At 36.2% G+C, this 144,179-nt stretch overlaps 12 protein-coding genes and 2 long non-coding RNA genes across 15 annotated transcripts in view; 8 read left to right on the top strand and 6 right to left on the bottom strand.

The window, feature by feature from the left end:
* Positions 1-780, top strand: part of LOC148959030 (uncharacterized) — a 7,119-nt gene extending 6,339 nt beyond the window's left edge. Inside the window, exon 3 of the mRNA XM_089111404.1 lies at positions 1-780. This exon is cut by the window's left edge and continues 1,069 nt beyond it. The gene's annotated coding sequence lies outside the window, so the exon portion shown is untranslated.
* A 6,005-nt stretch (positions 781-6,785) lies between these two features.
* LOC148959029 (uncharacterized) lies at positions 6,786-7,559 on the top strand. Its single transcript, XM_089111429.1, has one exon. It carries the CDS (start codon positions 6,786-6,788, stop codon positions 7,557-7,559), a length of 774 nt encoding a protein of 257 aa, XP_088967555.1.
* Positions 7,560-17,284: 9,725 nt separating this feature from the next.
* Positions 17,285-26,361, top strand: LOC148959027 (uncharacterized). Its single transcript, XM_089111410.1, has 2 exons — positions 17,285-19,128; positions 19,878-26,361. The coding sequence occupies exons 1-2, from the start codon at positions 18,073-18,075 to the stop codon at positions 20,931-20,933; spliced, it is 2,112 nt and encodes a 703-aa protein (XP_088967536.1). The 5' UTR covers positions 17,285-18,072; the 3' UTR covers positions 20,934-26,361.
* LOC148959028 (uncharacterized) lies at positions 23,859-24,341 on the top strand. Its single transcript, XM_089111428.1, has one exon. It carries the CDS (start codon positions 23,859-23,861, stop codon positions 24,339-24,341), a length of 483 nt encoding a protein of 160 aa, XP_088967554.1.
* A 4,914-nt stretch (positions 26,362-31,275) lies between the features above and the next one.
* On the top strand, positions 31,276-37,617 carry LOC148959026 (uncharacterized). Its single transcript, XM_089111403.1, has 3 exons — positions 31,276-32,117; positions 34,238-35,538; positions 36,286-37,617. Exons 1-3 carry the CDS (start codon positions 31,307-31,309, stop codon positions 37,339-37,341), a joined length of 3,168 nt encoding a protein of 1,055 aa, XP_088967529.1. The 5' UTR covers positions 31,276-31,306; the 3' UTR covers positions 37,342-37,617.
* Positions 37,618-40,091: 2,474 nt separating this feature from the next.
* On the top strand, positions 40,092-40,742 carry LOC148959025 (uncharacterized). Its single transcript, XM_089111427.1, has one exon. It carries the CDS (start codon positions 40,092-40,094, stop codon positions 40,740-40,742), a length of 651 nt encoding a protein of 216 aa, XP_088967553.1.
* Positions 40,743-47,864: 7,122 nt separating this feature from the next.
* LOC135693016 (uncharacterized) lies at positions 47,865-52,609 on the bottom strand. Its single transcript, XM_089111426.1, has 2 exons — positions 49,304-52,609; positions 47,865-48,155 (listed from the first exon to the last, which is right to left on the bottom strand). The coding sequence occupies exons 1-2, from the start codon at positions 52,607-52,609 to the stop codon at positions 47,865-47,867; spliced, it is 3,597 nt and encodes a 1,198-aa protein (XP_088967552.1).
* Positions 52,610-55,460: 2,851 nt separating this feature from the next.
* On the top strand, positions 55,461-65,631 carry LOC135693588 (uncharacterized). The gene is made up of 3 exons (XM_089111405.1): positions 55,461-57,974; positions 61,902-63,202; positions 63,951-65,631. The coding sequence occupies exons 1-3, from the start codon at positions 57,164-57,166 to the stop codon at positions 65,004-65,006; spliced, it is 3,168 nt and encodes a 1,055-aa protein (XP_088967531.1). The 5' UTR covers positions 55,461-57,163; the 3' UTR covers positions 65,007-65,631.
* A 3,814-nt stretch (positions 65,632-69,445) lies between these two features.
* LOC135694013 (uncharacterized) lies at positions 69,446-78,928 on the bottom strand. The gene is made up of 3 exons (XM_065212641.2): positions 77,168-78,928; positions 74,599-75,896; positions 69,446-73,628 (listed from the first exon to the last, which is right to left on the bottom strand). The coding sequence occupies exons 1-3, from the start codon at positions 78,000-78,002 to the stop codon at positions 72,573-72,575; spliced, it is 3,189 nt and encodes a 1,062-aa protein (XP_065068713.2). The 5' UTR covers positions 78,003-78,928; the 3' UTR covers positions 69,446-72,572.
* A 1,265-nt stretch (positions 78,929-80,193) lies between these two features.
* Positions 80,194-81,258, bottom strand: LOC148959024 (uncharacterized). Its single transcript, XR_016144268.1, has 2 exons — positions 81,160-81,258; positions 80,194-80,808 (listed from the first exon to the last, which is right to left on the bottom strand). It is a non-coding gene; the product is annotated as an uncharacterized LOC148959024 (long non-coding RNA).
* A 13,615-nt stretch (positions 81,259-94,873) lies between these two features.
* LOC135693359 (endoplasmic reticulum chaperone BiP) lies at positions 94,874-98,536 on the bottom strand. The gene is made up of 3 exons (XM_065211812.2): positions 98,307-98,536; positions 97,497-97,833; positions 94,874-96,934 (listed from the first exon to the last, which is right to left on the bottom strand). Exons 1-3 carry the CDS (start codon positions 98,435-98,437, stop codon positions 95,399-95,401), a joined length of 2,004 nt encoding a protein of 667 aa, XP_065067884.1. The 5' UTR covers positions 98,438-98,536; the 3' UTR covers positions 94,874-95,398.
* Positions 98,537-102,745: 4,209 nt separating this feature from the next.
* LOC135693360 (uncharacterized) lies at positions 102,746-109,985 on the bottom strand. The gene is made up of 2 exons (XR_010516974.2): positions 108,618-109,985; positions 102,746-102,949 (listed from the first exon to the last, which is right to left on the bottom strand). It is a non-coding gene; the product is annotated as an uncharacterized LOC135693360 (long non-coding RNA).
* Positions 109,986-111,584: 1,599 nt separating this feature from the next.
* Positions 111,585-120,519, top strand: LOC135693358 (uncharacterized). The gene is made up of 6 exons (XM_065211811.2): positions 111,585-111,872; positions 112,230-112,561; positions 113,013-113,271; positions 115,006-115,218; positions 115,618-116,598; positions 118,279-120,519. Exons 1-6 carry the CDS (start codon positions 111,797-111,799, stop codon positions 118,581-118,583), a joined length of 2,166 nt encoding a protein of 721 aa, XP_065067883.2. The 5' UTR covers positions 111,585-111,796; the 3' UTR covers positions 118,584-120,519.
* A 4,565-nt stretch (positions 120,520-125,084) lies between these two features.
* Positions 125,085-142,642, bottom strand: LOC135693403 (caspase-8). 2 transcript variants are annotated; one of them, XM_089111104.1, is made up of 7 exons: positions 142,408-142,642; positions 137,471-137,662; positions 134,300-135,058; positions 133,648-133,698; positions 129,410-129,475; positions 125,616-125,894; positions 125,085-125,238 (listed from the first exon to the last, which is right to left on the bottom strand). In XM_089111104.1, exons 1-6 carry the CDS (start codon positions 142,508-142,510, stop codon positions 125,620-125,622), a joined length of 1,446 nt encoding a protein of 481 aa, XP_088967230.1. In that variant the 5' UTR covers positions 142,511-142,642; the 3' UTR covers positions 125,085-125,238; positions 125,616-125,619. The 2 variants fall into 2 exon arrangements, with proteins under 2 accessions (XP_088967230.1, XP_065067952.2); XM_065211880.2 differs by having other exon boundaries at positions 133,648-133,704; positions 142,408-142,640.
* Positions 142,643-144,179: the final 1,537 nt, after the last annotated feature.

Raw genomic sequence — 144,179 nt, 5'->3', positions numbered from 1 at the left:
GCTACTTTAAAATATCCTTGGCTATTTCATTGTTCGTAGATACATTAGTGCATTTGACTGTTTATCTCATATTTATCTCACATTGCATTTTTATCTAACTAAAGACATGTTTCCAAAATTTATTTATGCAGGAAGCAGTGTAATCATAAGAAATATATACTGAGTAAATGAAATTAATTTATTTCTCTTTTCGTACTCGAAATCGCAGTTCAAAGTTGAAAGCTGCGTAATATAACCGTAACTTATGTTTGTAATGGTGATAGCACACGTTCGATATTGACATTGTTTTGGTTTGTCCTGTTAGGCCTTGCATATGGATATAAATTTCAGGCTAATAACTTGACACGTCTTCGGAAGTTTTTAGGAGATTATGCTTGCCAGAGTGACAGACCAATAATTGCTCTGTCAATTGCTTAATACTACTTTTTTGCACAACATTCAAAAACATTTAATAATCTATAATCTCCCTCATGTCTATTTTTTATCGCAAGATTTAAACACAAAACAACATTCACTATATCTTATTCTTTTTATCTTTCAACTACTTGATTTCTTCACATTCCCAGTGACAGTTTTTCGCCAATGAAAATACATCTACCCTGTGCACAAAATTTGAATAATACATATACATTTATATGTACAAGAAATATATTAAAATATTAATATATTAATATATTAATTAATATATTATTATATTAATTGATATATTAATATATTAATATAAATGTATATAAATTTCTTACTCGGAGAAAAAAATCAGCAAATTCATTCCATCAATAAAAAAAAAGCTCCCTGAGAAGACGTTTCCACATCCCTCACCAAGCAGGTCTTGAGGCTACACTCCCTCATCGCAGGAAGCAGTGTTGGGCCGTTGGTGCATCGGCACAAGTTGCTCCACCTAACCTATACAAAATCCTAACCTTTAATATAGCTTAATAGATTCAAGTGCAAGCAGCTTAAAGTTCTGGGCAGGGAATGGAGAAAATAAGTTCACTTTTCCCCACCCCATAGAGCCGATGCACCAGTCCTATCTTAGATACCTAAGATTTGAGAGGGGAAAAGAAAACATTACTGAATTAAAAGCCTAGTCTTTCCTAGACGAAAAATAACAAGAACTTTGAAATGACTCCCGTGATATAAACAGGCCCTAGCCTAATACAATAGAGCAAATAAGGATTTGAAGAAACACACTTCGCTTGATATCAATCAGGGAGGGACGGGAGAAGAGAACAGCGTGTAAACAGCATATGAAGTAAGCACGACAATCCCGACATACCCTGGGTGCCAGAACCTCACAGAGTCCCCGTTCGTCATCCGTTGACTCTCTGAGGCTCTGGCACCTAGGATAATCTTGACCCAAAGCAATTAAATAATCCTATCTGAATCAAGGGATTCGCACTTTCGTGCAGAAGCCCAAACTACAGAAGTCCTTCTTCTTTATTATTCCCAATGGCATCAAAGAAGCACATAAGGACATAATACCAAACTGAAGCATTACAATTGACACCAAAATGAGAATAATACAAATAAGCTAAAATAAGAACCCCTAGCGAAATCAAATTCTACAACATCCCACGTGAAATTAACTCTGATAAAATTTCATTTGATCAGCATTTATCAGCTTTTATACTCTTTATAATCCACTTTCCTAAGTAAACTAATTTTGTTCGGATAGCCGCTCTCAAATTCGTGCGGATAGCATGGGTCTAGTGTAAACGGGAGCCCTATCTGAACTAATTTTGATGCGGATAAAATTTATCCGGCAGAGTGTAGACGGGGTCTCAGAGTTCAGTTACAATCACGCAACACACTGTCTCTCTCTCTGGCTCCGTGTTCTCTGCACGTAAAAGAAGACTTGTTAGGTTGGAAATGACACGTTGGATGGAATGGATGGATGGAATTATTAGTGAACGAATCGCACACATCAATGCTCGATTCTCGCTTCACTAAAAAAGTACTCTTGCGAATCCGGAAGTATCCAGTTACCTTGGTTTGCGACATAGCCGAAATGTATTTACAAATTGGAATGCATCCAGATGACCGGCAGTATCAAAGAATTTTGTGGTGGAACATGGATCCAACCGCTGAGCCTGACGTATTACAATTAATAATAATAATAATAATAATAAGACCATATTTATACAGGTAAACTTGTTAAGAAACAATGAGTTTGCTGCTATCAATCAAGGACCTGTGAAACTAATGTACCTACGATATAAATGTTACAACAATATAGTTTAATAAAGTTTTTACAATAATTAAATCTAGAGAAAAAGTTAAAAATCAAAGTCGATATCCTTGCAGCAACTCTTGAACTTCAGTATAGATGTTTCACTTTATCGTTTGCTGGGGACTTTTGGGTAGTTTGCTGGGGAATTCAATAGAATGGTATTTGGAATAAACTCATCGCCCTTTGGAGCTCAATTTTTGTCATAAGAACATGCAAGAAGGGGTACAGAAGAATTTACAATGGCTGCAAGCTCAGTGTTAGATTCAACTTTACTTGGATGATAAAATGGTTTCAGTGACTGATGACGAGGCACGTATCAAATTATACATGGAACTGTCAAAACTTTTAACTGGTATGTATGCAAGAAAGTGGCTATCGAATTCAACAGCAGCATTGAAGGTCATCCCAGAGAAAGATCGTGCAGAAAATATCGATTTGGATGTTGGAAAATTAACGTCAGTGAAAACATTTGGTATTGTGTGGAATGCTCAGTGAGATGTGTTCACATAAAATTCTGTCAAGCATGCTGAAGGTACGGCATATACAAAACGTTTTTTGTTTCTTTGGCCTTTGAACTATCTATTCGTCAAATACATTATTTTATCGAAGTGTAAGTAAATGTTGCGAGGGTTTTTGTCAAGCTGGTAGCGAAGGAAACGAAAGTTGACTTACAACAGCGGCTAAAAATAATCGTTTATCACAATGCTGGAAAAGCGATCATCAAATTCCTTACATCACTGGATGCACAAAAATTACTTCTTTCGACATATGCAAACAAGTTTAAAAAGCAAGATGTATAAAAATTTGTGGCGGTCAGAAAGAGCAAGAACTCCCACAACACGATTTGCATCAAAACAGGTCTGCGATATGCAGAATTGCTACAAATATTCACAGAAAATTGAAGTTTTAAAACCTGTTGGTAAATGTTGCAAGACAAATAAAAAGGAATTAAAACTTATCGTCGTACCGATCGACTTCAGCAAGACTTGGCCTCTGTAAACAAATTCTGTGGTATTATAACCATGTTCTACGTAAATGATATTTCTGCTTTGCAAGAACGTTTCAGAGCTGCTAAAATGTTACCATATGTCATGCATGTTTAATAATCGATCGGTGGCATCTCCATGCAAATAGTTTCCTCGACTGAGAGTAAACACGTTGTATCGCTGTGGTTGTATTTCTCTTTATTCAAAATATTTGTGTCTCAAGAACCAGTTTGTAAAAAATTACCATGTTTTATTGACCCATTTTAACTGAGTCCAAGTCACCTGACTTTGCTGTTCTTCGCTTATTTGACATCAGTTGATTTGCGTCAAGCTTGTAGCGCAAAGGTTTCTCATTTTAACAAAAAATGATAACAGATGAAAAGAGCAGAAGTTTTGCAACATTTTGACAACTTGGTTCATTTTAGAAGAGTTTCTCACAATATTATGATGACTAAACTATAGAGTCATTATCGCCAGCCTGAATTTGTTTCTGTTCGAAAGGCCAATCGATCATGGAACTATCTGGATACTTCCGTAAGGGTGAGGCGAGGCGAGTGTATGCTCTCAGGGAGATAAAATGTGGCTTTGACAAAATTGCAGCATTAGTTTTCCGTACACTGGATTGAACAATATCGCAATGAATTGAAAAAGATGGACTTCGAGGCTTTGGACAAATTCTACATCAATTGAATTCTGTTGGAACATCGTTGCAGTACAAAAAAATTGGACCAAGACGTTTAACCTATTCTTTAATAACAATGGGGAAAAAGAGCATTTCTTGAATAACACAGAGGAAAATGAGCAGTCTTAGACACCCAAGCATAATACTAAGTATATGCGAGTTCACTTTCTGGAAATCTTACGAGGTTGTGCAAAGAAAAGCTTATTTTATTGCAAATACAGAGGTACTTCTAGGCACAGTGCACACCTGTAGCCCAATTTCTGTGCTTTCGCAATTGTTGATAATGTTTGTAAATAGAAAACTTTCATATATTTGTTACTCTACCTATATAGATCGCTCATTATTCCCCATCTAAACAGTCATAAACTCTTTTAGGGCCGTAAATCCCGGGGGGACGGGGGGGGACTGGACCCCCCCAAAAATCTGGAGCAAAACGATTTTTATGGAGAAATTACCATCATTTTTCTTGGAAGAAAGAAATCCCTGGTAGCCGGGTTAGAACCAAACAATGTTTTTTGTGTTATTGCAGCAAACCTCCGCCACTAAGGTTATTTTTGTAAGCAGAGTGGTTTTTATAATTTTTACAATATAAAAACTTACCGTTTTCGACGCACATTTCTGTTCAGAAAGTAAATTTCTACCAATCAATACAACAGTGTCCCATATTTCCCCAAAGTCTGTCTCTAAGGTTTAAGCATGACTCTTCCCCTCCAAAATTTCACCCAATAAACAATAATCTGTGTTCTTTAGAGAAACGCCAAACTTTCTATCCTGAGCGATTCTAGTATTTTATTAAATTTAGTCTGGGGGATGCTTTTTTAGCCTTTCTAGAAGGTAAAATTTCAAAAATTTTCTTCCGCGTCGGACCCAACCATGGTGGGTCCTCCTACGAGAGTAAACTTGATTCTTAGCTCCCAAGGTTCAATTTCTTGGGGCCGTCTCTGAAAAATGTTATCCATCCAATCATACACACAAGTCAATGTACTAAGGAATATCTGTAAATACCTTCTATAGAGCAGAAAGCCTTGAGAAATCCAAAAATATTGACTTTTGTTTTTAAAGTAATTTGCCCCTCAACTGTTTCCATAACACATACCATAAATCCCTTGTGGTGCCATGACCCACTGCATACTTTATATTCATTCGCTCTGCTGACCCCCCCCCCCCCCCAATTCACATGACAGATTTACGGCCCTGAACTCTTATGCAACTGATCACAGCCTTTTTAAGTAGGTTAGTTAAAAACATTTTGCGGCAGAACTGCCGGTTTGTTGTGTACACAACAATTTTGGCTCACCTAGTGTACAGTAGGAAAAAGCTCAATGTGCTTTTTCCAAAATTTGAAGTTTTTCCAGCTTAGGGCAAAGAGCCATATTATAAAAAGTGCTTGATAGCTTAAATCTAAAGAATATTCCTTTTACGAGAAAGGGCATTCCTGTCGTGGGTCAAAATCGATGGAGGTTCAGAATAGGCCTAGGCATCCCGTGCGGTAGTGTAGAGGAAGGAAAAGGCAATCATAAAGCCTAGTTTTGTTTGGAAAATACAATATTCCCAGGTGATGGCTGGGTGATTTATTTGTGCAAAATATCAGGTAACTTAAATCTTAAAAAAAATTCCTTGTTTAATAAACAAAAACTTCATAAGAAATAAATTAGGGGGTGGGCATTTTTGGCGGTAGGGCCGAGGTAGAAAATAGGTAATGTTTTACTGCAGATATTTTACCAACCGTTTGTGTTCCTGCTTAGGGCTCCTAGATTCGTACCAAAAAATTACTCTAGAAAGTAAGTTTAAAAAATCTTCTTCGTAGAAAAACGTACATTTTTTTCCCGGGCAAAAGTATAGGGGTAGGTTTTTCTCCACAGCAACTGTGTTTTGGTTTGAAATATTGAAAAATCAAGCTCGAAATGGAGGCAGGTGATTGGCTAATGACATTTTGTAAACAAACTCGCTGATTGGTCTAGAACAAAATGTGCTCTTGTTGCTAGGAGCTGTTTTCAGATTAAAACTAGCAGAAAGGATAGCTGGCGCTTTGAAAATGGCGTTGCAAGACGTAAGAATCTGAAGTGACATTATGAATGTGTTGTGGTGGATAAGAAACCAAAGTCGAAAGTTGAAGCCGTTTATTGCAAATCGGGTTGGATTGCTTCAATCAAGAACTGAAAACAGTCAATGGAGATACATTCCAACGAAGAAAAATCCTGCTGACTTACTGAGTAGGGGACTATCCGTGACAGCTTTGGTGCAGAATGAAAGTTGGTGGAATGGCCCTAGTTACCTGTACAATCCTGAAGAATCTTGGCCAGATAATCGATTTCAAGTAACAGACGAAGCAACATCGGAAATGAAGAAGACAGCTGTTGATACAACAGCCTTATTTGTAACAGAGAAGTCTGACGAAATATTAGATCCAAAACGATACTCAAAATGGAATAGATTGATAAAAGTAAATGCATGGGTGAATCGATTCTTGAAGAATTGCGACCATAAACATCTACGGAGTCAAGGAAATTTGAGAGTTGACGAATCGCAAGAAAGTGACTACGAGCTCGTCATCAAATCCCAAAAGGAAGCTTTGAAGAGGAATATGAAAGACTGGTGAAAGGAACGATATTACCACCATCAAGCAAGGTCATAGCACTGAACCCACAATTAGATGAAGATGGATTAATGCGATCCTGTGGACGGTTACAAAATGCAGAGTATTTACCATATGATATGAAATACCGCATATAATTTTACCGAGAGAACACGTAATAACAAGATTGATAACCAGGCAGTGCCATGAAGATGGAAATCGTGCCATAAGGACGAATCAAATGCTGGCAAAGCTATAAGAACGATATTGACTGATACGAGGGAGAGAAAAGATTCGCGAATTCTAAAAAAAATGCAACCACTGCAAAGTAAAAAAGGCAACATCCGCAAATCAACTAATGGCTCCATTACCACCGTTTCGTCTCAAAGGACCACTACATGCATTTGCAAGAATTGGACTTTGCTGGATCGTACATCACCAAACAAGGACGAGAAACAAGTCAAGAGGCACTTGTGTTTATTTGCATGCTTTCTATCAAGGGCAGAAAATTTGGAACTAAAATATGGGCTGAATACCAATTCATTTCTTAACGCATTCTACAGAATGGTAAACAGACGGGGATTACCAAGCGAAGTATTGTCGGATAATGGTACAAATTTTGTTGGTGGCAACAAGGAGTTGCAAGATCTAATTAGCCACTTGGATAGAGATAAAATTGATACTTCAGTTGTTATCAAAGGGGTCACATGGTACTTCAATGCTCCTTTAGCACCACACCTGGTAGGGGTCTTCGAGACTACGATCAAAGCAGCAAAAAGTGCAGTAACTGCTATCCTCGGAAAAGCAGACATAACAGACGAGGAGCATCATAGAGCCTTCACAGGTGCGGAAAATCTATTGAATTCAAGACCATTGACGTTTCAAAGTGCTGATATCAAGAATGACGTACCTTTAACTCCTAGCCATTTCTTATTTGGACAAGCTGGTGGCAAAATTGCCCCAGAAGTCGGTCAACACCGAATATTACCATCCTTCAAGACGATGAAGAAGATTGCAAAAGCTAGTACGTCACTTTTGGAAGCGTTAGATGAAAGAGAGGTTGTCATCTTTATCTCCGCGCCGTAAATGGGACAAAGAACGAGGCGATTTACGGTGAATTATGTTATGTTGATAACATCACCATATACCCCAAGAGAAAATTGGCCATTGGGGCGTGTAGTAAAAGTCTTCCCAGGAAGCGATAGACATGTTCAATTAGTTCAAGTGAAGTATGAGCAAAGGAGATAAAACGGCCGATTTCAAGACTGTGTCCCTTGAGTTTGATAGTGGATAATGGTGTTTGATGACAGTTTCATCAAAGAAGAAGAGAATGGACAGAAGAAAGCGACTCGAAACCTCTAGAATGCTGACATCCTGCTGCGACTATGAACGCATTGACAGAAAAAACAATAAAGATATTAGACCACTTTACATTTGATGCATTATTGAATCTTTAAATGTGAATAGCCTTTTCCTGCAGATAGATGAAATACGAATGCTTGTAAACCAATTGGGGATTCACGTTCTTGCAATAAACGAGACCAAGCTTGATAATTCTATAGGTGATTGTTTAGTGAATATCGAAGGACATACTATCAAAAGGTGTAATCGTGATCGTGATCGTAAGGGGGTTGGTGTTGCAGTTTATCTCAAAGACACTCTTTTAGCCAAATCTACTGTACGAGAGGATGTTCCTAAATCTTTTTTTGAGCTCTTATGCGTCGAGATCAAACAAGTTCGAGCTGCTCCTTTCTTTGTTCTGGCTTGGCAAAGATCTTCTATTGTAAGTGGTGAGACCTTTGATCAGATAGAAGAATGTCTACAATTTCTTGATAGGGAGGACAAGGAAACGATTCTTCTAGGTGACATATTCCGATTGCAATTTTCTGCCGACATATTCCAAAGAGGAAGTCTAAAATGACCTTCCAGCTCATTCTCTACGTCTGCTGGAAATATATAATCTATTTGGCTTTCATCAATTAATTGAAGGACCTTCTCGTAAGACACTGGCCACCGCTACTCTAATAGATCATATAGCTACGACAAGCAAATGTAATATAGTAACCTTTGGAATACAAAAATCCTCCCTCAGCGATCATTACTTGGTTTTTTGTGTTAGAGAATTTCCTGGTGCGTCCAAAAACAACATAAAAATATTTCTACAATCCAAATGAAGAAAATTTGATCAGTCTCAGTTTGTGAACCATCTTTTAGCGGTAGACTGGAGAGGCATCGTGCGGAATACAGATGATGTCGATGTTGCAGTGAGCAAATGGACAAACATTTTCTCGCTTATTCTGGAAAAACATGCCCCGACACGAAACAGGCGTGTTTCTGACAAATTACCAGCAAAAACCCTGTTCTTGAGAATGATTATGATGAAAATCCATAAAAAACCAAACTTAGGTTCCACATTATTGTCACCCTCCAGTTAGGTAAAGTTTTTGACAAATTCAAAACCTCAAAAAGTTGTGGTACTGATGGCATTTCTATCTCTGAATCTCTGTTATCTCTGAATCTCTTTGCGATATTTTCAATCTTTCAATTGCTACTGGTTGTTTTCCTGATAGCTGGAAAATTGCCAGAGTAGCCCCAATTTTTAAAAATGGTCAACCTAATGATCGATCTAAATAGCGACTAGACCTAGAGAAAACCTAGAGAATAATGACAGCCACAAACGTAAACAAAGAGCTTCTGAAATAGGCCATTATAAAACTGTATTGCTTGTACGATAAAGTATATTTGATGAGTCTCTCTTAAAGCATCGGGGGGCTAAGTTCTGAAAGTAACAAAAACAAATCACATTTATTAGTTTATGATAAGTAACAGTATTATTCGTGTTTTGAGTCTCTGTCTACAAATTTACCTCGTCGATGTTCAATTCAGCAATGATGTTGAGTCATTGTATGTTCCGTTTTGGTAAAAAAATATTGCAATCACTCCCCGTTAAGTTTTCAATAACTTCCACTTGTGTACATCCGAGGGATTTAATTCATGGAAATTTTGAGGAGCGTTGATAAAAATAAGCTGTTTAATTTTCCCTTGAATTTTGGCAGGAGGAGAAATCCCATGAAACCGTAAAGCCAAAAATTTTGCTAATTGTAGTAGACCTTCCAAGTCTTTAATATGAACAAAAATTTAGGTTCTCTAATCAATGCTTTAAGAGAATCGTCTTCCTCTCAAAACACTGGCCGACCTCTCCAACCGAAATGTCGAAGAAACCGCACGACACTAATTGAAGTACATAGAACATCTCATTTTTTGGCCAAGATGCTGTTTTTGATATATTAGCTTCAGATTACCGTTTCATACGTTTCTGTAGCAGAATTAAATATCCGGCTCGATTTTGCAATGCAAGGAATACAGTACAACTTGTCGAGAAATTTGCAGGTTTGCTATGAACAGTATTGGAAAACAGAAAATCTTTTATTGTTTATACAAAAGTTTAAAAGGTCATGTCCTTACAGGAGCGCGGCTGTGGACCAAATACGTGCTAGCCTCCGTCCAGCTTGCGCAACGTCGCAGATTTTCTAGGGACCTGCTTACCTCGCAAGACAATTGCCTTATGCAGAACTCTTTGTCTCTAGAGCCAATGAGATGTCTTTTAACGTTTCACAACGAATCATAGCAGTGCCTCATTCATCGTATGGCTTTGGGGATATCTTTGCATGCTAGTTATGAATCAGTTTGATCATGCGAGACATTCACCACTATCCTGTCGGTATCCATTGCGAGCATTATTGCGTATAAATAAATGAAATTCAAATCGAAGCAATTGTGTCTAAAATAAAAGATTGCAAAAAAGACTATTCCCTAGCGAATTGCTGGCGACCTGGATATGTTGAGCTGATATTAAGCCCTGGCAAAACGACTAAACATTTCACTGAACATTTCTCTCAACTTTAGTTAATGAATTGTTTATTGGAAAGTTTATTCGTTTTGCCACCCTGTATAATGTTGTTTAGTCGTGTTGAGTGTTGTTGAGCAAAGTTTATTTATGGTCAAAAATTTTTAGCGTTGTTTAGTGCTGTTTAGCAAATGTTTTTTCGTCTTTACACTAATTAAATATTTGTTGTGCTAGCACAGGCACCGTAGCTGTAGAAATCGGGGGGTTTTTATCATTTTCCCTGTCTCTACATGACCCACAATCTCTAGAATGCATTCCTCATTTGTTTCATCTCCTTGTACGCTACTGTGTCTTCTTTAATAGTCACCTTTGTTATCGATGTGCTAAAAGACTTCTTTTCCCGTCGTTTCATACATGAAGTCTTAGCAGAACAACAAAACAAGCGTGAAAAAATACCTATGCAATATCCCCTACAACCCCACAGTGTCCTGCACAGCTCAAAGTTAAAAAGGTCGAGTGAAGTTGAGTGAAAAGTTTAGTCAAGTTTTGCTATCCTCGCTAAACTTCGCTGAATTTCACTAAACAAAAGTTGACTAAAATGTTTAGCAAAGTATTTAGTTGTTTTACCAGGGCTTTACATTCGTTTCTCTTTGTAAAGTCTGCATGCAGGCTAACTACTTGTTTGTCGGTTTGAATGACGTGCTTTGTCTGATTTAACAAATAGTCATATTGTGAGACTAGTCATATTGTGAGACTAATCATATTGTGAGGCATAGTTCTACATTCTCTATGCATGCAACTGCAAAGTATAAACACAACAAAAATAAGCATTTTATTTTATCTATGGAAGACAGACTGCTGTTTCCCAACCCTGACTGCTGGTTACCTTGCTCGATTGCTTGCAACAGCCACGCAGGCAGTGATTCAAAGTAAAGTCTGGAACTGAAAACACAAAAATCAGAGTCCTGTCACTGAGAATATTATTTTTGCAGTTTACTCCTCCAAGTTGTGTAAATATATAAAGGGTAAAAAACACTGAAATTATTCACACAATTAAAATAAACCTTTATACCAATTTTTCGTTGTGTTACTTTACTTTGTTTAGTCTGAAAAAGTTTGAGCAGAAAGAGACACCATATCGGAAAGGGGAATTTTGTAAGGTGTAATTTTTAAGAAAGCTTCTACCCCTTTTCTATCTCAGGCGACCCCCTTTCTAGCGATAGTCACAGGAGTGCGAGTAATTTTTCATCACGTGACCAGTGCGGAGCCAATTTTTTTCAAATCGACGTTAATACACCTCTTGTCTTTTCCGAGGTTAATCTGCATACTCTACCGTAGGGCCACTGGCAAGCCCATGTAGCGGGCTTCGTAGGGGAACTAGTTTAACTACTAATAATTTAGTTTGACTATTATTATCATAATTTGCCGATTTGATCAAATCATTAATCAATAGTCGCTCTGTCTATTTATGACTTCCTTCTTACTAAAATGTTTTATGTGAGTGGTGGAGGCCTACGTATGCACTCTGACAGCGAACTTACTGAATTTTCGTCGTCCATAAAACCCTTAAACTAATCCCTGCCGTATTTCTTGTCATTCATAGACTTGTTTTGTGGCAAAATAAATGAAAATTTGATGTAATGTAAATGACAAAAGGAATTATGAATTATTATGAAAATTGCATAATCAGAAACAGTAAAGTTTAGAGTTTTCACCGTTCATTGAAAGAACAAAACTAAGTCCACTTCACTAAAAAAAAATAGCGATGACGAGTGAGTGTCTTTCAGTTTCAAATTTTTATACTTTGTCAGAATATACCGAATCAGCTCGCTGTCTAGCAAGCACATTCTCGTGAATTTCAATATATCGCTTTCAACATGTTTCATATATTTAAATCAAACATAATGCCTTGTAGTTCATGTTTTAAGAACACATCGAAGATAAAGATAAATTGTAAGATTTTTAACTTACGCTGAAAGACTTGAAAATCATCGAAACTACGTAAGAATTACGCTAAAAACGTAAGATTCAACAGGAATGTGTTTAGTCTACCTTCTTACATACCACATATGTTGCAAAATTCCTGTCCATTTCTCCAGAAACACAGTCTTTATACAGAAAAGATATACGTACAATTTTATAGTAAGTATCTTGAATAAAAAGTTTACAGTAATTCTTATTTGAGTAGCTCTCCTTTTGTAGACAGAAAGTAAACGAATTGCAGTCTTGATTGCGAAGACAATAATTGTAGCACTGCAATGGTGTATAAACACGATAGTCTTATGTACTTTCTTCGTATTGTGGACAAAAAATATTCCCCTTTTTTAACTTTATTCTTCCTATTGGGCTATTGGGTTACCTAATTGCATCATGATTTCTCTGCTTGAACAGTATGCAGCATGCATGTAGCCCAATTTGATTTTAATAACTTTACAAAAGTTACAGTTGACAGACAATTGTTTCCATTAAAGTAACTTTATTAGTTCTGCTATTAAGACAATTAACAGTGCTTTACTTGCCCAGCCCCAACTGAACAAAAATACATAAAAACATTGAATATCTCTATGCCTTTTTACATATGCCACAATCTATATACAACTGGTGCTTGATGACCCATGCTGTCGATAATGCACGGGACATGTGCAGACATTGATACTGCTGTGATACAGATTCCAGGACAGGATAGGTATAAGAGGAGAACAACAGCCATCAGGAGAGTTTTCTTAATCTTTTACCATGATATAGATTAGCAATCGTGTTATTTTAATATAAATTTACCATGCCCATTTTCATTCATTGAGCATGAAGCTTTTTTCAAGGAAGCAAAATAATGGAGTGTGGTATAACCCCACACAATCACCTTACAAAAAGAATCAGCATGATCAAGAACATCACAACGTAAAAAAGTAAAACGTTTGTCGACAAAGAGAAAAACAGTCTATTCAAGACAAGATAATTGAACATAGTAAAGATGAAAGACAAACAATGTTCCATTATATGTCTGCATGATTTTGCCATCAAAATCAATGAAAACTCAAAATTGATAAAAGATAGGTGTTATAATCAAAGATATATCAATTTTACCGGTAGAAACTAAAAACGTAGCCTAGAAACAATCCAGGTTAGAAATGCCGGGGACTGCATCGGAAAGGTCATACAACCTTGTTTTAATAATGGTCCCTCCTGAGGTGTTGTCAAAAAGAGATGCGTTTATGAAGAATATTTATTTTGCATGAAAGCCTGTGTAAAAAAAGTTTGTCATGATAAATGTTAAATAGAACCTTTCCATTGGCTATTTTTGAAATTCAATAAAGTATGTAGAGGCTATCCTCTTGACTTTGCAGATCTTCAAGGAATTAATCTTCAAAGGATTTTTTCTTCATACAAGGTAGTTGTAGCAAACAAGCACTGCTCTAATTTAGGCAAGAAATTAAAGTTACAATAATACAAGCTGTTGGTACCAGCATGAACTTTTTCCCAGTTTAGATCATCAAATATAACGGCGGCTTGTATTCAACGCTTTATTATTTCGTAGTTGGCTATAATATTTTTATATATTTCCTAAGCAACGAATCCACCAGTGATTAAACATTAAATTGATAATGAATCATGCTTAATAAAAATCCCAGAACTGAAATCAGCATTGACAAACAGTAAATAATAACAGGGTATTAAAATGATGCCGAAAGATAACGAGTAATTTGAACCTGCAACAGTATTCATGTTAAAATTTGCTTGTTACAAATAGAAAATGTATTTCTTTGTAGTGGTAGCTTAAGGGATGCATATCAATGCATTTGCTACGCTACTAGGTACACGATGGAGACATACTTAACTTTTCGCTTGTTCTTCTCGCTGATGCTATCTTCCGTGATAGGGTGTCAAATTGTCGAAAGCAGACAGTTTGAGATATCAAAGACATATTACATTCGTCATTTTCATGGGAAGTGCGTAGAGTACGATGAGGTACGTCAGGTGCTGGTTTACGGTCGACTTTGCCGAGAAAAGTTAGAATGGCAGGGAGGAGCAAGACTCATCCATATACCAACAAAGAAATGCATCACTGTTAATGCCACAAGCGATGGAAGCTTTTTGTCTTTGTCAAGCCAGTGCAGTGGCACAAGCAGTTTGTTCCAATATGATGAAAGCAATCGAGTGATTCGGCATCTTGTCTCCAACAAATGTTTGCATCCAGAAACTGGAGATGCTGATCCTGCAATTAATACTGCAATTGTCCTGAAACCAGGCTGCGATGGAAACACCAACAAATTCTACTTCAGAAGGAATGCCTGCTATATCATCCGGCACTTTGGTGGACTATGTTGGGTTTATAACTCTGCAGAGAACTTGATCAAACTGATGAATCCATTTGCATGCGATCGCTTTGAGTATGTAAATAATTATCATTTGAGGCATGTTGAAACCGGCAAATGTGTTATTTTCTCAAGCTCATATATGCGACTGACAGACGACTGTGAGTCTCCAGAAACAATTTACAAACTGAACCAGAATTCACTATTGCAGCAGGGAAGCAATAGCTGTATTCATCCTTATGGCTTTTTGCTTCAACTACATAACAATAGTTGTACTGATGAAGACCGTTTGAGATTTTACTTCCACGATGATAAAGGTACTCTTATTGAATTACCTGTTACGTGTATTCTCCTGCCTGTCTCTGTTCATAAACTTTGTGAGTTATAGACAATGTAACGGTTTTTAAAACGAATTGATCAGTTCAAATGCCGAACGCAAGCAGAAAGGGCAACCATTCCAAACCCACATTCAAATCCATATTAAATCAAAATCCAAGGCCATTTGCTTCATCAACAACTGCAACCTTACAACCGCTTTTTATCTGCGTCGTGTTTCTGATCGCTCGAACTTTTATGAAATTTACCATAAACGTTGCTTTCACAGATTCAGAGATAGTATCCCATGAGTCCTTGAGACATGTACGAGACACCAATACTCCCTATTGTTAACCCTATTCAAGTATTTTTGCCAATTTTATTAACTTTGTCTAGCAAGTCATCCCTCCTACCGATTTTCCAATCTCGTATGCTACTCCTAAATTGTTATATGATAAAGTACTTCACAACGCACTTTACAGTCCTGCACCATTCATTTCTGTTTTGCATCAACTCCAATATTTTGGTTAATGTTTGTTTTCCTTGGGAGAGGTCTATCTTGATGTCAATTTTTTGGAGGTCTTGTCTTATTTATTGTCTGCATCTTGGTTATTTTTGCTTTCTTTGTTGCTTTTACACTTTCCTATATATTCTCTAAGGGCTTTCCTTGTTGGCTTTTCAGAGTTTATTTTCATTGGATTCCCTAGCCATGTTTTTTTTGCTCTTATTACATGAACTATTTAGATCTTTGTTTGCCACGTTTCGTTGCTAGTTTATCACTTGGACTTTTTGCGTTTCTGCGTTGGAAGGATATCAGTAGCGGTCTCTAGTTTTTTCGCTTGTGTCTACTGTTAACTGATATATAGGAATACACTCGCGACACAAAAACTTAACGGCCTAAATTTGATCTAATACAATGTTTTTTAATACCTAGAATGGTTTCATTTATATACTTCAACTGCCAAAATCTATTTTCTATTGATTATTTTCTCTTTCCATTTTTTTAGTTCTTCGTTTTCTATTCTTCGTTTCCCATTTATCGCTTTTGTGCTCTTTACTTTTGAATTTATTTACTTCCTTTCTGCAAGCTTGTTAGATATTGTACTACTGACAAAATCTATACGATTTTTCTTTAAAATGCTCATGTGACATCATCTGTGTTCGAGTGGACATTATCAGTTGATTTCGAAATGATTCTTTGATGATTCGAACACAATCATCAAACTTAACCTTATCTCCTAAATTCTTCAAATCGTTTTCTTTGGCAGAGCTCTGCTTTATGACAAGCATAGATTGCAAATCTTTGATTGGCTGAACGATAAAAGTTCTCCATACCCCTTTTATACCATCAGAATTCAAGAATATGACAACAAACGTGCCTCGCAGTTAGATTTAGGCCCAATGTGCTGAAAGATAACACAAAACTTTTTTGAGAAAATTTACTTGATTTATTTGAAACTACCATGGATTGGTAACACTTCCTTGCGATTCGAGAGTCAGATTAGGCAAGCCATAACCAATTGTTTCTTTGCTGTCAATCCTCGGATTGTTTACAGCACTAGGAGAGCCCTTCCATCCATTCAAAAGGATTGCGTCCCTACCAAACAAAAAAGTTCCGTCATTTATGAATTTACGTGCCAGTGTGATTCTGGCTACGTAGGGCGCACAACCCAAAGATTGGGGGATAGGATAAAACAGCATGTGCCTTCCAACATACGAAACAAAACTGCCCCTCAAAGAGAACAGCCTCCTCGATCTTGTAGGTCTAGAAACACTGTTAAAACAAGTGATTCTGCCATCGGTCAACATCTTTTAGACAACCCAGATTGTGCAAAACTCTATAATGACGACATGTTTCGGATAATTGGCAGAGCCCGGTCGTCCTTCCATCTAGCAGTTTTAGAGTCAATCTACATAAAAACGAAAAAGCCGCCATTGTGTAGACAAAAGGAGTTCGTTTTCTCTCTTGGACTCCATTGGTAATTTTTCTTTAGGCTCGCGGCACTGATTGGTCAACTATACCGGTCTTGTGCTTGCGTTTTTCTGATTGGCCTATTTCGATCCACAACTGGGTATATATTTTTCCATCGTGTTTTTTCGGAACCTATTCTGACGTTTTATGCTCTGAGGAGTGTCAGACGAAAAAGCTTTAAGTATGTTGTAAAATGTTTGCTTTTTTCAAAGCCATTTAGAAAATTTACTCTTTGATAATATTATGAAAAACAGCCGTTGTCCCAAAGTTGAAAATATGCCATTTTTAGACGTTTTGGGCTATATCTTTGCTGTAATGTGTGGTATGTCAGCTTGCAGTGACTCATATAAAAGGGTGCGTCACGGTGGCCAGTTTGAGCATAGGTTCCGTCATAATGGCGAATTTAGGTTCATTTTCAAAAATCCATTTCTCCACTCTTAAATTAATGAAAACTAACATTTATTTAAGATTGGAAAAACGCATTTTACACTATTAACTTTTATTGGATAGTGGTAAAATTGTGCAAAATAAGCCTAAATCTAGCTGCGAGGCATGTTGGCAGTCATATTCTTGAATTCTGATTGGCTAATGGGGTATGGAGAACTGTTGTCGCTCTGCCAATCAAAGAATTGGAACCAATGTTTTTTATCACCCTGGTCCCTTCCTTAACAAAACTGACACAAAGATCATAAAAACAGACTTGTTACTTGTAAGTTATGGAGAGAGAGTAAATATAACAGTTCCTTTGCAAATACGGTAACATAAATATGCTCATTATAATAACTTTGCATTTTTGACATGATCAAGCTAGAAAATTTCGAGTGAATTAGAAAATAAAAAAATTAGAAATTTGTTGCCGCTATCACAAGAAAAATCAATTAATGTTGTTCTTGTCTGCTTTTTCTAGACATACAGAAAGTAAAGGTCATTTCTGAATCATGCTTGACTCCCTCATCTTGCGGGAATAGTAAAGGTCACGTCATAGTTAATGGCCGCCAATACAGCTTGAACACACGTGGTATCAATGTGGTTCTCTTTGATTACCGAAGCGGTTTGTTCGAGTACAGAAAAGCGTACGATGTGTATGGAGATGCGGCCTCGAGAAACCTTTTAGCCAATTTCCTGGACAATCTTCCTTCAGGGAAATTACTTATGATGACAGCAAAGGAGGGGGTAAACATAGATAGCAATCTAGCCTTTGCGTTGCAAAAGGTTGGTGTTTCTGCAACGTTTGCAACTTCACCAGTTCCAAGTAATTATATGTCTTTGGCATATGTTGGCTATACAGGCCAGGCGAGGAAGAATTGGGAGAAAACTGTCAACAAAATTGGAGGATCGGGTGCTTCAATTATTGAAGTTAGCACCAAAACCTTTCATGAACGGGATGGAATTGATGATTGCTCAAATGAACTTGGAGTGAGAACCAGGAAAATACCGGATTCTAGGTTTTATGCAAAGAGTACCTGGAATAATGATAACCGTCACGGACCGCATTCAGCAAGGTTGCATTACTATGGTCCCGGTTGGTGTTCATACTACAATACTCCGATATCCGAATACTTGCAAGTTGATCTCGGGACTATGATGATTTTAAGTGGTGTTGCGATTCAGAGTCACGGCTCTGGCAATGGACATGCTGTAACAAAGTTCAAAATTGAATACAGTAAAAATGGAATAATATGGCAATTTTACAAGAGCGAGCAAGACTCAGTTTTAGAGTTTACAGCATTAAGAGAACGCAATATGCTTGAAACAAGTGTTAACTGGTTTCATAGTCTCAAAACAAGATTGATAAGAGTAGTTCCCACCGCTAGGTTAAGCAATATTAACGTAACTTGTCTGAGAATAGAACTTTATGGATGTGCTATATCGAGAGGTTTCTTGAGTGTTGACTGGTCACCATCGTCAAGTTTTTCTACAAATGATAATTTCAAAGGATCTGTCCTTGCATTCGGAACAATAAAGAACAATTTAACAATCGGAATATCAACGGCATCCAGTAACAAAAGCCTTGCAAATAAACTTGACCTGTTTCACTTTGACAAAATGAATGCATCGACAACGTTTGATAATGGAACAGTCAAAAAAGAAAGAGGTGTCGATAATTTTGTAACAGACAAGATCAAAAAAATTGACAGTGTTGCATTTCTTCGATTTAATATCGTTGAAGAAAATTATTACGCTTTTGATCTTGACATTTCTGGGAAGGTAAATATCTAACTAATCCTATATCATTTTCACAATAAACAATTTTTCTAACTAAGTGATATTTGATGAGCCAAAAAATTATTCGTAGTAAATCAATCTAGAAGTAGATTTTGCTGCAGGAAGAGGTTTGGTCTGATGAACATACGATAAAATTATAATTTAAATGAATGTTAGCATAATGATAATTGTTTTAAAATTAAGAGGATGGAGACAAAAAGTGGAAGAGCATATAATGAAAAACTCACAAAGAAAAGTGATATTTAAGTGATCCGGTATAGTTTTAAAACTTTATAAAATCAAAACAGATATGAAAACAATTTGAACAAAAATAATTAGAAAAAAACAAATTGCATTTTGAAAAATCAAATTTCAGAGGTATTCGTAGACAAATTGGGTTACTTTCAGAAATCTAAAATATAGAATAATATAAAATATGAAATAAAGAAGAATGTAAGGTTAGCAAATCGTGTAAAAATAATATTATTTATATTTCATTTTTTACTTTTGAAAATATTTGCCAAATTCTTACAGGGGTTGAGTTAGGGAAACCCTAGCCTTTTATACTGCACACTACAAAGGGTTTTGGGTATGACATTAACCAATCCTGTCCAAAAGGCCAATCCACATTTCCAGCAGCAATATTTAAAAATTTAAGGATCGTTATGAATCTTTTTGATAGATAAATAGATCAAACGTAACAATTATATTCATTGGAATACAGAATTCTTATTAAACAAATTTTTTTGCAGGTCTTAGATGCAGAACTAGCCTCAGGAGAAAGACAGGCAGTCATCAGCACTGAAAGTCATGATGGAATCCTTGTGTTCTCATCACCACTTCAAATCAAAAGATTGCATCCCGACAAAAGCATTCTTCAATTAAATATCACAAAACAAAACTTCCAGTCGCTGACTGATGATAGCTTCTTCAACCTTAATCTGTCCGTGTCCCATTTGCTGGGAAAAAGCAACTCAAATGCTTATGTTGTTAGTCTCATGATTTATTTCAACAGCAAGTTTCTTCAGTTGAAATCACTGGCATTCGTCAACACAAGTCGCTTCAGTCTACCCCCGTCCAGAAACACAACCACGCCTGGGTTTATTATGATTCAGACTGTTACAATGTGGCTGCTAAACAGGCAGGAAATCTCGATAATACTTGAGGCAAAGTACCCAAAGATTATATCAAGAGGTGAAAACTGCAAAGAAAATATCATAATTGATTTTGCCTATAAAAACAACTTGGCAAAATTCAATGGAACAGTGAACTCGACTTTAGAGAGGAATGTGCCATTCAAATGCAAAATTAACCACATTAGAGATATCAGGGTGAAGTCAGTGAGGTTGCCGTCTCCTGAATTCAGTATGGTTTATGACGATGTGAATCAGCAATTCTTTTTCTGCTACCAAAGGAAAACATACATGACCAGAAACTCCGCAGTTTGTTTTTCACGAGAAAAGAACAACACGTTTTGGAAAACCATTCCTTACATTTCAGCGGTAACAGGAATGGATGTCGAGAAAAGAGTTCTTTATGGGTTAGAACGAGTAGGGAAGTCATATGTCAAATCTCCTTATCCGTTTGCTCTTTACAGCCAGATAGAGGACACTAAATGGACATCAGCCAAAGATCAACCTCAGATGAGAGCCTCTTTGAACTGTTTGTCCCTTTCTCTATTACCCCAATCAGCTTCTGATCCATATATATTCAAAGTCGGTGGGGAACCAGTTTTTGCGGCAACAGCTAAAGGAATACTTTGGAGAAAAGAAGATCTTTCTTGGAAAAGGATCGTTTTTTGGAAGTAAATTGCATGACATAGCTACTTTAAAATATCCTTGGCTATTTCATTGTTCGTAGATACATTTGTGCATTTGACTGCATTATATATATCTCAAATTACATTTTTATCTAACTAAAGACATGTTTCCAAAATTTATTTATGCAGGAAGCAGTGTAATCAAAAGAAATATATACTGAGTAAATTAAATTAATTTCTTTCTCTTTCCGTACCCGAAATCGCAGTTCAAAGTTGAAAGCTTCGTAATATAATCGTAACGTATGTTTGTAATGGTGATAGCACTCGTTCGATATTGACATTTTTTTGGTTTGTCCTGTTAGGCCTTGCATGAGGATATAAATTTCAGGCTAATATCTTGACACGTCTTCGGAAGTTTTTAGGAGATTATGCTTGCCAGAGTGACGGACCAATAATTGCTCTGTCAGTTGCTTTTTACTACTTTTTTGCACAACATTCAAAGACATTTAATAATCTATAATCTCCCTCATGTCTACTTTTTATCGCAAGATTTAAATACAAAACAACATTCACTATGTCTAATTCTTTTTATCTTTCAACTACTTGATTTCTTCACATTCCCAGTGACAGTTTTATCGCAAATGAAAACACATCTACCCTGTGCATAAAATTTGAATAATACATATACAAATAAATGTACAAGAAATCTATTAATATATTAATATATTAATATATCAATTAATATATTTATATATTAATATAATAATATATTAATTTCTTTCTCTGAGAAATAAATCAGCAAATTCATTCCATCAATAAAAATAAAAAGCTCCCTCAGAAGACGTTGTCACATCCCTCATCAAATCAGGTCTTGAGGCTACACACCCTCATCGCAAGAAGCAGTGTTGGGCCGTTGGTGCATCGGCACAAGTTGCTTCACCTAACCTATACAAAATCCTAACCTTTAATATAGCTTAATAGATTAAAGTACAAGCAGCTTGAAGTTCTGGGCAGGGAATGGAGAAAATAAGTTAACTTTTCCCCACCATAGAGCTCAATTTTTGTCACAAGAACATGCAAGAAGGGGTACAGAAGAATTTACCATGGCTGCAAGCTCAGTGTTAGATTCAACTTTACTTGGATGATAAAATGGTTTCAGTGACTGATGACGAGGCACGTATCAAATTATACATGGAACTGTGAAAACTTTCAACTGGTATGTATGCAAGAAAGTGGCTATCGAATTCAACAGCAGCATTGAAGGTCATCCCAGAGAAAGATCGTGCAGAATATATCGATGTGGATGTTGGAAAATTAACGTCAGTGAAAACATTTGGTATTGTGTGGAATGCTCAGTGAGATGTGTTCACATAAAATTCTGTCAAACATGCTGAAGGTACGGCATATACAAAACGTTTTTTGTTAAAGGAAAAGGCAACGCTGTTTGATCCATTGGGATTCATTTCGCCATATGTCATCCGTATCAAAGTCATCATACAAGAATTATGGTTTATATGGACTGAATTGGGATGATGAGCTTCCTGGTAATGTGGTAATGAAAATAAAAGCATGGTTTCATGAGTTGGAGAAATTGCCATTGCTTCAAATTCCAAAATGCTTAAGACGACGTCATTAGTAACAAATCAGTTCATTGATGTCTTTACGGATGCATCTAGTGAAGCATATGGTGCAGTTGCCTTTCTACAGTCTGTTTTCGAGTCAGGGGAATATTCTTCTCGCCTTATCATGTCCAAGGCAAGAGTTGCTCCTTTAAAATCGATAAGCATCCCAAGACTGGAACTGCTAGGAGCTCTTTTCGGATTAAAACTAGCAGAAAGGATAGCTGGCGCTTTGAAAATGGCGTTGCAAGACGTAAGAATCTGAAGTGACATTATGAATGTTTTGTGGTGGATAAGAAACCAAAGTCGAAAGTTGAAGCCGTTTATTGCAAATCGGGTTGGATTGATTCAATCAAGAACTGAAAACAGTCAATGGAGATACATTCCAACGAAGAAAAATCCTGCTGACTTACTGAGTAGGGGACTATCCGTGACAGCTTTGGTGCAGAATGAAAGTTGGTGGAATGGCCTTAGTTACCTGTACAATCCTGAAGAATCTTGGCCAGATAATCAATTTCAAGTAACAGACGAAGCAATATCGGAAATGAAGAAGACATCTGTTGATACAACAGCCTTATTTGTAACAAAGAAGTCTGACGAAATATTAGATCCAAAAAGATACTCAAAATGGATTAGATTGATAAAAGTAAATGCATGGGTGAATCCATTCTTGAAAAATTGCGACCAAAACATCTACGGAGTCAAGGAAATTTGAGAGTTGACGAATCGCAAGAAAGTGACTACGAGCTCATCATCAAATCCCAAAAGAAAGCTTTGAAGAGGAATATGAAAGACTGGTGAAAGGAACGATATTACCACCATCAAGCAAGATCATAGCACTGAACCCACAATTAGATAAAGATGAATTAATGCGATCCTGTGGACGGTTACAAAATGCAGAGTATTTACCATATCATATGGTCCATATGATATGAAATACCGCATATAATTTTACCGAGAGAACACGTAATAACAAGATTGATAACCAGGCAGTGCCATGAAGATGAAAATCGTGCCATAAGGACGAATCAAATGCTGGCAAAGCTATAAGAATGATATTGACTGATACGAGGGAGAGAAAAGATTCGCGAATTCTAAAAAAAAATGCAACCACTGCAAAGTAAAAAGGCAACATCCGCAAATCAACTAATGGCTCCATTACCACCGTTTCGTCTCAAAGGACCACTACATGCATTTGCAAGAATTGGACTTTGCAGGACCGTACATCACCAAACAAGGACGAGAAACAAGTCAAGAGGCACTTGTGTTTATTTGCATGCTTACTATCAAGGGCAGTAAATTTGGAACTAAAATATGGGCTGAACACCAATTCATTTCTTAACGCATTCTACAGAATGGTAAACAGACGGGGATTACCAAGCGAAGTATTGTCGGATAATGGTACAAATTTTGTTGGTGGCAACAAGGAGTTGCAAGATCTAATTAGCCACTTGGATAGAGATAAAATTGAAATTTCGGTTGTTATCAAAGGGATCACATGGTACTTCAATGCTCCTTTAGCATCACACCTGGGAGGGGTCTTCGAAACTACGATCAAAGCAGCAAAAAGTGCAGTAACTGCTATCCTCGGAAAAGCAGACATAACAGACGAGGAGCATCATAGAGCCTTCACAGGTGCGAAAAATCTATTGAATTCAAGACCATTGACGTTTCAAAGTGCTGATATCAAGAATGACGTACCTTTAACTCCTAGCCATTTATTATTTGGACAAGCTGGTGGAAAATTTGCCCCAGAGTCGGTCGACACCGAATATTACCATCCTTCAAGACGATGGAGAAGATTGCAAAAGCTAGTACGTCACTTTTGGAAGCGTTAGATGAAAGAGAGGTTGTCATCTTTATCTCCGCGCCGTAAATGGGACAAAGAACGAGGCGATTTACGGTGAATTATGTTATGTTGATAACATCACCATATACCCTAAGAGAAAATTGGCCATTGGGGCGTGTAGTAAAAGTCTTTCCAGGAAGCGATGGACATGTTCAAGTAGTTAAAGTGAAGTGTGAGCAAAGGAGATAAAACGGCTGATTTCAAGACTGTGTCCCTTGAGTTTGATAGTGGATAATGGTGTTTGATGACAGTTTCATCAAAGAAGAAGAGAATGGACAGAAGAAAGCGACTCGAAACCTCTAGAATGCTGACATCCTGCTGCGACTATGAACGCATTGACAGAAAAGACAATAAAGATATTAGACCACTTTAAATTTGATGCATGATTGAATCTTTAAATGTGAATAGCCTTTTCCTGCAGATAGATGAAATACGAATGCTTGTAAACCAATTGGGGATTCACGTTCTTGCAAGAAATGAGACCAAGCTTGATAATTCTATAGGTGATTGTTTAGTGAATATCGAAGGATATACTATCAAATAGTGTGATCGTGATTGTAAAGGGGTTGGTGTTGCAGTTTATCTCAAAGACACTCTGTTAGACAAATCTACTGTACGAGAGGACGTTCCTTAATCATTTTTTGAGCTCTTATGCGTCGAGATTAAACAAGTTCGAGCTGCTCCTTTCTTTGTTCTTACTGGGTACAGACCTTCTAGTTTAAGCGACCTTTGATCAGTTAGAGCAATGTCTACAAATTATTGATAGGGAGGGCAAGGAAACGATTCTTCTAGGCGATGCAAATTGCGATTTTCTGCCCACATATTTCAAAGAGGAAGTGTCAAACGACCTTCCAGCTCTTTCTCTACGTCTGCTGGAAATATATAATCTATTTGGCTTTCATCAATTAATTGAAGGCCCTTCTCGTGAGACACTGGCCACCGCTACTCTAATAGATCATATAGTTACGACAAGCAAATGTAATATAGTAACCTTTGGAATACAAAAATCCTCCCTCAACGATCATTACTTGGTTTTTTGTGTTAGAGAATTTCCTGGTGCGTCCGAAATCAACATAAAAATATTTCTACAATCCAAATGAAGAACTTTGATCAGACTCAGTTTGTAAACCATCTTTTAGCGGTAGACTGGAGAGGCATCGTGCGGAATACAGATGCTGTCAATGTTGCAGTGAGCAAATGGACAAACATTTTCTCGCATATTCTGGAAAAACATGCCCCGACACGAAACAGGCGTGTTTCTGACAAATTCTGTCCGTGGTTGACGAGTGATTTCAAACTTATGTGTAAGGCAAGGGATAAGTTAAAAAACAAGCTATTCGCTCAAACTCAGAACTGTTAATGCAGTCTTATAGACATATTCGTAACCAAGATAATGAATTAAATGGGCAATTAAAGCGCGAGTATTTCTCCCACAAAATCGCTTCCTGTGAAGGAGACCTAAAAAACACGTGGAAGACCATCAATAGCGTTTTAAACAAGAAATCCAAAACCACCAACATTTTGTCCATAGACATCGACGGGAAGCACATCTCTACCAGTGCTGACATAGCAGAATCTATGAATAACTTCTTCTGTACCATCGGAGAGACACTTAGTGACAAAATACCCACAGCAAAAACCCTGTTCTTGAGAATGATTATGATGAAAATGCATAAAAAACCAAACTTAAGTTTCAAGTTATTGTCACCCTCCAGTTAGGTAAAGTTTTTGACAAATTCAAAACCTCAAAAGGTTGTGGTACTGATGGCATTTCCATCTCTGAATCTCTGTTATCTCTGAATCTCTTTGCGATATTTTCAATCTTTCAATTGCTACTGGTTGTTTTCCTGATAGCTGGAAAATTGCCAGAGTAGCCCCAATTTTTAAAAATGGTCAACCTAATGATCGATCTAAATAGCGACTAGACCTAGAGAAAACCTAGAGAATAATGACAGCCAGAAACGTAAACAAAGAGCTTCTGAAATAGGCCATTATAAAACTGTATTGCTTGTACGATAAAGTATATTTGATGAGTCTTCTCTTCAAAAAAGCATCGGGGGCTAAATTCTGAAAGTAACAAAAACAAATCACATTTATTAGTTTATGATAAGTAACAGTATTATTCGTGTTTTGAGTCTCTGTCTACAAATTTACCTCGTCGATGTTCAATTCAACAATGATGTTGAGTCATTGTATGTTCCGTTTTGGTAAAAAAATATTGCAATCACTCCCCGTTAAGTTTTCAATACCTTCCACTTGTGTACTTCCGAGGGATTTAATTCATGGAAATTTTGGGGAGCGTTGATAAAAATAAGCTGTTTAATTTTCCCTCGAATTTTGGCAGGAAGAGAAATCCCATGAAACCGTAAAGTCAAAAATTTTGCTAATTGTAGTAGACCTTCCAAGTCTTTAATATGAACAAAAATTTAGGTTCTCTAATCAATGCTTGAAGAGAATCGTCTTCCTCTCAAAACACTGGCCAACCTCTCGAACCGAAATGTCGAAGAAACCGCACGACACTAATTGAAGTACATAGAACATCTCATTTTTTGGCCAAGATGCTGTTTTTGATATATTAGCTTCAGATTACCGTTTCATCCGTTTCTGTAGCAGAATTAAATGTCCGGCTCGATTTTGCAATGCAAGGAATACAGTACAACTTGTCGAGAAATTTGCAGGTTTGCTATGAACAGTATTGGAAAACAGAAAATCTTTTTTTGTTTATACAAAAGTTTAAAAGGTCATGTCCTTACAGGAGCGCGGCTGTGGACCAAATACGTGCTAGCCTCCGTCCAGCTTGCGCAACGTCGCAGATTTTCTAGGGACCTGCTTACTTCGCAAGACAATTGCCTTATGCAGAACTCTTTGTCTCTAGAGCCAATGAGATGTCTTTTAACGTTTCACAACGAATCATAGCAGTGCCTCATTCATCGTATGGCTGTGGGGATATCTTTGCATGCTAGTTATGAATCAGTTTGATCATGCGAGACATTCAAAACTATCCTGTCGGTATCCATTGCGAGCATTATTGCGTATAAATAATTGAAATTCAAATCGAAGCGATTGTGTTTATAATAAAAGATTGCAAAAAAGACTATTCCCTAGCGAATTGCTGGTGACCTGGATATGTTGAGCTGATATTAAGCCCTGGCAAAACGACTAGACATTTCACTAAACATTTCACTCAACTTTAGTTAATGAATTGTTTATTGGAAAGTTTATTCGTTTTGCCACCCTGGATAATGTTGTTTAGTCGTGTTTAGTGTTGCTGAGCAAAGTTTATTTATGGTCAAAAATTTTTAGCGTTGTCTAGTGCTGTTTAGCAAATGTTTTTTCGTTTTTCCACTAATTAAATATTTGTTGTGCTAGCACAGGCACCGTAGCTGTAGAAATCGGGGGGTTTTTATCATTTTCCCTGTCTCTACATGACCCACAATCTCTAGAATGCCTTCCTCATTTGCTTCATCTCCTTGTACGCTACTGTGTCTTCTTTAATAGTCACCTTTGTTATCGATGTGCTAAAAAGTCTTCTTTTCCCGTCGTTTCATACATGAAGTCTTAGCAGAACAACAAAACAAACGTGAAAAATACCTATGCAAGATCCCCTACAACCCCACAGTGTCCTGCACAGCTCAAAGTTAAAAAAAGGTCGAGTGAAGTTGAGTGAAAAGTTTAGTCACGTTTTGCTATCCTCGCTAAACTTTGCTGAATTTCACTAAACAAAAATTGAGTAAAATGTTTAGCAAAGTATTTAGTTGTTTTACCAGGGCTTTACGTTCGTTTCTCTTTGTAAAGTCTGCATGCAGGCTAACTAAATGTTTGTCGGTTTGAATGACGTGCTTTGTCTCATTTAACAAATAGTCATATTGTGAGACTAGTCATATTGTGAGACTAATCATATTGTGAGGCATAGTTCTACATTCTCTATGCATGCAACTGCAAAGTATAAACACGACGAAAATAAGCATTTTATTTTATCTATGGAAGACAGACTGCTGTTCCCCAACCCTGACTGCTGGTTACCTTGCTCGATTGCTTGCAACAGCCACGCAGGCATTGATTCAAAGTAAAGTCTGGAACTGAAAACACAAAAATCAGAGTCCTGTCACTGAGAATATTATTTTTGCAGTTTACTCCTCCAAGTTGTGTAAATATATAAAGGGTAAAAAACACTGAAATTATTCACATAATTAAAAAAAAGCCTTTATTCCGATTTTTAATTGTGTTACTTTACTTTGTTTAGTCTGAAAAAGTTTGAGCAGAAAGAGACACCATATCGGAAAGGGGAATTTTGTAAGGTGTAATTTTTAAGGAAGCCTCTACCCCTTTTTCTATCTCAGGCGACCCCCTTTCTAGCGATAGTCACAGGAGTGCGAGTTATTTTTCATCATGTGACCAGTGCGGAGCCAGTTTTTTTCAAATCGAGGTTAATACACCTCTTGTCTTTTCCGAGGCTAATCTGCATACTCTACCGTAGGGCCACTGGCAAGCCCGTGTAGCGGGGTTCGTAGGGGAACTACTATATAACTACTAATAATTTAATTTGACGATTATTATCATAATTTGCCGATTTGATCAAATAATAAATCAATAGTCGCTCTGTCTATTTATGACTTTCTTCTTACTAAAATGTTTTGTGTGAGTGGTGGAGGCCTATGTATGCACTCTAACAGCGAATTTACTGAATTTTCGTCGTCCATAAAACCCTTAAACTAATCCCTGTCGTATTTCTTGTCGTTCATAGACTTGTTTTGTGGCAAACAAATGAAAATTTGATGTAATGTAAATGACAAAAGGAATTATGAATTATTATGAAAATTTCATAATCAGAAACAGTAAAGTTTAGAGTTTTCACCGTTCATTGAAAGAACAAAACTAAGTCCACTTCAGTCAAAAAAATAGCGATGACGAGTGAGTGTCTTTCAGTTTCAAATTTTTATACTTTGTCAGAATATAACGAATTAGCTCGCTGTCTAGCAAGCACATTCTCGTGAATTTGAATATATCGCTTTCGAAATGTTTCATATATTTAAATCAAACATAATGCATTGTAGTTCATGTTTTAAGAACACATCGAAGATAAAGATAAATTGTAAGATTTTTAACTTACGCTGAAAGACTTGAAAATCATCGAAATTACGTAAGAGTTACGCTAAAAACGTAAGATTCAACAGGAATGTGTTTAGTCTACCTTCTTACATACCACATATGTTGCAAAATTCCTGTCCATTTCTCCAGAAACACAGTCTTTATACAGAAAAGATATACGTACAATTTTATAGTAAGTATCTTGAATAAAAAGTTTACAGTAATTCTTATTTGAGTAGCTCTCTTTTTATAGAAAGAAACCAATTAGGCTTGCAGCCTTGATTGCGAAGACAATAATTGTAGCACTGCAATGGTGTATAAACATGATAGTCTTATGTACTTTCTTCGTATTGTGGACAAAAAATATTCCCCTTTTTTTAACTTTATTCTCCCTATTGGGCTATTGGGTTACCTAATTCCATCATGATTTCTCTGCTTGAACAGTATGCAGCATGCAGCAATTTGATTTTAATAACTTTATAAAAGTTACAGTTGACAGACAATTGTTTCCAGTAAAGTAACTTTATTAATTCTGCTATTAAGACAATAAACAGTGCTTTACTTGCCCAGCCCCAACTGAACAAAAATACATAAAAACATTGAATATCTCTATGCCTTTTTACATATGCCACAATCTATATACAACTGGTGCTTGATGACCCATGCTGTCGATAATGCACTGGGCTTATGCAGACATTGATACTGCTATGATACAGATTCCAGGACAGGATAGGTATAAGAGGAGAACAACAGCCATCAGGAGAGTTTTCCTAATCTTTTACCATGATATAGATTAGCAATCGTGTTATTTTAATATAAATTTACCATGCCCATTTTTATTCATTGAGCATGAAGCTTTTTTCAAGGAAGCAAAATAATGGAGTGTGGTATAACCCCACACAATCACCTTACAAAAAGAATCAGCATGATCAAGAACATCACAACGTAAAAAAGTAAAACGTTTGTCGACAAAGAGAAAAACAGTCTATTCAAGACAAGATAATTGAACATAGTAAAGATGAAAGACAAACAATGTTCCATTATATGTCTGCATGATTTTGCCATCAAAATCAATGAAAACTCAAAATTGATAAAAGATAGGTGTTATAATTAAAGATATATCAATTTTACCGGTAAAAACTAAAAACGTAGCCTAGAAACAATCCAGGTTAGAAATGCCGGGGACTGCATCGGAAAGGTCATACAACCTTGTTTTAATAATGGTCCCTCCTGAGGTGTTGTCAAAAAGAGATGCGTTTATGAAGAATATTTATTTTGCATGAAAGCCTGTGTAAAAAAAGTTTGTCATGATAAATGTTAAATAGAACCTTTCCATTGGCTATTTTTGAAATTCAATAAAGTATGTAGAGGCTATCCTCTTGACTTTGCAGATCTTCAAGGAATTAATCTTCAAAGGATTTTTTCTTCATACAAGGTAGTTGTAGCAAACAAGCACTGCTCTAATTTAGGCAAGAAATTAAAGTTACAATAATACAAGCTGTTGGTACCAGCATGAACTTTTTCCCAGTTTAGATCATCAAATATAACGGCGGCTTGTATTCAACGCTTTATTATTTCGTAGTTGGCTATAATATTTTTATATATTTCCTAAGCAACGAATCCACCAGTGATTAAACATTAAATTGATAATGAATCATGCTTAATAAAAATCCCAGAACTGAAATCAGCATTGACAAACAGTAAATAATAACAGGGTATTAAAATGATGCCGAAAGATAACGAGTAATTTGAACCTGCAACAGTATTCATGTTAAAATTTGCTTGTTACAAATAGAAAATGTATTTCTTTGTAGTGGTAGCTTAAGGGATGCATATCAATGCATTTGCTACGCTACTAGGTACACGATGGAGACATACTTAACTTTTCGCTTGTTCTTCTCGCTGATGCTATCTTCCGTGATAGGGTGTCAAATTGTCGAAAGCAGACAGTTTGAGATATCAAAGACATATTACATTCGTCATTTTCATGGGAAGTGCGTAGAGTACGATGAGGTACGTCAGGTGCTGGTTTACGGTCGACTTTGCCGAGAAAAGTTAGAATGGCAGGGAGGAGCAAGACTCATCCATATACCAACAAAGAAATGCATCACTGTTAATGCCACAAGCGATGGAAGCTTTTTGTCTTTGTCAAGCCAGTGCAGTGGCACAAGCAGTTTGTTCCAATATGATGAAAGCAATCGAGTGATTCGGCATCTTGTCTCCAACAAATGTTTGCATCCAGAAACTGGAGATGCTGATCCTGCAATTAATACTGCAATTGTCCTGAAACCAGGCTGCGATGGAAACACCAACAAATTCTACTTCAGAAGGAATGCCTGCTATATCATCCGGCACTTTGGTGGACTATGTTGGGTTTATAACTCTGCAGAGAACTTGATCAAACTGATGAATCCATTTGCATGCGATCGCTTTGAGTATGTAAATAATTATCATTTGAGGCATGTTGAAACCGGCAAATGTGTTATTTTCTCAAGCTCATATATGCGACTGACAGACGACTGTGAGTCTCCAGAAACAATTTACAAACTGAACCAGAATTCACTATTGCAGCAGGGAAGCAATAGCTGTATTCATCCTTATGGCGTTTTGCTTCAACTACATAACAATAGTTGTACTGATGAAGACCGTTTGAGATTTTACTTCCACGATGATAAAGGTACTCTTATTGAATTACCTGTTACGTGTATTCTCCTGCCTGTCTCTGTTCAGAAACTTTGTGAGTTATAGACAATGTAACGGTTTTTAAAACGAATTGATCAGTTCAAATGCCGAACGCAAGCAGAAAGGGCAACCATTCCAAACCCACATTCAAATCCATATTAAATCAAAATCCAAGGCCATTTGCTTCATCAACAACTGCAACCTTACAACCGCTTTTTATCTGCGTCGTGTTTCTGATCGCTCGAACTTTTATGAAATTAACCATAAACGTTGCTTTCACAGATTCAGAGATAGTATCCCATGAGTCCTTGAGACATGTACGAGACACCAATACTCCCTATTGTTAACCCTATTCAAGTATTTTTGCCAATTTTATTAACTTTGTCTAGCAAGTCATCCCTCCTACCGATTTTCCAATCTCGTATGCTACTCCTAAATTGTTATATGATAAAGTACTTCACAACGCACTTTACAGTCCTGCACCATTCATTTCTGTTTTGCATCAACTCCAATATTTTGGTTAATGTTTGTTTTCCTTGGGAGAGGTCTATCTTGATGTCAATTTTTTGGAGGTCTTGTCTTATTTATTGTCTGCATCTTGGTTATTTTTGCTTTCTTTGTTGCTTTTACACTTTCCTAAGATATTCTCTAAGGGCTTTCCTTGTTGGCTTTTCAGAGTTTATTTTCATTGGATTCCCTAGCCATGTTTTTTTTGCTCTTATTACATGAACTATTTAGATCTTTGTTTGCCACGTTTCGTTGCTAGTTTATCACTTGGACTTTTTGCATTTCTGCGTTGGAAGGATATCAGTAGCGGTCTCTAGTTTTTTCGCTTGTGTCTACTGTTAACTGATATATAGGAATACACTCGCGACACAAAAACTTAACGGCCTAAATTTGATCTAATACAATGTTTTTTAATACCTAGAATGGTTTCATTTATATACTTCAACTGCCAAAATCTATTTTCTATTGATTATTTTCTCTTTCCATTTTTTTAGTTCTTCGTTTTCTATTCTTCGTTTCCCATTTATCGCTTTTGTGCTCTTTACTTTTGAATTTATTTACTTCCTTTCTTCAAGCTTGTTAGATATTGTACTACTGACAAAATCTATACGATTTTTCTTTAAAATGCTCATGTGACATCATCTGTGTTCGAGTGGACATTATCAGTTGATTTCGAAATGATTCTTTGATGATTCGAACACAATCATCAAACTTAACCTTATCTCCTAAATTCTTCCCATCGTTTTCTTTGGCAGAGCTCTGCTTTATGACAAGCATAGATTGCAAATCTTTGATTGGCTGAACGATAAAAGTTCTCCATACCCCTTTTATACCATCAGAATTCAAGAATATGACAACAAACGTGCCTCGCAGTTAGATTTAGGCCCAATGTGCTGAAAGATAACACAAAACTTTTTTGAGAAAATTTACTCTTTGATAATATTATGAAAAACAGCCGTTGTCCCAAAGTTGAAAATATGCCATTTTTAGACGTTTTGGGCTATATCTTTGCTGTAATGTGTGGTATGTCAGCTTGCAATGACTCATATAAAAGGGTGCGTCACGGTGGCCAGTTTGAGCATAGGTTCCGTCATAATGGCGAATTTAGGTTCATTTTCAAAAATCCATTTCTCCACTCTTAAATTAATGAAAACTAACATTTATTTAAGATTGGAAAAACGCATTTTACACTATTAACTTTTATTGGATAGTGGTAAAATTGTGCAAAATAAGCCTAAATCTAGCTGCGAGGCATGTTGGCAGTCATATTCTTGAATTCTGATTGGCTAATGGGGTATGGAGAACTGTTGTCGCTCTGCCAATCAAAGAATTGGAACCAATGTTTTTTATCACCCTGGTCCCTTCCTTAACAAAACTGACACAAAGATCATAAAAACAGACTTGTTACTTGTAAGTTATGGAGAGAGAGTAAATATAACAGTTCCTTTGCAAATACGGTAACATAAATATGCTCATTATAATAACTTTGCATTTTTGACATGATCAAGCTAGAAAATTTCGAGTGAATTAGAAAATAAAAAAATTAGAAATTTGTTGACGCTATCACAAGAAAAATCAATTAATGTTGTTCTTGTCTGCTTTTTCTAGACATACAGAAAGTAAAGGTCATTTCTGAATCATGCTTGACTCCCTCATCTTGCGGGAATAGTAAAGGTCACGTGATAGTTAATGGCCGCCAATACAGCTTGAACACACGTGGTATCAATGTGGTTCTCTTTGATTACCGAAGCGGTTTGTTCGAGTACAGAAAAGCGTACGATGTGTATGGAGATGCGGCCTCGAGAAACCTTTTAGCCAATTTCCTGGACAATCTTCCTTCAGGGAAATTACTTATGATGACAGCAAAGGAGGGGGTAAACATAGATAGCAATCTAGCCTTTGCGTTGCAAAAGGTTGGTGTTTCTGCAACGTTTGCAACTTCACCAGTTCCAAGTAATTATATGTCTTTGGCATATGTTGGCTATACAGGCCAGGCGAGGAAGAATTGGGAGAAAACTGTCAACAAAATTGGAGGATCAGGTGCTTCAATTATTGAAGTTAGCATCAAAACCTTTCATGAACGGGATGGAATTGATGATTGCTCAAATGAACTTGGAGTGAGAACCAGGAAAATACCGGATTCTAGGTTTTATGCAAAGAGTACCTGGAATAATGATAACCGTCACGGACCGCATTCAGCAAGGTTGCATTACTATGGTCCCGGTTGGTGTTCATACTACAATACTCCGATATCCGAATACTTGCAAGTTGATCTCGGGACTATGATGATTTTAAGTGGTGTTGCGATTCAGAGTCACGGCTCTGGCAATGGACATGCTGTAACAAAGTTCAAAATTGAATACAGTAAAAATGGAATAATATGGCAATTTTACAAGAGCGAGCAAGACTCAGTTTTAGAGTTTACAGCATTAAGAGAACGCAATATGCTTGAAACAAGTGTTAACTGGTTTCATAGTCTCAAAACAAGATTGATAAGAGTAGTTCCCACCGCTAGGTTAAGCAATATTAACGTAACTTGTCTGAGAATAGAACTTTATGGATGTGCTATATCGAGAGGTTTCTTGAGTGTTGACTGGTCACCATCGTCAAGTTTTTCTACAAATGATAATTTCAAAGGATCTTTCCTTGCATTCGGAACAATAAAGAACAATTTAACAATCGGAATATCAACGGCATCCAGTAACAAAAGCCTTGCAAATAAACTTGACCTGTTTCACTTTGACAAAATGAATGCATCGACAACGTTTGATAATGGAACAGTCAAAAAAGAAAGAGGTGTCGATAATTTTGTAACAGACAAGATCAAAAAAATTGACAGTGTTGCATTTCTTCGATTTAATATCGTTGAAGAAAATTATTACGCTTTTGATCTTGACATTTCTGGGAAGGTAAATATCTAACTAATCCTATATCATTTTCACAATAAACAATTTTTCTAACTAAGTGATATTTGATGAGCCAAAAAATTATTCGTAGTAAATCAATCTAGAAGTAGATTTTGCTGCAGGAAGAGGTTTGGTCTGATGAACATACGATAAAATTATAATTTAAATGAATGTTAGCATAATGATAATTGTTTTAAAATTAAGAGGATGGAGACAAAAAGTGGAAGAGCATATAATGAAAAACTCAAAAAGAAAAGTGATATTTAAGTGATCCGGTATAGTTTTAAAACTTTATAAAATCAAAACAGATATGAAAACAATTTGAACAAAAATAATTAGAAAAAAACAAATTGCATTTTGAAAAATCAAATTTCAGAGGTATTCGTAGACAAATTGGGTTACTTTCAGAAATCTAAAATATAGAATAATATAAAATATGAAATAAAGAAGAATGTAAGGTTAGCAAATCGTGTAAAAATAATATTATTTATATTTCATTTTTTACTTTTGAAAATATTTGCCAAATTCTTACAGGGGTTGAGTTAGGGAAACCCTAGCCTTTTATACTGCACACTACAAAGGGTTTTGGGTATGACATTAACCAATCCTGTCCAAAAGGCCAATCCACATTTCCAGCAGCAATATTTAAAAATTTAAGGATCGTTATGAATCTTTTTGATAGATAAATAGATCAAACGTAACAATTATATTCATTGGAATACAGAATTCTTATTAAACAATTTTTTGCAGGTCTTAGATGCAGAACTAGCCTCAGGAGAAAGACAGGCAGTCATCAGCACTGAAAGTCATGATGGAATCCTTGTGTTCTCATCACCACTTCAAATCAAAAGATTGCATCCCGACAAAAGCATTCTTCAATTAAATATCACAAAACAAAACTTCCAGTCGCTGACTGATGATAGCTTCTTCAACCTTAATCTGTCCGTGTCCCATTTGCTGGGAAAAAGCAACTCAAATGCTTATGTTGTTAGTCTCATGATTTATTTCAACAGCAAGTTTCTTCAGTTGAAATCACTGGCATTCGTCAACACAAGTCGCTTCAGTCTACCCCCGTCCAGAAACACAACCACGCCTGGGTTTATTATGATTCAGACTGTTACAATGTGGCTGCTAAACAGGCAGGAAATCTCGATAATACTTGAGGCAAAGTACCCAAAGATTATATCAAGAGGTGAAAACTGCAAAGAAAATATCATAATTGATTTTGCCTATAAAAACAACTTGGCAAAATTCAATGGAACAGTGAACTCGACTTTAGAGAGGAATGTGCCATTCAAATGCAAAATTAACCACATTAGAGATATCAGGGTGAAGTCAGTGAGGTTGCCGTCTCCTGAATTCAGTATGGTTTATGACGATGTGAATCAGCAATTCTTTTTCTGCTACCAAAGGAAAACATACATGACCAGAAACTCCGCAGTTTGTTTTTCACGAGAAAAGAACAACACGTTTTGGAAAACCATTCCTTACATTTCAGCGGTAGCAGGAATGGATGTCGAGAAAAGAGTTCTTTATGGGTTAGAACGAGTAGGGAAGTCATATGTCAAATCTCCTTATCCGTTTGCTCTTTACAGCCAGATAGAGGACACTGAATGGACATCAGCCAAAGATCAACCTCAGATGAGAGCCTCTTTGAACTGTTTGTCCCTTTCTCTATTACCCCAATCAGCTTCTGATCCATATATATTCAAAGTCGGTGGGGAACCAGTTTTTGCGGCAACAGCTAAAGGAATACTTTGGAGAAAAGAAGATCTTTCTTGGAAAAGGATCGTTTTTTGGAAGTAAATTGCATGACATAGCTACTTTAAAATATCCTTGGCTATTTCATTGTTCGTAGATACATTTGTGCATTTGACTGCATTATATATATCTCAAATTACATTTTTATCTAACTAAAGACATGTTTCCAAAATTTATTTATGCAGGAAGCAGTGTAATCAAAAGAAATATATACTGAGTAAATTAAATTAATTTCTTTCTCTTTTCGTACCCGAAATCGCAGTTCAAAGTTGAAAGCTTCGTAATATAATCGTAACGTATGTTTGTAATGGTGATAGCACTCGTTCGATATTGACATTTTTTTGGTTTGTCCTTGCATGAGGATATAAATTTCAGGCTAATATCTTGACACGTCTTCGGAAGTTTTTAGGAGATTATGCTTGCCAGAGTGACGGACCAATTATTGCTCCGTCAGTTGCTTTTTACTACTTTTTTGCACAACATTCAAAGACATTTAATAATCTATAATCTCCCTCATGTCTACTTTTTATCGCAAGATTTAAATACAAAACAACATTCACTATGTCTAATTCTTTTTATCTTTCAACTACTTGATTTCTTCACATTCCCAGTGACAGTTTTATCGCAAATGAAAACACATCTACCCTGTGCATAAAATTTGAATAATACATATACAAATAAATGTACAAGAAATCTATTAATATATTAATATATTAATATATCAATTAATATATTTATATATTAATATAATAATATATTAATTTCTTTCTCTGAGAAATAAATCAGCTAATTCATTCCATCAATAAAAATAAAAAGCTCCCTCAGAAGACGTTGTCACATCCCTCATCAAATCAGGTCTTGAGGCTACACACCCTCATCGCAAGAAGCAGTGTTGGGCCGTTGGTGCATCGGCACAAGTTGCTTCACCTAACCTATACAAAATCCTAACCTTTAATATAGCTTAATAGATTAAAGTACAAGCAGCTTGAAGTTCTGGGCAGGGAATGGAGAAAATAAGTTAACTTTTCCCCACCATAGAGCTCAATTTTTGTCACAAGAACATGCAAGAAGGGGTACAGAAGAATTTACCATGGCTGCAAGCTCAGTGTTAGATTCAACTCTACTTGGATGATAAAATGGTTTCAGTGACTGATGACGAGGCACGTATCAAATTATACATGGAACTGTGAAAACTTTCAACTGGTATGTATGCAAGAAAGTGGCTATCGAATTCAACAGCAGCATTGAAGGTCATCCCAGAGAAAGATCGTGCAGAATATATCGATGTGGATGTTGGAAAATTAACGTCAGTGAAAACATTTGGTATTGTGTGGAATGCTCAGTGAGATGTGTTCACATAAAATTCTGTCAAACATGCTGAAGGTACGGCATATACAAAACGTTTTTTGTTAAAGGAAAAGGCAACGCTGTTTGATCCATTGGGATTCATTTCGCCATATGTCATCCGTATCAAAGTCATCATACAAGAATTATGGTTTATATGGACTGAATTGGGATGATGAGCTTCCTGGTAATGTGGTAATGAAAATAAAAGCATGGTTTCATGAGTTGGAGAAATTGCCATTGCTTCAAATTCCAAAATGCTTAAGACGACGTCATTAGTAACAAATCAGTTCATTGATGTCTTTACGGATGCATCTAGTGAAGCATATGGTGCAGTTGCCTTTCTACAGTCTGTTTTCGAGTCAGGGGAATATTCTTCTCGCCTTATCATGTCCAAGGCAAGAGTTGCTCCTTTAAAATCGATAAGCATCCCAAGACTGGAACTGCTAGGAGCTCTTTTCGGATTAAAACTAGCAGAAAGGATAGCTGGCGCTTTGAAAATGGCGTTGCAAGACGTAAGAATCTGAAGTGACATTATGAATGTTTTGTGGTGGATAAGAAACCAAAGTCGAAAGTTGAAGCCGTTTATTGCAAATCGGGTTGGATTGATTCAATCAAGAACTGAAAACAGTCAATGGAGATACATTCCAACGAAGAAAAATCCTGCTGACTTACTGAGTAGGGGACTATCCGTGACAGCTTTGGTGCAGAATGAAAGTTGGTGGAATGGCCTTAGTTACCTGTACAATCCTGAAGAATCTTGGCCAGATAATCAATTTCAAGTAACAGACGAAGCAATATCGGAAATGAAGAAGACATCTGTTGATACAACAGCCTTATTTGTAACAAAGAAGTCTGACGAAATATTAGATCCAAAAAGATACTCAAAATGGATTAGATTGATAAAAGTAAATGCATGGGTGAATCCATTCTTGAAAAATTGCGACCAAAACATCTACGGAGTCAAGGAAATTTGAGAGTTGACGAATCGCAAGAAAGTGACTACGAGCTCATCATCAAATCCCAAAAGAAAGCTTTGAAGAGGAATATGAAAGACTGGTGAAAGGAACGATATTACCACCATCAAGCAAGATCATAGCACTGAACCCACAATTAGATAAAGATGAATTAATGCGATCCTGTGGACGGTTACAAAATGCAGAGTATTTACCATATCATATGGTCCATATGATATGAAATACCGCATATAATTTTACCGAGAGAACACGTAATAACAAGATTGATAACCAGGCAGTGCCATGAAGATGAAAATCGTGCCATAAGGACGAATCAAATGCTGGCAAAGCTATAAGAATGATATTGACTGATACGAGGGAGAGAAAAGATTCGCGAATTCTAAAAAAAAATGCAACCACTGCAAAGTAAAAAGGCAACATCCGCAAATCAACTAATGGCTCCATTACCACCGTTTCGTCTCAAAGGACCACTACATGCATTTGCAAGAATTGGACTTTGCAGGACCGTACATCACCAAACAAGGACGAGAAACAAGTCAAGAGGCACTTGTGTTTATTTGCATGCGCTTACTATCAAGGGCAGTAAATTTGGAACTAAAATATGGGCTGAACACCAATTCATTTCTTAACGCATTCTACAGAATGGTAAACAGACGGGGATTACCAAGCGAAGTATTGTCGGATAATGGTACAAATTTTGTTGGTGGCAACAAGGAGTTGCAAGATCTAATTAGCCACTTGGATAGAGATAAAATTGAAATTTCGGTTGTCATCAAAGGGATCACATGGTACTTCAATGCTCCTTTAGCATCACACCTGGGAGGGGTCTTCGAAACTACGATCAAAGCAGCAAAAAGTGCAGTAACTGCTATCCTCGGAAAAGCAGACATAACAGACGAGGAGCATCATAGAGCCTTCACAGGTGCGAAAAATCTATTGAATTCAAGACCATTGACGTTTCAAAGTGCTGATATCAAGAATGACGTACCTTTAACTCCTAGCCATTTATTATTTGGACAAGCTGGTGGAAAATTTGCCCCAGAGTCGGTCGACACCGAATATTACCATCCTTCAAGACAATGGAGAAGATTGCAAAAGCTAGTACGTCACTTTTGGAAGCGTTAGATGAAAGAGAGGTTGTCATCTTTATCTCCGCGCCGTAAATGGGACAAAGAACGAGGCGATTTACGGTGAATTATGTTATGTTGATAACATCACCATATACCCTAAGAGAAAATTGGCCATTGGGGCGTGTAGTAAAAGTCTTTCCAGGAAGCGATGGACATGTTCAAGTAGTTAAAGTGAAGTGTGAGCAAAGGAGATAAAACGGCTGATTTCAAGACTGTGTCCCTTGAGTTTGATAGTGGATAATGGTGTTTGATGACAGTTTCATCAAAGAAGAAGAGAATGGACAGAAGAAAGCGACTCGAAACCTCTAGAATGCTGACATCCTGCTGCGACTATGAACGCATTGACAGAAAAGACAATAAAGATATTAGACCACTTTAAATTTGATGCATGATTGAATCTTTAAATGTGAATAGCCTTTTCCTGCAGATAGATGAAATACGAATGCTTGTAAACCAATTGGGGATTCACGTTCTTGCAAGAAATGAGACCAAGCTTGATAATTCTATAGGTGATTGTTTAGTGAATATCGAAGGATATACTATCAAATAGTGTGATCGTGATTGTAAAGGGGTTGGTGTTGCAGTTTATCTCAAAGACACTCTGTTAGACAAATCTACTGTACGAGAGGACGTTCCTTAATCATTTTTTGAGCTCTTATGCGTCGAGATTAAACAAGTTCGAGCTGCTCCTTTCTTTGTTCTTACTGGGTACAGACCTTCTAGTTTAAGCGACCTTTGATCAGTTAGAGCAATGTCTACAAATTATTGATAGGGAGGGCAAGGAAACGATTCTTCTAGGCGATGCAAATTGCGATTTTCTGCCCACATATTTCAAAGAGGAAGTGTCAAACGACCTTCCAGCTCTTTCTCTACGTCTGCTGGAAATATATAATCTATTTGGCTTTCATCAATTAATTGAAGGCCCTTCTCGTGAGACACTGGCCACCGCTACTCTAATAGATCATATAGTTACGACAAGCAAATGTAATATAGTAACCTTTGGAATACAAAAATCCTCCCTCAACGATCATTACTTGGTTTTTTGTGTTAGAGAATTTCCTGGTGCGTCCGAAATCAACATAAAAATATTTCTACAATCCAAATGAAGAACTTTGATCAGACTCAGTTTGTAAACCATCTTTTAGCGGTAGACTGGAGAGGCATCGTGCGGAATACAGATGCTGTCAATGTTGCAGTGAGCAAATGGACAAACATTTTCTCGCATATTCTGGAAAAACATGCCCCGACACGAAACAGGCGTGTTTCTGACAAATTCTGTCCGTGGTTGACGAGTGATTTCAAACTTATGTGTAAGGCAAGGGATAAGTTAAAAAACAAGCTATTCGCTCAAACTCAGAACTGTTAATGCAGTCTTATAGAAATATTCGTAACCAATATAATGAATTAAATGGGCAATTAAAGCGCGAGTTTTTCTCCCACAAAATCGCTTCCTGTGAAGGAGACCTCAAAAACACGTGGAAGACCATCAATAGCGTTTTAAACAAGAAATCCAAAACCACCAACATTTTGTCCATAGACATCGACGGGAAGCACATCTCTACCAGTGCTGACATAGCAGAATCTATGAATAACTTCTTCTGTCCCATCGGAGAGACACTTAGTGACAAAATACCCACAGCAAAAACCCTGTTCTTGAGAATGATTATGATGAAAATCCATAAAAAACCAAACTTAAGTTTCAAGTTATTGTCACCCTCCAGTTAGGTAAAGTTTTTGACAAATTCAAAACCTCAAAAGGTTGTGGTACTGATGGCAATTCTATCTCTGAATCTCTGTTATCTCTGAATCTCTTTGCGATATTTTCAATCTTTCAATTGCTACTGGTTGATTTCCTGATAGCTGGAAAATTGCCAGAGTAGCCCCAATTTTTAAAAATGGTCAACCTAATGATCGATCTAAATAGCGACTAGACCTAGAGAAAACCTAGAGAATAATGACAGCCACAAACGTAAACAAAGAGCTTCTGAAATAGGCCATTATAAAACTGTATTGCTTGTACGATAATGTATATTTTTATGAGTCTCTCTTAAAGCATCCGGGGGCTAAATTCTGAAAGTAACAAAAACAAATCACATTTATTAGTTTATGATAAGTAACAGTATTATTCGTGTTTTGAGTCTCTGTCTACAAATTTACCTCGTCGATGTTCAATTCAACAATGATGTTGAGTCATTGTATGTTCCGTTTTGGTAAAAAAATATTGCAATCACTCCCCGTTAAGTTTTCAATACCTTCCACTTGTGTACTTCCGAGGGATTTAATTCATGGAAATTTTGGGGAGCGTTGATAAAAATAAGCTGTTTAATTTTCCCTTGAATTTTGGCAGGAAGAGAATTCCCATGAAACCGTAAAGCCAAAAATTTTGCTAATTGTAGTAGACCTTCTAAGTCTTTAATATGAACAAAAATTTAGGTTCTCTAATGAATGCTTGAAGAGAATCGTCTTCCTCTCAAAACACTGGCCAACCTCTCGAACCGAAATGTCAAAGAAACCGCACGACACTAATTGAAGTACATAGAACATCTCATTTTTTGGCCAAGATGCTGTTTTTGATATATTAGCTTCAGATTACCGTTTCATCCGTTTCTGTAGCAGAATTAAATGTCCGGCTCGATTTTGCAATGCAAGGAATACAGTATGCAAGGAACTTGTCGAGAAATTTGCAGGTTTGCTATGAACAGTATTGGAAAACAGAAAATCTTTTATTGTTTATACAAAAGTTTAAAAGGTCATGTCCTTACAGGAGCGCGGCTGTGGACCAAATACGTGCTAGCCTCCGTCCAGCTTGCGCAACGTCGCAGATTTTCTAGGGACCTGCTTACTTCGCAAGACAATTGCCTTGTGCAGAACTCTTTGTCTCTAGAGCCAATGAGATGAATTTTAACGTTTCACAACGAATCATAGCAGTGCCTCATTCATCGTATGGTATTGGGGATATCTTTGCATGCTAGTTATGAATCAGTTTGATCATGCGAGACATTCACCACTATCCTGTCGGTATCCATTGCGAGCATTATTGCGTATAAATAAATGAAATTCAAATCGAAGCGATTGTGTCTAAAATAAAATATTGCAAAAAAGACTATTCCCTAGCGAATTGCTGGCGACCTGGATATGTTGAGCTGATATTAAGCCCTGGCAAAACGACTAGACATTTCACTAAACATTTCTCTCATCTTTAGTTAATGAATTGTTTATTGGAAAGTTTATTCGTTTTGCCACCCTGTATAATGTTGTTTAGTCGTTATTTTGAACATAGCTTCGGTAGAGCGTAGACGTGAATGAAACTCCATATCGTTGATTTTATCTTTAAATATATACAAAACGTGACTATATACAGCTATAACGTAAACGTAACTTGTTAGCCCATCATGAATTTGTAGCGTGACTTTATCGTAACTTCACTACTTCAAACAACTTAACCTTACAATATAGGGCGTGAATATATAACGTAAGAAGACTGGGACGAGTAGGAATCCCCCATGATGGCTTGGGCTGCGAAATATATTGACTTCACAACATACTCCCCCGATTGAGTTGCCTGCACTCAATTTACAATAATACATATTAATCAATCATTATTCATCAACAAAACGTAAGAACATTTTTTTAAGCAAGCTGAAACTGTAAGCGTATACATATTGAAATATTTACATATTGTCTCTTCTAAGAAACTCTCCTAACTTTGCAGCTGCGCGCTTAGATCGCGTAATAGTTCTATCTGCTGGCTGCGCAGGCGCTATAGGTGCGTTGACTTGATTTGCTTCTGTGTTAGGTTCCTTACATGCAATTTCTAAAGGTACAAGTAATTTCAAGGGACGTCTGAATACTTTACCCTTACTCCTTTCACCTGCTATTTGGATCTTTGCTGATCTTACTCTTCCATCTGTACCTACAATCAACTCAAGAATTTTACATAATTTCCAAAAAGTGCGTTTTTTATCGTCATCCTTTAAAAGAACTATATCTCCAACCGATATGACTGGCTCTTCCCGTTTGTCTTTCGGTCTATAGGCTTCCATAATACCTGTTAAATATTCTTTCTTCCATCTCTTCGTGAATTGTTGAAGTAGAGTCTTATGATACTTGGCTCGTTTTGAAAGAGCCTCGTATGTACTTAGCATTTCATAGTACCTGTCTTGGGGCAAAAGTGATAGATTTCTTCCATTAATTAATTGACACGGTGTCAATGGATATGAAATACCGTCAGTGTCATCATATACATAAGTAATTGGCCTAGAGTTGATTACTGCTTTGACCTCTATCAAGATGGTATTTAATTCTATTTGCGTTAGGTATGACCGACCTATTACCTTTTTTAGACAACGTTTTACGCTCCTTATTAACCTTTCCCAAGCACCTCCTTGCCATGGGCTTCTATCAACTATGAATTGCCACTTAACTCCCTTCTTTTCAAGGCTTTCACCTAACCTAGGGGAACGCAAAAGATGTTTTACATCCTTTGAAGCTGACTTAAAGGTCTTGGCGTTGTCACTTACCAATAGAGACGGTAAACCTCTACGTGCTGTGAATCTTCGAAACGCTCGTAAAAATGACTCGACATTGAGCGATTCTACAAGTTCTAAATGAACTGCTCTTGTCGACATACAAGTAAAAAGACAGACATAAAACTTCTCTTCTCCATCATTGTTACCTTTACTTGCAACTGTCAATGGACCTGCAAAATCTAGCCCTGTATTTGCAAATGGGGGCTGATCATCGACCCTCATTCGTGGCAAGTCTGGACAAAATACAGTAGAATATGGCAAACCTTCTAATTTCCTACATGTGATACATTTGCGTACAATACTTTTTACTAATTCCCTTGCACGAGGAATCCAATACTTTTGTCGTAAAAGATTTAACGTTTCCCTTATTCCATCGTGCATGACTTTTTCGTGGCAATAGAGAACAAGCAATTTAGAAACCTGATGAAACTTCGGTAACAAGATTGGTCTTATGCTTGACTCTATGACGGATGCATTTTTTATACGACTTTGACACCTCAAAATGCCCTTTTCGTCTACGAAGAGCTGAAATTGCGAAACGTACAAAGGGGTTTTTGTGTCCCCTTTTGATTGTAAATAATCAATTTCCTTACAAAAGAATTCACCTTGAATTGAGCGTATAAGAACATTTTCTGCGTTAGCAAATTCTTCTATATTTATCTGATTTTCTCGTTGACAAGCATTGTTTTTTAACGATGCGCGTAAATTATGTATAAAACGAAGTACCCATGCTAATATACGGACACATTTTCGGTAAGAACCAAACCTTTCAAAATCTACAACGTTGCCAACTTTGGCGTTTTCCTTAGTTGCTAAAGCATGCGTGATATTGGTAGTGGGGGCTCTTACAACATTGATCATGCAAATCGTGATACCAGTATGAAATTTCGCACACCTCCCCAGTTTGATGCGCTGAAAAAGATAGGGGTCAGACCCCAACTCAAATTTGCCCCTGAGTGCTATTTTTAGACTGGGGTAGTCGGACCCAGTCCATTTAAAGGGCATTCATCATAACTCAACACCAAATTAAGATACAGAGCTAAAAATTTGGTAGAGGTACGTAGTTTGATGCGCTGAAAACGAAAAGGATCAGACGCCAACTCAAATTTACCCCTGAATGCTATTTTTAGACTGGGGTAGTCGGACCCAGTCCATTTAAAGGACATTCATCATAACTCAACTCCAAATTAAGATACAGAGCTAAAAATTTGGTAGAGGTACGTAGTTTGATGCGCTGAAAACGATAAGGGTCAGACCCCAACTCAAATTTACCCCTGAATGCTATTTTTACACTGGGGTACCTGGACCCAGTCTCCTAAATGTTTACATCACAAGCCTACTTCAAATAGCAGCAAAGAACTGTAAATTTTTACAGGTACGAAGTTTGACGAGCTAAATATTTTTAGACACTAACCTCAACTCGAAACTCACCCAAAATTTTATTTTGAGACTAAGAGTACTTGGACCCTGTCTCATAAAGGGGTATCCTTTCACAACTCTTCTACAAATAACGGTAAAGACTTTTTTACAGGTACCTAGTTTTATGCACAGATTAGGTTAAGAAACATAAATCAATCGTTACAAAACACTTTTTACGACAACGATATTTCAGGCAAACGGTTTGGTAGCTTGGTATTAAATTTTCTGAAATTTTTTTCTAGGATGGCTTGGAAAGCGAAATATGTTTTTTGTGTTTATATATGTGTTTATTGGTTTTTAAAATTTTCACCACCAGAGTAAATCAACGCCCAAGAGCGTTTTCTTGCTCATTGGCGCTGCCTGACAATATTAATTAGAATGCACGATCTAGAAGATTTGCGACTCTTGTTTTAAGTCTTTAAAGATGATAATGTCATTTAATCATCACTGAATTGTCCACTGCACTGGCAGAGCTCCGTGCAATCTAGCTGATGCTGACGAAAGTTGCATCTTGCACTGCAACCTTTCTTGCAACTACATTTGATTAGCAGGTAACACGCCTTTGATGCTTCTGGAATTGTCATCCATAAAGGCTTGATTTCGTTGCCCTTTCTCGTCCACCCCCAACTTTCATAACTTGGAAGAACTTGGCAATTTAGAAAGGGTTGTCCCCAAATGTGTGTAACAAGTGATAAACGAAGGCAGGTTACTACAAATATATGATTTCTTGCCATGTAGAATGAGCAACTAGTGATCTTAACACTTACCCTGCTGCTTGGTATACTGCTCGTTTTGCATGCTGTATTAGTGCATCTTTCGTTGGAGGCAGATTCTCGTTTGAACTTGTGCGATCGTAGAGTAGTATTATGTACCTCTCAATAGTATTCATATCGTCGATGGATATATCTTGACATGGTGACATGTGACTTGACATGTGTTTAAGTAGATAGAGTATACAATTTACAAAGAAGTATATTTTTTCAATCATTTTTGAATGCATAGAATACCACGCCATATCATACATCATTGATAAATAGAGATTAGTTCGTTGATACTTAAATCTTTTTTATAGTCTTGCATAAAAACATTCTCGTACGTAGACCCCCCCCTCAATTTTGAGAAACAGAATTAAAGTACCTATTTGAAGCTCACGAAGATGCCTCTTTTTGCTAAATGTGCCCCCTTTCTTTTGAGATGCTTCCTACGTTTATGTCCACATACAAATAAAGCTCAATTGCATACTTTTTGAATGTCTCGTTTGCTTCTGGATATGACCTCCATACTGCCCACGCAATCTTTTTCCCTCTACCAGCAAAACCGGAAACTGTATCACAACCAGTTAAAGCAAACCAAAAACACAATCCTTCGCAGATTGATTCCCCGAGGTTGGTAGCATACTGGTGGATTGGAAGCCAACGCCGGTGCTTTCCAACGCCAAATTCGACCCACAGCTCTTCAATCTGTAAGGATTGCAAAAAAGAAATTGCAAGTACAACCACGTCGGTATCCACCGTTTTCACAACGACTTTTCGATGGCCAGAGTCTCCTGCATGCTTTAAATTCTCGAATCCGCTTCTTCGTGATTACAAGGCGACAAGCAAGTTTAGTCGATGTCGGTGGTGCTTAATGATTTGTCCAAGAAAGTAGCAATGACCGTCTTCTCTGGGAACTATGTAATACAAGATTCTTAGCCAGTAGACCAAACAGCTCTGTTTTATTATCGTCGTTTCGCTGGAACTGCTTCCATTTCCCCCATATTAGAGTTTTCTCTCTAACTGAAATCCATATTGGTTCAAGTACCCCAGTCTAAAAATAGCTTTTAGGGGCAAGTTTGAGTTGGGATCTGATCCTTTTCGTTTTCGGCACATCAAACTATGTATCTCTACCGAATCTTAGCTCTATATCTTAATTTCGAGCTGAGTTATGATGAATGCTCCTCAAATGGACTGGGTCCGAATACCCCAGTCCAGAAATAGCATTCAGGGGTAAATTTGAGTTGGGGTCTGACCCTTTTCGTTTTCAGCACATCAAACTATGTATCTCTACCAAATTTTAGCTTTATATCTTAATATCGAGCTGAGTTATGATGAATGCACCTCGAATGGACTGGGTCCGAGTACCCCAGTCCAAAAATAGCATTCAGGGGTAAATTTGAGTTGGGGTCTGACCCTTTTCGTTTTCAGCACATCAAACTATGTATCTCTACCAAATTTTAGCTTTATATCTTAATTTCGAGCTGAGTTATGATGAATGCACCTCGAATGGACTGGGTCCGAGTACCCCAGTCTAAAAATAGCATTCAGGGGTAAATTTGAGTTGGGGTCTGACCTTAATCGTTCTCAACACAACAAACTACGTACCTCTACCAAATTTTATCTCTGTATCTTAAATTGGAGTTGAGTTATGATGAATGCTCTTCAACTGGACTGGGTCCGAGTACCCCAGTCTAAAAATAGCACTCAGGGGCAAATTTGAGTTGGGGTCTGACCCCTATCTTTTTCAGCGCATAAAACTGGGTAGGTGTGCAAAATTTCATGCTGGTATCACGATTTGCATGATTGAGCCTTTTTTGTGACTTAAGAGCCTCCACTATGGGGCTACATTTTACTCTTTCCTCTAAAGCGGAACCGGATTCGAAAATATCTTCTTGCTTAGGCCATTTTGTGGGTGGCTGTTTTAGAAACCCTGGACCCTTCCACCAAAAAAGATTTTGTTCTAACTTGGGACCAAATATACCCCTTGATGGTAAATCAGCTGGGTTTTGAGATCCCGGGCAATAAAACCATTCATCGCGGCTTGAAGTTCGTAAAATATCCGACACGCGATGGCGTACAAATTGCTTCCAAACCTTATTGTTCTTTATCCAGCAAAGAGTGCAAACCGAATCTACCCAATAAAATACTTTGATAGGCGTGCCGTGAAGCTCCTCCCCAAGAGTACCTTTTACTGTGCTGATTAATTTTGCGAGTAACTGTGCCCCTAAAAGCTCTAAGCGTGGTATGCTTTGTTTTGTTAGAGGACAAACCCTGGCCTTGGCAGTGACAAACTTGATGCTTACCTCCCCCGTATCGTACACAATGCGGAGATAAACAATTCCAGCGTAAGCAGTCTCGCTGGCATCTGAAAACCCATGTATTTCGACTTGGCTTACTATTTTACCTGGGTCAAAAAAACATCTTGGCATGCGAATCCCGTCTAAACGACTTATTTCCGAAATGAAACGATCATATTTTTCCCTTGCTTCTCCTGTAAGCTCTTCATCCCAACCCCATTTGTCTACGCAAAGTTCCTGAAAGAGCACTTTCAAATTGATGGTATACACACTAAGACAACCGATTGGGTCAAAAATCTTGGCTGCTAACTTTAAAAGAGAGCGTTTTGTGGGCTGAAGTGTTTTTGCTAGTTCTATAATGGACCCCAGATCAAAAAACAGTTCATCCTTTTTACTTTCCCAATTTACTCCAAGGACCTTGTTATTATTTTCTCTTTGAGGTGGGCCTATTGTTTGCTGAGCGAAGGATTGATCATCTTGTATGATCTCCTTCGCATTATCACCATTGGATACGTTACCTGCTTCCACCTTTTTGATTTCATGTAACAAAGCTGTGTCATTAGTTTTAAATTTGCGAAGGTTAAACCCACCTTCGGACAAAATCTCCCGTGACTTATGGAAAATCTCTAACGCCTCATCAATAGAATTTGTGCTACATGATAAGTCATCAGCATAAAGCCGATCTAACACTTTAACAACACGAGGAAATCGATTAGCATATTGAGCAATGTGTTTCTTAATTGTGGCTCCCAGTATAGATGGCGATGGTCTTAAACCAAACACCAGTCTACAATACTTATACTGAATAACCGTTGGATTCGGCTTACTAATGTCGTCATACCACAAAAAACGTAAAGCATCCCGGTCTTTTTCATCAATTTCAATCTGAAGGAATGCCTTTTCAATATCAGCTATTATAGCAATGGCATGTGAGCGGAAACGTAATAACGTATCGAATAATGGCGGCATGTAATTATCACCAAGTTCTATACATTCATTAAGAGATAAAGCTTCCTTGTGCGATTTCGCACTTCCATCAAAAACAACACGAAGTTTTGTTGTTTCACGATCTCGTCGAATTACACCATGGTGACTCATAAAATGAGGATTACCCTGATTCTCCTCCTCCACAGGGACTTGCTCAATTATTCCGTTTTTTAATTGCTCTTTGAAAATGTTATCATATTCAGATAATAATTCAGGGTTTCCTTTTAACCGGCAAAGCAAAGATTTTAAGCGATTTAATGCCAAGTTATAATCATCATTAAGGCAAGATATATCAACCTTCCAAGGAAGGCTTACCTGGTACCTTTTACCATTAAAGGTGATTTCAAATTGCTCGTCTTGTTTGTTTTCATTTGTGGGTTCACTCCCCTTGTCAATCCCGGATGATTCTTGTTTCCAAAACTCGCGAAGCGTTTGTGTTATTTCCTCATTTTCTTCGACAGGCCTTCCAACTGACGTATCTAAAATCAAATTAGAAGTCACTTTAGAATAGGTTTTAGGCTCCAAGGATCCTGGTACTTTTCCTGAAAGTAGCCATCCTAATTTGCTACTTACTGCTATTGGCCCTGATGTACCTCTAATGACATCACCAATGATTACATCATATAAATAATCATTACCAATAAGCAAATCAATGCGCCTATTTTGCTCGCTTAGCTTCTTGTCCGCTAGATTAAGGCCTATCAAATGCTGATACTTGCTTACGTCTATGCGCGTATTTATAGGCGAACAAATAGACTGATAGCTTATTGCGCTTATCAAAATTGGCATCTCATCTATTCCTGTCTCTAACATTAACTTAACGACGTCACATTTCTTGCGTACTGATTTCTCAGTTCCAAATGTGTTCAAATTTAAGTTTTCCTGTCTTTCGACTTCCAGATTTAGTTTTCGTCTGACTTCTTCAGAGATGTAACTTCGTTGGCTCCCACTATCGAAGAAAACATTGATTTTCATCCTCTGAGCCTTGTCTGCCCCATAAACATACGCAGTTGCCGTCTGCAGCAAAACTTCTTGTTTTCCTGTAACACTGGTAGTTACTTTTGTTTCTTCCTCCGTTTGTTTTGCTCCTTTGTAGCAAATTGACTCGTGGTGAAAATTTCTGCCACATTTTTTGCAATTTCGATTTTCCCGACACTTTTTTGTCATGTGTCCAGATTTTAAGCAGGAAAAACATCGTTTGGTCTCCAATAGGATCTTTTTTCTACCCGTTATTTCCTGGACTTCTTTGCAGCTTGACGGAGAGTGTGCATGCCCACAATAAACACAATCTTGCAATTGTTCGTCTTTCGTCAAAAATGTCTTCGTAGTGCCTTGTGGTGATTTTGGTCCATATCCTGAAGTTTTGTCAAATTTCCTTTCGACGGGCTTGATGTTATCGCTCAGTTCCCTGGCTTCAATTTCCTTTTTGACGATCTCCAATATTTCTTTTATCGGCCAAACTTCCTCGGTCGTCTTTCTGGCGACATGCAATGTAATTTCTTGCGGCATTCTTGCCATAAGGATTGGTACTAATAAACTGCCATAACTTGCAGAACTCATACCAAGGGCTTCAAGCCCCCTTACGTGTACATTTATGCTGTCGTAAATGAAGCGCAATTGCTTCACGTTTTCGTTTGGGCAGTTTTGTAGCCCAAGGAGAGCCTGCATATGCGTCGAGATTATTTGTTGTTTGTTGCCAAACCTTGCCTTCAAAATTTCCATTGCATTTAAATAATTTTGTTCCGTCAGTTCGAGTCCTGATACTGCACGGTATGCTGGACCCTCCAACAAATTCACCAAGTAGTTGAGCTTATCAACTGCAGTTATGCTTTCGTTTTTATCTATGGCATTCTCGAAACTCTGCCAAAAGGACATGAAACGTGTTATATCTCCGTTAAATCGTGGGAGCGTTATTTTTGGCAGACGAATGGCAACAGAACCCATGTATTGAGACCATGTTCGTTGTTTGTTGCTTGTTCAACGTTTTCAGCTTCTCTGGAAGGCGTTGACGTAATAATATGTGTCGTTCCACTCTCAACTCCGAATGCATTGGTCTGAGCGTAACGACCGTCCTTAAAAGCTTGAATTCTTCCCAGAATTTCATCGATTCTGAAATTCAGCTCCGTCGTTTCATCGATTTCTTTTTCGATATTAACGTCTGGACATAATTCCAGTATCTTTTCGTTTAGTCCGTTCACATACGTTTGCTTTTCTCGAAGAGACTTTTGTACCGTTTCTAAACGAATCACCTTCTCGACTTGTTCTCCATTTTCATTAATTAGTTCTTCAAGAAGAGCCGTGGCTTGTCGTTCAAGCTTCGTAATGGAGGTTCTATTTCCTCCTCGTATTGCTAACAATTTCTTTAATTGTCCACTGTTACCTTCTGTATCAGTGGCCATGATTTCGTCGTATTCCGTGCCCCGCGTTGGGCGACATTATATTTTGAACATAGCTTCGGTAGAGCGTAGACGTGAATGAAACTCCATATCGTTGATTTTATCTTTAAATATATACAAAACGTGACTATATACAGCTATAACGTAAACGTAACTTGTTAGCCCATCATGAATTTGTAGCGTGACTTTATCGTAACTTCACTACTTCAAACAACTTAACCTTACAATATAGGGCGTGAATATATAACGTAAGAAGACTGGGACGAGTAGGAATCCCCCATGATGGCTTGGGCTGCGAAATATATTGACTTCACAACAGTCGTGTTGAGTGTTGCTGAGCAAAGTTTAGTTATGGTCAAAAATGTTTAGCGTTGTTTAGTGCTGTTTAGCGAATGTTTTGTCGTTTTTCCACTAATTAAATATTTGTTGTGCTAGCACAGGCACCGTAGCTGTAGAAATCAGGGGGTTTTTATCATTTTCCCTGTCTCTACATGACCCACAAGCTCTAGAATGCCTTCCTCATTTGCTTCATCTCCTTGTACGCTACTGTGTCTTCCTTAATAATCACCTTTGTTATCGATGTGCTAAAAAGTCTTCTTTTCCCGTCGTTTCATACATGAAGTCTTTGCAGAACAACAAAAGAAACGTGATAAAATACCTATGCAAGATCTCCTACAACCCCACAGTGTCCTGCACAGCTCAAAGTTAAAAAAAGGTCGAGTGAAGTTGAGTGAAAAGTTTAGTCACGTTTTGCTATCCTCGCTAAACTTCGCTGAATTTCACTAAACAAAAATTGAGTAAAATGTTTAGCAAAGTATTTAGTTGTTTTACCAGGGCTTTACATTCGTTTTCTCTTTGTAAAGTCTGCATGCAGGCTAACTATTTGTTTGTCGGTTTGAATGACGTGCTTTGTCTGATTTAACAAATAGTCATATTGTGAAACTAGTTAAGGACACCAGTTTGTTCCAATTCTGGTTTCAGCTATGAGGCATAGTTCTACATCCTCTATGCATGCAGCTGCAAAGTATAAACACGACGACAATAAGCATTTTATTTTATCTAGGGAAGACAGACTGCTGTTCCCCAACCCTGACTGCTGGTTACCTTGCTAGATTGCTTGCAACAGCCACGCAGGCAGTGATTCAAAGTAAAGTCTGGACCTGAAAACACAAAAATCAGAGTCCTGTCACTGAGAATATTATTTTTGCAGTTTACTCCTCCAAGTTGTGTAAATATATAAAGGGTAAAAGACACTGAAATTATTCACACAATTAAAAAAAACCTTTATTCCAATTTTTAATTGTGTTACTTTACTTTGTTTAGTCTGAAAAAGTTTGAGCAGAAAGAGACACCATATCGGAAAGGGGAATTTTGTAAGGTGTAATTTTTAAGGAAGCCTCTACCCCTTTTCTATCTCAGGCGACCCCCTTTCTAGCGATAGTCACAGGAGTGCGAGTAATTTTTCATCACGTGACCAGTGCGGAGCCAGTTTTTTTCAAATCGAGGTTAATAGACCTCTTGTCTTTTCCGAGGCTAATCTGCATACTCTACCGTAGGGCCACTGGCAAGCCCGTGTAGCGGGCTTCGCAGGGGAACTACTATATAACAACTAATAATTTAATTTGACTATTATTATCATAATTTGCCGATTTGATCAAATAATAAATCAATAGTCGCTCTGTCTATTTATGACTTTCTTCTTACTAAAATGTTTTATGTGAGTGGTGGAGGCCTATGTATGCACTCTAACAGCGAATTTACTGAATTTTCGTCGTCCATAAAACCCTTAAACTAATCCCTGCCGTATTTCTTGTCGTTCATAGACTTGTTTTGTGGCAAAACAAATGAAAATTTGATGTAATGTAAATGACAAAAGGAATTATGAATTATTATGAAAATTTCATAATCAGAAACAGTAAAGTTTAGAGTTTTCACTGTTCATTGAAAGAACAAAACTAAGTCCACTTCAGTCAAAAAAATAGCGATGACGAGTGAGTGTCTTTCAGTTTCAAATTTTTATACTTTTTCAGATAATAACGAATTAGTTCGCTGTCTAGCAAGCACATTCTCGTGAATTTGAATATATCGCTTTTGAAATGTTTCATATATTTAAATCAAACATAATGCATTGTAGTTCATATTTTAAGAACACATCGAAGATAAAGATAAATTGTAAGATTTTTAACTTACGCTGAAAGACTTGAAAATCATCGAAATTACGTAAGAGTTACGCTAAAACGAAAGATTCAACAGGAATGTGTCTAGTCTACCTTCTTACATACCACATATGTTGCAAAATTCCTGTCCATTTCTCCAGAAACACAGTCTTTATACAGAAAAGATATACGTACAACTTTATAGTAAGTATCTTGAATAAAAAGTTTACAGTAATTCTTATTTGAGTAGCTCTCCTTTTATAGAAAGAAACCAATTAGGCTTGCAGCCTTGATTGCGAAGACAATAATTGTAGCACTGCAATGGTGTTTAAACATGATAGTCTTATGTACTTTCTTCGTATTGTGGACAAAAAATATTCCCCTTTTTTAACTTTATTCTCCCTATTGGGCTATTGGGTTACCTAATTCCATCATGATTTCTCTGCTTGAACAGTATGCAACATGCAGCAATTTGATTTTGATAACTTTACAAAAGTTACAGTTGACAGACAATCGTTTCAGTAAACTAACTTTATTAGTTCTGCTATTAAGACAATAAACAGTGCTTTACTTGCCCAGCCCCAACTCAAAAAAAATACATAAAAACATTGATTATCTCTATGCCTTTTTACATATGCCACAATCTTTATACAACTGGTGCTTGATGACCCATGCTGTCGATAATGCACTGGGCTTATGCAGACATTGATACTGCTGTGATACAGATTCCAGGACAGGATAGGTATAAGAGGAGAACAACAGCCATCAGGAGAGTTTTGCTAACCTTTTACCATGATAAGGATTAGCAATCGTGTTATTTTAATATAAATTTACCATACCAATTTTCATTCATTGAGCATGACGCTTTTTTCAAGAAGCAAAATAATGGAGTGTGGTATAACCCCACACAATCACCTCACAGAAAGAATCAGCATGATCAAGAACATCACAACGTAAAAAAGTAAAACTTTTGTCGGCAAAGAGAAAAACAGTCTATTCAAGACAAGATAATTGAACATAGTAAAGATGAAAGACAAACAATGTTCCATTATATGTCTGCATGATTTTGCCATCAAAATCAATGAAAACTCAAAATTGATAAAAGATAGGTGTTATAATTAAAGATATATCAATTTAACCGGTAGAAACTAAAAACGTAGCCTAGAAACAATCCAGGTTAAAAATGCCGGGGACTGCATTGGAAAGGTCATACAACCTTGTTTTAATAATGGTCTCTCCAGAGGTGTTTTCAAAAAGAGATGCATTCATGAAGAAAATTTATTTTGCATCAAAGCCTGTGTAAAAAAAAGTTTGTCATGAAAAATGTTGAATAGAACCTTTCCATTGGCTATTTTTTGATATTCAATAAAGTATGTAGAGGCTATCCTCTTGACTTTGCAGATCTTCAAGGAATTAATCTTCAAAGAATTTTTTCTTCATACAAGGTAGTTGTAGCAAACAAGCACTGCTCTATTTTAGGCAAGAGATTAAAGTTACAATAATACAAGCTGTTGGTACCAGCATGAACTTTTTCCAAGTATAGATCATCAAATATAACGGCGGCTTGTATTCAACGCTTTATTATTTCGTAGTTGGCTATAATATTTTTACATGTTTCCTAAGCAACGAATCCACCAGTGATGAAAGGTTAAATTGATAATGAATCAAGCTTAATTAAAATCCCAGAACTGAAATCAGCATTGACAAACAGTAAATAATAACAGGGTATTAAAATGATGCCGAAAGATAACAAGTAATTTGAAACCTGCAACAGTATTAATGTCAAAATTTGCTTGTTACAAATAGAAAATGTATTTCTTTGTAGCGGTAGCTTAAGGGATGCATATCAATGCTTTTGCTACGCTACTAGGTACACGATGGAGACATACTTAATTTTTCGCTTGTTCTTCTCGTTGATGCTATCATCCGTGATAGGGTGTCAAATTGTCGAAAGCAGACAGTTTGAGATATCAAAGACATATTACATTCGTCATTTTCATGGGAAGTGCGTAGGGTACGATGAGGTACGTCAGGTGCTGGTTTACGGTCGACTTTGCCGAGAAAAATTAGAATGGCAGGGAGGAGCAAGACTCATCCATATACCAACAAAGAAATGCATCACTGTTAATGCCACAAGCGATGGAAGCTTTTTGTCTTTGTCAAGCCAGTGCAGTGGTATAAGCAGTTTGTTCCAATATGATGAAAGCAATCGAGTGATTCGGCATCTTGTCTCCAACAAATGTTTGCATCCAGAAACTGGAGATGCTGATCTTGCAATTAATACTGCAATTGTCCTGAAACCAGGCTGCGATGGAAACACCAACAAATTCTACTTCAGAAAGAAAGCCTACTATATCATCCGGCACTTTGGTGAACTATGTTGGGTTTATAACTCTGCAGAGAACTTGATCAAACTGATGAATCCATTTGCTTGTGATCGCTTTGAGTATGTGAATAATTATCATTTGAGGCATGTTGAAACCGGCAAATGTGTTATTTTCTCAAGCTCATATATGCGACTGACAGACGACTGTGAGTCTCCAGAAACAATTTACAAACTGAACCAGAATTCACTATTGCAGCAGGGAAGCAATAGCTGTATTCATCCTTATGGCGTTTTGCTTCAACTACATAACAATAGTTGTACTGATGAAGACCGTTTGAGATTTTACTTCCACGATGATAAAGGTACTCTTATTGAATTACCTGTTACGTGTATTCTCCTGCCTGTCTCTGTTCATAAACTTTGTGAGTTATAGACAATGTAACGGTTTTTAAAACGAATTGATCAGTTCAAATGCCGAACGCAAGCAGAAAGGGCAACCATTCCAAACCCACATTCAAATCCATATTAAATCAAAATCCAAGGCCATTTGCTTCATCAACAACTGCAACCTTACAACCGCTTTTTATCTGCGTCGTGTTTCTGATCGCTCAAACTTTTATGAAATTTACCATAAACGTTGCTTTCACAGATTCAGAGATAGTATCCCATGAGTCCTTGAGACATGTACGAGACACCAATACTCCCTATTGTTAACCCTATTCAAGTATTTTTGCCAATTTTATTAACTTTGTCCAGCAAGTCATCCCTTCTACCGATTTTCCAATCTCGTATGCTACTCCTAAATTGTTATATGCTAAAGTACTTCACAACGCACTTTACAGTTTTGCACCATTCATTTCTGTTTTGCATCAACTCCAATATTTTTGTTGATGTTTGTTTTCCTTGGGAGAGGTCTATCTTGATGTCAATTTTTTTGAGGTCTTGTCTTATTTATTGTCTGCATCTTGGTTATTTTTGGCTTTCTTTGTTGCTCTTACACTTTCCTAAGATATTCTTCAAGGGCTTTCCTTGTTGGTTTTTCAGAGTTTAGTTTCATTGGATTCCCTAGCCATGTTTTTTTTGCTCTTATTACATGGTCTCCGCGGCTCACAATTCATTTAGGCGTTTAGATCTTTGTTTGCGACGTTTCGTTGCTAGTTTATCACTTGGACTTTTTGCATTTCTGCGTTGGAAGGATATCAGTAGCGGTCTCTAGTTTTTTCGCTTGTGTCTACTGTTAACTGATATATAGGAATACACTCGCGACGCAAAAATTTAACGGCCTAAATTTGATCTATTAAAATGTTTTTTAATACCTAGAATGTTGTCATTTATATACTTCAACTGCCAAAATCTATTTTCTACTGATTATTTCCTCTTTATTAATCAAACCTTCTAGAATTTTGCGCTTTTTTAGTTCTTCGTTTTCTATTCTTCGTTTCCCATTTACTGCTTCTGTGCTCTTTACTTTTGAATTTATTTACTTCCTTTCTGCAAGCTTGTTAGGTATTGTACTAATGACAAAATCTATACGATTTTTCTTTAAAAGGCTCATGTGACATCAACTGTGTTCGAGTAGACATTATCAGTTGAATTCGAAATGATTGTTTGATGATTCGAACACAATCATCAAACTTAACCTTATCTCCTAAATTCTTCCCATCGTTTTCCTTTGCAGAGCTCTGCTTTATGACAAGCAAACAAGGATGAAAAATGTTTTGAGCCAATCAGACTGTTTGTTTACAATTTGAACCAACCAATGGTATAGCGTCAAAGACAATAGAAATCTGAAGAGAAAATAGCATCGAATCAGCCGCAACAGTAACGCTCGCACCTCCTATCCAAAGCTGTGGGGAAAAACCGGCGCCACAAAAAGTTAACGCTGAACGCGAAAATTGTCATTATTGAAGTGCTTCATATAATTATGCATAGCAAAGGAGTATATCTAAAACTGTGTCGTCCCCATTTTTAAAATTCGGTCGTTATCCAGAGATAAGCAATGAAACGTTTAGCCCATTATTGCCCTGATTGAATCTGCTTACGATGGTTATGGTTGGTTGTACTCCAAGAAAACGGCATCATGTCAAATTATTGAAAAACCGGTAATTTTTCACTTACAAATATGTACGTCGTATATTTAAAAGTAAGACAGAGATATGATTATCAAACTCGGGTTTTTTCCCTTCATTCTGCCTTTTTCTTGCATGTTCTTAACTCTAAGACAGTCCCTCAACTTTCTTTCATAGAGTGCGTTCTAGAGTGTTGCCTACAGAAGAATTGCAGATCTTGAGAAAATAGCGGCAGTGTTGCAAATATTTATTCCAAAATCATATGCCTATTCCTGATTTTGGTATTTTTGTAGGTGCAAGCAATGGTTCTTCTCATGGCAAAGTTTTGTAGGATGATTTGTCAACGAATTTTGTGTACACGAACTGATTGACGTGGCTTCAAAACGTTAGAAAGTAAGCGATAAAATGTTTTCTCTAAGCACGCAACGGCCCACGCTATCTGTCTCCACTGAAATAAATGCCCTGGTCTATTAGTGACTTATTTACCGATTCATTTAAGAAAAAACTCAGAAGCACTTACCAAGTGCTTGAGGGTTCAAGAATTGTATTCTTATTTACTGTTATCAGTGAAAATGTAGAGTGTATTTGTTGAGTGAAAGGTTCAAGGTTTCCCAACTTTGCATGTCGATATATTCAAATATTTTTGCAAAGTTTCATCAAAAAGAGTTGGAGAATGTACCACTTTACAAAATATAAGCTCAATAATGACCCTGATCGTTGTATTCCAATAAGATAATGAGAACTCAAAAAATGTAGCTTGTTATATCTCAATAGCTTTTTCAGTTGAAAGTTTGATTCAAACTTTTGCAGGTCTTGCAGAGGTTTCAAATTTTACTTAACAAATTTTTAAAAAAGCAATTTTTGAAATAACAAGTAAAATGTGCACAATTTTTCAAGGTTCACGATCTGTAAAAAGATTGTAAAATGACCTGTTTTTCAATAATTTGACATGATGCCGTTTTCTTGGAGTACAACCAACCATAACCATCGTAAGCAGATTCAATCAGGGCAATAATGGGCTAAACGTTTCATCGCTTATCTCTGGATAACGACCGAATTTTAAAAAATGGGAACGACAAAGTTTTAGATATACTCCTTTGCTATGCATAATTATATGAAGCACTTCAATAATGACAATTTTCGCGTTCAGCGTTAACTTTTTGTGGTGCCGGTTTTTCCCCACAGATTGGATAGGAGGTGCGAGCGTTACTATTGCGGCTGATTCGATGCTATTTTCTCTTCAGATTTCTATTGTCTTTGACGCTATACCATTGGCTGGTTCAAATTGTAAACAAACAGTCTGATTGGCTCAAAACATTTTTCATCCTTGTTTGACAAGCATAGGTTCCAAATCTTTGATTGGCTGAACGAAAAAAGTTCTCCATACCCCTTTTACACCATCATAATTCAAGAATATGACAATAAACGTGCCTCGCAATTAGATTTAGGCCCAATGTGCTGAAAGATAACGCAAAACTTTTTGAGAAAATTTACTCTTTGAAAATATTATGAAAAACCGCCGTTGTCCCAAAGTTGAAAATGTGCCATTTTTAGACGTTTTGGGCTATATCTTTGCTGTAATGTATGGTTTGTCAGCTTGCAATGACTCATATAAAAGGGTGTGTCACGGTGGCCAGTTTGAGATATTTGGTTTTTTGTATTGGCGTGGCTGTGACTTCATAGGTTCGGTCATAATGGCGAATTTAGGTCCATTTTCAAAAATCCATTTCTCCACTTTTAAATTAATGAAAACTTACATTTATTTAAGATTGGAAAAACGCATTTTACACTATTAACTTTTAGTGGATGGTGGTAAAATTTTGCAAAATAAGCCTAAATCTGGCTGCGAGTCATGTTTGCTGTCATATTCTTGAATTCTGATTGGCTAATGGGGTATGGAGAACTGTTGTCGCTCAGCCAATCAAAGAATTGGAACCAATGTTTTTTATCACCCTGGTCCCTTCCTTAACAAAACTGACATGAAGATCATAAAAATAGACTTGTTACTTGTAAGTAATGGAGAGAGAGTAAATATAACAGTTCCTTTGCAAATACGGTAACATAAATATGCTCATTATAATAACTTTGCATTTTTGACATGATCAAGCTAGAAAATTTCGAGTTAATTAGATAATAAGAAAATTAGAAAATTTTAACATTAATTTGTTGCCGCTATTACAAGAAAAATCAATTAATGTTGTTCTTGTCTGCTTTTTCTAGACATACAGAAAGTAAAGGTCATTTCTGAATCATGCTTGACTCCCTCATCTTGCGGGAATAGTAAAGGTCACGTGATAGTTAATGGCCGCCAATACAGCTTGAACACACGTGGTATCAATGTGGTTCTCTTTGATTACCGAAGCGGTTTGTTCGAGTACAGAAAAGCGTACGATGTGTATGGAGATGCGGCCTCGAGAAACCTTTTAGCCAATTTCCTGGACAATCTTCCTTCAGGGAAATTACTTATGATGACAGCAAAGGAGGGTGTAAACATAGATAGCAATCTAGCCTTTGCGTTGCAAAAGGTTGGTGTTTCTGCCACGTTTGCAACTTCACCAGTTCCAAGTAATTATATGTCTTTGGCATATGTCGGCTATACAGGCCAGGCGAGGAAGAATTGGGAGAAAACTGTCAACAAAATTGGAGGATCAGGTGCTTCAATTATTGAAGTTAGCATCAAAACCTTTCATGAACGGGATGGAATTGATGATTGCTCAAATGAACTTGGAGTGAGAACCAGGAAAATACCGGATTCTAGGTTATATGCAAAGAGTACCTGGAATAATGATAACCGTCACGGACCGCATTCAGCAAGGTTGCATTACTATGGTCCCGGTTGGTGTTCATACTACAATACTCCGATATCCGAATTCTTGCAAGTTGATCTCGGGACTTTGATGATTTTAAGTGGTGTTGCGATTCAGAGTCACGGCTCTGGCAATGGACATGCTGTAACAAAGTTCAAAATTGAATACAGTAAAAATGGAATAATTTGGCAATTTTACAAGAGCGAGCAAGACTCAGTTTTAGAGTTTACAGCATTAAGAGAACGCAATATGCTTGAAACAAGTGTTAACTGGTTTCGTAGTCTCAAAACAAGATTGATAAGAGTAGTTCCCACCGCTAGGTTAAGCAATATTAACGTAACTTGTCTGAGAATAGAACTTTATGGATGTGCTATATCGAGAGGTTTCTTGAGTGTTGACTGGTCACCATCGTCAAGTTTTTCTACAAATGATAATTTCAAAGGATCTGTCCTTGCATTCGGAACAATAAAGAAAAATTTAACAATCGGAATATCAACGGCATCCAGTAACAAAAGCCTTGCAAATAAACTTGACCTGTTTCACTTTGACAAAATGAATGCATCGACAACGTTTGATAACGGAACAGTCAAAAAAGAAAGCGGTGTGGAGAATTTTGTAAGAGACAAGATCAAAAAAATTGATAGTGTTGCATTTCTTCGATTTAATATCGTTGAAGAAAATTATAACGTTTTTGATCTTGACATTTCTGGGAAGGTAAATATCTAACTAATCCTATATCATTTTCACAATAAACAATTTTTCTAACTAAGTGATATTTGATGAGCCAAAAAATTATTCGTAGTAAATCAATCTAGAAGTAGATTTTGCTGCAGGAAGAGGTTTGGTCTGATGAACATACGATAAAATTATAATTTAAATGAATGTTAGCATAATGATAATTGTTTTAAAATTAAGAGGATGGAGACAAAAAGTGGAAGAGTATGTAATGAAAAACTCACAAACTCACAGTGATATTTAAGCGATCCTGTATAGTTTTAAAACTTTATAAAATCAAAACAGATATGAAAACAATTTGAACAAAAATAATTAGAAAAAAACAAATTGCATTTTGAAAAATCAAATTTCAGAGGTATTCGTAGACAAATTGGGTTACTTTCAGAAATCTAAAATATAGAATAATATAAAATATGAAATAAAGAAGAATGTAAGGTTAGGAAATCGTGTAAAAATAATATTATTTATATTTCATTTTTTACTTTTGAAAATATTTGCCAAATTCTTACAGGGGTTGAGTTAGGGAAACCCTAGCCTTTTATACTGCACACTACAAAGGGTTTTGGGTATGACATTAACCAATCCTGTCCAAAAGTCCAATCCACATTTCCAGCAGCAATATTTAAAAATTGGAGGATCCTGATGAATCTTTTTGATAGAAAAATAGATCAAAAGTAACAATTATATTCATTGGAATACAGAATTGTTATTAAACAATTTTTTGCAGGTCTTAGATGCAGAACTAGCCTCAGGAGAAAGACAGGCAGTCATCAGCACTGAAAGTCATGATGGAATCCTTGTGTTCTCATCACCACTTCAAATCAAAAGATTGCATCCCGACAAAAGCATTCTTCAATTAAATATCACAAAACAAAACTTCCAGTCGCTGACTGATGATAGCTTCTTCAACCTTAATCTGTCCGTGTCCCATTTGCTGGGAAAAAGCAACTCAAATGCTTATGGTGTTAGTCTCATGATTTATTTCAACAGCAAGTTTCTTCAGTTGAAATCACTGGCATTCGTCAACACAAGTCGCTTCAGTCTACCCCCGTCCAGAAACACAACCACGCCTGGGTTTATTATGATTCAGACTGATACAATGTGGCTGCTAAACAGGCAGGAAATCTCGATAATACTTGAGGCAAAGTACCCAAAGATTATATCAAGAGGTGAAAACTGCAAAGAAAATATCATAATTGATTTCGCCTATAAAAACAACTTGGCAAAATTCAATGGAACTGTGAACTCAACTTTAGAGAGGAATGTGCCATTCAAATGCAAAATTAACCACAATAGAGATATCAGGGTGAAATCAGTGAGGTTGCCGTCTCCTGAATTCAGTATGGTTTATGACGATGTGAATCAGCAATTCTTTTTCTGCTACCAAAGGAAAACATACATGACCAGAAACTCCGCAGTTTGTTTTTCACGAGAAAAGAACAACACGTTTTGGAAAACCATTCCTTACATTTCAGCGGTAACCGGAATTGATGTTCAAAAAAGAGTAATTTATGGGTTAGAACGAGTAGGGAAGTCATATGTCAAATCTCCTTATCCGTTTGCTCTTTACAGCCAGATAGAGGACACTGAATGGACATCAGCCAAAGATCAACCTCAGATGAGAGCCTCTTTGAACTGTTTGTCCCTTTCTCTATTACCCCAATCAGCTTCTGATCCATATATATTCAAAGTCGGTGGGGAACCAGTTTTTGCGGCAACAGCTAAAGGAATACTTTGGAGAAAAGAAGATCTTTCTTGGAAAAGGATCGTTTTTTGGAAGTAAATTGCATGACATAGCTACTTTAAAATATCCTTGGCTATTTCATTGTTCGTAGATACATTTGTGCATTTGACTGCATTATATATATCTCAAATTACATTTTTATCTAACTAAAGACATGTTTCCAAAATTTTTTTATGCAGGAAGCAGTGTAATCAAAAGAAATATATACTGAGTAAATTAAATTAATTTCTTTCTCTTTTCGTAACCGAAATCGCAGTTCAAAGTTGAAAGCTTCGTAATATAATCGTAACTTATGTTTGTAATGGTGATAGCACTCGTTCGATATTGACATTTTTTTGGTTTGTCCTGTTAGGCCTTGCATGAGGATATAAATTTCAGGCTAATATCTTGACACGTCTTCGGAAGTTTTTAGGAGATTATGCTTGCCAGAGTGACAGACCAATAATTGCTCTGTCAGTTGCTTTTTTGCACAACATTCAAAGACATTTAATAATCTATAATCTCCCTCATGTCTACTTTTTATCGCAAGATTTAAATACAAAACAACATTCACTATATCTAATTCTTTTTATCTTTCAACTACTTGATTTCTTCACATTCCCAGTGACAGTTTTATCGCAAATGAAAATACATCTACCCTGTGCATAAAATTTGAATAATACATATACAAATAAATGTACAAGAAATCTTTTAATATATTAATATATTAATTAATATATTAATATATTAATTAATATATGAAAATTAAAATGAAATGAAAATGAAATCCCCTCCCAAATGAAAATTTTGACAACAACTTGCCCCCTCTGGCTACTGTTTTTCCAAATGATATTTTAAAAAGTTGGCATAATTATAATTCCGTAAGCTTGATTTAGTCCAAATAAATCTGTTTGTTATATATCTGCTCTCTTGTTTTAAAGACCGCCCATCCCCCCCCCCCACCCCCTTCAGGTATGGTTCTTGCCCGAGTTTGCCCACCCAATCTTGCCGACATCTACAGCTTCGTGGTTGTTCTAGACATGCTTTGAAAATATATTTTAACATTAGCAGTTAGTTTTGTTGCTAGCCAATCGCTACACTTTCCAACAACTCTTTTACAAGCTATAAATACATTTAAAATATTTACAAATAACACGTCTATGCTGTTATCCACGTGGCGGTAAATACCCCTTTACTACATCGCAACCAAAAATTGACAACCAACTATCCAACAACATCTAATAACGTGAAAAAAGAATGTGATTTGTAAAATGTAGAAGAAAATTTGAGACACGAAAGAAATTTACTCACTTTCTTTTGCGATTTAGCTGCACTGAACATCTCGGTAACACGCTTCCAACAGGCCACACTACATCTGAGATTTGGCGCGAAATACCACTATTAAGTTGATATGGCAATTATTACTTGTACAGTACTTACCGTGACACTCGCCAACACATGTTTGGTGTTGCTAACACACTGCGATAGTGAGCGTACCACTCTAATACAGATTTTTACGCTACTTAGTTTACCACCCTATCAGAATCGGGTGGAGGTGCAGTACCCTGTGTACCAGACTCACTATATAAAATAATAGAGAGTCTGGTCTAGTGCGCCCCATTCTCGTTCGGGTGAACTTACTTGAAAGAACTGAAGTCTATTTAACAGACTAGGCTTGTGAAACAAGACTGTCGGATAAATAACAAAGATACTCAGTAGTCGGAGGAGTTTTGGGAAATCTTAAAGCCAATGTATTTTATATAGTTCTGTAAAGTTGACATTATTAATACAGTGATAACAGACTTTTCTGCCTCAAGATTCCAATCAAATCAGGTGTAAAACGCCTTGGCAGCAAAAAGCATATGCGAAGCATGAAATTAAAGTTAGCACAATGCAGTTACTATATGTTAATCATTGTTAAATTTCGCATACAACTTAAAATAAGACTTTTGTAATTTTCCACATAAATTGTATGCACTTTCAGTCTACTTCCTCACTGTGAAGGCAGCGCGCTTGGACACCGCGGCGGTTAGATTCATCACGTTGGAAGTTCGCCACAGCAAATATGGCCAATATGACAAGCGAAGCCCCGTATGCCGGGGAAAATATTAGCCATAACTGATTTACTTGTGTTTGTTGTTGTTTGTTCTCGGCGCCTTGCGGTGTTTCTTATTTACTGCATTTCACTACAAGGCCTAATTTCTTTGCAATGAGAGGCACTGCCTGAAATATCAGAGACTTTCCAAAGCCAGTTGGCAATATGGCGAAGGTGTCTCTTCTCTCTACAAACAAGGCTTTCAATGTTGTTCTGTGTTAAGTTCCACAACATGCGGAAAATATTCTTTGAGTACAGTTTTAACAGCATCTTCAAACTAAATCGTTACAGTCGCTAGCATTTATTTATGTTGTGTTCTGTTCAATGTTTTACACCAGAGCTAAGTTTATTGTTTCGCTGTGACCTTTGAACGTACAGAAATCTGTACACTCGCTCCTGATTGGTTAATATAAGCACACCAGAACGAGAATGGGGCGCACTAGACCAGACTCTCTATTTTATTTCATATATAGTGAGTCTGGCACCCAGGGTAATGGTGCAGTTGCCTACCTACAGTCTGTTTACGAGTCAGGGGAATATTCTTCTTGTCTTATCATGTCCAAGGCAAGAGTTGCTCCTTTAAAATCGATAAGTATCCGAAGACTGGAACTGCTAGGAGCTGTTTTCGGATTAAAACTGGCAGAAAGGATAGCTGGCGCTTTGAAAATGGAGTTACAAGACGTGAGATTCTGGAGTGACATTATGAATGTGTTGTGGTGGATAAGAAACCAAAGTCGAAAGTTAAAGCCGTTTATTGCCAATCGGATTGGATTGGCTCAATCAAGAACTGAAAACAGTCAATGGAGATACATTCAAACGAAGAAAAACCCTGCTGACTTACTGAGTAGGGGACTATCCGTTACAGCTTTGGTGCTTAATGAAAGTTGGTGGAATGACCCTAGTTTCTTGCACAATCCTGAAGAATATTTTCATTGATCTCAAAAATGCAGTTGACACCGGAGACCATGACATTTTACTTACGAAGTTGAGAAAGAATGGTGTTGAAAACCTAGCTATTCTGCATATCATTTACGACATATCTAGCCACAAGAAAGCAGTTCTGCAAAGTAAATGGGTTATGTCCTAAAACCAAAGATATTCACTTTGGAGTCCCCAAGGGTTCATGTCTATGCCCTTTATTGTTTCTGATTTATATCAATGATCTTCCGTTCTCTCTGAAAAAAATGACAATGTACGCCGATGACACCAGTATTTTTTACTCTTCTTCGAGCTTAGCAGATATAAATCAAATTCTAAACAGTGAACTGGACGATTTGAAGCAATAGTTGCAAGGTAATAAACTTTATTTGAACCAGTAGCGAATTTCTGAGGGTGTGGGGGGGGCGAGATACGGCAAATCTGAGATTTTGTCGGTAAGTTTAAATCTGGTTTTGGTTAAAACAATCATCGTTTGCTCATGGATAAAATTTTCGACGGCAAACATTGGCAGTCCCGCGGGCAGACCCAAGTCGTCGCGTCGTGTACACGCTTCTTATCTTTTGATATGACATTCACATTTCCATTATCGGCAAGGTGACAAATGAGTATGTCAATCACAAACAATCCCAAAACACTCAGCAGGGAGGAGGCTCAGATGGGAGGAGGCACGGCAGGGAGGAGGCAAAAATAAAATCCAGTCGCGCAACTGTGAATTTAGGATGTCCTCGAATGCAAACATATCAAGAATAACTCATATCCAGAATAATCTCATCCACAATATAAATTTGATCAGCAAAATCAATAAGCCGTGGAGGGGTCCTTGCGAATGTTTCAAAAAAATTATTATGTGGAAGAATGAACACTTACATACACTAATTTTTTTATAAGAAGCAATGGTCGATGTTGAGTACTCCAGTTTCTTGATGTCCTGGAAACTTCAATGCTCATTGTTTTTTACGAGTTTCTTAATTTTGATGCCACGAATGATTTTATGAAATGTTTGTGACATTGTTTATAATGTCAAGAAATTCGCTTCCATTATCACGCTGTATTAAGATTAAGTTCTAAGCCAACAGGGCGATAATGTTCTTGGATTTTACAAAACGTCTTTGTTCTCAGTTTTATCACGATTTAATAGTTTCTTAATTTATTTGCTTCGAGTACTGAAGTTTCTTAATTTTTTCTGACTGGCCAGTACTCGTTTCTTATAACAAGTTTCTTATAGAAAAAATGAGTGTAGTGCCTAGAAATCAGGGACGTAGTGGTGGGGGGCTCAGGGGGGGGGCGCGGCACCCCTTGTTAAAATTTTCGAAAAAAAATGGGGGCTCAGCCGGGAATCATGTAACGCAAAGAAAGCTGTGAAGAATTGTTACTTTACCAAAGGTAAGCTATTAGCGATTAAACCAGAAAAGAAAAGAGAACAACTGACAGATTTAAACGCATTTTGCAAACTTCATATAAATAATATGCACATATGCACAAAGTTTGACATATATAGATAGAAAAATTCCTCTTTTGTTAACGCAAGAGAAAATTGGTCATTTCAAAATCCAACCAATGGGTCATTAATTTTAAAAATAAGGTTCTTTCTTATCGTTGCTATAAATATTTTATATGCATTTTCTGGCCATTCTAAAAATATCATAGTTCAAAATTCTTTTTGCCGCCAACCATGGTGGCGGCTTTCACTAAACCCCTGAGCAATATAAACATTTTGCCCCTAATATGCAATGCAGTTTTCCCCAGTCCTTTGCATGGTATCAATGTTCTGATCTCAGCTGCCCGCTGAAACAATTAATGTACCTGCCTGTCTGCTCAACCAATGATCAGAAAAAAGATCAACCCTCTTCATGCTCAAATTGCAATTACTACATGAAAAGAAAAGCTTAGAAATTTCATACAGCCCCCCGTGTTAAAATTATACGACTACATCCTTGCTAGTAATGTAAGTGTCTAAAACGTACCGGGGTTTCGTCGAGCCCCATTTTCGGTTCTGCTGTTCGGTATGGGGGTGCTGTGGGGTGACTAAACTGCAATCGTTGCAAAAGCTGCAGAATCGAGCAGCTAAAATAGTAGTTAAAAGAAAAATTGATGTGCCTGCTATGCCACTGATTCGCAGTTTGGGTTGGCCAATTATAGATGACATTATTAGAAGCGAAACAGCTACAACAATGGACAAATCGTTAAATGGGCTCGTCCTGTCTCAGAGTACCTTTCCAACCTGTTCGAAAATAATTCGACTCGAAATGTTAGAAAACTGAGAAATACCGATACCGATCTTTCGCTACCCTTTCGGAAAACAAACAATGGGCAGAGAGCTATTTCTTTTCGCTGACCTAAACTTTGAAACCAACTTGAACCTGATGCCCAACAGGCACCTTCCCTTGCCACCTTTAAGAGAAGAATCAAAAACTAACTATAAGTGACCACTCTTTTTCGTAGTATCTATAGTGCCAAGGCCCCTTGAAAAGCAGTTCTCATGGACTGACGGGGCTACCGAGCCTAAATAATTAGAAATGAATGAAATGAATGAAAAATTAAAAATTAATTATTAAACTTCGTAACAATAAGCTTCGTAATGAACTAATAATAGAGATGTTGCGTCATTCCTTTGTAATTTGTAGAGCGAAATTCCTTCGTAACTGCTTAATCTATTAATTTGTGTGATTTCTTGTTTATTGTCGAACTTTTCTTTTAAAATGGTATAAAAGCAGCTTTTGTACGATTTGAGTTAGTTTTTAGTTAGTTCGTTAGTTAGTCTTTACGCTCTTTGGAGATAGACGATTTTCATAAGAAAACTTATTATGGCTCTCATAATCGGAGAGTCGTTTTCTATGATCAATCTTCGGATCAGACAGATTTCTTTGAAAACCATATTTGGTAAATCCATGGTCGCGGAAAAAATTTATGGGCCCCGGGTCAGGACAAAATTTTAATTATAAGGCATGCCTAAGGCAAACGCTTCTAGGAGGTATGGGGAATGCTCCCCAGAAATCTTTGAAAATTGTGGTTGCTTAAACTGCTAGGGTGGATATTTTGGTTGCTAAAATTGCCATTGTGGCTAAACTGCGCCGGTGGCAATGGTGTAGATATAGGGGGTCAGAGGGAGCAAAAACACCACTGTAGAGCTAAACTGCTATTTTGTCTGAAAACCTCTGCTCTTTTCAAAAATTTAACATGATTGTCTATGTTTATCTAAATGCTATGTTTTGATAGAAAAAATTTGAATCTAAATAAACATAAGAATATTCAATATATCAAAAGATCTATTTTTCAGTTCTGATGTCGTTATGTTATGTGGAAAAATATGTGAAAAATATAGAAGCTTGTTAGATTTTTGTCGGAAAATCCATTTTTTTTATTCACTTTATTTAATGTTGGTTTACAAAATACCAGCTAATAAGCAGCTAATTAACACCAACTTGTAACAATAACAAATATAACTAAGAAAATTCACGATGTTTGCAAGTATTCAATACTAGAAATATATGGTGTGCAAAGTCTACACGTGCAAGTAAGATCCGTCTGTTTAATTTTAGCTTTGAATACTTTATAATTTTCTGTCGATCGAATGTCTAACGGTGTTGATAGAGATAATTTCTCACCCCTCCTGTGAATTAGAAATAAATAGAAAATAACAGGTACAAGATGATACGTTTAAATAACTGAGAATAAAAAACAAGTGGGTTAGGCACAAGATTTAGAGATATTTAATGGAAGAAATATGATTTGTCACAGGTACATTTAATACTTTAGGCAACTGTCTATTCTGTTTCCTTCCATATCGCACTGCTTCATTCAACCTCGCACTTCTTAAATACAATCGAAATATGATACTTACCATACCTGATCCACTGTTTGATATAATTTGAGCATTACTGATATCTTAGCACCATAATGCATGAGAATGTAATTTTCTTAAAGTTTTAAAGTTTAGAAAATGGAAAACGTTCAATTCGTTAACTAAATTGGACCACAACCGAGATTGGACCACTACTGCAAATAGATGCGAATGCCATAGTGCGAATCTGTATGATATACATATTGCCCTGTATGTTGCCCTGCAATCACATTTTTGGTAACATTCAGAAGCTTTTGAATTTCTTTAGCCCTAGCCAACAAAGACGAGAAATTCTTAACAAAATAATGTTTAACACTGAGACAGGCAACGATTTCATGGACCTTTGTCATTATTTTCTCTTATATTATGTTATGTTAATGTTGATGGGAAGACTGAATTATTACTAAGAAATTTTTTCAATTGAGTTATCATTTATGGGCCTCTAAAGCCAAGAGCCCCGTGTCAGTGATCCCCCTGACCCCCCATCTCCTCAGCACTGGGTAAATGACCCAGAGATACATATAAAGGGCATTCACGAAATATGTAACGTAAATACCTGTCAGTTATTCTCAAAACAGTATATATGGATAGGCTGCTTCCTGCATAAATCAATTTTGGAAACCTGTCTTTAATCAAATGCAGTGAACGATCTATACGCAATGCAAAATATATACGATGCAGTCAAATGCACAAATGTATCTACGAATAATGAAATAGCCACGGATATTTTAAAGTAGCTATGTCATGCAAATTACTTCCAAAAAACTGTTCTTTGCCACGAGAGTTCGTTTAATTTCCAGAATATTCCGTTTGATGTTGCCGCAAAAACTGGTTTACCATCCACTTTGAAGATATACGGATCAGAAGCTGATTGGGGTAATAGAGAAAGAGACAAACAGTTCAAAGAGGCTCTCATTTGAGGTTGATCTTTAGCTGATGTCCATTCAGTGTCCTCTATCTGGCTGTAAAGAGCAAACGGATAAGGAGATTTGACATATGACTTCCCTACTCGTTCTAACCCATAAATCACTCTTTTTTGAACATCAATTCCGGTTACCACTGAAATGTAAGGAATGGTTTTCCAAAACGTGTTGTTCTTTTCTCGTGAAAAACAAACTGCAGAGGTTCTGGTCATGTATGTTTTCCTTTGGTAGCAGAAAAAGAGTTGCTGATTCACATCGTCATAAACCATACTGAATTCAGGAGACGGCAACCTCACTGACTTCACTCTGATATCTTTACTCTGGTTAATTTTGCATTTGAATGGCACAATCCTCTCTAAAGTCGAGTTCGCATTTCCATTGAATTTTGCCAAGTTGTTCTTATACGCAAAATCAATGATGATATCTTCATTGCAGTTTTCTCCTCTTGTTATAGACTTTGGATATTTTGACTGAAGTATTATCGAAAATTCCTGCCTGTTCAGCAGCCACAGTGTATCAGTTTGAATCATAAAAAACCCAGGCGTGGTTGTGTTTCTGGACGGGGGTAGACTGAAGCGACTTGTGTTGACGAATGCCAGTGATTTCAACTGAAGAAACTTGCTGTTGAAATAAATCATGAGACTAACACCATAAGCATTTGAGTTGCTTTTTCCCAGCAAATGGGACACGGATAGATTAAGGTTGAGGAAGCTATCATCAGTCAGCGATTGGAAGTTTTGTTTTGTGATATTTAATTGAAGAATGCTTTTGTCGGGATGCAATCTTTTGATTTGAAGTGGTGATGAGAACACAAGGATTCCATCACCATTTTCATTACTGATGACAGCCTGTCTTTCTCCTGTGGCTAGTTCTGCATCAAGGACCTGCAAAAAATTGTTCAATAAGAAATCTGTATTCCAACGAATATAATTGTTACTTTTGATATATTTTTCAATCAAATAGATACATAACGATCCTTTATTCCTTTAAACATCACTGATGGCAATGTAGACTGGCCTTTTGGACAGGGTTGATTAGGGTCATATGGGCCCACAATCCATTGTAATGTGCAGTGACAAGGCTAAGGTTACCCTAACCCAAACCATCTAATCATCTATATATTTCAATCCTGCTTCCTTTTTGAAGCCAACAGACTTTCAAATATTTTTAGGGAGCGAAAATATCGGGGGAGGGCGGCGGGAATTTAGCCCACTTTCATTAATTTCAAAAATGTACTCATAATCATTAAAAGTACTGCTTTCCTTTTGGTTTTCAACATGTTTCCAAAAAACGATGAAACCCTTCTAAAATCATTTTAGCCCCCTCATTCTGCTATATGCTCCGTGGGCCTTGCCCAAATTTGAGCAAAAAATTAAGTTAATTGCGACTGGCTATGGACCGGTCACAATGAATTCAACCTTGTAGATAATCAAATTATAATATACAAGAAACTTAGCATCTCTTAAGAGTTGGCTCTATACAGTCACATTCCTTAAAATATATGTTCAAATGTCTTTGTGTGAAGTTTTAGGTCTTAAGTGATAACCCAATTGGCCTACATATGTTCTTAACATTTGATTTTTCAAAATAATCAACTGGTAATCAACTGATAATCAAACTTGTTTCGCGAAAAACTTTTTTGTTATTGATTGGTTTTGATTATGCTTGATACTATAACCCCCAATCTATTGAATGCAAATTTTCTTATATTATATCTTTATTTTAATTAGAAAAATAGTCCAAGTTATTAACATAGTATTATTGATTAAAAACATACCCTTCGTCGAACATTCACCCCCACAACCTTAAACAAAGGCTTTGAAAAAAAGAATGCAATATTAATGAGATACCTACCTTGCCTGCAATTTCAAGATCAAAAGCGTAATAATTTTCTTTAACGATGTTAAATTGAAGAAATGCAGCACTGTAAATTTTTCTCATCTTGTCTGTGACTAAATTCTCCACACCGCTTTCTTTTTTGACTGTTCCGTTATCAAGCGTTGTCGATGCATTCATTTTGTCAAAGTGAAACAGGTCAAGTATATTTGCAAGGCTTTTGTTACTGGATGCCATCGATATTCCTACTGTTAAATTGTTCTTTATTGTACCAAATGCAAAGACTGATCCTTTGAAATCGTCATTTGTAGAAAAACTTGACGATGGTGACCATTCGACACTCAAGAAACCTTTCGATATAGCACATCCATAAAGTTCTATTCTCATACAGTTAATGCTTAATGTGGTTGATCTTGCTGTGGGAACTACTCTGATCAATCTTGTTTTGAGATTTCGAAACCAGTTAACCCTTGTCTCATAAATATTGCGTTCTCTTAAAGCTGTAAACTCTAAAATGGAGTCTTGCTCGCTCTTGAAAAATTGCCAAATTATTCCATTTTTACTGTATTCAATTTTGAACTTTGTTACAGCGTGGTCATAGTAAGAGCCGTGACCCTGAATCGCAACACCACTTAAAATCATCATCGTCCCAAGATCAACTTGCAAATATTCGGATACCGGAGTATTGTAGTACGAACACCAACCCGGACCATAGTAATGTAGTCGCGCTAGATACGGTTTGTGGTAGTTATCATTTCCCCAAACAGTCTTTGCATAAAACCTAGAATCCGGTATTTTCCTGGTTCTCACTCCAAGTTCATTTGAGCAATCATCAATTCCATCCCGTTCATGAAAAGTTTTGATGCTAACTTCGATAATTGAAGCCCCTGATCCTCCAATCTTGTTTACAGTTTTCTCCCAATCTTTTCTCACCTGTCCTGTATAGCCAACATATGCCAGAGACATATAGACTCTTGGAACTGGTGTAGTTGCAAACGTTGCAGAAACACCAACCTTTTGTAATGCAAGAGCTAAATTACTATTTATGTTAACTGCAATCCTTGCTGCCATCAAAAGTAGTTTTCCTGAAGGAAGATTGTTCAAAAAAGTAGCTAAAAGATCCCTTGAGGAGAGAACCCCATAGATATCGTACGTTTTTCTATACTCAAGCAAACCACTCCGGTAATCAAAGAGAACAACATTGATACCACGTGTGTTCAAGCTGTATTGGCGGCCATTAACTATCACGTGACCTCTGCTACTTCCGCAAGTGGCGTCCAAGCATGATTCAGAAATGACCTTTACTGTCTGTATGTCTAAAAGTAAGCAGAAAAATGTCTAATTGATCAGTGACAATGAAATTATGTTTTTTAAACACTTAAGATCTCTCTAGCATTATCATTTTAAAGTATTCAAATTTATTAGCGTCCGCAAATCCATGTAGAAATGTTTGCAAATCAATTTTTGAATCAACTCTCTCGCGTTTACATCCCTTGTTGCATGATCTTTTTGCTTGTGGTGATAGAGAGAAGCACGGAACGCTAAAATACCCCGATCCTTAAAAGGCCCAGAAATCTGAATGGCACGGAACCCTAATGAATAGCCCTGACAAGGGAAAAGAGGGAAGTATTCAGAAGAGCAGGCGTATGGTCATGTTTCAAAAATCAAGAACAAAGTTTATGAACTTGGCAAAGAGACTTAAAAAAGGTCAACACTGGAAGAGTATTGATAATTCGTATATCTCGGGAGTCCTGGAATGATATCTTGTGGGAGCAATGTATTTGGTGTGGTAGTATCCATAAACATTTGAGAGATCACCAACAGAAATGGAATTTAAGGTTGCAGATGTAGATGAAGCAAATAGCTTTCAATTTGATTTTGGTTACAAATTCTGCCTGCGACCGCATTTGAATTGACCTATTCGTTACAAACAACTTGCTACTTGATTTGTAACTTACGCATGTTGAGAACAGAGCCTGACAGAAAGATTTTCGCGGATAATGATTGAATGCGAAGGCCTTGAGAAATGCTATTAGACGGTTGCAATAAGAAGATAACAAAGAAAACAAGGATGTCAGAAGGAAACGGTTTTTGTTGGCCCTGTTACAGAAGTCATTATTTGACATCTAACAAAATTTGACATTCAACCCCGGTCGAAAAAGACTTTAGTTTTGCATCGGTTTTGCGCGTATCGTTGTTGCCATACCTACGGAATTATTTTAGTTGATTTCTGCTGTCTGCCATCTACCTTCAGTTTTTGAAAAAAAAATATTAAAACATGACCACAACTATGAAAGTTGATAAGAAAGTAAAATATTATCATGGTTACAGTCATAGGAAGATAAGTAAAAAACAACTAGTAACAAATTATTGGAATCGTTATGTAATATACGTTTATACACATGTGGCTATGTAATATATAGACATTGTAAGCATCACTTTTCTTAGCAAGATGTTGTGTTTACCCAAAGTGAATAAGACGCATATTAAAAGTATGGGTGGGAAAATTAATAAAAAGAAAATTTTACATGTCAAGCCCAAGAAATGGGAATTGCAAGATAAACAAAATATCACTGAATCAGAATACCTTTATCATCGTGGAAGAAAAATCTCGCGCGGTCTTCATCAGTACATCCATTGCTCTCTAGGGTAAGCAAATTGCCATTGGCAGGATATAAAGCTCCATTTAAAGGATGTATACAATCAGTTGGACCATTTTGAAGTAAAGAAAACTGGTTGAGTTTGTGAACTGTTTCTAGAGATTCACAGTCGTCAGTCAGTCGCAGATATGAACTTGAAAAAATAACACATTTGCCAGTTTCAACGTGCCTCAAATGGTAATTATTCACATACTCAAAGCGATCACAAGCCAACAGATCCCTCAGTTTGATCAGGTTCTCTTCAGAGGTATAAACCCAACATAGTCCACCAAAGTGCCGGATGATATAGTAGGCTTTCTTTCTGAAGTAGAATTTGTTGGTGTTTCCATCGCAACCTGGCTTCAGGACAATTGCAGTATTAATTGCAGGATCACCATCTCCAGTTTCTGGATGCAAACATTTGTTAGAGTAAAGCTGCCGAATCACTCGATTGCTTTCATCGTATTGGAACAAACTGTTTGTACCACTGCATTGGCTTGACAAGGACAAGAAACTTCCATCGCTTGTGGCATTGACAGTGATGCATTTCTTTGTTGGTATGTGGACCATTCTTACTCCATCTTGCCATTCGAACTTTTCTCGGCAAAGTCGACCGTAAACCAGCACCTGACGTACCTCATCGTACTCTACGCACTTCCCATGAAAATGACGAATGTAATATGTCTTTGATACCTCAAACTGTCTGCTTTCCACAATTTGACACCCTATCATGGAAGATAGCATCAACGAAAAGAACAAGCGAAAAGTTAAGTATGTCTCCATCGTGTACCCACCAGCGTTGGAAATGTATTAATATGAAACTTGTAAGCTGCCCTTACAATAAGCACCTTTTACGTTGAATTCATCCAAAATTCACATGAATGCTTCGCGTGTTCAGGTTTCTTATTATTCTTTAGCTTCAGTTCCATAACCTGTTTTGACATACTGTTATTTGGAATGTTGATCACAGTTCTTTGTTGTTGAAGTAAGCTTCATTCATTATCAATTAAACGCATCATTACTGGTGGATTCGTTGCTTAGGAATTTCACAATTAATATTATGACCAACTGCAAGTAACACCTTTTATTATGAAGTGAAAAGCTGTGTTTGTATTTGATGATCTCTGCTTGTAATTAATGCATGCTGGTAACACCAGCTTGTTTTTCTTTACCTTGAAAATCTTACCTACTACTAGCCTGCGTCACAGACCAAAAACTTCACACCAGCTTGTTTTTCTTAACCTTGAAAATCTTCCCTACAAGTAGCCTGTGTCTCTTCACGGAATTTTTGGTCTGTGACGCAGGCTAACCTACGACGTGAAAGTGTTTGTTCGATGCGACGACTTACTTTTAAGAACATTCTTTGCCTTCACCTTCTACAAATGTTTATTCATCACATATTGACTTGAATTTTTTTATTCCTTGTCAAAGAAATCCTCACATTTTCTTCGAGATGACGTGTTTTGTCAGATAGCACTCTTTTCATTTCTATTTCTGATATCTAAACACTGATGCTTTTTGTGAAATAGATAAACAGAGTACGCTCAACTAAATTTGTACGTTTCTTTAACAATAGTATCATACCTTATCGATACTAATGTGTATGAATTGATTATAAAGACACGATTCTATGTGATAATGTTCTGTTTCTTTCCTACCTATATCATTATGAAAAAGTTCTGAGCTAAACTTTTATGATGGCTGTTACTCTGTAGTGACCATTGCCGAACGTAATCATGTCTTCCATTTTATCAATGTCATCCATTGACATTGATAAAATGGAACCCTTCCATTGTCTCCGTATCCACAGTAACGTAATCAACAACACTTTCGAAGCGTCCCTTCACTTTATGTCTATACGCCCGGCAGGGGCGGATCCAGTGGGGTGCGAAGGGGGCTCGAGCACCCCTCAGATTTGAGAAAAAACTTTTTGGGGATTAAAGCTTATTCTACCGCAATTTTGTTTATTATTATTTAAACCATTTAAATAATACCGGGAAGTATGCACATCTCCTGAAATTGTTATTTCCGCTTCAATGCCCCGTCTCACAACTGTTCAACATTGTTATTTCAGTCCATGCATTGAAGTGTTATGAAACTCCCCCTGGTTGTCCTGTATAGCATTCTACAGACTCGGAAAGCATTGTCTCTTCTTATATCCAGCCACTTAAAGTGCATATGACACGAAAATTTTTATTCGCTTAAATCATCAAAGAAACATCGCTGGTAACGATGGTGAACTTAGTTTTTTCATTTGCGACTTACTTTCCCCAAAAAACGGGGTTTTCCAACACCCACTCGAGCTAAAATGTGTCACAAGAAAAACGCGGTCGAGCCTGTGGTCACGTGACCCCTGTGACGTAAAGTGGTTGTGTATCCGTTGAATAGAACAAGGCTTCTGTATGGTTTCACTATGTGCGGGCACTACTGTTGTCCCCCTAAAGATTTTTTTCCTCAATAATTGTCATAAGTTTTATTTAGCTAACTCAAGCAATGCCATCAAAGGCCGGAAAGTAATTTAGAAAATTTTTTTGGTTCATTATAAAATGTTAAAAATTGAAATAAAGTGTTGTGCATGACTTTATGGAACGAATACCCCCTTGAGGAAGATACCGTTGTGCTTGACTGCCATCCTGGAAAACCTGCCCCAACAGAAGTTCGCCGCTTGGCATTACTTATTAAAAATGCAGCGTAAAGATATCGAGCCATCATCTTTTTCAAGATCACCTTTTTCCGACTGATTTTTCCCGTACATTTCCCTCTCCTCCTGGTTTCGACACCGAAAATACCAAAACATTTTTTCGACGTGATGCTCTACCCTCAGTTCGTAAACCAAAACAAGACAAAGAACGAAGCAAGAATGAAAAAAGCATGGTGAGTAATAAGTTTCCTATTGTTTTTTATAACTGCCTAACAACGTTCTATTGTGTAACACCTGAGATACGTCGAAAACACCGGGGGCACTCGCTTTATGGAAAAAAGGGACTCCTTGTCTCTCTGTGTGGGGTCCATATCACCGTTTTTAATACATAAAAATAACCCAAATATTCAATTTTGCAGTTATTTTTTAAACCATTTAAACAAATGTAAACTACTTCAATATTTTATACAAAAGCGAAAAAGGTTTTGGAACCTAAAAAAGCAGGGGGTTGGCAACTCAAGAAATATTTAAGAAGCAGGGAAATGATATTCTATGGGATAAAGATTCAAAATGCAAGTAAGAATCAACAGAAGTCATCAAGAAGTCATCAACAATAAACAGAAGTCATCAAGTAACAAAAAATTATATAAAAACTTTCAATTAAATCACGGACTCAGTCGTTTCTGTATAACAGAAATAGTGGTCTTTGACTTGGTCAGCCTTGGTCAAGACCAAAAAAATTAATCTTGGATCATGTTTGTTGTTAAATGTAAACATTGAAATTTGTGTTCCTCGTTCTTCACAGGCAAGCAGCGTTAACGGAAGCTCTGCACAGATGGAGTTGCTTTGGCATCAACAAGGTTTTGAATCTCTCAGAAGTTCTGGAATTGAAGTATCTACGTTTGTCTCTGACAGACACCAAGACTGTATGCCATTGCACAGAGATACCTATTGAACAAAAACATTGTATGACTTAATATAATGGTTGATTTGAGTTTCTCTTACATTCTTTAGAATCGGCAGGATCCTAACATTACATATATATTTTATATGTATATGGTATACTTATTTCTGCCAGATTTAATGAAAATAAAATATTAAATTTACTAATTCTAAGAATTGATAACTTTTACAGTATAAAAACTAGACAGTATTTGTAAAACTTTTTCTTCATTCGCCCATACAACGCAATAGGCCAGGCCGCTATGATCAGGGAATGGTGGCCTAAAAACAGCAGAGATGTACAGAGAATACTGAATTTATAACACTAAAAACACAATGACAACTTATTTCACTCACCATTGACTCAAAGTAATAATTCCTCCCCATTGATCACGCAGTTGGGATTTTTGTATTCCATCTTCGTCCTCTGCCCGGTCATGAAAGCTTCGAGCCATGCCAGCTTCGAGCCATGCCAGCTTCGACTGGTTCCTCGTCTGAATTATCCGCAGAAAAAAGACTGGTTCGTTCTTGCAAGGCAAAAAAAGCCCATCAGCAGCACCTAAAAGCTATTCCCCTTCACTCTCGTCAAAAACTGACGCCCTCGAGCTTGAATATTTGCCGTGAGACATGTTCATAAACTCGCAGGTAAAACTCCGCCGTATATTTTCTTGTTAGTTAGCAATCTAAATTTTCACTAACACAACCACTTTACGTCACTTCCTGTCAAACTCGACCCAATCCCTTGTGACAGAAATTGAAGCAAAAATCGACCTTGGAACAGCTGTAATTACGAAAGTGTTTGTTTTTCGAAAATTTTATGGTGATTTTCGTGATCAGCATACTCGATTACGTGTTGGGGGCGAATAAAAATTTTCGTGTCATATGCACTTTAAGGAACCCGTGGCCTGTAAATTATACGAGTTTCTGCACCCGTGGAAGTGAATCTAGCCAATCACGGTGCCAGGTCGAGGGGTTCTAAACTTTGGCGCGAGAACCCATGGATTTCAAAAATCCAAAACATCAAAGAATACCGACAAAACAGGGGGAGTTTCTTCGCTTCAATCTACAGTCAAATGTATAAGTGGTTTCATGACCAGGGGGAGTTGAGCTTGAACAGGGGGAGTTGAGGTTGACCAGGGGGAGTTGAATTATGATACAGCACGCGACGAATGCTTAGGCGCAAATTTGCAATATGTTTTCGTGGATCTTTTGACGATCTTTACCTGATGCTCGATGCTGTAACGGCAGAACTTGTAAACGCTGTGGTTTATATAACAGAACGGTTTCAAGTTTCAACTCCGTGTTTCATGTCTTATTCATAGACCATGAGGTATGATTTATATTCAGAGGATAAAGCTTGCCCGAGCCCTTGTTATTCTTTTTTTAATCATTCAAGAACTACATAAAAAACATCTCAAAAACTTGCCCTTACTATCATTGACCAAAAGGGGTTTCCTTTTTATACCTACTTATATTCCTGCGAATCCTTTTTTCTCTAAGAATTTCAAATACATAAAAATACTCAAAACGCCAGGCCCATAGCGAAACGTTCAGGGCCTTCGGTTTGGCGATGCATGCTGTGTTTGAATCCCTGTGTTCAACTTTTGCACTGCACTTCAAGGGCTTCATTCCACCAGCCACGTTATTATTTTGGTCAAGCTGATCAAGTTCTAATAAATGGCTGCAAAGAGTCAAAAATTAAATTTTGCTTTGAAAATCTGTGGGCTCGGGCCTTTTGCCACTGCGGGCCATCATATCATATTTGACTACAGTTTCTATACTTTTGTACCCTAAGTGAATATAAGAGGGGCGAACTGCAAATTGCGTTCAATTGGCATAAAAGCTGAAACCAAAAATTACTATATAAATCAAGGCATCCAGGCTTTTTAGTTTATGGAAGGCTTTCATTTCATTATGGCTTATTAGCAGGGGTACGGAGTTTGTGCATAGCAACACCCTGGGTTACCAAGCCTTACGTTTTAGAACCCCTCAGAATAATTTCTAGATCCGCCCCTGACGCCCTGTATTGTAGTTTAGTTTAGTTCAGTTCAGTTAGAATCAAGACACGCGATAGGCACATCGTCTCTCTCTGGCCCCGTGTTCTCTGCACGTAAAATTAGACACAGCACTGGTTGGAAATGACACTTTAATCGATGGATGGATTTATTAAGTGACTACATTGATCGCCGCTCCAATGTACACAAAAATTCTACGATCATCTGTTCTGTTATGTAATCAATAAAACGAGACTATTCAATAAAGATGGCTAACACCAGTCTGTTTACTCTAACTGATATAGTTATTAATATCAATGTTAATATTGATTAAAGTAGATGTCTTATCGGTGAACGTTTCAGTAGTTAATAGATAAGCCTTTAGTAGTGCAAAATTTGAAGATAGAATAGAAAAGTGTAATAGTTTTGGATAAGACGCGTTTGATTGGTTCTTAGTTTTTGACGAATCAGCAACCGCTTACTTTTCACCTAAATGTACGAAGTCACACCGTTTTACTTGCCGTTTTTCACTTTTTTTACCTATTTGTACCCGGTAATCACGCAGTACCAGGGAGTTTCCGATATTTCTCATGATACTTTCAAAAGGATGCGCCCAGTACCCATTCCGAGTTGCACCTTTCAACAGGCTAGCTTTCTATGAAATTATGAAATAAAATTTAAAATCAAATTCAATCGTCCATTAAAGTTTATAAGCTAAAAATATGCCTCTCTATATTTAGCGAGAAAAAATTATTGCACATCCTAAAGTAGAAATAGCGGCAAGTTATAAAACAGTAGTTAAATGATGTGTTGATACTTAAAAAGGCAAATGCCAGAACTTTGTAGATTTTTGTCTATTTCTACAGAATTTCGACATCTACAAAAGCATGAAAATTTAAAAATGATGATAAAAGTACCTACAAAATATTTACAAAAATTTGTCTTTGCAAAAAGTTGCAAAATCTCATTAAGGTGAACTTAGAATCACTTTTATCGAACTTGGGTGTCCAAGACTGTTAGTTTTCCTCGCTGTTATTTTTTTAGAAAAATAGGCTAAACACCTTTGTTGAAATTTTCTGGCACGGCAACGGACTTAAGGTTACGGTAAACGTTTTCTGGATGAAAACATCAATTTTTCGATTTGTTCACATTCAAGTAGCCGAACTTTTAAGGCACACAATGATACAAAAATTGGAAATTAACAGAAATTTTGAAAATAGGAAAAATCCCTTGCAAACGAAGGTTTCCATAATTTCTTTGTCAGAACTTTTAGTTGAGGCCTGAAAATCTCTTAATCTGTTAAGACGATTATCGTTGCTTTGCGGTTGTGGTGGCATGTCTCTTTTACAATATCGCATGGCACATCCATGTACCCATCGTACGGCGTGTTTGTTTAAACAGGCCTTTTGATCTTGAAGCTTCAAGTCACTTGACCCGGGTTACTCTGTGATTTACGAGTGTACCTTACACGTGCGATCAGTAAAATACCGTTTTCTCCGGACTTACGATTCGTCTACATACAGGTACGAAAAAGCTATTTTGTACCCAAGAAACCAATCAAATGGCTCAAAACTTTGCACACGGCCAGGACAGATGTCGGGTAAGCAAAAAGTGTCTCAAAATTTTTGTATTTGCTCTGGTCCGTCTTTTACAGCCAAATACAGCTATGAGAGGTAAGAAAAATTGTTTGCCAATTTTTGACAGGCTATAGTTTCAAGGGGAGGAGGAATTTGAAAAATCTGAGACACAATCTGAGATTTCGTTACCTCTACCGCAAGGGTATAAAATAGAATTTGAAGGTAGTACACTCATTTAAGCAACAAATTTGCATGGAAAGTATCATTTTACAATCTTTGCCAGTTGTTTACATATGGTTGGAATCGCCACATTCTTGTGCATCGAATGATGTAATTTAATCTGATTCCGTTAATAGTTTTGATCTTAGGGAGAAAAAACGAAATATCGTGTCAAAAATGTTTACCGTAACCTTAATGGTTGGAAACATTTTGGATATTTCGCAAGAAAGCTCACACGGCAATTAATTGTATGACAAGTCTTAAATTTCACCTTTTATTGTGATGGTGTTTTTGGAAAAAATTATGCTGTAAATTGTTAAAATAAAATAAATATGTTATTTTGTTAATAAATTGTTAATTTCATCTCCTCATTAAATGAAAAGACAAAGAATTTTTTGATAAACGGATACACTTTTTTTATTTAAAAGAAAGTTGTTCACAAGAATATTCAGACTAATCAAATTTATAAGAATATCATGAAAATGTTGTTCAGCTTCAGCTGGCATATTTTATCTCCTTTTCGGCATTTGCATTTCTCGTGACGTTAATATCAGAGAACTTCACGACTGATGTACCTTGTTTCATTTCGTGGTTTTCTTTTTGTAGGTGGGCGATGTTCCCTTGAAACCATATCAGATTTTAAAGAAATCAAAAATACTTGACGAGTATATTCAGGAACAACGTTTTAGGAATATGAACAAGCTGGATAAAATTAGCAGTTTTATTATAAAAATAATAAATGCACACCAAAGTTTCCTAATAAAATTGAAGAATTCTTCTTAAAAATTCAGCCATAAATATGCCACTATTCACAAAATACAATGCCAATAATGATTATCTTCTTTATCAAACCTTGTGGCCAACGTTTTTAATTCTATTATTTGATATTTTAAGATCCTTTTACAAAAGTATTTGATGAAATTTTGGGAAGGCTCACAAATGTTTCATGACTGTTCAAAACATTCCCAAAACTCAAAAAAGTCTTGAGACTCTAAAGTAAAAAGTTAGTGTTTCTGATATTTCAAAAAGTAGCATTTCCAAAATTTGAAGTGACAAAGTTGCCAGTATTTTGAAGTTTTATTTCATTGGTTTCTGACCATTGAATAAGGCCTTGATGGCTCGCTAAGTTGCTTAATTTGGAAGGTTATATAAGTCATATTGTTTATTATTATTATTATTATTGCCCAAAATCATATTATAACAGGTTGGCTTTTTTCAGAAAATTTACATTTCTGCTATCAATGAAGGACCTGCTGTACATACAGTTATACAAATCTTAAGAAAATATAATAAAAAACAAGAAATCAGTTAAAATACATAGTTTAAACCAAATCTAAGAGTCCATAGAGTGTAGGAGAGAAAGAAGTAAGAAGTAAAATTAGTCAAGTTCCGTTTGAATCTGCAGATAGAGCGTTTTTTCCTCAATTCTACTGGTAACATGTTGAAGGCAAGTGCACCTTCTACAAAAAACGACCTTCTTCCTGCTTCATTGTCCAATTTGGGTACTACAAGTCGATTACCATTTCCTCTCGTATGAACTGAGTGATCGAAGAACGTAAAATCGATTGTTGACTGGTTTTTCTTTAGTCCGTGTAGATATTTGAAAACTTCAGTTACACTTCAACGCTTGATCTTTTCGACGGTAATTGTTGACTTGCACAATTTATTACCCTACGAGCTTTGTTTTGTAATCTGGTGAGTTTGTCCAGGAAAGGACCAATGCCAAGATCGATTGGAGCAGAGTAGGAGGCTATCGACTCAATCATACTGTTGTAGATGGCAGAAGCTGCAGCCTGACTGAGATTTTCACGTATTCTTTTTAAAAGGTTTAGGCGCTTGGTGATTTTCTTGTATACTTTTGTTGTTTGCTCTGACATTGTAAAATGTTTGTCAAATGTTATGCCCAGATATCCATAACTTGCCGCTTTACCGGGGAAAGTTATGGCTTGTCGCTTGCCGCTTGTAGATAACTAGCTCCGTTTTACCGGGTTTGAGATTCAGAATCAGATCGTTCTCCATAAACCACTGAAACAGCTGTTCACCTTCATGGTTTAGGGTTTCCTCGATACTTTTGCTTGATGAATCAGAGAATAGCAGCACCGTATCGTCTGCGTACATCAACATTGTGCATTTGTCAAGGCATTGATAAGCATCATTTATTATGATGACAAAAAGCAGAGGGCCCAATATAGAGCCTTGCGGGATCCCATAAGTAATTGATTCTGGCTCAGACTGGATGTTGTTGTTAAACGTTACATACTGTTTCCTGTTGAAAAGGTAATCTGAGATCCATTGGTGCTCGACACCAGAGATGCCATAATATGGTAGTTTACTGAGAAAACATGAATGACTCACCGTGTCGAAAGCTTTCTTTAGATCTATGTATAATGCTCCAGTTAGGTTTTTGTCACTAATTTTTTGACGAATATGGTCATGTAAGTAGAGAACAGCGTCTTGTGTACACCTATTTCTTCTGAAACCGTACTGGTGTTCATATAACAGGTTATTTTCTTCAAAGAAATCAATCATTTGTTCACTGACGCCATTTTCAACGACTTTTGACAATATCATTCATTTTCAGTATGGATATTGGGCGAAAGTTGTCAAAGATTGAACGTTCCCCAGACTTGTAGATTGGTGTCACCTTTGCTATTTTTTCAGCAGTTGGAAAGGTACCAGTGCTCATGCTTACATTCACAAAAAAGCATAATGGTATTGCTAATTCTCTGGATGCGTCCTTTAGCATTCTGCCAGGTATGTTGTCTCGACCAATCGCCTTTGATGTTTTTAGTGACTTAAGTTGTTTCCCTATTGATGATGGATAGCTTGGTTTGAAGCAAAATGTTGCTGGTAATTGCATCATATTTTGTATGCGTTTGTTTCTGTAGATTTTCCAAGCTGAATTGCATAGCGGCGAAACCTGATTTTGTAGTTTTGATCCAACTGTAGAAACAAATTTGCAGAATCATTTTGCGATGGTTGTTTTATCACGCGTTCTTTCACCGTGTATCTTTATCATTGATGGTAACTCAGTCGATTTTGGTTTTATTGGGTAAAACTTTTTAATGCTTTTCGAAAAGTCTCTTGGTTGATGACAGGTTTCGTGTAGAAGGTTGCGGCAATTACGAGCTTTTGATTGTCGTATAGTATGTGTCACAAAGTTTCGAGCTCTACGGTATGACAGCCAGTCTGCTTCAGCATTTGTTCGTCTTGCTGTTTTTAAGTTGTAGTCTCTCTCATTCATAGCATTTTTTATTTCCAATGTAAGCCACGGAGATGGTTTCCCGCGTATCATTTTCTCCTTCGTAGGTGCCTGTTTGTTTGCAATTTTCAGTAACTCATATTTAAAAACGTTTATACGTCATATTTTAAAAAGGTCATAATGTCATGACGTTTTAACCTATATTTTTTCTTCACATTTGTGCATAATGTCAACTCAATCTTTGCACAAACAAAGAAGCTCTACTTAGGCTGCGTTTACACGATACCGGGTTGCTTTTCATATCGGATTGGTCTCAGCTATCCGATATGAAAAGCATACCATTTAGACTGCGTTTACAAGATACCGGATTTATATTCATACCGTTTTCATCCTGTTTACACGACAACGCTCTGCTATTCACTGGGCAGGAAACTTCTTTTGTTTCGATTTTTAGCAATGTAAAATTCTGGTGATTTCATTAGGCTACTGAGGAGAGGAAGGTCTCGGGAAAAAATTATCACTTTAGTATAGAATATGAGTGCTGGCCAGTGACATAAAAGAAGAAAATGTAAGCTGAATCGGTAAAGGCATATGTGAATTCATTTTCGGGGGAAAGGATTGAAAACATGTAATGTCGAATGATGACAAGATAAAATAGTATTTGGCGAACGTCACCCGAAGGGTAAAGATGTAGAATCCGTTGATGAGAACTTCCTTGAGATTCAGAACGAGGTTCCGGAGTGAAAGCGTATTGGATTCACTCGTTTACACGAGATGGAATGTGGTACAGGACGTATCGGATCACTTTTCATACCACTTTCACAGCGGAGTGACTTCACACCGCAAAAGTGGTGCGGGACGTATCGGATTAATGCGGGGCCGTGTAAACGGGACTCCTGTCTGATATGAAAAGTAATCCGATACGTGAGTAATCTGGCATTGTGTAAATGCAGCCTTATTCATCTTCAGTTTGAAAGAATGCAAAATGCGACAATCATAATTCTGGATTACGTTGTTTATATTTATCATTGTTTATTACATCTTCATTGTAGCTTCACAATTTTACATATTTTTGTGTGGAACAGGATTGCTCTATGTTCCATTTGCAGTTCCAGAATAAACTGTAAAATTGTCAGCCTTGATCTTTCTTTTCAAGAAGAACTAGCCACTTTTAGTTTCTTGCTTTCTGATATAAATAACAATTTAAATATAAATAACTATTTAAGATATAAATAACTATTTAAGATATAAATAACTATTTAAGATATAAATAACTATTTAAGATATAAATAACTATTAACGTTTTAAAAGCTAGAAAATGTCTTACTCTTCAGCTAAGCAAAGCAAGTTTCACTACGATTTATTTTGTCTTAATGGCAAACTAATAAAGTTAGTTTACTTGTAACAATAGTCTGTCAACTTTAGAAAGTTATAAACATCAAATATAATATTAATGAAAATTGTGTTATTAAAATTGTGAAATTGAGAGCCTTGAAATTCTTTTAGATAAAGATAACCATTAACGTTTTAACAAACAAAAAGTTCCTTACCGAGTTAGGTCCTTCAGCTGAGCAAAACACGTTTTATTATTTTGATGCCATAAATATTTCATTGAAATAGAAAAAAATCCAATTGTAAAGAATGAAAAAATGACGTGGGGTTTCAATCAGAAAAAATTTCGTAAATAATGATTTAGGGCATTTTTATTCATTTTTCTAATTGATGGATTGAAATATGATCTTGAAAAGCATACTATAAATACAAATCCGAGAATGGTATTGCCTTGTTGCTGTTTACTCGGAGAGATGGCTGTTTTTCCAAAGTTGGCTATTCTGTTAGCATATATGCTGCTTACTGTTCAAGCAGAGAAAAGCGTGATCAAATCATGTAACCTAATAGGCAAAATGAAGTTCAAAAAAGGGATACATTTCTTTGCCAGAAATGAAGAGAGTACAAAAGACTATCGTGTTTATACACCATTGCAATGCTACGATTATTGTCTTCGCAATCAAGGTTGCAATTCGTTTACTTTCTGTCTACAAAAGGAGAGCTACTCGAATAAGAATTACTGTAAACTTTTTTTTCAAGATACTTACTATAAATTTGTACGTATATCTTTTCTGTATAAAGACTGTGTTTCTGGAGAAATGGACAAGATTTTTGCAACAGATGAGGGCAGTGGCATTGAAGAAAGTAGTCTAAACATAGTAAACAGATGAGATTGACAGAAAAGGGTAAGCATGGAGATGCTTTTGCCCACGGCTTTAAATTTTTGTTTTATATCTCACTCTACATATTTTTGGCTTCCAATAATATTAGGCTATTATAGAAGACCGGTATCGTGCCTTGTATCTTAGTGTATCTTACAGTTTAATTTATTTCTAATTTCGTGAAAAATCATCATTTTGGCATTAGATTAAAATTACTTCCAAACAAAGATTTGTTTTATCTTATGTTTTATTCTTTAGTAATTGCTTTTCACATGTATGGAGATTAGTATATATAATAATTTTTTAACAACTCATTTTATGTCAAATTTACAGGAATGTAAATTTTAGTTCCAGTTTGGATTCAAAATCAAAATTTATTCTTTCACCCAACCAGTAAATATCTAGAAGCAAAACCATTTTTGAGAGTTGCAAAGTAGCCCAAAAAAAGCAGATTCATGAAAAGTCAAATGCAAATTATAAGTACATATAAATGACTGAGAAAGTGTTATATGCTGGTTATAAATGGAATGATTTTTTATGATATCATGATGGGGATACAAATGTTATTGTGAATACAATTAGTTTTCAGTTTTTCTCGTTGCAGTCGGTTTCTGATAAATTTTCTAACGAAAGAGAAATCAAATAATAAATTAGTAGAAAAAGAAAGCCTACCATGAGTGCAAATAAAAATAAAGTAGCAATAGTAGTATATAAGTGTTTGATTGTGCAAATGTTTCTCAAAGAGTTAATATTGGCTATTATTCCTGCATGATTGATAAGAATAACCGCAATGTTATCGTTAAGAAATAGCACTAAAGTTGCTGTTGATGGCGTTTTATTTTAAAGATATTGGAAATTGTTTGGATAGAGATGGAGGTGCAAAGTAATGAAAGCCAATAAATATGCAAAGGTGCTCAGAAAACAAATGAATGCTTGCTTCTTATTTAGAGGTTTATCCATTTTATAATTCAATCGTTTTCTTAGGCAGTGGCGGATTTAAGGGGCAACTAGGGACAGTTGCCCCTCCCTCGCTGAGTTGAAGTAGGTCTAGCGCCCTTTTTTGGAAATTGTGCGCTTCTTTTGAAGAATGAGAAGCAGGTGAAAAGTCTCTGAGACTTCTAGGTTAATTTACTTCAAGGATTTCCTCAAAGTATACAACGTTAATGTGAAAAATTTCCTTACAAATTGAATACAGCGTACAATCATTATCAATTTCTGAAAATTTTTCAGCGCCCCAACTACCAACTGCCCCTCCTTCAAATTTTTTCTGGATCCGCCCCTGTTCTTAGACTATGTTACAATAATAATGAAAACATTTCTATTTTATATTCTTCTACATACAACAATTATCTCACTTTACTGGCAGTAACTATCGGCTAGCCTAGTGACAAGTCTGCTAATTTACAGAAGTTTTAATATATAAATAAAATCATAAGAGTTCGTAGTATCTTTAGAAGGAGAGCAGATAGGGTTTTGTCCAAGTTTTATTGCGCATAATCATAATAATAATAATAATCTCTTTATTTACAGTTGGTTTGAGCAATAGTTAATAAACATGTTATAGTTATATGCATGAAAAGAAAAAAGTGCAATATTAATCTACCTATTTACATATTTTACAGCTACATTTGTCTCCCTTCCAGGCATGAATGCCTTTTTTAATTTGGATATGTTTTCCACACTTTTTATAATATCAGGCAAGGTGTTCCAGAGAATGCTCCTCCAGAATACCAATGAGTTTATCCCAAATGATATCGTTTTGGTAGGCGGAAGTTGCAGCGTATTTTTCATTCGTAAATTACTAGTCAATTCCCTCTGTACGAAAAACCCTCTCATGAATGAGGGGCTCTTATGATTTAATGATTTGTATATCTCTGTCATTAATTTTTGTAAATTTTTTCGTGTGGATGACTATTTCATTGTTCTTTGTGAGGAGACATTCAAAGGTGGATTCATAATCACAAAACAGCGCGCGTAGAGCACGTTTATGTACTCAATTTATCTCCTTATTACATTGCTTTCCACAGAAAATCCAAATTAGAGGACAATAGTTGAAATTTGATAGCAGAACGGAATTGTATAGTAATTTTGCCTTGCCTATATCTAGGGAGTTAGCCACCCTAGCAAATGTTTCACATTTTGATTTATCTTATGACATTTTGATATGTTGGTTAAATTAAAGGCCAGCATCGATTGTGACGCCTAGAGGTTTGACGCTGTTGGGTCAAGTTTGGTTCCAAGGAGCATCTTCTGGATTTTAGATGGATTAACTACCCTTCTGTTTGATTCAAACCATTTTAGAGCTTGACATAGATCTTCTTCTATGTCTATAATGATTCCATCCAAATAACTACCACAAGTCTAAATGGTATCGTCATCTGCGAAATTGCAAATTTCTGTATTTTGGATGAAATCAATCAAATCATTGACGTAAATGTTAAACAACAAACTTGTCTGTTTCTTGCCAATAGTTCGGTAAGTGTTGACAAAAATCAGTATGTTTTAAAAATAGCTTATTTCTGTAGTGCAACGATTCCTTCACCAAACTACCACCTAACACCTCCCTCCATGGCTTTCTATCCAAGGTACTATTGTCCAAGGCATAACACAATTCCGGAATCGTTATGTACTCAAATTTTTATTGAAGCTCCGCAGCATATTTTTATAATTCCTTTTGATATCAATAAAATGTTCATGACAGTAAGATATTGACTATCAGGAGGCAGGGATCATTTCTATTAGGAAAGCAGAGCTTGGTACCTAAAAAAGTTTGTTTGAAGACACCGCCAGATTTAGGCAGGGGCCCGGACAATACGACCCATGCTCCTTAGAGTATCAACGTCGGATAACGGCTAACAACAAGCTTCTCATTTGTTCCTTGCTTATGAGCATTCAGTAACGGCTAACCCTTCAGGCCTTCACCTAGTTGAACAGTATGCTGTGAAAATAATTTATGATTTCACTTTAAGACTTTTGAGGAGAAAAATAATAGGCCACCAAAATTGTGTGCATGACGTAGATGTGATTGCTAATTGCTGGTTACTTTTATATTTTAAGATGTCACTTTTGAAAACATTTTATGACGTCACTTTTGAGTGGTAGTAAGCCTGTGGTGGTAAGCAAGGGTTGTGAATCAATGAAAACCACTCATCTCTAGAAAGATTCTTGTTTTGCACGATGTTAATGTTTAGCTAGAAGGCCTAGAGGGCAACAGAGTGAATAGTGCTGTGTTTTTCGTTACACGAAGTAAAATTTGCCTCAGTTTGAGAAAGCCAAGCCAGTTACAGGAAACAAATATCCTGAAATCAAAGCAAATATTCAAGCATTTTTACACTCGTAAACAATGTATATACTCCGAAAATTTTATTCCGAATCCTCTACAAAATTCTTTCGGGGAATCGATCAACATTGCTATCAAAGGGGCAGACTAAGGGGGTGGGGCAGACTAAGGGGGTGGGGCAGAATAAAGGGGTGGGGCAGAATAAGGGGGTGGGGCAGAATAAGGGGGTGGGGCAGAATAAGGGGGTGGGGCTCCGGGGCTTGAGCCCCCTGGGAAATAAGGAAGTTATCTATCAATTTTTTAGACTAATTTTTCGTATTTTTAATTTCACGCATAAAAACAACTCAAGAGATTTTATCCAGATCAGAAAATAACGAAAATGAAAAAATGAATCACCTTAGAACCCTTAGCTAAGGCTCTTTTTACCCTCTATGTAGCCTCCATTAGAAATTACTTGGCCTTGTCATTATTTATTGCCATAGAGTAGAATCTAAATGTGATGTATTTCGAAAAATCTTTAGCTTACCAGGTTCATTCAGAAATAGATGTATATTAATTTTAATTTCCTGAAGATCAAGTATGGCTGGCTAAATGTATCTTTAAAGGTTAGTTCATTTTTGGCCGAATTGTTTTGCAACTGTAAGACTCAATTTAACAAACTTTTTCTCTAGCAATGTGTAGATTAGATAGTGATAGTGGCTTAAACTAGATACATTTCCAGTTCATCATAAGATCTACCCCTTGTCTGGCGTGAAGTAGACAAGATCTTTAAACAACCTGTACACATACCTGCACTGCAGATAAAGATAATATAATTGGGCTAAGCGTTTCGTTGCAGTTCTAAATATTGAAACCTTTTTATCTTTAGATGTATGCAATGCGACCCATATACAGGATGAGTACTCAGTTTCTTTAACTTTCATGATTACTATAATTCCTTGAAAGATTGCACTTTCTAAATAACAACTTTCTTAATGCTTTACAACTTATTATAAGATATATATATAGCTGATTGATGTTCAGTTAGATAGAAATTGCAGATATTTGGTATAACTTATGAGAAAAAGAAATAAAAATGACTAAATAAAAAAATAAATAAATAGAAATATCTACTGAAAAAGTAGGATTTGCTAGTAGATATTTGTGTTCGTTGTAACCTAAAATCATACCAATTCTTACAAAGTCAGCTTATTGCTGTAAGAACCAAATATTTGAATCAGCTTTGCAAAATGGACATAACCATCTTTTGCAAACTTAAAAGTTAAGAGATAGAGTGAAAAAGGTACTAGTTACTTCCTTCTTAATACTCTTGTACAGTTATCCTAAAACAAAATTTGGAAATTATCAGCTTTTCCTTAGCTTCCTCCATTTCAAAACATAACTTTAGCACATACTTGCTGTACGTATCTAGTGGTAAAAAAACAACACTATAGATCAATTGTAATACACTTCTTTGCCAAGATGTAAAAAATCACAACTTTTCATACTTATTTTCTGGAGATTTTGACCCTATTAAATGATGTCTTGTCTTTTTTATTTTATCTATATGCACATTTAGACATTGAAAAAACAACAAATGAAACATCATGTTTGTCACAGAGTCTTATTTATAATAAATATAAAATAGCACACATATTGCATGCAAGACATAGAACTTCTAAAGCTTACTTTTCATGAAATGTAAACATATAAACAGAATAACTATTACATCAACAAATTTCAGCTCAACTTAAAACATTTGACATTTTTGGTTTCATCAACATCGGATGGCACAAGATTATACAGTTACAAGGTAAATTATTCACTTTTATTAAAAGGACTCATCTGTCAAAAGCATAATAAATTTCATTATGCCAGAAGCTACCAATAGCTGTGACCAAACATTTACATCTCGTGTTGAATGATTTTTTCTGATTCACTGAGGGTACAAGATACTGATTTACTTTCTTATGATGCAATGATCTAATTTGTTAATTTGAAAATTACAAGTTGTATGACTTTGCATTTACATGTGCTTTTGCAATTTCAATGGAACTATAAGTTGGAAAAGGATAAAGACCTAGGTTTATTTGTGTGTTCATTGCAGTAGAAAATTCTAAGCTAATGTTCATAATTTATAACTCATCTTTATCATCTTTATCATCTTTATCATCCTTTGATCCTTCTTGCTGTTGGTCACCAGCACCTTGCTGGCCTCCTGCACCTTGGTAAAGCTTGCTGACGATTGGTGTGACTGTATCTTCTAATTCCTTCTTCTGCTCCTTGTATTCCTCAATACTAGCATCTTGATGGCTGTCTAACCATGAAATTGCTTTATCTACTGCCTTTGTTACTGTGTCTTTATCTTCACCAGACAATTTGCTTCCTAGCTTATCCTTATCGTTTATTTGGTTTTTGAGTGAATAAGCATAGCTTTCAAGTTCATTCCTAGATTCAACCTTTTCTTTAATCTTCTTATCGTCTTCAGCAAATTTCTCTGCATCTTGCACCATCCTCTCAATGTCTTCAGGTGAAAGTCTGTTCTGATCATTGGTGATTGTAATCTTCTCTTTGTTGCCAGTTCCCTTATCTTCTGCAGTTACTCTAAGGATACCATTGACATCAATTTCGAATGTCACTTCGATTTGTGGAACACCTCTTGGAGCAGGAGGGATGCCATTTAGATCAAACTTGCCAAGCAAATGGTTGTCCTTTGTCATTGGTCTTTCACCTTCAAAAACTTGGATTGTGACAGTTTGTTGATTATCAGCTGCAGTTGAGAAAATCTGGGACTTCTTTGTTGGGACAACAGTGTTTCTGGCAATCAGCTTGGTCATCACTCCACCAACAGTCTCAATACCAAGGGTCAATGGACATACATCTAGCAAGACAAGATCACCAGTCTCTTCCTCTCCACTGAGAACACCAGCCTGGACAGCAGCACCATAGGCAACAGCTTCATCAGGATTGATTCCCCTGCTTGGTTCTTTACCATCAAAGAAACGTTTCACTAGGTCTTGAACTTTAGGGATACGTGTAGAACCACCAACAAGAACAATTTCATTTATTTCACTCTTTTTCATTCCAGAGTCATCAATAACTTGCTTGACAGGCTTCATTGTTGACTTAAAGAGATCGATATTCAGCTCCTCAAACTTGGCTCTTGTCAGAGTTTCGGAGAAATCCTCACCATCAAAGAGTGACTCAATTTCGACTCTGGTTTGATGCTGGGTACTAAGAGTACGCTTAGCCTTTTCAACTTCCCTCCTCAGCTTTTGCACAGCTCTGTTGTCTTTCCTGATGTCCTTACCCTTCTTCTTCTTGTAAAGCTTGATGAAATGTTCCATCACACGTTGATCAAAATCTTCACCACCAAGATGAGTGTCACCATTTGTTGCCACAACTTCAAAAACACCATTGTCAATTGTGAGAAGAGAAACATCAAAGGTACCACCACCAAGATCAAAGACAAGGATGTTCTTTTCCCCTTCTTTTTTGTCAAGGCCATAGGCGATAGCTGCTGCAGTTGGTTCATTGATGATCCTCATAACATTCAATCCTGCAATTACACCAGCATCCTTGGTTGCTTGTCTTTGTGCATCGTTGAAATAAGCGGGCACAGTGACAACAGCATGTGTGACTTTCTTGCCAAGATATGCTTCAGCAATATCCTGATTAACAGAAAAACACAAAAAATCACAAGCAGCACAGAAAAATCTACTTCAACAACTTAGATTTTGTAAAATATAAATACATACATAGGCAGAAGTCAGTCTAAGCTGTCATCAAAGATATGCAGAAGTCTAACATGTTTTATCCATCATTCTCTCTGCCATATGTATATATGTAAAATCAGGGCAAATCGAACAAAACTTAAGATTAAAACAAAAAAATAGCAAGTTACTAGTTATTTCATTCTAGATACTCTGGTAAAGTGATCCTAAAACAGTTTTTGGAAATTATCACCTTTTTCATTCCCTCTTTCATCTATAAAACACAGACTAGCTGTAACAAATCAATCAGATTTAAAAAAATATCTTACATATGGATGATTTTTAATATACCAGAGGAAACAACATGCCATTTGGTTTATGTTCTGGCTGAATAAATTCAACTGCCTCCCATTAATGATATATTTTGTTCAACAAATTGAACAGCCCTTGATTACTATAACAAGGTTATTCTTATCCATCTCAAACATATATATATTTGCTATCATCATAAAAAACATACCCTCATCTTTGTAAGTACCATAGCACTAATTTCTTCTGCAGCAAATGACTTTTTTTCACCATTGACATCGACTACGATATGTGGCTTCTTGCTCTTTTCAACAACTTTAAATGGGAAATATTTTACATCATGCTGGACAGACTTGTCACTCCACTCCCTTCCAATCAAACGTTTGGCATCAAAAACAGTGTTTGTGGGGTTTGCTGTGAGCTGGTTCTTTGCAGCATCTCCAATCAGTCTTTCTCCTTCTGGGGTAAAGGCAACATATGACGGCGTGATTCGGTTTCCTTGATCATTTGGGATTATTTCAACCCTTCCATTTTTGTATACCCCGACTCTGTAGATGGAGAAAAAAATATTAAAGAGAAAGCCCGCGATACTTGTGAAAAATGGATGTAAAAAGTAGATTATTATCATTTCTGCTTCAAAGAACTTTTAAAAGAGGCGTCAACTGAAGCCCTTTAATCAACAATGCTACAATGGTGAACTTCTTCCTCTCCACAGTGTAACTCGCAACGATAATTTTACTCTTACTTCTTCGCCCAAATAAAAATGTTGATTTTACTCTATTTTGAAAAAACCTATCTCTGGCGTCTTTGGACCAATATTATATGTGACTGAATAAAATTCCGTGTAGATTTGTCTCTGTTGAAACAAAAGTAGGCCTAAGCACACAAGCAAAAATAAAAAACTCAAGTGTAGTGCAAACGCCGAAAGAAATAATGATTGATTCAACTCTGAAAAAGTTTTCTTGGTGATTTTATACAAACCCACAGATCTGCAAGAGAAAATACGAGTAAATCTACTTACACAGAGTAGGTTGTTCCTAAATCGATCCCCACAACTGTTCCAACACTGTCCTTCTTTTTCTCTTTCTCCTTGTCACCGAAGACAGAAAATGTGGCACAAGCCAGAAATAATATTGTTAAAGATGTCCTCATCTTAAAAATCAAAACCTATTTATTCAATAAGTGGAGCAGTTCTAGATACTACACGTACTTCCCAGCCAGTTTCGAGGTTAAATCGTAAAGGCCTATTTTCCTTCACGTTACTAAATACATGCATGCTCTTAGCGTGTTGGGATCTGATTGGCCAACATTTTGATATTTGGAGGCAAATGATTGGTTGAGGGGTCATTGGCCTCGTTTTGCTGCACCGAGTTCAAGTGAACTGATGTGTCGTTTTGTGGTGGATTCTCTTAGAAATTACCAGGGCTTTCGTCAGCTGAACGCACCATTTATGAATGTGGAAGAATTTGATTCGTCCGCATACGTCCAATGCCATTGTTAGCCACCTTTCGTCATTATTGCTTCTATTTTTAGCTATATTTTTGCATAAGGAAGACCAAGACGAATAACTCACACATAAATTATCTTTGTGAATCAAGAAAAATTATTTTTGTTATTACTAGCCTGAGGTTTTACGGATAATATTGTTTATATTCAAAACCGCTTTAAAATCTTGTAAAAATATATTGAATCCCATATAATTGGCAGACTCTGTCTTATACGTAGACAGTTTTTCTTGAAAATATTGGTACTATCTGTAAACTGATGAGATTATTGTTTTGTAAAACTGAATGAAAGTCTTGAGGTGGTTGACGAGAATGTACTAGCAGCAGGGGGTGTAGAACACAACGGGTGCTAAGCCCCCCCCCTAATTTTCTTCAATAATAGCTTCTAATAATTTTCTTCAATAATAGCGAAAAACAATAGCTTCTAATTTTGCTATTGTTTTTCGCTATTGTTAATTGTTAACGAACATTTTGTGAGTCTGGTCTTCTGTGCAATAAAGAGGCTGGAACATGAAAACTATGGACTATTATGGCCTAATTTTTCTTTTAGTTTGGAGCTGACCCAACAAGATTGCCAACCACGCTTTCAAGTCACTTGAACCTAATAAACATCACACCCAAACCTTGACTTGTCATCTACCTTTAATCGTTATAAGGCGCAAACATTACGACACCTTTTTCTCAAAAGGCTGTACATATGACTCACTCAAAGCTGTAAGGTTTCTAACGCAATAAAGCAAAGACATAATTATCGCAATTTAAAAGCACAATAAATAAGAACTTTTGAAACAGATTTATTGTTGCCTGGCAAAACTTACAATGAATTGGTATAAAATCATAACATTTGTATATTCCGGAAATGAAAGTGCTTCAAATGAGATCTTAAGCAACAAAGTAGCCCATTAGCAAGTTAAAGAGCAGGGAAACTATTGGAGTGGGGGAACTGGAGCCCAGCAGCACGCCATCTTCTACCAAGGATTAGCCTCTGCCCCTGTCCATAAATGCTGCCACATTAATGGACTATGCAATATTGATAGATATCCTGTCCGCAGTTTCGACTAGAATCTGGTGGTAATTTATGCAACCCTCCAAAATTATGCCATTTACTAAAATTTTTAACGGTTTATACTTTGCTCAAAGACTTCAAGCTCACCATGCACCATTTTATGTACGTCCTGTTTGGTTTCAGTGCATATTTCTTCGAGAATTCTAACGCAAGATTTTGAAGGTTTCATTGCATAAATCATTTTCATAAACTAGTCACAACCCTCTGCCTGGACCGGAAATTTATCGATATTGCAGAGTCCCTGATTAACGTGGCAGCATTTGTGAACTGGGGCCCAGGCTACCGAGGATCAGTAAAAAGAAATACTGAAAACATGTAGGAACATTTTCTAGATTAAATGTTGATTAAATACAGTTTTGTGAGTCCTGGTCTTTGCGTGGTCCTTGTTTAAATATTTTTACGGGGCACCACCTTAAGCTATCATGTTTATTCTGAATCTCTGAGACTCTAAAGCCAAATGAATCAATATCACTGACTATTCAAACTACAGGTAAATCTAATCTATGAGTTTTATGTCAATGACGACCTTCTACTTCACTACTCACTAGCACGATGAAATTCCTCGGGAGGGGTAGAGTGATAACTTCAATTGGACGAGGACGGGAATGTGTCATTCTGAAATCTAAAAAATGACCAAAAATTGAAACTTTTCCAAAAACTCTATCCCAAAATTTAGATATGGGGTGAACCGCACACTCCTAAATTTAGTTCAAATTTGCAAAATTCCAACAAATCATCATGTTTGATTTTTAAAAATTGTTACCCCAAAATTCATTTTCTACGCTTCCCAAAAAATTGGCACATCCTGTAAAAGCGTTTGTGGAAGTTAAGCCACCCCCCCCCCCCAGTAATCATCTTAATTCAATTTCATTGATATATTTTATAAAATCTTACCATTAATAAATTTTTTAATTTGCACCAAAGGTAAGTTGGTGGTTTTACTTCTAAAAATTTCAATCATTTTCTTAACTAAGATGATATAATGATTTTCAATCTTTTATTAAATCTATGATCAGCGGTGTATTTTCACCACCAGTTGGGTTCAGTTACTTATGTAACGTCTTTCAATAACAATTTCAGCTGATGCTTGAAATACTACATGAAACTAATTCCTTACTTCCTAATTGAAGCAGCAATCTATTATGAATCTATATTCTCTATTATGAACTTTAACCCGACCCACTATCAGGCAAGCACGGGCACGGGGCAAAGAATGTAGACTGGCCCTCATGCATTGGTTTTTTGGCCCGCACTCTTTTTAGGTCGGCAGTGCTCATTGACTTTATTTTACTGACTTTTTCAGGACCGGGACCCTGGGGTAATTGCCCGAGCAACCCCCTGTGGCAGTCCTGGCTGTGACAGTTTCGATGTTTGTGTTCTCCTACAGCATTTATCGTCAAAGTGAGACCCAGTAGTATTACATGATAGAATCTAGTGCCGAAAATCCAACAAGTTCAACAAGCACTTGCTCTTGAAGGAGAAAATTCTCTGGAGCCCAAAAGAAAAATTATAACCCTCTGGCAAGTCTTGGAACACTTTCTGTAAGGTTTTAAGGACAAATTAAGAAACCCCCTCCCCTTTGGAACAATTTTTGTTATTTAAAAAAGACGCAGGAGATTACGATGTACTTATTCCTGATAATTGTATGATTTTTCTCCAAGCTATCAACATTGTTCTTGAGAAAGGGGCTGGGCTCAGTGCCATTTTTAACATACCATATACTTACTAAGGGGAAGGGGGCGATAGACCGTATGCGTAATGAAGTCGCTAGATGATAGCGCGCAATGTATTGTGGTAGTTGAAGTAGCAAGCACCTCACGTCATACTCACTTTTAAAAAATGGATATGAATATCAAAGAAAATGAATACATTTCCAAGAAGACGGCAGCCTTGTTTTTTCAAAACTCATGACGGGGTATTAGTCAGTGGCGGCGCCAGCTACTGCGGAGCGGGGGGTTTCTGCGTGTGGCACGTAAGACCACCCCTTTTTGCCTCAATTCAGAGATTTTTGCACGGTGAATTCGCTAAGGCGAAAATATAATCTACCACTACCTAGCACTTTTTAATGAATTTATAGAAAAAACATGTTGACCGTGTTTCGATTAGAAGGCATGGTAAATAACCCCTCCCCCTCCCCCATATCCCTTTGGCGCCGCAGCTATTATGAGTAAACAGCAACAACTGAAGAAAGTAAATATGGCGAAGCTGGTACAGAAGACTCCCGTTGTAAACGGAGCTAAATTAACTATTGCATATTTTGCTATGTTTAGCTATGCAAGTTTGGGTCTAAATTTTAACTTCAAGTGTAACTTCAAGAGTAGTGACTATAAGCGGAGTTGACTGTAATTACGAAGCTAGCGGGCCTACTTAACAGTTCTTATCTGTTACGAAACAAAATTATGTCAGTTTATACTGTATCTTCATGTCTTCTTGGTGGTAATTTCCCGTTGTGTGTTAGTGGTATTGGCATGGATTACGTTTGTCACTAAAATTGTTTGACAAAGCTAGTTGCCCTATGTAGGGAATGAGAGAGTGCATTGAATTTAATCCACAAGATCCTAGATACTTCCATTCTTCTAATAATTGCGCTATTAACGCATTCCTTGAGGACAACAAGCATTTTTGTTTAAATATTTGGACATTACTCACTTTTAAAAATGGTGTAAGCTTGATGAAAAAAGTTTACATTTACCAAGGGTGTAATACTTGAGTATGCAAAAAGAAAGTTCAGTTGCTCAGCCGTTCCTAGAAGATAAGCATTTATTCTAACTATTTATTAATTTTCTTATTACGAAAAAAATAGAAAAATATATTTAAACAAAAAATGACTATTGGGTATAAAAATTATTGAATAAATGAGTAAATGAACAGAAGGAATATGAAAAAACATAATTCAGAGTTCTTTCTTCATAAGAAAACAATCTTGACCGTAAGTATAATACACAATAATTTATGTAGACTTAAGCATATTATAAGGCATATATGCAGATTAAATGAATAGTGTTTAAGTGCATTCCCCTTGACAGCAAGTAGTTTGGCCTCAAGTCTTGAAACATCGAATGTTCAATGCTTCTTCATGCACCCACTTCCAAACTAAAAGGAAAGAATTCTAATACAAGCACATGTTTTGGAAAAACTTCAATTAGGGTCTAATAATCAAAGGATACGTTTTACTGCATGGTCGCAATAATTTGTATATGGGAGAAATTAGCAAGAAATTTTAAGATTAAATAATTTGAAATCTGCAAGAAGTCAGAATCAGGCAAACTTCTAAAAATGTACAGTCAAGCTCAATTGACGAAAGAGGCATTGCACTGAATATTACACAAGCTCGATCTCGTTTCCACAAAAAACCCGGAATCATGAGCCCTGCCTATCACCATATTGCACATCCAGATCAAATTCTATCCAAAGATACCCCCCTTTTCCCTTTAAAAACTCTCCCTCGATTATGCCCTCAACCATACATGCCAACTTTTGCAGAAATAATTTTCCTCTATCATTAATCACATTTCTTGGATGTTTTCTTATGTTTTTATGTGCCTTCACCTTAGATTTAGCCCTCTCCTTGAAATAGCAAATTGTAACTTGAGAATAAACAAACATATAACTCGAGATTCTAATTAATTTAGCTGCAGATGCAGGCACGACTAATTCCATGTTGCTACAAATTGAGGATTTTTGTTTACAGATTGGACTCAGGCAGGCTTTTGAGCGAAATTTAATTTAATTTTCTATTGCATTTAAACACGTATGGTTGCCAAAAGTACAAACAGTCGTTTGCTACGAAACAGAAGAGCAGGATTTAAGTCGGTAGATTTGTAAACCTGAACTGGAGATTTTGTCAACATAACATAAACACAAAGTAAACAGAGTGTGTCAAAGAAAATCAATTTTTATCATTTCCAAAGTCTTAAGCTATTGAGAGTTTAACTTTTTAATTGGTCTTGAGGTCCTTCAATATCAAAATTTCATTCTCAACAGCCAAACATCAGAAGAAAACTGATAAACAATATCAGGACAATGATAAACTGAAAAACATAGGTAATGTTCTGAAAGGACAAAAAGGCCATCTAAATTATGAACTGGTATCAAGAAAAATAAAGCACTAAGTGATCATCCCAGAATGAAAATGAGTTTCGTAAAAAATGATAACTTGATATTTTCCTTTCGAATAATTATAAATAGAACATAGAACCTAAATGTTAAGCAAGTGCTGTTATTGTTGGGTATCCAAGAACCGTCTGTGACTCCCTTGGAAAAAAAATCCATTTTTAAAATGAGAAGTTTTTTGTCATGTAGTGATGCTTCGCCGGCAAAATTTTCAGAAATGTCGGCAAATATAGGATGGCTTACCAACTTTGTCGGCAAATGGAAACGTAGCACCCTGTTGAGCACAATAGTTATAGCGATTGTCTTGATAGTTCTGCTGCTTTTTGCTAATACTGCTTAATATTCACGGGAAAGAAATGATGCAGTAACATTCTAAATTCACCTTGAACTTACATTTCTCATCTCTATTCGTGAGATTTTAGCGAAATATTGCTTTACACCAGGTAGAGCCTCAGACATATAGCCTTCAGAAATCAACTTGGAAGCATCCACGTTTCCAAAGAGCATGCAACGCCCTGTTATGGTATCGAAATATATATTATTACATGCTTGGAGCAAGAAGCATTGCTCTACGCACTGAAACTCGTGCCTGACACTTGCATCATAAAAAGCGCAGTCGCCGCAACACGAAGGTCCTGCTATGATCGGGAATCTGCTGTCGAAAAATGAATCCTTGATGTCGAGTGGACAAAAAGCTTCGGATGGTGAGCGCATAGCCACAAGTATAGCAATCAGTAAGCATTCCAAAGCCAAAGCATCACACATCCTGGGCCTCTCTGGCTCCAATCATCAAATTATTTAGCAGATGCTTCACGTGTATTAGCAATAAAATGATTTTGCTAATCTGACTTATTTTACAACTTTATGCTTCCATTGATTAAAACAGGAAGTTGGCCACTGAAACTCGTCTGCATTGGTTGTTTTTCTTTTTGCAAAAGCTAAATGCAAATATGGCCAAAGTACCCATTTTCCTTACACTCAAGGCAAATATTTGAAAGAGAATTGAAAAGAACTCTATTTGGTGTTTTATTCTGCAAACTCGATTTTGCAAGAAAAAGAACATCAATAACTACCTCCCGTGGCAGCTGCTTTCTAGCATCAGAAATCAGTCAGAATTCAGTGAAGTTATCTAAAGTGAAACGTGAGACTGGACGCAAGATTTTTATTTTCTTACTGCAAAGAGTTTTAATACACTACCCCCTGATACAAGAGGCGTAAAATATAGGACTGTTTTCAGGAAAGCATAAGAAAAACGTTGTAAATAAGCATAAACTATATGTTTGATTAATTTTATGAAACTTTAATGAAATTTATTCTTCATTTAACTTCAGGAAAAGAACTCTAGCTTTGACTGTGCATTTGTGAACTGATGGATATAAAGGATCGATTCATTATTTTATTATTTTATCATTATGCTTTGATTCTCATGTAGAGAACTTTTTTACAATCAAATTGGTGGAGAATGGGAATGTGAAATTACATGATAGTAACAAGGCAAGGCGTTTATAAGATTTGCACAGGAATTGGCAAGAGTCAGCAAGGTTCTAGAATTTTGTTTTTCTGTAATGTTGTTTACAATAAGCCTTACAATGAAAGTTGTAAGATATTTTTTTTTCACATAAAAGAATATTGAGTTAATTGAGCAAATTGAAAATTAATTAAGTAAAAATAAGCAGCCTGAAAAGCAACAATAAACAGCAGAAACACAGGCTTTTTGGATCATGAATGGAAGACATTTTGAAGTAAATTTTCTTCCATGAAGTTTGTTGGAAAGCCAATGTCCTGTTTTTTTCTTCCAGCCTAATTCCCACTATAAAAATGTTGTCTTACTATAGAAAGAAATTCGATCTCTTGAGTATTTCACAAATTCTGGTATATATTCGCGACGGTCTCGAACCACATGGAGACAAGGTATTCTAACAGTGTCTTCTAATTTCTGCTAATCCTTGACTCCATTGAAGCCAAGCCATAAAGTAATGAGGTTAATGATGATATTGTATTGCAATAATTTTTGGAATTGAAAGCGTTGGTAGCTTGCTCGCTGCTATTGTACAACTTGTGCTTTTAACTTGGTAGAAGTATCCAAATTGGAATTCTTTTAGGGTTTTATGCATTTTTGAAAATTTATGGGTTTTAAAATGCTTAATTGAGTATTGTAAAATCATACCTGTTCAATCATGTTTTCAAAAGCTAATCAAAATTTATGAATTGTCCTACATACTTTTTTGAACTTGCCAAATGAATTGGAAAGAGAGGCAACATTTGGCCTACTACCAACCAACATATCACATATCACGTTTTGCAGGTTGATAACTAAACAGAGAGGTGATTTGACGATTTGTTTGTGAGCAATTTCGCTCAAATTTACATTAGTCAAAACATAAGCGTATATCGAAATATATTGCATAATGGAAATGCTATAATCACAATATGGAAAATTGCTAACAAAAAACAAAAACACAAAAACAATAAGCATTATAGACCCCAGACAAGAAGCCTGAATTGCACCCTATTGTAGTAAAATTGACTTGCAAATGTTTTAAATTTGTTTTACAGCAAAGCCTACATTGCAGCAAAGAGAATCAAAGTAGCAAATAACCTTTAATCTGAGCTCCATAGAATTTTAGATTCTCAAATAGTGCATGGCTATCAAACATGTTAAATGTTTCTGTCAGACCTGCAAATGTTGTAGATATTAATTTCTTTTCACGGATGCTTCAATATTTATTTACAATCGGGTAAAGATATTTTTTGACTTTAAACTTGTTGTAAAGCTTGCTTGCAGCACTTATTCTATGTGACCTTTTATTTTTTGAAAAAAATTATAGTAAGGCTTCAAAATCGCAATAAAGAAACGCTTCAAAAATCTTAAAATGGAGAAAAGTAGATACCTGATGAAATTTTGAGCTACACAAACCCGATTGATAGGAAGGTAAATCTGCCTTTCTTGCTGCCAAACCTACTAATGGCCCGACAAGGCAGAAATATGTCGCATGATACAGAGTACTGCTTTCCTTGCATGATTCTCTAACTGATGAAAAATTCTATCTAAATTATAATGTAACATACTAATACACTTAACTGCTTGTTTTGATTTCTCTAAATGAGCAGCCTTCGTCGATGGTTGTGCCCTTAGTGTGAGCTTTTGTAAAATTGCGCCTAACCGTGATAGTTTTTCTGAGAACAGTCATGGTTTTCTCTCTCTTGACAACAGCGAGAAACATGAAATAAGCCTTAAACTTTCTATATATTGAAATTTCTTTGTGATATCCTAAAGCAACTACTTTCTAACTGACCCAAATCTCGTTATAAGTAAAGCGAGGTAGGCATGAAATATGCGTGATGGTAAGATTTTTCCTTTATCTGGCATTTCCTCTGTTTCCTCTGACTCATAGTTTCCCAGCTTTTGCGCATTTTTGTGTGAATAATATGGTGAATAATTAGGAGTGTTCAGATTTTCAAGCTGAGGCAGGCCCAACATCACCTGATTCTCATTCTTCAAAAGTGGCGCAAAATTTCCAAAAAGGGGCGCCAGACTTCTTTCAACTCGTCGAGGGAGGGGCAACTGCCCCTAGCTGCCCCCCCCCCTTAAATCCGCCACTGCAGGTGGAAATATATGCAAAACTTAACTTTGTGAATCCATTTGTAAACATTGTTGACATTGTCTTACTCTACTTCTACAAATCCAAAAGTGTCGTGTGCCAAAATTTAACTTTAGAAGTCACGTAATTTTGAGAACATTGATTTCAATTCTCCAAACCTAATTTTCTGCGTATAATAGTCTTCTTTATGCATTGAGTGTTGTTTGCTAAAGAATAATTTTTAAAGTACTCTGAATTACGTTGCTTAACACAAGGCCGCTCTTGCCAATCTAAAATCAACCAACGCTTTGCAAAATTCCCATGGTGTACCAGGGATAGTTGCAAATAGCCACTTTGATATTTCTGTTCTCCGCTGATACAAAATCTTGTCTTGCCCAACAGAGAGAGCGACACAAGCCTACAAATATTTGAATTCAATTGCACATCCCCAATAGGTCTTAAGATTTTCGAAGTAGCTGCCCCACGATTCCCCAATAGTAAGTACTCTCGTCCACAAAGTTTTTTTGAAAACCATTTTTAATTATACTTATTAACTGTTTGTTTGTTTTGTTTGGCTGGTTATGTTATACATATATAAATCATACAAAGATTCGATGCAAAAATAAGAGAGTGAACTATGTTGCTACGTTACTTTCCGACTCTGTAAATAGTTATTGTTCCAAACAGTTTAAAATGTTGAAGACATTACATCCAAAAGCACTGCCAGGCCAGTCAAATACCAAACTCGATTCGAAAGAGACCTGGGTAGCTTGAATCTCTGAATATTTAGATTCTCGCCAACTAAGATCTTGAAACACCAATACAAAAGAATACCAAAATATACCAAAGGACTGGTTTTGTACCATGAGTCGATTTTTGGTGAGACAGTCGCTCAGAACAGTATAAAAAATGGTATTCTTAAATAATTATTCAATTTCAATTTTAAAGTCGAGCATAGTTTTTCTTTAATAAGCCTATAAAATGACAATCTAGCTTCCACTAGCATCTCCGGATTGAAGAAGAGTTTTGCCAGGATTCGTCTAAAATGAAATCAGGTATGAACTTACCATATCTCTAAACTGCCCCCTATCAAGGAGTGCGTGATAGGCATCTGAAGTCGTGACACGTTCAAAACACATCGAAGGCTCTTCTAGAAAACGCCAAAGAATGCAGTACTTGCTTTTAGTGTCGAAGTAAATTGAGTGGCACTCAGGGTGTTTGTAGCATGCTTCTATGCACTGATACTCAACTTTAGCAAATTTATCCATAATTATGCTTCCACTGCAGCTGTTTGCTGATCCATACCTTACAGGGGAGGCTTCAACCAGTGCCTTTCTTGCAGATTCAAAGTGGCATAACCTTGCATCATGTAACGCAAAACAGCTTGCTGTCAGAATGAAGATTGCTGATGACACAAACATGGCTACGTGCTTGTTACTAGTTTTGAAGATCATCTAACTGTAAAACATCAGACTTTAAAACGCAGGATGCACAGCCACTTATAAAGCCTGGCAACGTCACTCTCAAAGGGCAAATATTTGATTTGATCAGCAGATGTCACGGTTTCTGAATCGAAGAAGCCTACCAGCTTGATATGCATTTTAGAAACGGAAATTGATAATTTCAAAATTTGCATTAGCAGAAAATTTCAAAATGGATATAAATCAACATTTGCAGTGTATTTCGTACTTTTTACAAAACATTTGCACTATTTTTCGAATTTCAAAAATTCTGCCCTGCTACTTGACAATTCAAACACTATGAAGAAAACATTGGAAAGTCTAGCAATTAGTAAACCTTATTCAAAGATCTAAATATTAAAACTGAAAATATAGCATCGTGTAGCATCAAGAATAGAAACAGGTGGATAGGATTTCATTAATTTTAAAGGATCCGTTGATAGAAAACGAATCTGTAAAACGAATTAAATACTAAATAGATGCAACAAGCACAGGTATATGCGGTTACAATTGTGATCAGAGTTTTGTAAAAACACGCAGTCTAAAATTGGCTACATTAGCAATCCTCTCAAATCGGAATAATCTTCTTCTAAACATAATGAGACGTTGATTAACATTCATGTTAGTTTTGTTGCGTAGCTACGATAGATCTTTTACAAAAATCTAAATAACATGCGTCATATGTATCAAAAGCGTAATCAAATGATTTTTTTATTTTTCGACTCATGCATTGCAATTAAATAAGGATTCCAGGCAAATATTAGCAAAGTTTAGTTTTCAAAAGACGTATATTGCAGAATAAGCATGTTGTATTTTTTCAAGTTTAAATCTCTTTCTTTCCATTCAAAAGAAAATGCAACTGAAAAAATTTCTTGCACTTGAAAGTGATTTTATTAAAGAGAAGTTTCAACTAATTCTAAACTCCTTACAGAATTTTCTAGGTATTGCAAACTTTAGAATAAACGAGAAAATCTAATTATAATTTTGACACTGGCAGAAAGGCAGATCCATAAACCTTAAAATCACAAGGAAGGTTTATGGCCAGAAAGTGAGGAAGCTTTTATGGACATAAGTATGATTCAATAACTAAATAGAAATAAATACTTAAAACAATAAAACATCATGCCAACTGGATTCGGATGTCGAGAATTTAATTGAAATTAAAGAAATGTAAGAAACAGACTTGATCAGACAATATTAGAAAGTAAAAAAGCACCCGATCAAAAAGCTAAAAGGAAATATTTGGCGTGCCCAGAAGGTAGACTCCTGAAAAATAGTCGAGGATTCAAACGGAAGATTTGGACACGTCTATTCTGTCAAGAATCGGAAGATTTAGAACAATCAATTTGGATACGTCTATTCTTTCAAGATTTGTTGATATTTTGATAACTTGTAAAATAAAAAAGTATAAAAGCAAAAAACTTTGCCTCATACGCTCTAAATGAAATTGAAGACTTATGTTTATGCAGTGCTGTCAAAACGAAATTCATAATTTGGGAGGCTCCAGCCCCAAGGTCCATTTAGGGACCATGCACTCTTGATCCTACTTAAATGTTTAAGGCCGTATGTAATTTTGAGGGTGTAATTCTTTTTCCATGTATGATTCACGATTCTATTACAATACGTTGTACTCATTTTTCTTATAATTTCCACTTTATATGGACTTTGCCCCGGTTAAGCAGCAGAGACACATTCTTCCCCCATACTTGTTGCAGGCGCATAATACTTGAAAAATGCTCAGATTTATTGCAACATAACAGTAAATCCACATTGATACAACTATATTTACATACAAAATTAACAAAAACTTTTAAAAGCTGAACTTTAAATATGATGTAAAGAACTGAAAATAATTTTCGAATTCTTAGCCTCTATCTACATCAAAACGAATCTAATCTCTTTAAAAGCGAAGTTTCCATTTCTATGGCTAGCTGAAGCCCATTGAACCAAAAAAGCATCAGAAAGGTATATTTTCAAATCAGGTACTGTATTTCCTCTAATGAACGCCGCCCTCTGATAAACGCCGACCTCTATTGAACGCCACACCTTCAGCCAACCAGTTGGAAAAAACGCCGCCCTCTGATAAACGCCACCCTCTGTTGAACGCCGCATCTTGAAAAGCGGCGTTCATTAGAAAACACACCAAGCAAGAAGTAAGGAATCGTTTAAACGCTTATTATTCGAAAGCCATGCAAGTTTTTATCTCATAGAGACGAGGACTCTGGCGGAAACAGGGATATTGACATTCCTTGACTTGACTTGACATTCTTTTTATCTTTTTTCGTCGCATTCTTCTTGTCATTTTTCATTTGACAAACTTTTCATTTTGTATTGAACGGCGCCCTCTGATCAACGCCGCCCTCTATTGAACGCCACACCCAAAATTTTGAGTTAGTAATAAACGCCGCGGCGTTCTTTAGAGGAAATGCGGTACCCATATTTATCGGTCCCCTGTATATAAAGGTCAGGTCACAGGTGACCATCCCCACCCAGCAATTTAATGACGTCATCACTTCTGCATTGTCAAATCATCTCCTCCACCTCGACTCCTTGTGATCTTACTAGGAAGGGAGACTCAAGCCAGCCCTTCCGGTCAGAAAGCAAATGAATAATCCGACTTTGAAAGAGTGATGTTTATAGATGTGAATAAGGAAGTGAAGTAGATGATGTTTTGAACATTTTTTTAGTTATAAGAAGCTATTTTAGTCTCAAGTTATTGATTCTCAAGTTATTGCCTTAGTTGGTGCTAAAATTTTGTATTTTGTCCATTAAAACAAGCTGTTGTGATGGTGGTGAGTCTTTTGTTCGAGAAGTATTTGCTGATGGCATTTATTGGATACTGTCGATTTTCGCAAGTTATAGGTAAGTTTTATTGGTACCTTGTTATAAAGGACATTTGAAGTCTTCCTTATAGCTTATTTGAGCTATAAAACTCCCTGATCGATGCTTACTTTCCGAACTAAATTCAGTTAGGCCTCATTTACGAAATATGAAAAAAAACATTGATTTATATTGATTAAATCATTGCGAATTGAATCAATAAAAAAACATTAATTAAATCAATGTAAAAAAACGTTTGACAAAAGTGACATTCGAAGAAATGAAGATGAAATAATTTAATTTTGATTTTGGAAGATAGAAGTTGGAGCAGTAAAAAACCGATGCCAGAAATGTGTATTGCCTGTCAAATTGCTGAGATCCAATATAATTTCCTTTTAGGTTGCAACAAAAGTCTTGGTATGGAAAGTGGTGCAATAAAGGACAGCCAAATCAGCAATGGGGGTGCTATCAGCGATAACAGACCTCAGCAATCTAGATATAATGTCGAGTCTGGATGGTGTACACGTGGTGGCTCTGATTATGACAACGGTGTTTTCAATCAAAATTATTACTTGCAAGTCGATCTTGGTGTTGATCATACAATTTCAGGTATTCTTCTACAAGGACTAAAGAATTCAAGTGTCTACTCATATGGAACCAAGATTAGAATACAGTGGAGGGACAATGCATCTACTGCTTTTGGATACTACAAAGACGGGGCTGGAAATGTGGTAAGAGATTAATATTCAGGTTCTTATAGAAAAGCATGGGGTTGGCCAGGTTGGAAAACATGTATGGTTTTGACTACATCTAGCTGCCAGCATTTTATAAGTTGTGAGCATACTATGAGCTAGGAGAAACTTGGATCTAAGTCATTTAAAAAGCTGAAAATGTCAAAAGCACAGATGAAATCTATGAGCAAAAATATATACATCTTTTTTAAATCTCATCTATAACAAGAACCATGCTGTTCTTCATACATTCTTCATACTAATATGTTTTTATGTTTGTTTATTCTTCATACTAATATGAAGAAGACATGTTTTTGTTCTGGTATTGCTGAATGCCTTTTTGAAAGGTGCATTCTTAGTTTTATTTTTGATATATTTACCACAATTTTCTACAGATTTGTCAATAAGTGAGTCTTTACATAGCATCAATATGTGTATATTTTCCTTCTAGGATCTTTTGACTCAAAATTTGAAAAATAACAAGGCAGAATTGTTGTCCTTTAATCCACCATTATGTGGACGATATCTGAGGTTGTTGCCTCTTTTCAATGCAAATCCAAAGTGTATAAGATTGGAAGTTCTTGGATGTTTAGGGTGCTCCTCTAATAAAATTTCAACCACCAAGCCTGTGACTAACATCAAACAATTAACCACAATTGTCCCGAGGTCATCAGTTTCCAGCACTGTGGATACACAACAGACAAATGCCAGTAAGTTTTCGAATAACTACTATATATTCATTTTCAAACAAATTTTCATATTAATAATAAAGTTGCCTTTATTTCCAATAGAGAGTCAAAAATTTGTAATAAAACATGATTAAATTGCTTATGGTTAATTTTGAAAGAAGCTAACAACAATTTTATTTCCATTGAATGTAAAGATCCAGCTTGCCAGGTCACTTTTGATATGCATTCTCTCAAACTTTGATCTTTGTAAGGATAATGTTTATTGATAAATCACTTTGTTTTTAAATGGCAAAAAAGTTATGATGTTGATAAATTACCTTTTCATTGATTCAATTAATTGATAAGACTAACTCAATTACAATACTAATTGTGTACGCAAAAATTAGGGTAAACTATGGATATGTGATTGTTTAAGTGATTATGGATAAAAGACAAAGGCAAGAGATGCAATGAAGTTCATTGTAACTCATTGATAATGGTCACAACAGAGCTCAAAAGACCCCAGCCCTAACCCTCCCTCCTCCTCTGAGGGAGTCAGTGAGTTGAATCGAATGATGAAATATAAAATGTTGGTGAAATGTCCAATAGCTAAGAAAATCAATGTTCAATGTTTCATTGATTTGCCCAACAATTTTAGTCATCTTCTGACTTTTGTTGTTGGTTTGCAGCAGAATTTTGCCTTGAGATTGCAAGGTTTTGGAACGGTAACCAGAAACCATGACAGCTACAGGTGATGCAAGGTTAAAATTGTGAGTAGGGTGACCAGGAACCTTGTTCATGCAAAGTTTGTATGTGTATATAACAGTGAGGGTTCTTGCAAGGCAGTTGATGGCACTGTATGTGATGGCCTTGTGTGTGCTGCAACATTTTCTTGTTATGAATTGCTGTCAACCTAGCATGAGCAACAGACTTTGGAAAGATTTTCTTCCAAACTTGAAAAATTATGGACAAAGTTGTTTGCATGATCCTGTGTGTATTCTAGCAAAGCGATGAACAGTGTTACTCAAACAATCTTTTGGTGTTACAAAACTTGAAAATGGCTTTGAAATAAGCAAACATAGGAGTAAACTAAAGCTTTTCGTCTGATGCCCTTCAGAGTTTTAAACGTCAGAACATAGATCGAAAACTCTACCCTAGGAAGTATACATACCCAGTTGTGGATAGAAATAGGCCAATCAGAAAACGAACTCCTTTTGTCTACACAATAACAATTTTTTTGTGCCTATGTAGATAGATTCCAAAACTGCTAGATGAAACAACGATCATGCTTTTTGATCAATAATCCGAAAGATGTCGCCATTATAGTTTTTTGCACAGTCTAGTTTTTCCAGTAAGTGCTGCCCCATAGCAGAATTGCAGGTTTTAGTTGTACTTTTAGATCTGGAAGACCGAGGTGGCTGTTCTCTTTAGGGATGAGTTTTGTTTCTAATACTAGATGGAACATGTTGTTTTATTCTATCCTCCAATCTTTGGGTAGTGCGTCTTACATAGCCAGAATCACAATGGATTCTGGCTATGTGATTCTGGCTACATAGAGATTCCAGTCCAGAGTCAGTTTCAAAACAAGGCCATACTTTGATTTGGTGTTATAAACAATTGCCAATGTTAAAAAATATACAATTATTAAAAAATTTACAATGTGAAAAATTTAACAATTTTGACTTACCAACTCAGACATTAGGCATGCTAGTTCTCTTGCAAGTTTGCTGACTTTGTCATTGATAGCTAAAATTGCTTCATTGTTTTTTATTCCAGCACCAACCATTGTTTCTTATGACCAAGAGAAGAATCCAAATTTGATGCTGATAATCATACCAGTTGTGGTTGTTATTGTTTTGGTGGTGATAGGAATCATTTTGTATTGGCGCAGATCAAAAATAAGCTCGTGTTTCCAGAGTCAACAAAGCACACCAAAAAATAAGTTTCATGTTAAAATTGAGGCTACATACTCCATGGTTAATCCCAAAGGTGTGTTTTCTCATGCTAACGTACCAAATACTTTATAAAATTTATATTTTGTTTATGTTCAAGGTTGTGATATGTTTAAAATTGTTTTTTCTCACTATGACTTTTTGCTGGCAAATTTTAAGAAGGGCAATATTAGTGTAAGGCTATCTTGCAATAGTGTTCCATAATACTTTGAGACTCCTGTATAAAAATTTGCTTACTGTGATCATTCTATAGGTTAATAAAATTGTGCTACTTATTTGTGTAAGAATTCAGGTTTTTTATATTCTTACTCATTTAATGCATCTTTTAAAACAACATTCATGTTCTTTCAAGAGGTGTCAAAATTTTTCCATAGTAATTTTCATGAATTAGTGATGTCCTCTTGAGACAAGTTTTTTACTCCTGGGCTTTTTCTAGACGAGCCAGAACGACTGTCTCTAGTTATGGTGGAAGATGCTGAAAGAGCAGCAGAAATAGGCGAACAGTTTGCCAGTTATAGTGAAGTTTATGCAGCACCAGTTATAGAGAAGTTTAGCAAATCAAACGGTAGGACGAACAATAACGCTGCTGTTATCCCTGATGCAGGTAATATCTATGAACCAACTGTTGAGTACTCTCAGCCTGATGATGATGGTTTCAGCTGTAATCGTGAGCCAATTTATGCTGGTTCACAGATATATGAGAACCCATATCAGGCTGTAACAGGCTCTAGTTTATACGCTGATCCTAGCATTATAGGTGAGCACACCATTGTTAGAATACCAGAATTTCCTCGACACCTGTTGAACTATGTAGAAAAAATTGGAGAGGGACAGTTTGGGGAAGTGCATATATGCGAGGTAGAGGATCTAGATGACGTCATTCAAAGCACTAAGAGATTCAGTTCCTCATTCGGAGCCCTGACGAAAGTTGCTGTGAAGACATTAAAAACCGGAATGGAAAAATCAGTTGAAAACGAATTTATGAAAGAGACAAATGTAATGGCTAGATTAGAGCACGTGAATGTTGTTCAGCTAATTGGGGTTTGCTACGATGAACCCAAGTGTATGGTAGTTGAATACATGGAGAATGGGGATTTATTGCAATTCTTGCAGCATGTTAGCCTTGGCAACTGCAATGCAAATGGAATCAGGACTAGTCAAATAACTGGAGATCTCCTAACAGACGAGTCTCTTTTTTACATTGCAAAGCAAGTGGCAGCAGGAATGGACTATCTTTCATCTAAGGGTATTGTACATCGTGATCTTGCAACTAGGAACTGTTTGGTTGGTAAAGCATTGACAGTGAAAATTGCTGATTTTGGGATGTCGCGCTACCTTTACTCAAAGCAGTATTACAGAATAGAGGGCAAGGCTACATTGCCAATCAGATGGATGGCGCCAGAATGTCTATACTTCGGTGAGATGCTTTTATTTGGATATTCCACTATCAAGCGTACACTCAATTTATTTTATGAGAAACTTTTTATTTTTTGAAAGGCGTGCTGGTAAATCAGGAAAAATTAAGAAACTTCAGTACTCGAAGGAAAAAAAAAATTTAAAAAAATTGAATTGTGAAAAAGTCCAGAACTCAGAAAATTTGTAAAAATCGATCAACATGATTGGTTGGTTGAAATAGAGATTTATACATAAAGAACAGTAATACACCTCCCTACATTTAATTACATCATTGCGAAGCGAATCTCTTGATACAAATGTCACAAGCATTTGAAAAATAGAAATATGACGAGTCTTATGGTTTGCAACTACGGAAATTCCTTGCGTGAAAAATTCAATATGAAGACCCAATGCTAAAATTTGAATCAGACTAAAACAATATATAAGTAAGCTCTGTCTCTCAAGTCTAGCTGCACAAACAGAGCACCAAGATTTACAATGTCGACAACGCCGAGGAAGCTTATTGTCTGCTACCAGCTCATTAAGGCTAAAAGTGCAATATAAGAAAAAACACTTACAAAACAACTGCAAAAATTATTGACACATACGAATTACAAGCTGGGTGCATTTTATACGGAATATCTTGGTTGGATTTTAAACTTTTAGAGTTATTTTGAATAAGGCAAACATTTTGAAACATACTAAAGCTCTTCGTCTGACATTTTCAGAGTGTAAAACTTCAGATCAAAGATCAAAATCTCTACGCTAGGAAATATATATAACCAGGTCTGGACTGTTGAGGTTGCTCAATCAGTACCAGTTGAGTTATAGGGTGGAACACCTTCTGTCTACACAATAGCAGGTTTTCTCACTTTAGATGGAACGACTATCTGCTTTGTTGTCGCTATAATTTTTAGCATGGTTTTCTAGTAAACGCCGCCGAACGTCGGATAGCGGAATTGTATATTTAAGTTATTGTTGTTGATCTGCAAGACCCAGGAGGCCGTTGCCTTTGGGAGGAGCTTTGTTTCCACTTTTGAAAGGGACATGCTATTTTATTCTATCCCTAAATCTTTGAGGCACTAATGATTTGTTCCAAGTAAAAACTCAACTCTGAACTTGACCAACTAAATCTATGTTCTGACGCTTTATACTTTGACGATTATCAGACGAAAAGGTTTAGTATGTTTCGAAATGTGTGGTTTTTTCAAAGTCATTTTTAGTTATTGTACCTCAACAATTTTTTTTAGAGCGTTTATTGTTCTGGGGACATTTAAAAGGTGGACGATACCGTGAAATTCCGAATATAAGTCCATGGCTTAAAACGGTTGAATCACCGTTTTAGGGGGTTGATATTTTGGAGGACTATATTCAGGGGGGCGGACTTCATTGGAATACAGTTTATATAGAAAAAAATGCAAAATCTGTTTTTTCAAGCCTGAGTGGGATGGAAATATGTCCCCGAGACAGTTAAAATCAAGCTGCAACCATTTTGGGTGAAGCAGCTGATGCAGCTAGAAAGGCCGGGCCTTTGGAATCGAGAAGAAGACCTTGGCATACCCTGTCTATATAATGATGCTGATAAGATGCGTTAGAAACTAATAGTACAAAATGCACATTCAAGATTAAACAATGTAACTGGTAGTTCTTGTACTTGATAAGCTCTTTTTTCTTAAAGTGACGTTGTATTGATTATTTCCAGGAAAGTTCACATCAATGACTGATGTTTGGGCATTTGGAGTGACAGTTTGGGAAATATTCATGTTCGCATCTGAACAGCCTTATCAAATGCTTTCGGACCAGCAAGTTATTGATAATGCACTGTCCATGCTTGAGGATTCCAGGAAGCAATTTAGATATCTCCCGAGACCAGATGCCTGCCCCGAAGACGTTTTTTCTCTTCTAATGAGATGCTGGGCAAAACAACCCAATGAAAGACCTTCTTTCGTAGAGCTTTTTGATTTTTTTAAAGAGCTTTCTGTAGACGTAGTTGAGGCCAATATTTAGGAGGGAGTACGTTGCTTGGTTATATAATTGTTCTCGTGTGTTGTTATTTGAAACCAGCATTTTTTAAAGACTCATTGCTAACAATGAACCTTTGCGACTGTGGCAAATTATCCAGGCGACAATCCAAACAATGGCAGTAAACTTCTACTGATTAACCATAATTGATTTCAGACTGTCTGAAAATGCATTATGGGATGCTTGCGTTGCGCAATGGCTTATTGTTAGCAATGAGTCTTTAGGTACCGCATCCTTAGGGTACATCTTTACTTCCAACATAGGTTGAAGACGTGTTGCATGTGTAGCTAAAACATCAAGCATTATGTTCAATGTTCATTTACAGAGTTCCCTTCCTTACTAACCAGTGTCAGTAGCATGTGCTGTAATATACTCCATATACAGGATCTGTAAACAATGTATACGCAAGATTTGTCACATTGCTGATGCGCGGACGAATATAAATATGCTCTAGTAGATGTTCTTTGTACACCTGAATATTACGGCCCGTTAGGCGTCTATTTACGTGTCAAGGAATATCTGCGTGATTATCGATTTGGCCCTATTTTATTGTCTTTTGGCGGGGTTATGCTACCTAGAAGATACCTACGTTCAAACACCCTGGAAAGATTTAATTTTTGTGGTATATTGTTCTGTATATTCTACCATGTCGAAAATAACCTTTCAAATGAATAACGAGGTAGGTGTTTTTATACAAACAAATAGAAATACTGCAATTTGGAGCATGCCAAGTTGAATCATATGCTGTTAAACAAAGCTGAGTATGTGAATGATTCAAAACTATTGTGAATTTACGGCATGTTGTTTTTATAGTAACGTATTCAGAAAAAGCTTGAAGCGTTAAAGGTTGTGTATAATATCAGTTTCAGTAGAATTAAGCAAAATTGTTCACATGTTAAGTAATAATTATTCTATCATTAATTAATTTGATCAAGATCAACTTGTTGCATCAGCACATTGATTTTGAGCCGTATGTGTTTCTGATAACTTTATAATAATAACTCCTTCCAAAATTATCTGTTAGTGCAGAAAAGGAAGATATTCGGTTTTTAAAGGCTGCGACGAGTTCGTGGAAAGATACTGCAACGCCCACGGAATATTATGTTCGGATTAGCTTACTGGCTAGAAGAAGGGCGTACTGTAGAGTGTTTCTATCAATGCAATCCATGGTCGATTCTTCTTTTGATAACAAGAAACACGAAAAAGGCGTTTACAGAAAAAATTTTTAACTCAAAACCCCGATATCTTGAACTTTCGCTAAAACGAACTGATATTCTGACATTCGCACCTTTTACAGTGAAGAGCGATTTAGGCACTGCTATTTCAGTATTTTTTATTCTTTTTTTATTTAGTTGTTGCTGTTGTTGTTGTTGTTGTTGTTGTGGTTTACATAAAATCGTTTCTAAATAGCTCGAACTAAACTTTTTTCTAAAGTTCGAGTTAACGACGTTCTTGATTATCGGGCATTCGATAATTCAAACCATTTAATTGATCCTTTTGAGGTTCGTTTGTTTAGATGTATACAAATTTTTTTAAATCAACGAATTTCTGTAAAGATGTAGTTCGTAGTTATTCGAAATTCTCAATAGTCAATTTTTTATTCATAAGCCGTTTTTTAAAAAAATATTTTTTATCACAGAAGCATTTTTTGCATTTTTGTAGGCTGCGTTTGTCAAACATATCCTTGGTCATTTTTCTTGTTGTTCTCTACTGGTTTGCTTATCATTTGCACAAAATTCCTTTACCAAATTTGTAATAGCTGTTATATCAAAGTTATAATGTGAAAAAGGAGATTTTCGTAAAAATGCTTTTTTTATCTGTCGTTGCCCTGCAGTAGGGAAAATAGCGTTTGGCCAGTCCTTAATTAATATAATTAATTCGTCCCATTTTGCAACTGAATCGTGATTAGACCAATGTACTTTGCTGGCTAGATTGATGCTGCCTGACTAATATGGTTCATGTAATTGTGATCTTGATGTTCTCTGTTGTGTATATGTTAACGAAATGTGGTCTCAAAAGGCATGGTCATCTGCAGCGTATGATAACAACAGGATATGAAGCAAAAGATCCGTAATAGCAACTGGGCGGCGTAAAGAAGTATTCATTGAAAAGAGGTCAGGAACATATAGTATGACTTTCTGGCAATATTTGTTTGATACTTAAACATCAACAGTCTATCTAGATACATTAGCACTAATAGAAGCTTTTTACTGTGTCCAACAAGAATTAAGAATAGCTTTAAAAAAGCAAACATTTTATAACATATAGGATATAACATAAAAGCCTTTTCGTCTGACACTCCTCAGAGCTGGGGCGCCGGAAGCATTTTGAGGCGGCGGGGGCAGCTACTCAAAAGGGCACATTTTCAATGACTATTATCAGCATTATAACAAAAAAATGATATAACATGATACTTTGGTACCAATAAAATGTTTAATCTGAAAGTTTCCCATTCTGTTGTTTAGGCATTTGCTGAAGGGGAGGGGGGTACCTTTATAAGTTTGAAGGTAGGGGGACGTGCCATTTTTTAGGGGTACCTTTTTCTGAAAAGTGCAGAATTATTGGTATCAGTTTTTTAAATTTGTGCAGAACTATGGGTATCATTTTCATAAAATATTCCAAAATTATTAGGAGGGAGATTGAGCATTAACAAAATGAATGTCCAGTTAGAAATGAAAGTATGAAATATGTGCAATATTGAGATTTTTGGCAAAGGATATGCAAAATTTGTTTGATGATTTTGTTGTGCTTTTAAAAATGTTATTTGCTTTGCGGAATTATGTGCATACTTTGCGTCATGTTTGCGGAATTATGGGTAACATTTTTTCAGACATGTGCGGAATTATGGGTCCAAATTTTTCAACCAAAATGGCATGTCTCCGTTCAAAATTAGGCTTAGTTAACTGTTGATTGTCGTGTCGTATCACGCTGCATTGTGCTAAAAGTACGTTGATGTGACGATGCTAAAAGTACGTTCTGCAGTTGCAGATGAAAGTGCAAATGAATTGTACAATTGCAATGACTTGTGAGCTATGGCAGGCAATCTTTATGGCATTCAATTGAAGTCATGATTTATCAAAGGGTTTCCATCTTTGTTACCTTCTTTATTGGTATGGTATCTTCTTTCTTATAAATTCTGATGACTTTGCTAAAGTTAATCTCATTTTTAAAAGCTTTTAGATTACTTCAATTGAGGCTTCTACTAGATAACTTGGATTAGTGTTACATATTGCATTAGTGTTTGACATTCTCTGGGCCCCATCTTAGTTTTCGCTTAGAACCCCAGATGCCTCAGTTACGCTACTCAACTTATTCTACAGTAATTTCCTAAATTTTAGAATGCTGCCGTAAGAAATAGCATTATTGCATGTAAGTTCATAACAAATGCACCCAATGTTTTAATTGCTTTCATTTTGTTACTAACCGCACTAATGTTTTATCTCACCAAAGAACTTGAAATTTTACATATTTATTCCATTCGCATAAACACAGTGCCATTTTCGAAAGGGCAAAGTGCTGCCCCCGCTGCCCCTATAGAGTCAGGGCAGGGGGGCAGCTGCCACCGCTACCCCCGTGCTTCCGGCGCCCCTGCCTCAGAACATTAAATGTCAGAATAAGGGTCCAAAAGAACACGATGAGAAATATATGCCCAGTTGTGGATCGAAATAGGCCAAACGCAAGCACAAGACCGGTATAGTTGAGTTGACCAATCAGTGCCGCGTGTCTAAAGAAAAATTACCACTGGAGTCCAAGCGAGAAAGCAAACTCCTTCTGTCTACACAATGGCGGCTTTTTTGTTTTTATGTAGATCGATTCCAAAACTGCAAGATGAAAAGACAACCGGGCTCTGCCAATTAACCTAAACATGTCGTCATCATAGAGTTTAGCACAATCTGGGTTATCTAAAAGATGTTGACCGATGCAGGAGCGGATCCAGACTATAGCAACTGTAGCTCGAGCTATAGTCAAAATCTCTGTGTTTGATTTATTGAATTCAAAGTTAAGTGTTAATTTTTCCTCTCAACATTTGAAAGCAGCGGTATAGGTTATCAAATGCGATTAACAAATATGCAATGCTGGCAATGTGTCATCACAATGCCTCTCCATATAAGATATAAAACACTTAGCGCAGAATGTTCTAATATTAAAACTTAGACGAATCAGAAGTTTCGTTCTTTGTTGACAGTAACCAACCAGAATTGAGCGACAATGGATATTCCGAGCTATAGTCGGTCTGGGGATTTGCTCTGGAAAAGGCACCGAAGAGAATGAAACCCGTACTATAATTTTTGGCGCGAGCTATAGTGAAGCTATAGTCAGGTTTGAAAATGGCCTTTTAACCAATAGAATATGAGTATCCACGGTACTTCTCCGCTCTCTGTCCCCTGTAAAGCAACAGTGGACTATAGCTCGTTTTCACATCCTGTGTCCCCTGTAATGTAGCTTCAAAGGCAAGGACCTACTAGGGAATAGACAGGGACGGCGGAACGACCAAGCGGCAACAGGGGGGGGGGGGGGGGTGCAGGCTTTAGTAAAAGGGCTTTTGAAAGATAATTTTCAGCTTCTAAAAGTTCATACGTAACTGCAATTTTATTTCGATCTTCTGTAGCTACCTTCAACATTGGCTAACTTTCGGCATAAGGAATTATTTTACATGTTTTGAGAAGTTCAGAAATTTTATGAATCTCTCTGATTATTACAATTGGCCAGTTTCAAAGGAACTTTATTAAAAACAACCCTTGCCCCTTCTGTCAAAGGGCAACAGGGGCGGTTGTACCCCCACACCCCCTTATCTGGCGTCCCTGGAAATAGAAGAAGGATTCTCGAAGGAATATTTATGAATACGAAGCAACTATAAACACACATGGTATATCATTTGCCCATATAGTGGGTGTGTCCCACAAGCAAGGAGGGCGTGGTCCCGATCCCAAAAGATTTGAGCTATAGTCACCAAAAAACCTGGATCCGCCCCTGCGATGGCAGAATCACTTGTTTTAACAGCGTATCTAGACCTACAAGATCGAGGAGGCTGCTCTCTTTGGGCAGTTATTCTATCAATTAAGAACTTAAGAATTAAAAATTAAAGAAATTGCTTGTCATGAATATTATTCTACTGATAACAATGTTGATAATATCACCATAAAGACCTAGAGGCAGCTTGTACTTTTTACTCGTCACCTCATCGTTATCTCTTAAATGAACATTTATTGTGACAGAACTATTGAATAATTGACTGAGTACCCTAAAAGAAAAGACCAATGAAGGAAATTTTACGTTTAACCAACCATTCAACAATTTAAAGTATTCTTTACACACGAAAATTGACGTTTATGTGGGTTTGCTTTTGCAGTAACTAATGCTGTTTTTCTCGTTTAGGCTAAACTTATAATTTGTTTGTTTTCATTTTTCAAGCCCTGGTTTAACACATTTGTGTTTTGAGTAAACAACGCTCGAATTTTTTTGAAAATTGGAATTTTGTTTTGCCACTTCATTGAGCGTCGAATGGCCGTGTATAGACATATGTAGTGAATTTTGATCACGGTCAACGAAGACGAGCGGATGTCGACCTTGTACAGTTTGCGCATGAGCAGTTGCTTTACTAAAAATGAACAAGAACAACAAACCAAAATTCATACGAGCAATTTAGAGATGTGAGGATTGAAAGGAAAATGAAAAAAAAATCAATGTACATCAGCTCTAGCACAAGGAAGTTCTTTGCGCAGAAAACAATTCCAAAAATGGAAAATTTCAAGGCTTGCAGAGCGCATGTTTTTTTGAACTGCCACCGAAAGAACTTGGCAGCAAAATGTCGAGAGTTTGCCGCAGCTTTACTTTACTTCTAACAAAATACAGAAAAATAGGTTGTCTCTGTTTCAGAAATTTGTTTTCATGTGCAAATTTTATATCGTAATCAAGGTTTTACGATGCCTATTTAAACAAGTGACAAATTCTCGAGTGAAATCGAAGAATGGTTTTTTACTTTGATGACAGAATCAAATACTTAATTGCTGCAAAGCTATTACAATTACAATGCTGCAAATACAATTTCAAAGGGGCCTCAGTTTGAACGTAAGAATAAAAAGAGTGCTTTCGACCAGCGGTCGCGTGATCGCGCAATTTGCCAGCCCTACCTCCTTGTTGCTTGCTACTGACAGCTTTATGATTGACCTTGACCATTTTGGGTCTCCTTGGCCTCTTCTGTAAGTTGTTCAAAACTACCAGCACATTCAAGTAGACCAAAACAAAACGAATACGATAATCAAACAAAAACAGCCTGATTGCACGACACCGGGTAGGACTCACTTGAGGTTTATCAGGCAAATATCAAAGAAATTGCTGAATCAACCAAATTAATGGACGAGTAAGGGAAACCGATCAAAATACTGCTTACTTTGATAAAAAACATTACAGTTCTAATGGGGAACAGTTTAAATCCAACTTCAATATAATCAAGTGCTGATTAAAGCAGGTAGTTAAAAATACGTAAAAGTAAAAAGTTATTTTATCACAAATGTACTATTCTAATTAAGCAGAATACACGGTTATTGATTCTTCAAAAGTTTCTGCTACCTCAGGCTATCCGGCATCTTGGATTTGAATATATCATCAATAAATTGATCTGAGCTTGTGCTCGCTACATCTGAAAACGATAAAGAGAGGTAAGGTAATGAGAGCTGCTGCTAATTAACGCAGCGCGTTGCTGCTGGTACATGAGAGCATATGCTGCATCCTCAAGAATTTTGTATTGTAAGATAAATACACGAAATCATGTTAACTGAAGCAATGCAGTTCACTCTTCAGCAAGCAACTTGCTTTTTTTGCATTCAAGAGTGCATGATGCTAGAGCAGTATACTTGACAGGTTTTGAAACCAGATTTAACACGTATGTGCATAGTCAAAAACAATAGCAGACAAAAATAAGAAAAAGATAGAAGACTAATCACTCACTTCATCACAAGCAACAATACTTTACTTCTTCAAAGACACTACTTCCTTCTCAAAAAAAGGAAATCTTACCTACTCAGGGGCTTGATTTCCCTTTCCCGTATTCTTCCTCGTAAAACTTCTTCCAGGGGCGGGAAGGATTAAAAAAAACCTTCCTTTGAAGATTATGACTGAAATCAGCACTGGCTGTAGCTCTTCCGAAATCGTCATCATGAGCGACCTCTTCTGACATTGCTTCTGTAATATCGTCAGTTATATCCATAAAATGTTTACTGCCGGCGTTTTCTTGTAATTTTTCACAGAGATGTTTTATAAACCAAGACCCTGAAATGCTGCTCACGGCTGCTTTACCTAAACAAAAGCAGAACAAACACTGTACAGCAGAAATAATTCACACCTGCGTAGATAAAAATGCACGAGAAAAGACGGCGAGCAATTATTCGCTTGAATTCAAATGCGTCCAACATAAGCTAGAAAAAGGAACAATTTATCTTTAATTAAACTTCTGTAAACAAAACGGAAGAATTCTACTAGTTTTCTCTAGCTATCGCTACTTTCCTATTGGCAGAAGCTTCATCATGACTAAGATATACTAATAGTTTATAATATGCATCAAAAGCTTCGAGTATTGAGCCTATGATTCTAGAAGCTATCAGTATTTTACTATTGGCTGAAACTTCATCATAAGGAAATATACTAATAGTTTATAACATGTATGAATAGCCATGAGTATTGGGTCTATGATTATAGTAGCTATCAGTACTTTGATATTGGCAGAAATTCATCATTAGGAATATATACTAATTGCTTATAATATGTATCAATAACTGAATATTGGGCCTACGATTTTAGTAGCTATCAGTACTTTCCTACTGACTGAAAATACATCATGATAACAATAATATAACAATTATAATAACTTTATTTCAGTATCAGATTGATCTAGCATTTCTGCTTATTGGGGACACTATTTACATACAATTTATTAAAAAAACGTAATCATTAAAAAGTAATATATTAAGTTGGAAATTTCAAGAAAAGTTACAGAGCCTACAATGTTCATTGCATGAGTTGTCTTTAAGTAAGACCTCAAGGTCCTTTTTCTAATACAGTTACGGAAATTATCAATACTTGAACTGGTCCTTTCTTTTTCATTTAATTTAGTCCATACACGAGGTCCTAGGTACCTCAACGAATGTTTCCATACTTAACTGTCTTATATATAGGAATTGTAAAGTCTGCATTTCTTAGATCATATCTTTTGTTGGGTATTTCAAATAAGTCATTAATGTACTTTGAACATCATGATGGCAATATTTTGTAATCTTCGATTATCAAGCGTTTGTGGCTTTGCATGTCTTAATAGTCCTTCATATGAGCTATTCTTGTCACAAAAGACTACTCTAAGTGCTCTCTCTTGAACTCTTTCAAGCTTACGGTTGTGTGCCGCTTTACAAAAGTGCCAAACAATAGGTTAGGTGTGGTAATATAGCTGTTTTGTACAGAATCAATTTAGGTTCAGTGGGTATAAGATTACGGAGTCTAAATATTACTCTAACTCTCTGGTTCACCTTTGTACACACATTCCTTATATGCTCAGTGAAGCTCAGTTTGTCATCGATGGTAACCCCTAACAACTTCATTGAGCTGGTTTGTTCTATGTCTATTTCATTAACTTTCACCACAATTTCTTTATCATTTGCTTTGTTTTCCTTGATAACCATTGCTTGATATTTATCTTTATTGCCAATTGAGAAGTTGTCTTGATACCATTTCGATGCATTTTCTACATCACTGTTCAGTTCTCTTTCCACGTTTTGAATGGATTGTCTAGACAAAAACAGCTGATGATCGTCTACATACATGCTTATTGTATAGTTTTTTATTTTATATGTCATGTCATTTTGGAATATGTTCCATAGCAATGGACCAAATGATGAGCTTTGTGGGCAACCTCTTTTTGATTCTATCCAGTCACTTCTGATGTTCCCTATCTTTACACGATTTAGTCTATACTCAAAGTAGGATCTTAAAAGCATTAGTGCATTTTCAGAGAAACCATAGCTTTCAAGTTTTTCAGGAGTAAAGGTGGATGCATCGAATCAAATGCTTTGCTCATATCAGTGGCAAGTATGCCCACGATTTCTTTCTTATCAAGAGCTGCCTTCCAACTTTCAATTAGCATAATTAATGTTGTTTCCGTACTGTTACCTTCCCTGTAGGCTGTCAGATAGCAACTTAAATCTCCTTCAATCCTCTTGCTTGTTTGTGATGTTATCAGTTGCTCAAAAACCTTATCTATTGTAGATAGTGTTGTTACTGGCCTATAATTTTTCTTTTCATACAATTTATCTTTTTTTATGCTAGTGTCTATTCATCCTTTTTCCGGTCACTTGGCCATTCACATGTGCTTATACAAAAGTTGTACAAGTTTCTTCAAGATGGTGTTATTGCTTTTACTGGAAACTAAATAATATTCGGAGGCATTCTGTGCCATCCAATAGACTTTTTTCAGATCAACCTTTTTTAAGGTATTTTATACTTTAGCTTCAGTTAAGGCTTGATACTTAAAAGGCTCTCTGTCCTCCACATGCCCTTTTATTTGCAAGAAATTTTCATGCCTAGTAAGCTCAGCCTCTGTTACCTGAACTGTGGTACCTTCTAGGTCAGCCATATTTGAAAATACTTTGCAAATTCATCTGTAACCGTTCTCTTGTCTTCCTCTATTTTGCCATTTACCTCCAGCCTTATCATGCTGTTCTTAGCTCTATTGCCCTTTGATCCCAGGAATGGTTTAAACACATTAAAAAACTCTCTACGTTTATTATGCATTTCTGTGGTCTTTTGTTGCCAGTATTCTTTGACTGCTTTGCATCTTTCTTTCGTAACTTCATTTCGCCATTTTTTCTTCATCTCGAAATTTTCCTGTGTTCTTTTGTTTGAGAATATCATTACGTACTTCCTTTTATTCCTAAGCGCCTTTTTCCACTGCAGTGTCATAAAGGGCACATCCTTCTCTCGAACTCGCATTTTCTTGACAGGAGCGTGATCATTTAAGACATCCTGGACCATTGCTTCCCAGAAGTAGTATCGATCATCAGCAGAATAAAAAATCTCTCCAATATACCATGGTAAATATTCAAGGTCTTGCGAGAACTTTTTTTCATCAAATCCCCCTTTACTTCTGAAGGTTATTATCTTTCTCTCATAAGTATGGGTCTCTTTCTTCATAACTTAACCCATAAATCATGCAGTGGTCACTAAGGCTTGGATCAAATGAGAAATATAAACTAAAAAGTTACAATATGTACCACTATCTAGGAGCATTCGACTAAAATTTCTTGAAACTATCTCAATTATCTTAATTTGCTTTGATTTGTGTTACTTACAGTAATGACTACAGTTTATTTCGATACTTTTACAATCTCATGCTTCTAAAAATCTGTAAGTATAACTCCTCAAATATAACTGAATATGGAACGAAGTCATATGACCTTCAAGGCTAGGCTTGCAAATAAATTAAACGCACTGGCGAAAATCTGGGAACATCGAAGATATTTTTTTCATTCACATAAGCAGTCTTCCCTTTCCCTTTTCAAAAATGTTGGATTATTCTCCATAGAAATACACTCAACGTTTTCAAAAATGTTGGATTATTCTCCATAGAAATACACTCTTCGAATTTAACTGATTTGTTAGAAACAAGAAAGAATGAGCTGTATTTCCAATATTGATTTGTGGGGAAGGAGGGAACATAGCTACTATAGGGGTGAATTGAAAGTAGATCGAGAATGCTATACCAACACATCAAAGTACTTTAGGCAAGCATTCTAGATAAGCCGAGCCACAACACAAGCTATACTAACCTTTAACGGAAGACATGGCAAATACGAAATTGAGATCTTCAGGTGCAGTCTTGGATGCTTTCCGATCTGCAATCAAGATCCATTTGCACAATAACATAAATTATAGAAATACATAAAATAACAGAAAAGCTGAGCAAAGTAAAGCTATACTCGTCTCATGCGAATTTGTGTGAATCTAAGGAATGGAGAGTTGTTTCTACCCATCAGAAAAAAACATACATTTTTCAAAGAGCAATGGGATAATTCAAATTGGACAGATTTTTTAACAACAGAAGCTACCAAAATTGTATTCACAAAAACAGCTATGCAACTAACAACGGAGTCTATTTAGGAAAAAATCTCTTCTGCCAACTTTTCTGCTTCCAGTCACTTACTATTAGCACTGAAAATATTGCCTTGTCAATACCTTCCTTTGCTTGAATGAAAAAGTATGCGGCTATTATGATGGAATCGGTACTTAGAATTGACAAAATGACAAAAATGCTTTATTTGCAATCCCGATGCTTCACATATCTAAAACTCTGATGAATGAAAAGAATTATATAGAAATAGACATAAAAATAAACATTCACATAGACACAGACACAGACATAAAAATAAACACAGACATAGACATAGACATAAAAATAAAACAAAGACAGAGACATAAAAATAAACATAGACATAGACATAAAAATAAACATAGACAGAGACACAGACATAGAGATAGACATAAAAATAAACACAGACATAGACACAGACATAGAGATAGACATAAAAATAAACATAGACATAGACACAGACATAGAGATAGACATAAAAATAAACATAGACATAGACACAGACATAGAGATAGACATTCACATAGACACAGACACAGACATAAAAATAAACACAGACATAGACATAGAAATAAAAATAAAACATAGACAGAGACATAAAAATAAACATAGACATAGACATAAAAATAAACATAGACATAGACACAGACATAGAGATAGACATAAAAATAAACATAGACATAGACACAGACATAGAGATAGACATAAAAATAAACATAGACACAGACATAGAGATAGACATAAAAATAAACATAGATATAGACACAGACATAAAAATAAACATTCACATAGACACAGACACAGACATGAAAATAAACACAGACATAGACATAGACATAAAAATAAAACATAGACAGAGACATAAAAATAAACATAGACAAAGACATAAAAATAAACATAGACAGAGACATAAAAATAAACATAGAGATAGACACAGACATAGAGATAGACATAAAAATAAACATAGACATAGACACAGACATAGAGATAGACATAAAAATAAACATAGACATAGACACAGACATAGAGAAAGACATTCACATAGACACAGACACAGACATAAAAATAAACACAGACATAGACCTAGACATAAAAATAAAACATAGACAGAGACATAAAAATAAACATAGACATAGACATAAAAATAAACATAGACAGAGACATAAAATAAACATAGACATAGACACAGACATAGAGATAGACATAAAAATAAACATAGACATAGACACAGACATAGAGATAGACATAAAAATAAACACAGACATAGACACAGACATAGAGATAGACATAAAAATAAACACAGACATAGACATAGACATAAAAATAAAACAAAGACATAGACATAAAAATAAAACATAGACAGAGACATAAAAATAAACATAGACATAGACACAGACATAAAAATAAAACATAGACATAGACATAAAAATAAACACAGACATAGACATAAAAATGAACACAGACATAGAGATAGACATAAAAATAAACATAGACACAGACACAGACATAAAAATAAACATAGACAAAGACATAAAAATAAACATAGACAGAGACATAAAAATAAACATAGACATAGACACAGACATAGAGATAGACATAAAAATAAACATAGACATAGACACAGACATAAAAATAAACATTCACATAGACACAGACACAGACGTAAAAATAAACACAGACATAGACATAGACATAAAAATAAAACATAGACAGAGACATAAAAATAAACATAGACATAGACATAAAAATAAATATAGACAGAGACATAAAAATAAACATAGACATAGACACAGACATAGAGATAGACATAAAAATAAACATAGACATAGACACAGACATAGAGATAGACATAAAAATAAACATAGACATAGACACAGACATAGAGATAGACATAAAAATAAACATAGACATAGACACAGACATAGAGATAGACATTCACATAGACACAGACACAGACATAAAAATAAACACAGACATAGACATAGACATAAAAATAAAACATAGACAGAGACATAAAAATAAACATAGACATAGACATAAAAATAAACATAGACATAGACACAGACATAGAGATAGACATAAAAATAAACATAGACATAGACACAGACATAGAGATAGACATAAAAATAAACATAGACACAGACATAGAGATAGACATAAAAATAAACATAGACATAGACACAGACATAAAAATAAACATTCACATAGACACAGACACAGACGTAAAAATAAACACAGACATAGACATAGACATAAAAATAAAACGTAGACAGAGACATAAAAATAAACATAGACATAGACATAAAAATAAACATAGACAGAGACATAAAAATAAACATAGACATAGACACAGACATAGAGATAGACATAAAAATAAACATAGACATAGACACAGACATAGAGATAGACATAAAATTAAACATAGACATAGACACAGACATAGAGATAGACATTCACATAGACACAGACACAGACATAAAAATAAAACATAGACAGAGACATAAAAATAAACATAGACATAGACATAAAAATAAACATAGACAGAGACATAAAAATAAACATAGAGATAGACACAGACATAGAGATAGACATAAAAATAAACATAGACATAGACACAGACATAGAGATAGACATAAAAATAAACATAGACATAGACACAGACATAGAGATAGACAATCCCGATGCTTCGCATATCTAAAACTCTGATGAATGAAAAGAATTATATAGAAATAGACATAAAAATAAACATTCACATAGACACAGACACAGACATAAAAATAAACACAGACATAGACATAGACATAAAAATAAAACAAAGACAGAGACATAAAAATAAACATAGACATAGACATAAAAATAAACATAGACATAGACACAGACATAGAGATAGACATAAAAATAAACATAGACATAGACACAGACATAGAGATAGACATAAAAATAAACACAGACATAGACATAGACATAAAAATAAAACATAGACATAGACATAAAAATAAAACATAGACAGAGACATAAAAACAAACATAGACATAGACACAGACATAAAAATAAAACATAGACATAGACATAAAAATAAACACAGACATAGACATAAAAATAAACACAGACATAGAGATAGACATAAAAATAAACATAGACACAGACACAGACATAAAAAAAACACAGACATAGACATAGACTTAAAAATAAAACATAGACATAGACATAAAAATAAACATAGACATAGACACAGACATAGGTATACGCTTTTGGCGTCTAGAACAGGATGGTTCTAAGTTGCAGCCCACAACATAGATAAATTTAGATATGAATGCAGACATGCATATACGCTTTGTGCCCGACGATGGAATTTAGCGTAAAACTCGAAGTAGCAACTTAGATTAGAACTGTCCTGTTCTATAAACCAAAGAAATCTAGGGCTCTGCCTATACGGCATCAAGAGTGTCATGTCAGATTGGTAAACAGTAATTTTCATGATATATGGATATAGATACCGTAACTCCTTGAATAAGCCCGCACCCTAGAACTACAAATTTTGTCAATAAGCCCCCCCCCCCATCGAAAAAGCCCCACTGCTACCATAAATCCTCGAATTGGCCCCCCTCGATTTGTTGATTGGTGCCAACTGAGGTTGCATGGTGTTTTATTGAATTGCCACAAAAATTCATACTTTTAGTAATAATAAATATTAATAGTGTTAATGATGGAATTCCTACTGAAATATACGAGGTCTTTTAATAGCTTCTTCTTGATATCTACTATAATTTTATAAGCCCCCCCCCCCTCCCCCCTTCGAATAACCCCCCATCTGAAAAGACCCCAGGGGGGCTAATTCGAAGATTTGCGTTAAAGATAAAGACAAAGTTATGGATAAAGACAACGGTAAGCTGGCTTTCAAGTGATTTCCCATTATACCTGCACTTCCCTTATGCTCCGCAATATTCTTTGAGGCCTCATTTGATGCTGCTGTTCCTAGGAAGGATGGAGCCAAATCAACGTTTATTTACAAATAGCCAATATTCCATATTACCTACTATACCTTCTATTGTAGAAACTTAACACATTGCCCTTAAAAAATCTGTCTCCTTTTCAAGCACTTGTCCACATAAGGTACACATTGGAAGATCAAAAGTCACAACGTTGTTTTCTGTGACTAGTAAGCTACAGCTCTCTATCTAGTATCAATGAAAAGATACAGAATGACGCCTATACAGCTAAAATGAAATTAATTTAGGAACTTTTTCGAAATATTTGCAGGCAACTTTTACAAATTTTCTCAGCAACAAAACCTTATCTTATAGCACATTCTGTTCTTCTATTACAGATTCTGTTCGGCTAGTTCTCAATTTCGATTGGCCAAAATCGATCATTTCTCAATTCAAAAACATTTTAAAATAATTGTTTTCGGGTTCAATTTTTTGAAGAGAAAATTTACATATACACCTCATATTGCCACTGAAGTAAAAAAATACTAACGACAGAATTCTAAAGGGGAATTGGATTTAATGAGATTTTTAGTTGATTACCCTGCAACGAGAGAGCTTCATTCTGAAAAAAGATAACATACCTGCAAGGTCAGCATCTAAAAAGATGGTCCTTTCGCCATGTTTTGGCTCGGTTTGGGATGTTTTCCAAGTTCCATAATGTCCAGTCTTCATTACTCCATGATCGATATCTTTTCCTCTGCAAGCTTGAATGATAAATAGCTTTGGTTTCGAGTGCAGGTCACGACATCGATTTCCGCTGAACAATCTGCGAATCTCGTGAAAAGAAAGAAGCACCCAGTCCGTACCGTCAACACCATCTTCATTACCATGGCTCAAAATGCAGCAGACAAAAGCATCATATTGGGAATGATCCAAGTTTGCAATTTCTTCTAATGTTGCTTTCATTTCAGAACCTTTTAAATCGCGATGTACTCTTACATCAAAATGCAGCCACTTAAATGTATCTGCAAGCAATTTCTCGTCATAGCCCGTGCCTTTGCGCTTTTTGCTTTCCTTCGGATCGTCAGAAGGTTTATTTAAAGATGTTCCCGATGATCCAGCTTCTGTTGTCATTGTCGACAAAAGGATGGCATTTTCAGGAGAGGGTGAAGCACATGTGTTTTCAACAGGACTTTTTTTGCCTCCTTCTAGATCGGCTTTTTCAACTCTTCCGTCCTCCTGTGTATCCTCCTGAACGTCTTCGAAATTCTCGTTTGATATTATTATGCACAGACCTCGTGGTATTCTTTCCATTTCAAACGGTAGCTTCTTTTTCTTTTGTCCTGGTATTGATTTGAAATCCGAAGGCTTCTCCAAACGATAGCTTGCAGGATTGGTCACTGTGAGAATAAGAATAACACAGATAAAAAGCGATCCTACATATTTATAGCTATCTCTCTTTTAATGCCACGGCGTTTATATTTACACTGAGAATATATTCACGTAATACTTATTATCGCATCTTCCAATTTAAATATCAAATCATGTCAATGCAACCCTAAAAATATTGATGGAAATAAACCAGTTGATGTTATAATGTTCTCATTTCTTGAGCATCATAACCAATTTCATCTTTGTTCTATTCCTAATCATCTCTATTTAACTTAAGACTATATGATAATCCCATACTTATTTAACCCTTATACTATACTTTTTCAAATACTCAGAAATCGTTCAGCGAAAAATTAGTGCCAAAGGACTGGAACTATTAGCAAATTAGCTCGTCATTGGCAAAAATGAAATTTTAAGAAAATAATAATGAGATAATAGTCAGATTTTCAACTGAAACTACCGGTATTCACATTGAAAAAATGTATGTACCGAAAATCCTCGAATTGCCCCCCCCCCCCTCGAATAAGCCCCCCCCCCCTCGAATAAGCCTCCACCCTAGAACTACAAATTGTCAATAAGCCCCCCCCCTCGAATAAGCCCCCATTGCTACCGTAAATTCTCAAATTGAACCCCTCAATTTGATGATTTTTTCCATCTGAGGTTGCCTATAGCATTTTATTGAATTCATACTTTTGGTAGTAATTAATTAAATGCTCATAAAGAGATTTCTACTCAAATAAACGAGTTCTTTTAATAATGTCTTCTTAATGTCTACAATAATTTTACAAGCCCCCCCTCGTATAAGCCCCCCCCCCCCCTTCGAATAAGCACCTATCCAAAAATATCAAAAATAAATAAGCCCCCAGGGGGATTTACGGTATATATGAAGTTATGGAGCTTTAAAATATAAATGTATGCGTTTTAAAGAGTTATTAATTGAGTTTCTTTGATCCGATTTTCATTCTACCTTAAAATTTTCCTAAATGCGATGTAGAGAAGCAGTGTAGCGAAACTGTTAATGATTGTAGAAAATTGGATGTCGAACAAATTTAACTGTTCATCAAGCCTGCCTGTCACCGAACCAGTTTCGTCTTAGTAGAAAAGCAGGGCTAAATTTTAAAAAAAAGAAATTCAAATCATATGTTCTTTATTAACTGAAACTTAAAGGGCCTCTCCAGCCAAATTTTGCACTTGCATTTTATTGCCTAATCTAAAGGAGTTGAACCTGCTGATCACGAATTCGTTATTTGTTTTTCGATTTTTTTTACAGTTTGTGAGATATAAGCTCTTGCATTTCGATAATTGAATTGAATTAACCGACAAAAAATTTTCGGTTTGGTGACACTGTGACGCAATTTTGACGTCACAGTGTATTTCGTTAGTCTCGCCTCAAACCGAATCGAACGACGGCGATTCGCAAATTGAACACTGCAAGTGATGGTACTCTCCGTTCTGTTCCACCGGCTTTGAGTTTGAGCATTTCAAATGTCAATTCTGAAGCCTTTAGTTGTTCATCGTTTCTGGAGAACAACTGAATGAAGTGTCAATTTCGATTTAGAACAGGAAGCCGTAGCTTTGTGGGCCTACACAGGTGATCAAAACAAAGTCGTGACACAGCATGGACACATTCCGACCCGCAAACTTAGAATGATTGTAAACATTTTATATTTTCGATCCTAAAAAGCTCCTGCTCTAGATTTAGATGCCGTTATCAACGCGTGACCATGACTCCTTCACGATTCGGTGGAAGATATACGAAATTCATGGCGAACGAGAGCCGCACATTGTGACGTCAGAATGTCATAAAACTGATTCGGCTTTTGTCGTTTTTTTCTCGGAAAGGTGCAACTTTAAAGCCTTATAACTTCTAAACTAATTGGAATTTTGCAAAAACAACGACTTTGCCATAATACATGCACTAGATGCTAACTTTTTAGTCAATAAAATTTTTTTTTTTGGCTGGAGAGGCCTTTTAATTAACTATAACATATGAGGGTCATTCCATATGACATCACACCTCAGTAAGAACTTGATTAAGTCACCCAATATAGGACCATTTATGAGGATAACACTGATGAATGACTGGCTGAACAGCTTGTAAATAGTTATACTCATAAGTCCACAGGTTTTTCAAAAGCATCCCTCAAAACTAGAAATTTCTGAAAAGAAATTCCCTAAAATCAGAAACATCTGAAAAAATTCTACATTACCTCAACTTTACTTTTAAGCCGCACTTTTAAAGCTGAAAAACACATTTAATTTTCAACTAAAAGCACAAACCATTTGAATTCTTCAACAGAAAAATACAAGCCCTATATTACTGTGGATGTAATCCGTTGATAAAAATTCTTGGTGTAATCTGCCAAAGAGTTTTGGTAGTATCAGTAATAATTGAACCTACCAAATATAAATTTAGCTACCTGGTACATTTATGTTTGATATCTTTTCTTCTTCTTGAGTATACTTTTGTAACAACGGGATCAAGTCCTTTCGTGGAATGTCATTGAGTATTTCTTCTAACAACCCAGGATTGTCTTGTTTAATGTAACCCATTTGATTAAGAGCCTTCAGAAATTGCAAGCCATCTCTGTCTAATTTTGCAGCAATTCCATCTACATTAAAGATAAAAGAAAAATGCGAATCAGCTTAAATCATTCTCAGGGGAATGAAAGCTAAACTGAAAAATTGAATGATATAAAAGTTGCATTTTCATGTGAGCTACTCCAATCCAAATGTTGTGTGCAGTGGAACCCCGTTAATACGGCCACCAAAGGGCCACCAAAAATTGGCCGTATTAACGGGGTGGCCGTATTAACGAGGATAGGTCAAATTTTGGAGTTTAATGTGTAGAAATTAATAATAACATCCTAACGAACTTTTCTCTTAAATAAACATCTGGAAATGTAGATAAAGTTATAAAAAAATTATTGAATAACGAGTCCGCAAACTAAACGAAACGGAAGACCTGGGTACTTGGGCCTTAATCACCAAATCATGTTCATGATTTTGCAAAAAATCGGTGACTTTTGACTGGTTCGTTCTGCGTTCCAGCCAATCACTCTGAGTGTGGGCAACGGGCAATCGCACCTGAAAGAGCGTCTGCTGTGTCATTGTTTCCTTTTGACTCGAGGAAACATCATACATCTTCAAGGCAAGATATTGCCTCACGATACAAATTAACGGGGTAGAATTATAAAGAATCCGGCTGTTTGGGGTCGCAAAATGTGGTCGCTGGCCGTATTAAGGGTAGGCCGCATTAACAGGGTTTTTAAGAGACTTTGTAAGGCCGTTTTTCCGGGCCAAACAAATGTGGCCGTAATAACGAGGCGGCCGTATTAACGAAGTGGCCGTAAGGCGGGGTTCCACTGTACTGCAATCCGTTGAGATATGATGAACACAAAATGCTACCCATAAAGTAGTTCCAAACTGCTTTCAGGAAATTCTTCGAAACAATATGTTAAGCTCTCAAAAAGATAAGTAGAAACCTTGACCAAAAACAATAAAATTGTGCCAATTTGTTGGTAAATCTGTCTTGAATTTTGCCCTACTTGTGAAAGACAAATAACAAATTTTTGAGAGGCCTATTTCTCAAATTGACTTGTCTTTTATTTTTAATCCTTTGATAATTACATATTTGGGTTTTGGTGATGTTCTGTACTAAGAAATTATGTTTGTTATGTTTGGTGATGTTCGGTAAGAAATTATGATATTTCTCAATTGTTAACACTCGCTGATTTCATCACTTTTCAATTCCCTAAAATTCTAATTTCCGTGATTTCTTTTACTAATTCTATCGAACAATAGTGATAAAAATTCCAAATGAACATCATGTGTGTGTGAAAAGAATTTCAACCATCAAAGTAAATTCCATCCTTCTTTTCTGGGGACTCAAGCAGGGACCACATTTTTCAAACCCATTTTAAGAGCTTCATAATTTCTGGAATAATAATTTCTACCTTCTGATTTGCTCAAAAACATAAAAGGCTACTTTACAAAGATGTCAAAAAATGATCTTTGCTACATTAAGATTGTCTGAGTTTCAACCTGGCCTTTCAAATTAGAACTTTTTACTTCAGGAAACGAATTTTTAGCAATTTTAGGCTGCCATTTTGGGCCAACATTGAAAAATTGATTATTTTGTAATCTTTTTCTGATACTGCTCCCAGCAATTTTAGGCTGCCATTTTGGGCCAAACATTGAAGAATGAATCATTTTGTAATCTTCTTTTCTGATACTGCTCCCAGCAATTTTAGGCTGCCATTCTGGGCCAAACATTGAAGAATAAATTATTCTGTAATCTTATTCTGATACTGGTCCCAAAGTTCACTATCAAAATCATATCAAGAAATATAGGAGCTCCAAGTTTGCGAACATTTTGTTTCCACCTCTTAGAATTCGGTATTAGAGCCAGAGTTTGAAACTTTGAAAAACCATACCTTTAGGATTTCAAAAAGGCAGTAGGGATATCTTTATGACATTAATAACCCTAATGTCAACTCAAACAATTGGGGGAGACAATTATAGAAAGTCTTATCAATTTTGCTGGGATATTGTAAATGGAAATTTAAAAGTGTCATCAACTTCCCTTAGGCTACCTATCTTTTGTAAACTCAAAGCTTCTTTAGATACTTTGGAATAGATCAAATGCTGCTTGGGTTTTCATTTGCATTTAGCAGTTAAAAAGTTTTATTTTAGTCCTTTGGATTGTTAAAGAGTTTCAAGATGTCACAATTTGAAAATTTTTGCTATAAATTTTGATATGCACTACACTCAATTAGCAAATGTTCCTCATCCTTAATACAATAAAGCATAGTTTAGCCCGGGTGTTATGGGCACAGCAAATTAAATAATTGACTGTAAAAGTTTTCTAGTGTCAATTGAATGCACTCAAAATTCGCTGACTAAATCTGAGAGCAAAGTGGATAATTTAATTGACCCATTATACAAACTTGGGCATCTTATCATCACATTAGGGCGATTCCAGATAAATAAGGGGCAGGTACAAAATGAATCACCTCAGATTTGTTTAATACTTTCATCCATCATAGTAAATGAGGCAAGTGGCAAGATAGCTCTAATGAGTTTTTTCCACTTGTCCTAAACCGGTCTGTATTTCATGGTAGTCTTTGAAGAGATTTTGGGGGGAGTGCACAAGCTATTAGGCAGGAGTGCAAGAGTACATTTGTGGTAAATGTGCACATTTGACCCAATACTTTTAGTTTTTTATCTAGAATTCAGGCTAATAAAAAAAATTAAACGTTTTAAACCATGCAATGCAATAGCATGGCTGCAAGAGTATTCTGATGTGTAGTTTAAAAAAATTAAAATATATTCTGCTCCCTCCGCTCAGACTTTTGGCTGGATCCGCCACTGCCTAGACAATTTTTCTCTGTCATCCAGCACAGTTTTGACCCTGCTATGAAAGCAGACAAATTTTGTATCATCATGTTTTCATTTTCAAACAAGACAATGAAAACAGGTCTGAAACTTTTTGTAAGCAAAGGTTTCAAAAGGATCAAACACTTTTGCCAATCCAAGTTGCCAGGAAATTTAGAATAAAAGTCATTTTGCCATATTTGGAAAACAACATCCATATTTGAGCGTGCAAGAGTACACTCGTAATTTTGCAAAAAATTCTCGGGAGTGCAGCTGCTTTGGAATCCATACTGGGCGTATGTTTTTGTTTTGTAATAGAGACTGTTATGAAATTAATATGTATTAAAAATCTATTTCCAGTTACTTAACCATCTTAAATTTAGCAGTAGATTTATATTTTTTGATGCTAAATCATATGTAATGAATTTTTGTGTTTAATTTGAATTTTTAGCGAAACTGTTGTTCAATCTCATCAGGGGCCCTGGGAGAACTTTGAGGCGGCAGGGGCAGCTACTCAAAAAGGGCACATTTTCAATGACTAATATTAGAATTATAACAAAAATTGATATAACATAATACTTTGGTACCAATAAGACTTTTAATCTAAAAGGCCAGACTGAAACTTCCCATTCTGTTGATTAGGACTTTGCTGGGCGGGAAGGCAGGGATACCTTGAGATGTTTGAAGGTAGGGAGACATGCAATGTTTTAGGGGTACCTTTTTCTAAAAAGTGCGGAATTATCGGTGAAAAGTGCGGAAATATGTGCAGAACAATGGGTACCATTTTCATAAAATATTGCAAAATTATTAGGAGGGAGATTGAGCATTAACAAAGTGAATGTCCAGTTAGAAATCAAATCTGTGCAATATTGAGATTTTTGGCAAAGGACATGCAAAATTTGTTTGATGATTCTGTTGTGCTTTAAAAATTTATTTGATTTGCGGAATTATGGGTATAGTTTTTATCATGTTTGCAGAATTATGGGTCATATTTTTTCATACATGTGCAGAATAATGGGTTCAAATTTTTCAACCAAAATGGCACATCATGTTCAAATTTGGCATTAGGCTTGCCCGTCCCCCATGTCCTGTTGGCTACCATGTCGTATCACACTGCATTGTGCCAAAAGTATGTTCTGCAGGTACAGATGAAAGTGCAAATTACTTGTACAATTGCAATAATTTGTGAGCTATGGCAGGCATTCTTTATGGCATTAAATTGAAGTCATGATTGATCAAAGGGTTTTCATCTTTGTTACTTTCTTTATGGGAAGGCAACTTCTTTCATATAAATTATGATGACTTTCCTAAAGTTCACCTTATTTTTAAAAGCTTTTAGATTACTTCACTTGAAGCTTCTACTAGTTAACTTGGATTAGTGTTGCGTATTGCATTAGTGTTTGACATGCTCAACTAGAGTACGCTAAAAGGGGCCCAATCTCAGTTTTTCCTTAGGACCCCAGAAGCCTCTGTTACGCCAATCACCTTATTCTACAGTAATTCCCTACATTTTAAAGTGTTGCCGAAAGACATAGCATTATTGCACACAAATGCACCCAATGTTTTAATTGCTTTCGTTTTGTTCCTAACCGCACTAATATTTTATCTCACTAATCCATTCGCATAAACACAGTGTCATTTTCACAAGGGCACAATGCTGCCCCCGCTGCCCCCATAGAGTCAGGGCAGAGGGGCAACTGCCCCTGTGCTTCCGGCGCACTTGGATCTCATTACCTTTGCCCTTAGTTTTGAAGTGAAGTTAAGGTTCTTATTAGGGAATCTTGTGGGTTGAAAACCATTATTTTACATTTTTCAACATTAGCCTTGAGTTGCCAAGTTTTACCAAATTTATCTAATTTGGATAGGATATTTTCTAAAGTAAACCATTCGATGAGTTTGACAAACAATGTCAAATCATCCGCACAAAGGAGATGATGTAATTACACGAGGACGAGATCTTCCAATTTGCCTAAATGCTTACCTGGAATGCCTTGGAGAAAAATAATACTATTGATGTCTGTAGATGTTAGATGAGGGGCAATCGTTTTTAAAAGAAGCTTCCATTTCTTTTCCTTACTCGCCATTTGTGCCAGTTCTTGGAGAGCCTTCCACTGCAAACCAGATCCGTGTTGGCTTTTCTGGTTGAAGCAGGAGACTGAAGCAATTTCTCACTTCTTCTTTCTCTTGTTGTTATTTTTGTTGTTGTTGTTGCTACTGTTTCTGTTGCTGCTGCTGGGAGCTTTGGGGGTTATCAGATACCGTGATTCCGCAAGAAACTTTTCCTATTGACGTAATTTCATCTGTCTATCACATTTTGTCTATGAAGTAAAATCATCAATTTTACAAAATGTTATGTTAACAATCGGTAACAAACAAGCAAATTCAAGATACATTAATAATAACGACGCACAAATTAATAACGACGCACAGAAAAGATTAATTTTTTGACTGAGCCACCCTCCCCTTTACCCACTATAATTTCAGATTCAAAGCCCCCTTTCTGGCGTATTTAAGATCAATGTCCCAAGCTTATGTGCTTAGGATCCAGGCCCGTAGACAGTCCCAAGTATCCTGTCCAGGCATTAATTTAAGGAATTTTCATCACTGCACAAAACACCGTAAAACACAGATTTTCGGGGCCAATAGGGTGTGGCAAAGGGTGTGGCTAGGTTTTGACTGGACCTTTTTTGGACGGACCAACAATGTTTACATTGTTTTCAGGGACATTTTCAGTGTAATTCGGCCTAACTACAGCTACCACTTATTATGTGTATATCTTACCAGAACAGATCAAACCTGGCCAAAAGAAAACAGAGTAGCAAACCTAATAACAGGTAATTTTTTCTTAATTTCCACCGTATGGAGTCAATATAGTATTTATTTGTGAATGGTGGAAATGGTGGTATTGTATTTCATACAAAAGAAGAGAAGCAGGCCGCCATTTGATGGTGGTAGTGACACTGGGTCTTTTTGGCCATGCAATGCAAGAAATCGAAAGTTGTCGGAGGCCCTAGGATTATCCGATAGAGGAAGCTTACCAGAAAATTTTATGACCACACCCCTTAGATTATCTCAAAATATATTTCAGAATATTTCTAGCAGTTATTTTCTTGCAATCATTTTAAATATTCTGTTTTTTTTCAAGGCATGCTTTTATTACATTTGATCAATTCCAGTCATAAAATTTACATAATTACTTTATAAGACCTCACAGACCTCGGCTTATTCCTTGGAATCTTGGCAATAACTGGATTTATTGCACTATTCTCTTTATCTATTTCTTTTCCAGTATTATTTCTATTTTCTTAAAAACACTTTTTACATTATGAAGTGGGTTTGTGATTAACTGTATATTATTTTTATTGTTAAAGCTGGTTTTAGTTGAGTTTCACACGCAGGTTGATTCTATTATCTTATTTGACTCTTGATTATAGTTTGTATTCATTTATCTTTATTCTGAAAACATCCAAATCAGTAATATTTGGAGTATTTCAAAAGTGAAGTAATTCATCACTGCACATTTTGCAATTCATCACTGCACATTTTCGATTCATCACTGCACAAATTGGTCATCACTGCACCTTAAATTAATCCTTGATCCTGTCTGCTTGATTAATTTTGAAGAAATTGTCAAGCCCTTTTTGACGTTCCAGTCATATAACGCTAGATTTCCAGATAAGCACATAAAATAGTGGCTACCTGAGGTGGCACCATGAAAAAAATAGAATTCTAATGCTTCCAGATCATTCTTTG

The sequence above is a fragment of the Rhopilema esculentum genome, chromosome 11 (genome assembly GCF_057945365.1).
Source record: "Rhopilema esculentum isolate cy_ngs chromosome 11, ASM5794536v1, whole genome shotgun sequence".
NCBI classification, from domain to species: Eukaryota; Metazoa; Cnidaria; class Scyphozoa; order Rhizostomeae; family Rhizostomatidae; genus Rhopilema; species Rhopilema esculentum.
This window is presented reverse-complemented; position numbering and strand designations above follow the sequence as displayed.

Coding starts and splice junctions, on each gene's coding strand:
- LOC148959029 (XM_089111429.1), top strand. CDS start 6,786: ATGCAACCACTGCAAAGTAAAAAAGGCAACATCCGCAAATCAACTAAT.
- LOC148959027 (XM_089111410.1), top strand. CDS start 18,073: ATGATGACAGCAAAGGAGGGGGTAAACATAGATAGCAATCTAGCCTTT. Junction 19,129..19,877: donor ATCTTGACATTTCTGGGAAG/GTAAATATCTAA, acceptor ATTTTTTTGCAG/GTCTTAGATGCAGAACTAGC.
- LOC148959028 (XM_089111428.1), top strand. CDS start 23,859: ATGGTAAACAGACGGGGATTACCAAGCGAAGTATTGTCGGATAATGGT.
- LOC148959026 (XM_089111403.1), top strand. CDS start 31,307: ATGGAGACATACTTAACTTTTCGCTTGTTCTTCTCGCTGATGCTATCT. Junction 32,118..34,237: donor TTACTTCCACGATGATAAAG/GTACTCTTATTG, acceptor TGCTTTTTCTAG/ACATACAGAAAGTAAAGGTC. Junction 35,539..36,285: donor ATCTTGACATTTCTGGGAAG/GTAAATATCTAA, acceptor AATTTTTTGCAG/GTCTTAGATGCAGAACTAGC.
- LOC148959025 (XM_089111427.1), top strand. CDS start 40,092: ATGCATTTGCAAGAATTGGACTTTGCAGGACCGTACATCACCAAACAA.
- LOC135693016 (XM_089111426.1), bottom strand. CDS start 52,609: ATGTCCTTTTGGCAGAGTTTCGAGAATGCCATAGATAAAAACGAAAGC. Junction 48,156..49,303: donor GTTCCGCTTTAGAGGAAAGA/GTAAAATGTAGC, acceptor CAATCCTTACAG/ATTGAAGAGCTGTGGGTCGA.
- LOC135693588 (XM_089111405.1), top strand. CDS start 57,164: ATGGAGACATACTTAATTTTTCGCTTGTTCTTCTCGTTGATGCTATCA. Junction 57,975..61,901: donor TTACTTCCACGATGATAAAG/GTACTCTTATTG, acceptor TGCTTTTTCTAG/ACATACAGAAAGTAAAGGTC. Junction 63,203..63,950: donor ATCTTGACATTTCTGGGAAG/GTAAATATCTAA, acceptor AATTTTTTGCAG/GTCTTAGATGCAGAACTAGC.
- LOC135694013 (XM_065212641.2), bottom strand. CDS start 78,002: ATGGAGACATACTTAACTTTTCGCTTGTTCTTTTCGTTGATGCTATCT. Junction 75,897..77,167: donor TTTCTTCCACGATGATAAAG/GTATTCTGATTC, acceptor GCTTACTTTTAG/ACATACAGACAGTAAAGGTC. Junction 73,629..74,598: donor ATCTTGAAATTGCAGGCAAG/GTAGGTATCTCA, acceptor AATTTTTTGCAG/GTCCTTGATGCAGAACTAGC.
- LOC135693359 (XM_065211812.2), bottom strand. CDS start 98,437: ATGAGGACATCTTTAACAATATTATTTCTGGCTTGTGCCACATTTTCT. Junction 97,834..98,306: donor TTAGGAACAACCTACTCTGT/GTAAGTAGATTT, acceptor CTCCATCTACAG/AGTCGGGGTATACAAAAATG. Junction 96,935..97,496: donor TGGTACTTACAAAGATGAGG/GTATGTTTTTTA, acceptor TCTGTTAATCAG/GATATTGCTGAAGCATATCT.
- LOC135693358 (XM_065211811.2), top strand. CDS start 111,797: ATGGTGGTGAGTCTTTTGTTCGAGAAGTATTTGCTGATGGCATTTATT. Junction 113,272..115,005: donor TACACAACAGACAAATGCCA/GTAAGTTTTCGA, acceptor TTTTTATTCCAG/CACCAACCATTGTTTCTTAT. Junction 115,219..115,617: donor CTCCATGGTTAATCCCAAAG/GTGTGTTTTCTC, acceptor GGCTTTTTCTAG/ACGAGCCAGAACGACTGTCT.
- LOC135693403 (XM_065211880.2), bottom strand. CDS start 142,510: ATGGCGAGTAAGGAAAAGAAATGGAAGCTTCTTTTAAAAACGATTGCC. Junction 135,059..137,470: donor ATCAAACATAAATGTACCAG/GTAGCTAAATTT, acceptor TTATTCTCACAG/TGACCAATCCTGCAAGCTAT. Junction 129,476..133,647: donor GGAGCATAAGGGAAGTGCAG/GTATAATGGGAA, acceptor TCTTGATTGCAG/ATCGGAAAGCATCCAAGACT.